Source organism: Argiope bruennichi, chromosome 9, assembly GCF_947563725.1.
Source record: "Argiope bruennichi chromosome 9, qqArgBrue1.1, whole genome shotgun sequence".
NCBI classification, from domain to species: domain Eukaryota; kingdom Metazoa; phylum Arthropoda; class Arachnida; order Araneae; family Araneidae; genus Argiope; species Argiope bruennichi.
This window is the reverse complement of record NC_079159.1, coordinates 92171502-92315680: the sequence shown is the minus strand read 5'-3', so window position 1 is coordinate 92315680 and position 144179 is coordinate 92171502. Positions and strand designations below refer to the sequence as shown.

The 144179-nt window shown below is 28.4% G+C and overlaps 5 protein-coding genes and 1 long non-coding RNA gene across 11 annotated transcripts; 1 reads left to right on the top strand and 5 right to left on the bottom strand.

The window, feature by feature from the left end:
• Positions 1–8376: 8376 nt before the first annotated feature.
• Positions 8377–17550, bottom strand: LOC129984590 (uncharacterized). The gene is made up of 3 exons (XR_008785503.1): positions 17334–17550; positions 11112–11349; positions 8377–9994 (listed from the first exon to the last, which is right to left on the bottom strand). It is a non-coding gene; the product is annotated as an uncharacterized LOC129984590 (long non-coding RNA).
• Positions 17551–37737: 20187 nt separating this feature from the next.
• On the bottom strand, positions 37738–63364 carry LOC129984526 (CCR4-NOT transcription complex subunit 2-like). 3 transcript variants are annotated; one of them, XM_056094425.1, is made up of 14 exons: positions 63208–63364; positions 61077–61137; positions 59833–60013; positions 56843–56941; positions 55194–55253; positions 53320–53435; positions 50686–50787; positions 47175–47258; positions 45913–45947; positions 45173–45275; positions 43579–43735; positions 41149–41210; positions 40388–40553; positions 37738–38803 (listed from the first exon to the last, which is right to left on the bottom strand). In XM_056094425.1, the coding sequence occupies exons 2-14, from the start codon at positions 61132–61134 to the stop codon at positions 38566–38568; spliced, it is 1461 nt and encodes a 486-aa protein (XP_055950400.1). In that variant the 5' UTR covers positions 61135–61137; positions 63208–63364; the 3' UTR covers positions 37738–38565. The 3 variants fall into 3 exon arrangements, with proteins under 3 accessions (XP_055950400.1, XP_055950401.1, XP_055950402.1); XM_056094426.1 differs by having other exon boundaries at positions 40388–40538; XM_056094427.1 differs by lacking the exon at positions 50686–50787.
• Positions 63365–80784: 17420 nt separating this feature from the next.
• On the bottom strand, positions 80785–111523 carry LOC129983614 (chromatin-remodeling ATPase INO80-like). Its single transcript, XM_056093145.1, has 38 exons — positions 111326–111523; positions 107250–107397; positions 107033–107118; positions 106606–106673; positions 106358–106495; positions 106148–106268; positions 105687–105739; positions 105291–105467; positions 104757–104810; positions 102908–103111; positions 101955–102141; positions 98759–98826; positions 98306–98372; positions 97726–97826; positions 97476–97589; positions 97276–97371; positions 96952–97154; positions 96780–96864; positions 96576–96693; positions 95223–95308; positions 92623–92790; positions 92141–92240; positions 91947–92057; positions 91637–91733; positions 90965–91051; positions 90565–90763; positions 88588–88686; positions 88110–88332; positions 87779–87906; positions 87585–87679; positions 87401–87473; positions 85757–85915; positions 85495–85597; positions 85063–85145; positions 84214–84327; positions 83051–83165; positions 82149–82367; positions 80785–81184 (listed from the first exon to the last, which is right to left on the bottom strand). The coding sequence occupies exons 2-38, from the start codon at positions 107393–107395 to the stop codon at positions 81003–81005; spliced, it is 4527 nt and encodes a 1508-aa protein (XP_055949120.1). The 5' UTR covers positions 107396–107397; positions 111326–111523; the 3' UTR covers positions 80785–81002.
• A 157-nt stretch (positions 111524–111680) lies between these two features.
• LOC129983616 (serine/arginine-rich splicing factor 4-like) lies at positions 111681–124854 on the top strand. 4 transcript variants are annotated; one of them, XM_056093146.1, is made up of 8 exons: positions 111681–111832; positions 115002–115134; positions 115585–115655; positions 115774–115857; positions 119851–119920; positions 122992–123065; positions 123151–123267; positions 123896–124853. In XM_056093146.1, exons 2-8 carry the CDS (start codon positions 115012–115014, stop codon positions 124182–124184), a joined length of 828 nt encoding a protein of 275 aa, XP_055949121.1. In that variant the 5' UTR covers positions 111681–111832; positions 115002–115011; the 3' UTR covers positions 124185–124853. The 4 variants fall into 4 exon arrangements, with proteins under 4 accessions (XP_055949121.1, XP_055949124.1, XP_055949122.1 ...); XM_056093149.1 differs by lacking the exon at positions 111681–111832 and adding an exon at positions 112187–112211 and having other exon boundaries at positions 123896–124854; XM_056093147.1 differs by lacking the exon at positions 111681–111832 and adding an exon at positions 112316–112502 and having other exon boundaries at positions 123896–124854.
• A 2822-nt stretch (positions 124855–127676) lies between these two features.
• Positions 127677–134335, bottom strand: LOC129985166 (uncharacterized). The gene is made up of 2 exons (XM_056095092.1): positions 134202–134335; positions 127677–132155 (listed from the first exon to the last, which is right to left on the bottom strand). The coding sequence occupies exon 2, from the start codon at positions 132131–132133 to the stop codon at positions 131216–131218; it is 918 nt and encodes a 305-aa protein (XP_055951067.1). The 5' UTR covers positions 132134–132155; positions 134202–134335; the 3' UTR covers positions 127677–131215.
• Positions 134336–136596: 2261 nt separating this feature from the next.
• Positions 136597–140573, bottom strand: LOC129984272 (polyadenylate-binding protein 1-like). Its single transcript, XM_056094115.1, has 2 exons — positions 140476–140573; positions 136597–139346 (listed from the first exon to the last, which is right to left on the bottom strand). The coding sequence occupies exon 2, from the start codon at positions 139319–139321 to the stop codon at positions 138428–138430; it is 894 nt and encodes a 297-aa protein (XP_055950090.1). The 5' UTR covers positions 139322–139346; positions 140476–140573; the 3' UTR covers positions 136597–138427.
• Between the last annotated feature and the right edge of the window lie 3606 nt (positions 140574–144179).

Sequence of the window (144179 nt, the reverse complement as noted above, 5' to 3'; positions counted from 1 at the left end):
GGGGCAAGGAATCCACACTCACACTCAGGAGGGGGCAAGGAATCCACACTCACACTCAGGAGGGGGCAAGGAATCCACACTCACACTCAGGAGGGGGCAAGGAATCCACACTCACACTCAGGAGGGGGCAAGGAATCCACACTCACACTCAGGAGGGGGCAAGGAATCCACACTCACACTCAGGAGGGGGCAAGGAATCCACACTCACACTCAGGAGGGGGCAAGGAATCCACACTCACACTCAGGAGGGGGCAAGGAATCCACACTCACACTCAGGAGGGGGCAAGGAATCCACACTCACACTCAGGAGGGGGCAAGGAATCCACACTCACACTAAGGGGGCAAGGACTTGCATTTTTTCCGCCTGAATTCAAAAGACCTAGCGATAAAATTAAGATTAACAATTAGATAGGTTAATAATTACTCCTTAAAATTTTAATGCTAACTTATCGCACAATACCCAACTTACTTGGCCGATATGGATATATAGAAAACCTTATACGATTAACCTAACACGACTCGGATGTCTATCTTCAGAGGATCCAGTCCTTTGAATACTAGTGCAATACTAAGCACCATAGAAAGAACCCGTTAAACTTGGCACGACCTTATCATCGATTATTGTTGCATGTCTCAAAGTGAGATGAGGGATTCTACCTCTCATGGAGTGGTTGGAGATATATGTTCAGAAAAACAGTTCAAGTGGATTTTGGCTTGTGTTTACAATGCCTACAGAAAATGCCGAGCAGAAAAATCAGCCGAAATTCAATTTTATAGATTCTCCACAAAAATGAATAATGTAAAGATGAAAATAATGGATAGAAATCTTAAGCACTTACATTATTTTAAAATGTAATCAATTAACTTCGTTATTAATAAAAGCTAGACTAAATTTACGATTAAGTTATGAACCATTCCTTCTCGGAAATATTTTTCCTGTATGTCGATACTTCAATTCTTCGAAACTAACGAGCGTCTTGCGTGAAGTGGAGATTACATAAACTATATTTTAATTACAAATCGTTTCCTAACACTCCTAGGTGCTTTCGAGAATCCTCAACTTCATCCGCGAGGTTTAGCTTATGGGTGTTAGAAGTTGTGTTTATAGACTCGTTATATATACTGATCAGGGAAAAGTCTGTCGATTTTAATCGGCTTTGTTTCCTGGATCCAATGAAAAAATATTAAATCGTCTAAAACTCATTATCTAAAATCTCTAGGCGCGTTTAGGCTTTCAGGGAAGGTTTAATTTGTTTTATCGCTTGCTTTATTCCGTCTAATTATGTTTGCTTCCTTAAGCTAGTTGCTTTAATATAAAATTATTCATTGTGTTGTATTATACTATTGATTAAACTCTTCGTCGTTCGTTACGCGTCTAGCGTGTTCAAGTGAAACTTCCACAGGGCGGCCGTAACGAGGTTCAAGCGTTCTTATACATTTTAAAACTTTTAAACGTTTAAAATTCTTTGTAAATGTTTACTTGTTTGTTTTTATTTTTGTTCTAATGCGGTGAAAAATAGAGGAAAAAACAAATTTTCGCAAAAAGGAGAGGACGGCAAAAGGGTTAAAATTACAATGACAAACTATCAAGCGAAAGTCGGATTATACGGCTAGCGAATTGAGTGGCTTTGAACGTTTCAGTGCTGGGTTGGTCTGGCCTTGGAACCCGTAGGTCCATATTTTGGTAAAATCTTGAGCGCGTACCAAAGCTTCCGAGTTTATATTAAAGTATCAAAATTTTAAGACCGGTCAATTGCGTAGTTTTGGGATGTAAATGGGGCGTTGGCCTTCAGAGAAGAAAGCTACATCTTGGAGCGCTGATTGTTTCTCGGCGGAATAGTTGATCGCGTGACAGATAATTTTTCTTCCCAGAATTCAGTAGGCACTCATTTCAATGTAAATTGATTTATTAAGTAAATTCAAGATTTTCTTTCACATCCAAAATCTAATATTCAGTTAATTTCTTCGAAATTTTTGCTACTTTAAAATCTGCTTGTTAATTTCATTTTGCAAGAAATTTATACAGTTTATCGCCAGCTTATAGTAATTCTTAAAGTTAAATTTTACCAATTTAATTTTAGGCCTATTTGCGCATTTTTCGTTAAAGAATGTTTTACCACAACTAACAACGATAAGACAAGAGAAAATTGATTCTATACTATTCCCTTATAGTCGCCAGAAACCTCAAAGCTTCTTAAACTGCCATCCACGATATATTTTATTTCCGATAGCACCTTTTTTTTAGTCAACGTATAACTTCCCATTTTGTTAAATCAAGCAATTTGCCAGTTTCTTATTTTTGACGAGATAATTATTTATTAATTTGACGAATGACTTATTTTCTTATTCAATATACTGTCTTAAACTACCGCAAGAAATATAACGACTTGAATTCCACGGACATAATATCTTACCTGCAGCTCATTCGCATCCATTTCTATTTGGAAAGGCTCTGTCAGTCTCGAGTCGGATTGAGTTTCAATTATCCAATAGAAATTGAAAAACCTTAGCTAATCATTTTAACCATGATTTAATTTATGCTATATTCACAAAAGTCAAACTGGAGCATGAACTAAAATGAAGTAATTCTGTATTGTCCGAAGATTTAATTGTGCTGAAGGTAGTTTAATATATACATCAACTAAATAAACCAAAGTAGCAATTCTGGGAGAAATTTTTAACTCTTGATAAACTACTAGTTTTCTAAACTTTATTTTTAACTTCCACTTCGGCGCAAAGGAGATTCTTAGATAACATTTGTATTTGTCCATATCCTATTCAATATCAATGAGTTGTTCAGAGAAATTACATACATAGAAGAAAAGTATGCCGTGAAGTATATTAGACTTAATCGGGAACACTTTATGCCTGTAAAAATAGCTCCTTTAGACTTAAATTACATTTTTAAATTATTTCTAATATCAGATGGATATCAAGTACTACTCGCTTTATTTTGCTATTGTTTGGAAAAGCCAAAAATCTACTCGTGAAAATTTTTTAGTCTCTTCTCAGCCCAGTAAGTTTTGAAGTAATGCTCGTCTTTGAACTAAAGAGGCCTATGCCAAGGAGAAATAATGCAAATAACTTTATTTAATTCTTTTGTTTATTCCAAGCCGAAAAAGATTACATTGCCAAAAGGAGAATAAACTAAACCATTGAAGAACATATGAAGCTTTCGTCTATTCGACAAGAAAACCATTTAGAAAGCAAAGAATTGCTATGAAAAATTAAAGAAATAAAACGCCAAGACAGATTTGAGTGACTATTGCATTTATCGAAGTAGAGAATGGTCAAATTGATAAAACGAACAGCCTAAAATTAAATGCTTTAGACTAGACAATATGGAACAAAAATTGGGGTTAAAGCACAAATGCAGGTAGACGAAATAAGGCACGTAGCAACCTCTAAAGTTCGATTCGAACTTCATGTTTTTAATTTCACATTGCATCTATTCATAACATTTGCCATGATCATTACATCATTATCAAACCATAATACTTGATAGCAAAGCTACAAAAAATGTTAGAAGATATTGCTAATAAGTTACCCATTCAAATTTTGAGTCAAAAGTGAAGTGATCCTAATTCTCTTCCATGTTTCGTATTTAATCTTTTCTTTTAAAAACATAATTATATAAAATTTCTTAAAGCACTAAAGTGATTCCTGCATGAGTTATGGTTATAAATACGTGCTTGTATCTCTTTGTTCCCGCAACTCCTACCAACTGCACAAAGCAACTCCTACCAACTGCACAAAGCAACTCCTACCAACTGCACAAAGCAACTCCTACCAACTGCACAAAGCAACTCCTACCAACTGCACAAAGCAACTCCTACCAACTGCACAAAGCAACTCCTACCAACTGCACAAAGCAACTCCTACCAACTGCACAAAGCAACTCCTACCAACTGCACAAAGCAACTCCTACCAACTGCACAAAGCAACTCCTACCAACTGCACAAAGCAACTCCTACCAACTGCACAAAGCAACTCCTACCAACTGCACAAAGCAACTCCTACCAACTGCACAAAGCAACTCCTACCAACTGCACAAAGCAACTCCTACCAACTGCACAAAGCAACTCCTACCAACTGCACAAAGCAACTCCTACCAACTGCACAAAGCAACTCCTACCAACTGCACAAAGCAACTCCTACCAACTGCACAAAGCAACTCCTACCAACTGCACAAAGCAACTCCTACCAACTGCACAAAGCAACTCCTACCAACTGCACAAAGCAACTCCTACCAACTGCACAAAGCAACTCCTACCAACTGCACAAAGCAACTCCTACCAACTGCACAAAGCAACTCCTACCAACTGCACAAAGCAACTCCTACCAACTGCACAAAGCAACTCCTACCAACCGCTTAACCAATTTTAAACCTATTCCATGTCAATTTTTTTCCGATTCCTCAGATCTTACTAGCACCATATCTATAAATATATTCGCAAAATAGCAACTGAAATAGAATTGAGGCAGCCACAAAGAAGCTCGAGTTCCACAATATAAAAGCGCCGAGGGCCAGAATAGTATAAAAAGGCCGCTTCTCGGTTCTGGTTGGATAAAAAAAGTCCTCATTTTTTAATCGCATTTAAAGGAGATGCAATTTAATTTTCAATGATTTAAGCGATAAGTTGCGATTAAACTCAACAGCAAAAACTGATTTTTCATTCTGTTTTGCTCAATCAGAGGATGAATAAATCAAACCCGGGTAAGAGCTGAAAGAAATTCTTTTCAGTAAAATAGAAAAATGAACAATTATAGTCAGGATACCATTACAATTATAAGCGTTAGTACTAGATCAGCAATCTTCCACATTGCATGATACATCCGCCGGTCGACTCAAATGAATTAGGGCAGAAGTACCCGAGACCCAAAAATGAAAAACCTTAAACTAGAGTCACACCTAGTAAATATTCATTGCAAATTTTCTCACTTGATTTCATCTTGCAGCAGACGGACATGTTACATGCAGCGACTAATCAAGCATGTTTTGCTTGATGTCCGACAGATGTGCCCATTTGGTAGTTATATTTCAAATTATTCCAAGACTTAACGAATTTTTAACAGGTAGTATCTTTTCTTAGAACAGTAATTTATGCATCGCACAATAATAAACAAGCGGGAATACTGGATGAATAATTAGAGGCATTTCATTCTAATGGCATCAATTTCAATTCTGTCAAATATTAAACCAAATTTTACCTTAACAAGACAAAGAATTTTTTAATTTCAGAAGGTAGAGAGCAGAAATACTTCAGCTAAATACTCAAAACACATTTCATCTAAGCCATAGATTACTTAGAATACAAGAATGAAACTTTAAAAAAATTTAAATATTTTAACATTTAAAGAATAAATGCCTACTTCATAAAATTAGTATTTCGTAAGAATACACATGAGAATGTATAATTACCTTTTAAGTTAAATTTACTTAAATCAGTACACCATCACCCAGCCTTATTATGCTCTGTTTGAGCATTTTACATAACTTTATGCATAGTTTAGCAATTTGAGCAGTTTAACCTTTTTCAAACACATTTCTGGAAATACAGGCAAAAGTTCACAACTTCCGAATACAATCATATTTAATACTTCATTAAATATAAAAAGGTTCATTTTACACAATATTACAGTTCTTACTGAGGTTATTCATTTAAGCATGGATATTATGCAGAAAATTTCAATACCATATATACTATAACCTAGCAGTTGTATATATAAAGCACAGCAATAAATTTGATTTCATTTCATTACACAATGCGCTGGAGCAGTTCAATCTTACCAAGCCTGTTGAATTGAAAATTTTAACAAGATTTTCAATTGAAGTTTTAGCCAATCAAATTCCTTTTGCACCGCTTGATTGAAGAAAAAAAATGCAAGTAATTTGCTGGTATTAATTTTAAGGAGTTTACTTTTAATAACTGAAGTGTACTTCAAACTCAATATAAATTTCAAGAAATTATTTTACAGAACAAAGTCGTAAATTATACCAAAAAGAGGGTTCAAATGATAAATTCGACAATGCTCAGATTTGCAGAGTCAAAATTTTTTGAACTTCAACTGCAACGAAGATATATTTATAAGAGCATTCAATTTTCAAATATCCAATGCAAATCCCCGCTTCTCAGGGCTGATGGATATGCAAAATTTCAAGTTTTTTTTCAATCTAACAAGTAGAGAGACAAACCCAATGTTGCATCACTTATTTGCATGAAATTTGTTGGATTTTGATATCGGTTTTCAAAAATTTTGTAATGAATCCTAGTTTTATATTATATGATTTTGTACAACATTTTTAAATATAGCCATTTTGACTAATTTGAAATTAATCTACGTGTAATGTGCTGTTGATATTACTAATCATTCTTACCAGTTCCATTCGCTTTGGAATATATCCTTTTGAGATTTCCTAAACCGCATATGTAAAGAAAGTTAGATTCGTGAATAGTGGTAAACTGGTTGTCCGTTCTATATCAATGTCTTTAAAGTGCTAGGGTTTTCATGCTTTTTAAGTGGATTTACGTAATTGAGGGATTTTTAGATTAGCATTATAACTTGCCGTTTTCAAGTTCTAATCGAAATTTTTTACAGCCTTTTCAATATTGTAGCATATATTTATGTACCAGATCGCACATTAAATGTATCGAAATGAACATAACCATAACCATGAAGATTAGTTTCAACTCCAGGCAATTATAAAAGCAAATGCTTTAAATTGCATTCACCGGAAGTGAATTTGAAACGGATGAAATTTTCTGCCAAGTTCTTCAGAACAGTTTTAAGACAATATTTTTAATACGAGTTTAGATTAGAAAATCGACATTCTACCAGAATTGATCATTTTAATTTACAGAACAGTACTTTTAAAATTATGAACAGTCCTTACAGATGTAGAGAATTGAGTGGGTATATTTATGTCGAGTTTTAATTAGTGGCCATTACCATTCCACTGTTATACTGAATGTATCCAATTCAATTTAGTTTTATTGTATTGTAATAGATGGCACCACGGGTTCTACTAATCGAAAGTGCTAGGTCACGTGACCATAAATTTGAAAAAGCGAGCTGTTGGCATTAGCTCGAGAGCAGAGCAGAGAAGAGAAGGAGAGGCGTTACATAGCTTAGCTATGAGCAGACATCTTGTTAGGCTTCGCCCTTGGTGCCATCTAAATATTTTACTTCTAACTTTAATGTAAATAATGTTTCCCGTCCTAATTGTTAATGTCCTTTTAATTTTGTTTACTGTAAATAAACTATTTGTTTTTCTTTAAAAGTTTCTTAATCAGTACCCTAGACACTGATCCAAATGGGATTGAATGGGCATTTTGTCCCACCCAGTCCTACATTTATAGTTTCATTTTTATAAACTACAACTTCATAAATTTTCTAATGTATCTCATCTCTCAGTGGAGATCAGTTTTTTAAAACCATCATTTTGGAGCTGAATGGTTGAGATTTCTTAATTTTGGTTACCAATAGCAATCTCGAATTGCTTTTCCAGAAAAATTTATGTATAATGTTTGAGGATTCGAGGCGCTAGAAGGATTTATATTCTGGGAGTTACGCATCAACTTGGAATATGTGAATAAATATTGACACATTCTAATATGCATCATTGTGCAAAACAGCAAACCAACTAGCAAACAAAATAATTCCAATGTTGCAATAAGAAGCATGCTTGTGTTGGTGCTAGGATCAAATCACTAACAAGGTATTCAATTTTAGTAATAAAATATTCAATTTGATTTTTTGCATTTGTAAAAAAATTAAGTTTAAATACAGTTTAGAACTCTAAAGCCGTATTTAACAAAGCATTTCACATTAAATACCTAAACTGCTATTGCGATGCAACTTAACGAACCAAAGAATTTGGATTTGCAAATACCAACTAGCCATTCTACTTTCGAATGAATATTCGGAACCTACAGTGTAAAAAATCCACGAAAACTCTTACAATATTTAATTTCTTTTCGAAAGCGAATATTTATTTTGTAAGCGAATCACTTTTTGTATTTTGTGCTTTATTTACATTAATTACCTCGATTCAACTGAAAGTTTTTTTTATCAACATTGTAAGATATTAAATTTTCTATTTGTCAAACAGAAGTGTAAACCGACATATCAACGATACGAAACTACAAACTTTTCTTTACCCTGTTTTCAAGAACCTGAATTTATGTTTCCAAGTCTGAAAGTATAAAACAAGCTTCTTTATAATAAGGCGCAAAGCGGTGTATCCCAACTTTAGCAATCGCATTCCCTTCCTCTCACCAGCCGGCTGGCACCTATCCCGCCCTCCACTCTAATTATGGAAAAGTTAGACGCCCCGTCTGCTCCTTCCCTTTTTTTTTTTTTTATCTGTATTTGAGGGCAATTTTGCCTTTAAGTATTCGTTTCCAAGACAATCTTAGCGAATCGCTTTTTGTGCGAAAAACGCGCGACCTTATTAGCGTAAGATAAAGTGAAACAATACGTAGAAATAAATTGGTTAGATGTTAGTATTCTGTAAGATGTTAATCGAGTATTTCTACACGTGGATGCTTGAAGTTTGTTACTAGACAATGTCGGATTTTTTCGTTATTAACGATTGTGTTCCCTTTGTCCCTGCAAACTATCGCATTTGGTACTGACACCCAATGTTTTAAATCTTGCCCTATATTCCTATAGTGCGCCTCATTTTTATAAAGAAACTTAGCTTCACACTTTTAACATTGGAAAAATCCGATTTTAAAAGATCTAATTGAACCTAATTATTCAATATACACCGAAATTAACTTAAGCTGGCACTGAAGCATTTAATTTAGTTTACACGCGCGCAATTTAATCACGTACAGGTTTTCAGAAGCTTTGAAAAGAACCCTGCATGGAGCTCTCTAAAATGCTCAAATGCGTTGGCTTGATTGGGTTTTCGACTTAACGAACGCGGCTCGTGTTCGAATTGAATAGCTCGAAGTACCATTTGTTATATGCGCTCGCGGAATATTACTCACGAAATGCTCTCTAAATATTCATGCTTGAAGAATGACTTGCCGGTACTGCTTCACCAATTGCTTTCTCTAAACCCACTGTTATTGCATCAATTATTAATTTACAAGGATTTCCACTGCATAATTTCAATTCATTTAAAAGTGGGATACTAGAAAGAACTTATTTAGTATTCATTTTATTACTACTTGAAGGAGATTTGTGGAATATGTGGCATGCACTATGATACTCCTTGATATTTAAAGAACATTCATGTACTTGTCTGAGACAGATTTATAACTGATGCAAACAAGATGCATTTGAAATCAGGAGAGCAAAACTACTGCATACAAACTGATGTTCAATTGATCTATGATAAGAATTTGTTTTCATGATTATGCAATACTGGAGGAGTTCTACAAACTTTTCTAGCAGTTTACATAATGTAATTTTGAATGGCGAATTAATTTTTGCGTTTAAGTTTTTGTAAATTTGATCGGGCGTTCTCTCCGCTTGGGCTATGAATTCCTAAATTCGAGTATTTACTTCAGTTTTGCAGTTTGAATTACAAGATTTAATAGATATTTGAAAGCATAAACAGTTCATTTATGATCAATATCGATAGCAACAGATAGCAAGTAGATACTGCGTGCACATGCGTATTAGCAGAATTTCAAAGTGACAACTCTACATTCAAAATATTAAGGACTGATCAGTGAGATAAGATTGTGAACTTGCTCCAAAGATATTCAATATACTTTTACAAATTTAACAGAGCTAATTTAAATTAAAAATATATCACCCGTGACAAGTCAATATTGCATCAAGGATTCTTTATACAGCATTGCTGCTCCAAGTTTTAAGACTGGGAATCAAATAACTTGCGAGTATTCAATCCTAGATTTGGAAAGTTCGACGGCTTCAGGAGGAAAATATGGCTAGGAACATCCAGCTTTTAATAGAAGCTGGATCTGTTAAGTATCTATTGTCATCGAGGAATGAACATCTTATCCATTGTAGCCTGAAAATGGAAATTGATTCCATTAAGCATCATTTAAATACCCTAGATCCAAAATAAATGTTATAACCAATGTCACGTGAATAGATCCTTTCATTTATACAATGTCGCATTCCCTCCACCACAAGCTCGATTTAACTGGTTATTCAATTCCAGAATAGTTAAGTTTCATGCCCTGGCATATGAATTTCAAGCCTGTAGAGTATTTTTAAAATTTGATACCGGGCATTAATATTAATGGCATTTAAATTGTTTTTGTACTATAGTATGCCAGATATTTATCAGTATTCTATTGACAAAATAACAAATAGATATTTGCTACATAAACGGATTACAGAATTTCAGCCTACATATGAAAAAGCATTGAACAAACCGAACGATGCAAATTAATGTTCGCTCAAAAGATCCGAAATTAAGTCGGTGTAATGGAAGACACTGAAGGAAGATTTCAGTATTTTCAAATATGAACTGCAGTTTGATCATATTGACATACGATCTCAACTGTAAGGTAGTCATCCATTAAAATTGATTAGAAACAAATTGCATTGTTAAGCGCAAATCAGACATTGGCAGAAATAAATTCAGTAGTATCTTTGAAAAATTAGACTAATCTGATCAGATTCTGGAACGCTCGTAATTCGATACCTTATGAATGGCTATTGCAGAAGGTTCCTCTCGATTTCAAAAATTTGAAACAAGAACGGAATTTATACTCGCTTAGAATATTTCTCCGTAAATTTTTTGCAAATCCAGAACTAAATATTATCCCACTTACATTGATTTCATCGTCAGATTTTAAAGCTAAATTTTGTATAGTTACAGAAAATTCCTTCAAAACTTAACTGAATTTAAACTTTTACTCAAGATACAGAATTTTGAAATTCTTATGCCCTTTTTGATAGTGCCTCCAAGATTCACTACTGATTCTGTTCGATCTTGTGATCGAAATTAATCCCTCTGAGCCTTTCAGTATTTTCTAGTCAATCCAAATGTGTTCGTTCACTATAGAGATGTTAAAATCAAAGCAAAACCAAAATTGAACCTTGCTATGTTATTAGAATCGCAGTCAAATTTATATTTTTTTAACAAGCTCTGAGAATTCAGATACTATTTCACTTACATTCGTCTGAGAATTGATGCAACTTGTAAAGCATTTTCGGCACAAGCGTTGAACATTCCGCACATCAATCGGCAGCCCCAAGCTTTACTTTTCCACAATTCAAGGCAAGTCTTGCATTATGCATTAAATTTCAGATCCTCCATAAGAATCACGCATATTTTATTATCTTTTCCAGTGACACAAGGAAGATGGACAAATAGACTGAATAATCTAGACAAGGTGGTGGCTACTGGATGATCTGTGAAGGTAAAAAATTTCATTAGAATTTAAATTTTAAGATATTTCAAAACAAATTTTTCTAAAAAGCATCGTTATGGCAATATTGTTTTCATATATACCAGAGCAAAATTAGGTTCAAAATAAAATTTAACAGCTTATGAACAGCACAGTTTCAATATAATACGGAATAAATCAACGTGAACTGTGAGAGAAAGATTGATTTTATATTTTCAATTTATTTTTAAATTAATGAAAGACCCGATTACCAAATTATAGAATAAAAATATTCCTTCCAGTTTTGATCCGAGTTTCACATTTATCTTTTATAACAATATTAAAATCTTCTGACGTTTAGTGATTCTAAAGTATCAGACTACATAAACCTGAATTTGGCTGAAATTTTGCATATTAATTCTTTTACAATTTTAAAAAATAGCTTCGTTTGCGTTTCCAGTGATATCTTTATTTTGTCTATGTCAATTAGAAGCCAAATCATAGCAAACTATTGACATAAGTAAGCATTTATAAACTTGATGCATTTTATAAAGAATGAGTTTTTTCATAATTCTACTGTAGGAGTATCGTGATTTCAAAAATAATCAAGATATCTTAATGAAATCTTAATAGTGCTCTTTATGTTATGAAGACTTTAATGAACTATGGATTTGATGTTGAATGCTCCAATAGTGATTAACTCGTTTGATGTTAATTTTGTAGAAAAAAAATTCAAAATTTCATATATTACACACAAAAATTATATTTCTGAATATAATTCTTAGATAACAATTACACTGAGATATGCTACACATGCAATAGCAAAAAAAGATGTAATTTTTTTTTCTCTTGAACAATCCTAGTTTTTGTAAATAAGTGCCAAAATTTACAACAAAATATGCTTTTGCTTCAAGAATTATATATACATTTAAATAACTTCACTTTTATTCATTTTCTCCTCATATTAATAAAAAATAGCATAAACATTAAAATGTGTTTAAAAAGTCATCTACCTATTCGGATAGCTTAACTAATTCTAGAATTATGCGGAATTGCTGAATACTATTATCTAGATTACTGATGAAATTTTGAGTGGTTATTTAGGCTATTAGATTATGGATATTTCGTATTTAAGATCTGATTAAAACTCGCACTTTCTGTCTAGAATTGTTGGCTTCTAGGAAAATTTAGAAACCAGAAAAGAGTTGGGATTCATGGGAAAACCAACAAATTACTTGACGAATCCGTTATTCAAAGATAACTGCTTTATGAAATATACAGAAACTACTACACTAGTTTATAAACAATTTATTGTATGCATTTATAGCTATCTCGCATCTTCCATAGAATGCCAAGATTTTGGGTAGACCGATGCACAACATTATACCCTTAGAATTCGGCACTGCAGAGCATAAAACACAGAAATTTTTTAAAGCAACACCATCGTTGACAAGTGATAATCCACGAATAACATGCAAATAAAGCTTTATAATAATTAACTCTTTTGAAATTGATAAATTAACAGGAAAAGACGACAGCAGCATGATCACTGAAGAATCAAAAATGGGAAAAATACAAATTTGATCCTAGTGACACCTGAATGCATACCGTTCCTGTTTAGACAACTATAACAGATGAAGATGTAGTTCATAACTTAGAAAAATGTAGAAGAATCGCAATTATGCAAATCCTAAGAACGCAAATTAATGAAAATATTAGAAGGAAGCAGAAAGTTAAACTTCACAAGTTTTTATTATTACTTAATGAAATTAATCGGAATATAAAGGTAAATAATTCAAGATATTTTAACAAAAAGTAGAAGCCAAGATTATTTTCATTTTCTCAACTTTCTTCAGAGTTTATCTTGTCTAGTAAAATTTGTTAATGGGTACTTAATGATGTGGAAGAAAATTACTAAGGTGTACTTTAACCCTTTCCAGGGTCGTGGGAAGTATTCTTCCCACCAAATTTATCCACCTTTGTATGAATTTGTGTAGGTTGGCAAAAGTTCTGACAAATTTTTTTTCTAAAGACAGAAACTTAGATGCTTCAGTTCTTTATCTCACACAAAATGATGTGTCTCGATTTGTTAATTATTAATTAACCAAATTAATTAAATTAAATTTATCTAATAAGCTAAATGAATCGCTTTTCTTATTCTAATTTCAAACCTAAAAATATTTTAACATAATACGACTAGAAAAAATGGCCCTTTAAAGGGTTAAGTAAAAATCAGTTGAGGAAATATTTCTCATAATTAGAAATAAGCTAGTTTTTGAAATCCTTACCCATTGGCATGCGAATTTATTTAACTTACTAATTAGATGGCATCCTATTTTGTACATGTATTATACAAAATAAATTGACCACTTGATACTGAAGTGATTTTTTGCATTTTTAAATACTTAATTCTGTCGCTCAATGACAGACAATCTAATAATTCATTATTAGATGCAACCTGTCATACATGGCATTGCTTGCAAAGAGGTTACTACTACTATTTGCACTTTATTCAGCCCAAATCATTTAGAATATACAATTTTCTTTTAATAAAAGTAACATCTTAAATGTTGGTTACTTGTATCATAAAACATAAGCAATTTTAAGGATGGCTTTCAGTATCCATTTAATACATTCGTTTCCAACATTTAATCTTATCGAGTTTGTTACTTCATTTCTTTATATCGTTTCCGCTGAAGACGAGCAGCAAATGCTGATAAATTTCATGCAATTTATAAACATTTTTCGTGACTACAATAAGTTGTTACACCTAATGGCAAAACAAGGTTTGATTCAACGCAATATTTGCAATTTGCTTACACATCGACATTCAGGCGCGGACGCACTTCAACGTGTAAAATGGAAAATTGTGAACACCTTAGAAGCTTGATTAAACGTTAACTAGGTTCAACGTGTATTCAAGTCAACCCTTCATTTTCGTACCGTCGACATGTGTATAAAGTCGTAAGATAAATTACCACTATATGAAAACTCAAAATTTTAGTAAGATGCAATACAAATGTCACTTAGTGGTATCTTCTTTATAATACCAGTAGGACTGCTATGAAGTAAAGACAATTAGGTTAAATTCTTTAGTATAGAAGTTATTCCCCATAAAATATTTTGCTTTTTACAAAATAAATCGATTATTTAAAATACTGCATCAAATATATCTTGCGCTTTATATCGGAATTTCCCTGTACTTTATCGGGGAATTCTCGATATACAAACAAAGACTGCAAAAAATGCGCAGACTATGTAGGGCCTTATTAATTCGATTTTTAGGAATACGATACTTAAGTTTTTTTGAAACTGATTTTTTGTTTAACTATTAGGGACGTAAACGTTGGTCAACCAAATATAATTGCAAAACCTATAGATCTCTTCGTCAAACATTTCCCCAACTTTATACAAGCTACACCATCAATATTTACAGTTGCTCTTTGGCAATATTTTTTGGCAATTTTTAAATTTTCTATAGCTACCTTTAATAATTTATGCAATAAGAGAAATTATTCTCTTTACTATGATTTTTTCAAAATTATCCAATCATTTGTATTACGTTCGACGGACATGCATATCATCGCTTAATTGATTACGAATCGCGTGGGGTTTTCAAATATAAATTCCACAGTTAACGGGTTAAAGAGCGTTTTAAATTTGTTACAGATACTGCGTAGAATAAGGTTTAAGAGAGTTTCAAAAAATTCAATTCTTAAGTTTCAATAAAAGAATTTTTTAATTCAATTAGACTCAAATTAAGGCATTTTAAGAGCAAGGAACTGTTGTACAATTGCATATTTATGGATGAATGTTTTCTTTCATCAAAAGTAAAAGGGGTAAAATTGATTAGGTTAGGATGGATCGGCTTAATTGAAGTTCTAGATAGTTTCTAGATTCATTTGCCTACATATGCTCCCATTTAGTTCTTATAAATGTCATTCATAAAGAAAAATAACGTAAAAATGGTTATCATTAACCAAATACATCAACCATTTTATTACCATTGATGTTTCATACACTCATGGTACATTCATAGACAAATCTACAAAACCATGGGAAAAAATTTCAGACAAAAGAAATCTTTCCACTATAGAACGTTGTTTGGTCAGACAAAACAATACCGTTGAAGATATCGATTTAGGATTTAAAGAAAGTACAAAGTTGCAGTTAAAATGTTACATAATGTATTAAATCGGATTTGCAAAGAATTCTACACAACGCAAGTAATCTCGTATGTTTTTAAAATCGTGCCAATACCAGTTTAAAACTTCAGAATAAACTTGTTACGGTTATGCTCCAAAATAGACGAGTCAGCATGCTTAGTGGTTTTTACTAGCATCAAGCAATGCACATTTTAAAATATTGAAAATAGCGTTTTATTAGTTTGTACAAAAATTTTATCAGAACTGTAGTTTCAATTTCACACATAGAAAATTGCATTTTTACAAACGTGAGCAGCCTGAAGTATTTCAATTACGCTTTTAAAACCATGAATCAAAAATATAAAACTACATTATTAATAGTAATTGAAAATCTGGAAGACAAACAAATTGTGAAAAAATAAGATGTAGAGATATTCTAAATCGGAATTTGAACACCTTTACAAACAGTTACATGCCCGGTCTATATTGATTTAGATTTAAATATTTGAATCCAACAATTTAATATGTATATATATTTTTCCATATTTAAGTAATATTAACCTCAATGAGAACAATTAGACAAAGTAAATTTCAGGTCTTTGTCACCATCTGAACTTCCAAAACCAGATATTTCTTACCGATTTTTATTTAATATCAATATAACAGTCTTAAAGAAAGAATATATAATGACATACAAAACACGCAGGTTGCCTTCAAAAAGGTTTCTATAATTCATCCTTAAAAATGTAGATATATTTAAATATTAACAAATTCGTTAAAATTACATTTAAGCAAAGTGGCGTAAGGAGTTCCAAATTCCTTTAAACAGACTCGAAATATTTTTCTGGCTTGAATTAATTGTTTTCTAATTGAAAAATAATTTATCAAACGGGTTAAATAAAGTTAAATATTTTAAAATCCTGAGCATATTGTTCCGAAATTTAAAACATACTCTGAGCATGCCTTTGTGGATCAAATAAAATCATTAGCATCTCATTTGAAAACACCGAGAATATTCCGGAACGGATCTCGTCATTGAGCCCCAGTCAAAAGAGAGACACTTGAGTTTATACTCTCTCTCCAAACTTCTGCACCGCGCAAATAGGAGAATGTTAAGTCCTCTACATCAGATTTAATGTGCCCAAATTTAACGTGCCTCGAAGCTGGGGTCTTACCAGTAGGCGACCGTTGCCCGCATAAAATTATATTATCCTGAAAATATTTAGAGATGTCTCTCGATGCCAATAGGCAACTGCCTACTTCGACTATGATAATCTGGCCCTATGCATTAGCAAAGCATATGCCAAACGATATCCAATTAGGAGATTATTCATAGGTCGGGGGAAAACCATGCATTTAGTTTTTAATAACTCAGGAAATTATGACGTTATTTGGTGTAACTTATTTTCCTCTCGTACTTTACTTTCAATTTTCAACGGAATAATTTTCTACTCTGCAATAATTTAAGTTTTTTTTAAAGAAACTTGTTTAGAATTTAGTAATATTTGATAGTTATCAGTCTTATTATAAAGTCTTACAACACATTTTTTCTTGAAGATAATAGCACGTAGAACCTCTAATATAGAAAGAAAATGAAATTAAAATTATAGTAGTTGATAATTTTAACTGGTTATTTATAATTAACAGATTCAAATATTGGGATAATTGCATTATATTCGGAAAAGCATAACTATATAATGTAGCGAAACTTTAGAGCAACAGGAATAAAATAAAACTCGGATTACGAAATTTCATCTTGATAAGCATTAAAGAAACAAGGAGCATTTTAATAACGTTATTACACTATAAATTTACTGAAAAACAATTCGTTGGCCAAAGAAATATAATATATCGAAAAACTTACCACATTCAGATGTGGACAACATACGCTGAAGTGACAATTGAAATTGGTAGAGTCTTTTCAAAACATGGCTGCAGAGCTATTTACTGCCGATATCCAATAGTCTAAAACATAGAACCAAGACATACCATTTCATTCTCAAGCAATTGCTTTGCCTTGGCTATTCCGTTGTACTTCAGACCTTCCCAATTTTCACGGTTTACAGTTTCACGGACTAAACATATTCATGCCAAAAAGAGATCAAAGGGCAAGCAAGCCAAAGATCTTCCTTTTATACCAGAAATTGTCATTCCACACGTTTCCTTCTTTTTTTAACTTCTCCCGAACGGCCCTTTTCAATGAACCCGATGGCAACTTTTCAAACAATGAATTCCGATTCCAAGTGGGATTGTTTATAAGATTTTGGGATCACAGAAATGTTTTGATTTGTAACATCCGATTAAATTTGTTAAATAAAAGTATTTAATTCCTTTCTTGTTTGTTTGTTTGTTTATAATTAAGTATTAAAGCTAGCTAGGATTGGTAATAGTGTTAAGGCTTAAGATCGAAAGGTTGTTGGTTCTAAATCTGATTCAAATGAAGATTTCCTTGAATGTGGGCCTTTTGCGTGTTAAATCCATTATCTTCCAGTAGAAGGAAGGTGTGGTAATGATTCAGTGTCTATCTTGTCAAATGACCAGGCCCAAAAATAGGAGGTTCATTTGAAGAAGGTACCAATGCGATTTCAAAAGATCCATTAATATTATATAAATTAAATTCGGCCGGCGTCCTGGCATAGGGGTAGCGCGTCTTTCCCGTGATCTGGGCGTCCCGGGTTCGAGTCCCGGTTTGGGCATGGTTGTTCTTCTGTTGTTCTATCTGTGAGATGTGTGAATGTGCCCTCCTGTAAAAAGGGGTTGTGCAAGCGAATGAATGATGCGTGAGTGGCAAAGTCGTACTCTTGGCCCTAGTTGGCGCTACTATAAAAACAAGAGACACTCTTCCACCGGCTTAAATCGCTGTCTTCGTAACAGCGGGCTTGTCAGTGGCAAGTGCCATAAGAAACAAACAAACAACAAATTAAATTCGCATTTTTCTGTTATATTTAATAATTTATGGATGCTCTTGAAAATTGTATCCTTTTTCTGATAATATGACCTTCAACATGCTTTTCAACAGTCCACTTTTCTATATACTTAATAGCTCTTTCAAATTTGCTTGAAAAAAAACAGTTTTAACGTAAAAGCATATAGTTTAAACTGTAAATAATAATAATATCTAAGTTATATTATAGTTTTCACATTTTAAGAATCGAGAATCATCTTTTATTTGCAGTTAATGTTTTAAACAGTGCTGTAGGTTTTATCTGATTTGTCAGATCAGCATCCTATTTCGAAACTTCGTGAGAATGGAAGTTGCAGTTTTATTTCGATCAGAAGTAACTAATTTAGCACACAATATCAGACCAAAGTATGGACAGTGTCTAATTTTAAATAAGTCAACCCTTTATATTTAATAGTCCTTAATGGAAATGGATCGAGAATCCACTACTGCCTGGCAATGAAGTGGTGTCTGTATATTATTATGCTACCAAGGCCTCCTAACTTGTGCTGTAAAGAATGACAAAGGCAAAATGAATTAACCCTTTCTAGGGCCGTGGGAAGTATGCTTCCCACCAAATTTATCAATCTTTGTATGAAATTATGTAGGTTGGCATAAGTTCTGACAAATTTTTTTAGTAAGTCAGAAACTTAGATGCTTCTGTTCTTTATCTCAGACAAAATGATTTGTCTTGATTTGTTACTTAATTATTAATGAACCAAATGAATTAATGAATCAAATTAAATTTATCTAATAAGTTAAAGGAATCCCTTTTCTTATTTTAATTTCAAGCCTAAAAATATTTTAACATAATATGACTAGAAAAAAAATGGCCCTTTAAAGGGTTAAAAGGGATATTTGTTTTCCTATCACCAAATATATAAATATATATGTCCGAAAAGCACATTTCTGGAATTTGCGTCTCTCTTTTCGTCTATCTTTGTATATATGAACACGATAAATCAAAAATGGTACAAGCCTTATAAGTGGCTTTAGTCTCATAAAGGAAATTGTTGATCAGTACTATACTTTGGATCGAACCACTGAACATTCGATTATCTAATAGTTTATCAATTCGTGTACACGTGAACGTGCGTTTAAAAGCTCAAAATGCTAAACTGGTGAAATTTAGGGATTGTTCCTGAACTTCAAAGGAACACTTTAGCTGTGTATGCGAACCAAATTCGTGAAATGGTATAAAATTTTCTTCAATCGATTTCTTTATTTGAGTATGAAGTTACAGGAGCAAGTAAAATATAATATGAAAAAAAAACCGATGAGAGAATATTTCACATTTATATGATAAAAGCTTCAAGAATTTATTTTCTTTATCTTCTTGCTATTTCATTCTTGTCCAAGAAGTTAAGATTTTTAAGTTAGATACTTTATTGAAAAATTACAATACAGAAGTTAGAAATTCTCAGAGTTTTGAAAATGCATTCACGGTGTTATATTGTGATTTTCAACAATTAAAATTACGGGACATGAAGTTTTTTTAAAAAAATAGTTTTTCTTTTAAATAGATTGCAAGAATCTTATATTTATTTTGTTATTTCTCATCATGTCACATCATATTATGCATTGAATTAATATATGAAATAAAATGCCAACCTGACAACATTCGAGTAGTATTGGGATTATGGTGATTGCCTTATGTCTAATTGCCAATAGTTCATCTCTCGACCAAATGGTGTGGAATTTTCACTTTCCAAACGTTGTTAGCAACTTTGCCATTTGATAATGCGACACATGAAAGAACATTCATACAAGTAATATTTATTAAATACATATTATAGTTGCGCCAATTTTAGAGAATATCGTCCATTTTGCGACCGACGGTAAAGGCATACAGCCGATTTCCTTAGAGGAAATGTCAAACATCAACCTCTTTTATAAAGCATGTTGTACATTTTTTATTTTATGCTAAACTATTAGATTCAATATTCAAATAATTGGAAAATCTTTCATTTTCTATAGGATTTATTGTTGTGAAAAACAAGCAGTTTACATAACTTTGTCACCTTATTAGGCAAATTCAAATTCTACTCGGTACAGTCAATGAATAATCAGGTTGCGGATATTACAGTGAAAAAAAACCGGTCTGGACTATATTCTCCTAACAATTATTACTAATGGCGGTATTAACTTTCACCACTTACAGAGTGTCGAAACTACTCAGTGGAAGCACACACACACACAAAAATAGGTTCCGGTAACCATCTGGTAATGGTTCCAACTACTCCTACCCCACGGAAAAATCTGAATGACCGGACCGCCTCGACAGCACCACTGACAGGAACTATGGCAATTTAATCCTAGCAGGAACTAACGCAATTTAATCCTAGGGCCGTCACCGGCTACGGTACAACCCTTCCCGTGGAAAGAACATCCCATCATCGATAGGAGTTACCATTTTTTGCAACTCCTAGGAAGGTGAGAACCAACTACCATACCAAAAGCTTCTCATCTTCATTTCTGAGGTGCCCTCCGGTGGGATAACAGGTTCCGGTAAGTCAGCCATCTGACTCTCCGACCCGCCACGAAGGCACACGGATTTAAACCAAAAAACTGAATGACCGGACCGCCGCAACAGCAACACTGGCGAGAACTGTGGTTGAGTCTTAAGAACCATCACCGGCCACGGTACAAGGAAGTACGTCCCGTCATCGATGGAAGGAGTCAGATCCCCCACCTATTTCTGTACCGTCCAGGGTGGCGAGATCCAACCACCATGCCGGAAGCATCTCATTCTCATTTCGAGGTGCCTCCCCCCATGGGTTTCACAGGTTCCGGTAAAGTAAACCTTGTATCATTGTTTACGATGTGGGACCAATGACGTCGTTCCTATGGTGTGTAAATTCTGAGCATATATTATCATCCACAAATCACTAACCTTTGATGTCCGAGCATTTACCGACATTTCAAAAGAAAATGCGTACACCCCCAGAATGTTTGCTTTCCCATGATGGAAAATATGGCATATTTTTGCGAAATCTGTTGCGTTACAAATAGGAGTAGGGTTTTAAAGAATTTCAGGAAAGCAGTGAAATCGAGGTGTCCGGTTAAGTTTTATTGTGGTGTCTACTTGTTACTAGACCATTAAAAAAGGAAAAGCAAATGCAACCAATTGCAGTGGTCTCCTTGGGACTTTCTCTCATATTCTCAAATAAAGCTCTAATCCTCCTCCAACCACATAAAATTATGGACGGTAGGTAAGGCCTCGCATGACATTAGCCAACAATAGTTGCAAAATACAGATCTTTGATGTGAACCTAGCATTTTCACTGAATCTATCGTGTAAACATATATATTAAAAGCCTTTTTTTTTTTCAACTGAATTTAACCAAAAATTTGACACAGAATTACCGTTGTAAGCACGAGATAACATACCGAATTTCATTGATTTAAATCATTCTGTTTATCAGTTATGATGTTTACATACATTCGAAAGTACCGACTGACAGACGGTCAACCTTTTAGTAGATTTAGTTTAAAAATTGATAAGAATGTATACTTTAAATGCTAAACTTGTGTACCAAATTTTATCTGTCTAGCTCTTTGAGTTTGGCAAACAGACTTCCTGAGAATGGATTTCTTTCAAAATTTCATAGACATAACAAGTTTTGTCTAAAATCTATATACCAAATTGCATCCATCTAGCTCAAAGCATTTTTGAATTGTCAGATTTACAGAGAGAGACAGACTGACTGGAAGAAATTTCATCCATCTTGCTCAAGGCATTTTTGAGTTGTCAAATTTACAGACAAAGAAACTGGCAGACAAACATAATATGTGTCTCGGACTCAGGTCTATAACAAGGAGATAAGTCAACATTTCGAATTCAAATTTTTGACGATTGCAATACTTCGTATATGAAAAAATAAAAAGAGACATCTTCAGAAGTTCAAATGGGAAATCCTAAACCCTCGTCCTCTCCATAATCCTGATCCCCCGTATGAATTCCACACTTTCGACGAACTCACAAATACTGCGCAAATATCTCAAAATGGACGAAGAAGTTAAACAGAGCGTGTTTAATTGGTTCAAACATCAGTCAAAGGATTTCTATGAATAAGGTATTCTGCGACTCAAATTACGGTGGGACAAATATCTAAGTAATTGTGCACAGTACTTTTGAGCTTCGTTATATTTACACTGTCAAATATCTTCTGCTATGTTATTTATCTAATAAAATTAGGGAAAAGTGAGCAATGTCTGGTTCGGTAAAAATTTAACAACTAAAAAAGTTATGATATAAAACATCGAAGACTTTTATAGTGTTAAGTAAATGAGTAGAAAACGAAGAATTATTTTTATTCCAGTTTCTAAAAATCTACACTTTACATCCTTTCTAACAACCAACTTCTCGGAGATAAATTCATTATTCAAATATTTATATATTCAACTACTTATTTCATGAATTCTTTTGAAGAGCTTCAAGAGCTTTCAGGCGGCTAATATCAAAATTGCTTGACGGTAATATCTTCATTATCCTATTCACTCATATCTCTTATTTACATTGACATGAGAATCAACTAGAAGTTACTAATTAGTAAATTAGTTTTTGGTATGTACTCACTATATGTTACTTTAAAGTTCAGAAATTAAAACCAATGTGCATTAGATGTAATTACCGAAACATAATTAGAATATGCAGTTTTCTTTCTCCTGCTTTTCATGGCAACAGTATTAAAATAGTTACTAGTTTATATGTTAAAGGCTGCACTGAAATCCAACAGAAACCTTTGAATATTTAGAATTCATATTAGTTCAAAATTTAATTAAAAATTTTACAAATGGCAATTATTTTTGCTGAATTAGATTTAGCTTTCTGTAATCATTAATTGTAAAAAGTAAGATTTAACGAGCGAAAGTTCTAATGTTCTCTTCTCAACTTTCTAATATTCTTAGGCAATATGGAACTTCTTTTTCGGTTCTACTTTTAACAGCCTTCATCAACTTACCATCACGGAGGATGTAGAGAGATATAATAAAAGTCAAGACAAAGTTGGCAAATCGGAGCAGCTCGGCCTGATTTCCACGTGTAGTAAGTACATGATACAGCACGTTTTGTGTTTCGCAGTATAATGAAGAAAATGAGTGCATCCTTTTGACATTTTGATCCCAGTCGACGAACTGGGATCAAAGTTTGATCCAGGCTTATAATTTTAGTGTCAAGAGTGTCACGTATTAGTGTCGCTTACTGAATTGAATTATTCTAAGTCGTTGCATTTTTTAGTTATCACTCTTTTATGCATGCGAATATACAGATCGATAAATATAGACAGCAGATTCTTGAATAGACTTGATTCAAACTATTATACAGATGTTCATTTTAGATGTTGAAACTGTAAACCAAATTTTATCTGTCTAGCTTAAGCATTTTTTTAATAATTGCTTTCTCTTACTTCACTTTTGTTTTATATTTACTAGCCGCCTTTGGCGACAAGCTGTTTCGACAGTATCAATGTTCGCTAAAATGTTCAATTAATATTTTATGTAACTTGGTCTCATAATAGGTATTTCAACAAAATATTTTTAAGCTTCAAATTTTGATAGTCATATATTCACTTATACTATTATGTAGGCCTTTAGCCAGGCATCTCTTTAAAATATATACATAAGAACTGGAAGCAGAGTCGTTCGGTATTGAATTCCTATGTGCACTAAAGAATAATTTTCATAATTTATAATATATCAAAAATCATTCAACAAAAATTTCGCGGATTCAATGAAAAATTCAGTTTTTAGCTTTATGTTTAAAAGGATATAACCGCTGTCAATAATAATATATTTTTTTTCGGTTTATAAATATATTTCAAAAAATTATGAAATTTAAATTTTAAACATCCTTTCTAGAATCTAGGGAATCATATCCTGCAAAATATTTTTGGCACTCTAACTTTTCAATAAATAAACGTATCTATTTTTTTAGATCAAATCTAACTGATTTATTAAGTTTTTAATATTACAATTTTAGAACAATCAACATTTACATAATCTAGACCAATCACTTTTGAGAAATCCTGAAAGATCATCGGCTTCTTTGAGACTATCACTTTTGCCTTATTTTTTACTAGCCGCCTTTGGCGACCAGCCGGTTCGCCAATCTTAATGTTCGTTTAAATTTTAATAATTAAATAGGTTGAACCGGAGTTTAACCCCCTTCTTCGCCACGTTGCGATAACGCACCAAAGCTGGCAATCTTTATTATGCACTATAATTGAACATCTGCTTCTTTGCTTTTGAACATTTCGCAAGGCCGTTGTTTGCGATTTTTATAAATTTCGCCAAACAGGGGATGAAACTCCGGTCGTACCATTAATAATTGTACGCAATTCCAACTGTAATAGATTCTTCAGCAAAATATTTTAAAACTTCAAATTTTGATAGTCATATAATTCACTCATAATATTATAAAGGCCTTCAGTTATAGCGTGATATTTATCTCTCAAATTTTCTGTTACCCCTCGTAGAATTTATACTTTAAATAAAAGTGTAAATGATTAATCTGCAATTAATATAATGATATTTTTTACTGAAACAAAGCATTTTTTTTAATAATATGATTACTGATAATTGAGTCACTGAGCGTTTAAACGTTATGGTCACTAAAGAATATCTTTCTTAATTTATGTAATATCTCAAGAATTTGTCAACAAAAATTTCTCAGATTCATCATGAACAGATCGATTCATTAACAATGTTTCATTTTAAATGCATCAAACACTAAGAAAATAAAATGAATCGTTTAAAATAATCGGTCGAAAACAGGTTTAAAAATAACTAGTTAAAAAACGATGTACTTAAAACTATAAGCATATACAAAAAATATATAACTAACATAAATACAATTTACTTACAAAAGCATGCAACTAACCTAAAAATAATTGAAATCGTCCGTTGGTTGTCATGCCAACAATCAGAACACAGTGCGCATGCGTGAATTTTCTTCGCCAGTTACGTTTACGCAATTGCGTGAATTTTTCTACGCCAGTTGGGGTAACGCTATGCAGATTATACATTTTTAATTTCTTTTATTCTGTGTTATTTTAATTCAAAAGTACTTCAGAATGAATCTGAAACATGGATTAATTAACAATGTTTAATTTTAAATGCATAAAACATTAAGAAAATAAACAGAATCATTTGAAATAATCCGTCGAAAAATGTTAACCCTAGCCTCATTACTGTTGGGAGAAAAAAACAACTGATGCCTTGCTTATTTGGCGGTGGGAAAAATGGAAGATTTTTTTGGCGGAAAAGTTGGCGGTGGTGAAAATGGAAGATTTTTTTGGCAGGAAAGTTAGTTTTTAATTAATAATTAAAATTCTAATTAAAATTTCAAAAAAAGGGACCCCAGGTGCACATTCCCGACCTCTAAGGTATACATGTACCAAATTTGATAGCTATATATCAAATGACCTGACCTGTAGAGCGCCAACACACACACACACACACACACATTGAGCTTTATTATAAGTATAGATGTAGGATGGTAAGGCATCCAATAATCATCATGATATTCAATAAGCATTACGCCAATTAGTGACGAGCAACCCACGCCATGTAAATCTTACTGCTTCCATGCCAAACACAAGCGTTAAAGTTGAAACATGTCAGTTTTGGCGTGGCGTGGAGCTCAAAATTGGATATAATTGAAGAGACTATTTTTTTACGGTTCAGTAAATTAATTCAAAACAACATAAATCTTCACAAATTTTCAAAATATATATATATATTCAATAGAACCGTTTAGACCTGCTACCATCCATGCAACATTTCTGCTTTTGATGTTTTTCTATTTGTAAATTTTTTCCAAAAAAAAACAAAAAAACATGGAACTTTGGAACCGACTGCGTATTTTTCTGCCATGAGCTATTTCTCTGAATATTTACAAAATATTAACCTTTGGCGTGATTTTAGAATCTTTTTCTGAATCTACCATGTGATCCTTGGCGAGTTTATTGGCGATAAATTCCTGCCATGCGGTTAATAGTATCCGAAAATCGAATTTGTGTTTTTTCGCAGATTTTTTCTTACCAATTGAAATAAAAATTTAACAAAGAGCAATTTGACATATTTAAGTCATTGCATTTTTTAATTATGGTGTTTACATGTTTCTGAAAATACGATGCGAGAGACGGTTAACTTTTTGTTGATTTTGGTTCAAAATTTGATAGGTATTTACATTATAGATGTTAATTCTCTGTACCGAATTTCATTCATCTAGTTCTCTTTGTTTTGTAGCAGTCGAGTTAATTTATATTCGAACAGCCGGACAGTCAGACATTCCTCTGAAAAGATTTTGTTCAAAAATTGATAGAAATCTACATATTAGTATAAGAATTGTTTACCAAATTTTATCCGTTTAGCTCAAAAGATTTTTGATTTATCTTTCATCGCAGAGAGACAGATGGACATTTTCCAAAAATGTGTTTTTCCGAATTCAGGGAGGGAGAGGTCTGAAACGTGGAGATTCGTCAAAATCTCGAGTTCAAATTTTTTGACGATTACAATGCTTTCCCTATACTATGAATACGAAAAAGACCGAAAATCATCTCAAGGAAATTATTCATATATAATAAAAGTTCCATTACTAAAAATTTAAACAATAATTATATTTTCAATAAGAATGAACTAACAAGTCCCATTTTGAATATGTTCTAATGAGATTATATTTTTTAAGAAATGAACGCGGAAGGAAATCAGTGATAAAACTTAAATATGGTATTAAAAATTTAAAAAATGAGTGACTAAAAAAAGGTTAAAACCCTGCTGTGCTGCATTTGCAACTTCTAAACTTGTAAAGTGGTTTCAAATTGAATTCTTGGTGCAATGCGAAGAGCTAAAGCGCTAAAGCTCTTAAAAACCCATTTCGGGAAAGAGCTTCGGTATTTTTATTTCAGAATCTGTGGTGGCATTGAAAATTTTACGGCCATTTTGACTGCGAGACGGATCGTAACGATTTATTTTTAGAACAAAAATCTGAATATTCTGTAGATAAAAATTAAACGCCATTCTTTCCAGAAAAAGAACGATGTATCCTAATATGCAATATTCGAAATTAGAATATTAGAATTGTCTTGTACGTATTTGGAATTCTTTTTAAACAGAATTTTAAACTTTTCTAATAAATGCTGGAAATATATATATATCGGGTGTCTACTTTATTTGCTGAAATAACAGAAATTGAGAGAAGAGTTCGAGATTCAGATTTTGATTTTATATGTTTACGGATTCCATATTTTATTTAATGATCCTGAGGTAATTAATTTTGGGGATGGGACTCCAGTTTTAATTCTAAAAGATATAATTCCATTATAACCTGTTAAAATTCTAACATTGAATTTTCCTTGAAAGCAATACCGAAATCACAGTGGCCATCATTTGCAACAGAAATTAAAAATTAATTTTTTAAATGTTTATTGATAATTATATAACAATAATAATTATTTAATTCTAGAATTATGATACATTGATCCTATCGAAACCTTTGAGTTGGGGGACTTCAATATTAGGAACATTTCTAAATTCGGAGATAATCATAGTATCATGCTAGATTTTATTAAAGCTAGAAATTAAATATTTATGTCTTCCTTAATAAGGGAAAAGCTTTTCTTTTTGGCAAAGATTGAGAATTTCTGAATTTAACTTTGATTTCTAAAGTTTTTTTTTGTTGTTGTTGTTGTTGTTTCTTATGGAACTTGCCATGGACAAGCCCGCTGTTACAAAGACAGCTATTTTAAGCCGGTGGAGGAGCGTCTCTTGTTTTTTTAGTAGCGCCAACTAAGGCGAAGAGTACGACTTAGCTACTCACGCATTACTCATTCGCTTGTACAACCCCTTTTTACAGGAGGGCACATTCGCACATCTCACAGACAGAAAAACAGGAAAGCAATCATGCCCAAACCGGGACTCGAACCAAGGACGCCAGCTGTTATATATATACTATATATATATAAAAAATACGAAGTACAGAGGAAATAATATAGTAATCGCAAAAAAAATTCGAAACTTAGATTTTGACGAATCTCCGCATTTTACACCTCCCTTAATTCGAAAAACACATTTTTGGAAAATATCTGTTTCTCTGTCTGTGACAAAGATAACTCAAAGTTTAGTTTAGTTATATTAACGCCCCATTTGAAGCAACACTAGGGCTATTTGGGGACGGACCTCGTAATTTTGAACCGCGGTCAGATGACGAGGACGACACCTGAGCTGGCACCCCCCCCCTCTCCACTCCACACCGCACCAGCGGGAAATATAACTCAAAAACGATTTGAGGAAGACGGACGAAATTTGATATACAGTATTTACACCAAATTTGCAGATATCTATCAAACTTTATGCAGAATATGTTCAGAGGAAGTGTGTCTGTCCACCTGTTCGAATATAATTTAACACGGTAACTACAAAACAAAAAGAGATAGATCGGTAAAATTCGGTACACAAATTTAACGTCTGTAGTATAAATACTTATCAAAGTTTGAACCCAATCTGACAAGGGGTTTATACTTTCTGTAAATTTATACTTTCAAAAGTACGTAACTCAAAAACGCAAATTCTTAAATGTATTAAATTTGAATTCACATTTTATGACTACAAGTGTAATTTTATGTCAAGTGTGTGTTTATATGAATCGATTGGAAAAATAATACAAATTCTAAAACAAGTCTGAAACACACATTCGATTTTCGTACACTATTAACCTCATTCTAGTGAGAAAACACCAAAAAACTCACTAAGTATCAAACGATATACAGTCAGTAAAAATACTAAATTTACGCCAAAAGTTAGTATTTCGTAGCTATTGTACGCCAATGCCATGGAAGGTGTCCTCTGGAATAACACCTTTATTAGAGAGTAAGCGAGAACGTTTTGAGGAGACCATTCATGTTTTTTAACTATTTTGGAGTTTTGAAAAATGTCAGATATAAAATCTTGAGTGATCGCTGGGATGTGTGTAAGTTGGAATGCAATGATTTAGAAGAATCTAATGATTTTTTTTTTTTCTTTAAAACCAAATTTGGCATGCATTTTTTTTCAAAATTTTATAAAAAAAAAACATTTTACATTTAAAAAAATTTACTAAAAACAACAAGCATAAATTTTTTTTTTTTTTTTTTTTTTTTTTTTTGAAAATTTTACTTGATTGATTTATCACTCTGCTTTGAATATTTTTCAGAAGTAGAAAAAGCGATTCTTAAATAAATAAAAAAAAATAAAAAAAAATAAAAAAAAAATTGGGACAACATTTTGAGAATTAAGAAAAACAAAATTACTGATCTGTACATAAAACTGAAAAAATTTTAAAAGAATGAAAAGCCCGAAGCTTTATTCCAGGTCACAAGCCTTACACAAGAAAGAAAGTAAAAATAATAATAATAATAACGGACTAATTAACTAAATTAGGGGAAAGGCATGGCAGACTTTTTGCCTCGATTCTTTTAGAAAAATTCTAACATATTTTAAAACGAATTTTCAGAAATCAAAGAAAAAAGGAAAATGTTAATATAAATATTCCAGGTATTACTTCTCATTCAATCCAAGGTAGAGCCACTTGCATGTTGAATCCTTTTTTCCCGAATAAAGATGTTAAAATTATTGAAAGGACTTTTCGAACAACTGAAAGCCAAAATTATTGAAAGACTTCTTTTCACAGTTTGCTAATTTAACTTAATTAACCAAGTAATTAAATCACGTGCACTCATTTGGTTTCGGCGTGTTATCAAGTTGTGAAATAACCGTGAATTCCATAATAAATAATGGTAGGTCCTTCATTGGATACCTATTAATATCAGTGCGCTGTTTGGCAACCTTGACTGGAAAGCTATACTTACCTTATTTGTTAATTTATAATATTCCATGCTGTTTTCTTGTTTTCATAAACAATAGAATATGAACCCTTGAAGGAAAATTTAAGAGACTGTTGGTTTTAGCATATGTTTTTCGAACGCAAGGAGAATTTGTCAAAATCTGAAGTTCGAATTTTTTAACGATTATTAAACTTTCTCTATAATAAAAATACGAGAGTAATAATCGAATCAAACCTAGAGAATCCTATTAAATTAGGGTTCTAAATAATTTTAAATGCATTAAATAATAAGGTAAACCAATGGTAGTGTCTCTATGAAACTTTCCAGCATATTCTCTAATAAATGTATAACTGCATTATTGCCGGCGTCCGGGCCTAGGGGTAGCGCGTCTTCAAAGTGATCTAGGCGTTCCGGTTCGGACATGGTTGTTCTCTTCTCTGTGAGGTGCGTGAATGAGCCCCCCTGTAAAAAGGGGTTGTGCAAGCGAGTGTGTGTGTGTGCTGTCTTACTTTGAGCTAGAAGTCAGACTTCTGCCCTCGGGTGCTCAGGGGTCTTTACCCTCAGAAGCTACTGCGCAAACATTTGGCTTAAATAGTCACACGACAAGATAAAAAAAAAACTGCATTACTACTTGCCATTGAAGAATAATAGTTACGAGCCCATTACGGCGCAATTTTGAGCAATTAATATCTGATATGCTGTTAATATAAAAGCAACAGAAAAACCGAATGTGTATTTTGGACGCCTTTTATCAGATCGATACAGAATTACAAATGTAGTCACAAATTATCAATACCAAATGCCATACATTTATTGAAGTCATCGCGTTTTTGAGTTCGCACATGCATGCGAAAATATAGACCAGCAGAGGGTCAACCTTCTGAAAGATTTAGTTTCGATATGGATCTACGTTTTAGATGCTTAACTTATGTACAAAATTTTATCTATATAGCTCTTACGTTTCGTAGTTACCATGTTAATTTATATTCGGACAGACTGACGGTTATGTGCTTAGTAGTATAGTAAAGAAAAAGAAATATGCATTTTGGATTCTCTCCTCCGGTCAACTGAAACCAACATTTAATACTGTTACGAAATTTCCCTGGTTCGTTTGGATAGTGGGCGTTATATGGTGTGGAGAACGCTCAATCACCAGGCGGCAGTAGAAAATAAAACAACGACGTTTATTTACACGAAGACACCCAGGACAACACAAAGACGACAACTATATACAGCACAGAAGACGATTATCTTCAGCCGAGACGTGCAGCATACAACAGTATACACAGCAGCTCTACTCCGTCGCTGCTCCGCTAGTCCCTGGAAGACGAGTTCTTCACCGTCGCTTCCGACGCCACTGGTCCACGACTCCTCAATTCACCATCGGTTCACAACTACGACGACTCCACTGGTCCACGACCACTCTTCTCTGTCGCTTCCGACTGCTCAATTCACCACTGGTTCACCACTCGATTCACCACTGCCCGGCAGCTGCGGGTGCTTCCTTTTATAGATCTCAGGAGGCGGGGCTAGAAGCCTCTCAACCAATCAGGAACGTTCGAGGCATATCTCCGTTCCTACTGGACGGATTGGGAAAATTCTCGATGTTTCGGGTATAATCTATTTTGGCGCCAAAGTCGCCAAATTCGTCGCCAAGCTCTGGGACCTTTTATGGAACCCACTATGCTGGAAAGCCGCATCACAGGTTCGTAACAATACATTAAAATGATGTTAGTAAAAAAATAAGATCATACATAAAATTTCATTTATTTAAATCGTTGCGTTTTTTGTTTTTTTTAATTATAGCGTTTGCGTGCATGCGACAGTACAGACCGACAGACAGGCAACTCCAAAATAGATTTTTAAAAAGTTGAGGAAAATCTAAATGTTAAATTTGTGTGTCAAATTTTAACTACCTAGCTATTTACATGTTCACTTATATTAGGACAGTCGGACAGGCAGACATTCTGTGGATGGATTTCGTTTAAAGTTTGATAGAAATCTACAAATTCAGTGTAAAAACAAATATACGAAATTTCATCTGCTTGTTCAATGCGTTTTTGTGTCATCATTTTTACAAGCAGATGTTTTTCAGAAGGGAGACTGAAGTTTAAAGTCTCAACAGCTCGAATTTTTTGGGATTACAATACTTATTCTTTGAAGTATATCAGAAAGTGAAAAAAGGATATTCTGCGCTTAGGCTTTCACTAATATTCTAATTAGATGATAAAACTATTAAATCACTTGATTCCTCCGGACTAGCAACTATGTCGCGCTTTTGTCTAATATCAGAACAGTGTTTAACAACGTCTTTGATTAGGAGGTGTTTTGTTTTTGATAAATTTAACATTCCATGGTGTTTCGGATTTTCATATGCAAACTATTTAAACAATAAATGTGTATCCGTAACCTATTGAGGAATAAGTGTAGATAGGTAATCAACTGAACTCGATACCATAATTCTAAATTTAGATAAAGAGTTATGCTCCGACTAACAATTTTAATAGTATACTAGTATTAATTCACGAAATAATGGTAGAACACTGTGACAGAAAAGATCCTCCTCCACGGTGATGTAATATGGGAAAGACATTTCACCAAACAACAAATTACAAAATAACATACTATTCAACAAATTTCATTGGAAAACCAATTAAAGTGGTCTCACCGAAAATTTCTCGTGTATTCTCTAACAAATGTGCCGTCGCAGCCTCGTCCTCCTCCTATAAAATTGTGGACCTCAGATAATTATCAACCACTTAAACAGATTAAAAATATAAAATTATCGGACAATTAAAATAGTGGATTCGGACGCTATGAGTGCTCACATTTTTATTTCCACACAAAAGCCGTTTGCTTCGTAGTAAAAAAAGTAAGCAAGAAAAGAATAAATAAATAAAATCGGTACTTGTGTGTTATCCATTGACGAACATTAATTATAACAGATTGATCTTGGTATCAATCTAGCAGTTTTATTGAATCTAACGCGATCTTTTTTTTCGGGGGATGCGGGAGGGAGGCAAGAGATAAATCCCTGACACGGGTTCTAAGAAATCGAATATGTATTTTCAACACTTTTCTCCCTACAGGTTGAAGCCAAAATTTGACATACAACTACAATTCTAGACACAAGACAATAATCCAAATTTTATTTTTTAAGTCACTGTGTCACAAATTTTATTTTTTAAGTCACCAGCATGAGAAAGAACGGACCAACAAATGGCCATCCCTCTGACGAATTCATAATTGATCCTCTGATTTGGTCCAAAATTTAATATCTAAAGTGTAAATTCTTATTAAAACTATGTAATTAATTTTATTTACCTAAGTTATTACATTTTTGTAATTATCACATTCACATGTATAAATTACAAACCGCAAAAGATCAACTCTTCAAAAGATTTAATCCCAAATTCGATATAGATCTACATTACACTACAACTGTGTACGAAATTTCATCTATCGAGCTCTTTACATTATGCGTTTGTCATGTTCAGTACTCGGATAGTCGAAGACAGGTTTCCTGTATATGGAATTTCCTTCAACGTCTGGTTCAGTTAAATTAACGTCCTGTTTTAAAGCGACACACCTGGTAATTTTGAACCGAGGTCAGATGACTATTACAACACTTGAACTAGCAACCCCCCCCCCTCTCCAAACTTCTGAACCACACCAGCATGGGGATATTTGGCTCCGATGGATTTAGTGTGAACCAGACCACAACCACCGACAGATATCCGTGGTTGTGACTAGACCCACTGGCTCGTTGCCTTTAAGGATATGGTCTGGCCCAAGTCGATGACGTCGGTCGGGAGCTCCCCGCAAACAACACCGATTAGCCATAAATGAGGGGAAAGAGGGTAAAATGCGCCCGACGCAGGTTATGGGAAAGAGACCTTATACTGTGGTTCTGCGGTGGAATCGGAATCCACATCTGGAACACTCTGGTACCTAGCCCATACCTTATTATCTGGCCACCGTAGCCCTAAAATTTGACAGAAATTTACAAACATAATGTTAAATCCATTTGTCTCATTTCATTTGTCTAACTCAAAACATTTAAGAATTATTGTGATCACGAACAAACAGACAAAGATTATTTCAAAAATTGTCTTTTGTAGTCAAAGAAGTGTGAAACAACAGATTAATCAAAATCACGAGTTCGAAATTTTTGTCGATTACAAAACTTTCTGTTTACATGCTTCGTAAACGAGAAAATATAGTTGCAAAACTGGCCCAAATAATGCACATAATCTTATTGAGAATACCTCATCTCCATATTACTACCAAATTTGATGATAAACTCAAAATCCGATGAAATTTTAATTTTAGATATTAACAAATTCGATTAATCTAAAAAAATTAAGAGTGTTTCTTCAGAATATAAAAATTTTGAATTACAGAATAATGCTATAGATCTGGATTTAAAATTATACTGATGTCGTCATAATTTATTGCAATTTTAGGGGTGCATTATACATTTTTAAAAATAACAAACTTATTAAAATTCACTGTTTCAAATTAGCTCTCTTAATTCTGGTTTCTAGGCTGTGATAGCAGCAGTTAATTTTATGGCTGACTGGACACAGGAAAGCAATGTAAAAATCAGCATTTTTAAAAAGACTGCCATCATTTGAAATTTAAAGAAAAAGAAAAGTAATTCCAGTCTCATTAATGGCATTAAATTAAATATGCTTAAAGTGGAAAAGTTGGACGGCATGTCTTAGATAAAAGAACATGCTGGTATCTGGGATATGAGCTGGTCAATCAATATACAAATTCCAGTCACTTATTGAATGAATAATTAATTCTATTCTTATACCTTATTCATATTTTTAAAAAAAATAATTTAAAAGTTTTAATTTTTGATAAATTACAAAGATATTGGGACGCGTATGACAAAAATATTGGGGATAGAGGATATGTTCCCAGAGTAATTTCAATCCTTTCAATACATAAAAAAAGTACTTATTTTATTTCTGGGTATGGCCCCATTACTTTTTATTTGTAGATTTCATGTTATAAATCATTCTTCATCCATATACAGTGATCAGGAACCATATCAGTGATTGTCTCATAGGAAGGAAGAATGTTTTATAAGTATTTTAATAATTATAAAAGTAATAATTAACACTAGGTTAATGACCCAACTTTGTCAATAAATTGGAGGACGAAAATGAAGGTTCAAGAACATAATATCTCTGTTAGGAGTCATATTCTGGCATATATTCTAGGACATTCGATGATTTGTCAAAGGGGCTATAAAAATAGCAGCACACAAACAAATGATGTTGATTAAATTGACCTCAAGCGAATAACTGAATGGAGTTTCTCTTTGGAATGCTTATCTCCAGCAAATTCTCTCTCTGAGTGCTTCATGTTGTTTTGGTTGTTTAATACAGGGGTGTTTGTGGGACCCCAAAAAATCCCCGGAAACTTTTACGGACTTACTACCGGCATTTTGGAGTTTCGAGAAGGGGGGGGGGGAGAAATGAAAAATTACAATTATGAAGTATTGAATGACCTAATTATAAAAGTTCAATGAATTACTTTTTTTGCAAAATTAATAACCATAAATTTTCAAACATATAAACTACTACATTTTATGCAAATATTTTAAATTACCTGAATTAATTCTTTAAAAAAAATTATCTAATTTCTGCTGCTTTTTTTTATTTTCTGATGTTTGTGGGCTTGTCTTTCTTTTGTGGTGAACTTCATAATTGCAGGAAGGTTGACTTTTATTTTCCTCATTTACAGTTGAAGAAATTTCCTCGAGAACTGCACATGCAGAGGTAAAAGCAGTTTGCTTTCCTGCTAATGTAGAAGGTTTTTCAGAGACTTTTATAGGTGACTCATCTGAAATACATGTTTTTAAGTCCTCTTGATATGTTTTCCAACTTCTGTTCATATTCAGTAAGAGATCTTTGTGAATTGGATCAGTCATTGGATTTTTTGAGCCATATTTTTCACATGAGGTTTCTTTAGAAGCCATTAAATCATATTTAATAGTCTGCACTGCATCTAGGGAATCAATCTTAAGAGAGGTTCTATAGTCAGTGACAAGTGTATCCATTAAGTTGAATGCACTTTCCACTAATGGGCCATGGAAGCAGCTAAGGCAGGCTTTGACCAATTTAGCCAATGTAGGATACTTATAATCATTTGTGAAATCATCTTTTAAATTAAAAACTTTAGACCAATATTTATCAATTGTACACTTGACTTGACTTCCACTTTCATCAGATGTGTAGAGCATTTCTTTTTTGATATCAATATCACTCTGGTATAACCTTATTTCAGCTTCTACTTTTGACTTTTCATTATCACTAAAAATATGGGACAGAAAAGATGATAATTTTTTAAAAGCTAATATTGTACTGGTTTTACCTCTTAGCTCTGGATCTAATGCTGTAAAACTAATTAGATATGAATTTTTAAGGGGTAATTTCTGTTTCATATGCTGAAATTTCTAAATGAAATTCTCTTGCGTACATAAATAAAAAAATATTTCAATAAGCGAAACGAAAAATTTACACGTGCATCAATAAATGAAACGAAAATTTTACACAGCGAAGAAAAAAAAGTTCCGAAGCGATCAATGACAAATAGCTAATACGGCGAAAAATCCCCCTTCTCTACTTATTGGCGCCACGCCAGTAGAGATAAGACCTTTGAACCCAGAGTCACGTTATCGCACATCTGGTCGAACGAAATCTCCCCCTTTTTTTTCTGCCGCGCCTACTTGCCGAAAAGAATCCAGAAGAGAATGTCCGAGAACCGGGGGAATGAGTCATAACTCGCAATAAGGAAAGAACAAAAAAGAAGTTTTTTCCCCCTTTTCACGCATTATCACTGCCTTTGGAGAAAGAAAGGAAAAGTTTTCACCACACACACTGACCTTGCGTTTTCTACTTTAAAAGCAAACAAAATTACCCAGATCAAAATAAATAATTCATTATTATTCCTACTTCCTTTTGAACGACGATCCCCGGAAATTCCGGGGATCGAAGTTCAAAATCCCCGGAATTCCGGGGTTTCCCCGGAGCACAAACACCCCTGATTAATAGTGATTTGCTTCTTGTGAGCTACTATTTACTGCAAGTGCTATTTTTGTGTATACTTTGGCTCTTTTGTTTGCCAACAGATTCTAAAACCATCCACATTTTTGCACATGCATTGGGATGGGTTTAATTCGACAAAATAGGGGTGAGAGGAAAGATGTTTACATTTAGCAATAAAGCTAATTCCCAAAAGGTACACATTCTTCCATGTCTCACCCTTTAGTGAGATAGAATCGTCAAAAAGTGGTCATTTCAGGATACTGAAATAAGCAGTATTTTGCTATTATGTATTCATGCATAAAATATTCACCACAATTAAGACTGTTGCATTTTTTACAATGTGCCCATAAGACAGATTTTTAAGAAACTAATCAATTCGTGAATAAATATACTATCATATAATAAAAGAACTATGATAAAAAATGAACACACAAACAAATCTTAATCTTGCAATAATTTTACTGAAGTTTCATTTACAAAAATATGATGAGCACTTATGAAAGAAATAGAAATTTACAGCACAGGAGTTTCAATGATTCGTTTTTATCATGTTTTTTTGGACATATGAAATCAGCTTGAATTGCAGCATGTACAAAAGAAATAATGTAAAACAGAAGCAAACGATTGACAATTAGCTTGGACCATACTTAAAAATTTACTGAACACATTTCATCAAATGATATAAAAGGAGAAAAAAATTTTACCCTCTTTATTTATCAAAGTTCAATAACTGCATGATGCAGGGTGATACAAAAAAGAATTTTTCATTTAAAGTGTTTAGTATTTAAAGAATACGTCACCAAAGTTGAACTTTGATTTATTTGCTCTGTTTAAAAATATCTTCACAGACTAGAAAAAAAAGCCAGGATAAAAAGCATTGCATAGTCCATAGGTCCTTCGCTTGCTGGATATAAAACATTAACTAGTCTTGCATTCAGGAGATGTCATAATTATCATAAAATTAAATAGAGCAATCAACAAGATATAATTCATAATATAAAGCAAAATATGGATGCATAATCTATATGCAGTACTATAGTACATAGAATTTATTTTTTATAACAAAGAATTGCAAAGAGTATTCACCAATATTAAAGTATCGAAATCTCATCCGCAATTGCATCACCCCGCATACAAGCGATCCATGTGCTGCAAGCAATGAGGTACAAAAGAATAGAGCACAAAATGAGTAAGTAAATTTCTGTAACATTTCGCTGACTCAAATGTTGAACCTATTGTTTTTGTACTAATGACAAGATTAAAAAAGTTCTACGTCATCACTGTCTGAGAGGGTGCGAGGGTGGACACTGCAGGGGGGACATTTGGTCTCTCCTCCAGTCTTTCATAGTCTAAGTGGAATTCTTTTGCCACCTTCCGCCAATTATCTGCATCGAAAAAATAATACATCCCTCTCTCAAAAGACTGACACTTTTCTGTTGGATTCATACCAGGAACTCGGGTGATCCATACTCTATCATCCTTGTGGAATCGCCAGTCTCGATTATACCTATGTTGAGACAAAGGGGGAAAGTTTACAAAATTATACCAATTTACAGGGGGGAAATTGACAACATTAAATAGATTTATAACATGACTAACTATAGCAATGATTCTTAAGACACAATTTTTAAGAAAATTTCTGCACAGATTTTCCAATTATGGTCATGGAACCTAGAAACCACACCACATTTAAAAGATACATAATTCTCTTTGTCCTTTTTTTTTTCTTGCAATCATAATTACCCCATTAATTTTGATTGGATCTGAATTAGCAAAAGAGTTGTTGTAGAAAGGATGAAAGTCTTGGCTGACTTTCAGGATGAATCATACAGCTGAAAGGATGAGGATGGAGGTGAGATTTTCATTTCGCTACAACTACCTTATTAATAAAGGAAAAAAAGTTAACCAAAAGCTGAACTCTTAGTCTTACCATAACAAGCAATTTTTGCTTGAAATTTTGTAGCAATATATTTTAAAAATTATAGATAAAATTAAAGTGGCTCCAAGGGAAAGGCTCTCATCAGTTGCCTTTTTGTCTACTTTCTTTCATTTACATAACTACACAAAATTAAATAAAAAATTGGAAGGGAGGGAAAGTTGAAATGTTATTATCTTGAATATATCGACATCAAGCTCCCAACTTACCAGGTGAATCTTTTTCAAAAATCTATTCAGAGCAACTCAGTTTCAAAACTATCAATATTAATTAGATGCAACTATCAAAATTCTGGAAACTGAATTTATCAATACTTCACATCATTCATAAGTATCAAGCTTATATTATTATTCAAATATAATTTTGTATAACTAGAAGTTGATTTCTCTATTTGCATGAGAAAATTTTTACACTCTTTCTAGTATGATTTAATCATTAAAAATTATGCTTGAAATAATTATAACATTTTTATTTAAAAACATGTTTTATTTAATAATTCATATATATATATAATGAATTATACTATATATTTATTTGGGCAGACCTGCAATTAATATCAAAAACAATATACAATCACATTATACAAATAAAATTTGACTGAATAACAAAATTCTTTTGCAACCTGTTTATCAGTACAACAAAGTCAGCATACAATAATGATCTGATCTTTATTAAGTAGTAAAAAGGAATATAATATTTCCAAATTCAACCCTCAAGAACCTTTTAACTAAATTATTATACTATTCAAAAGTTTCTTTCATTGCATAACAAATGTAACTCACCATTAAACAGTACTACATGAAAAGCCAAGAACAAGTTAAGAGTTGTCATTTTATCATATTGAATTAAATCAACATTGCAACAACTACTTAATTTTATTATAACTTCTGTAGCCAGACTTCAAACAACTCTTTTAATTAAATTTCCAAGTTTTTTTTATACTCAAAATGAGGATAATATATTAGTACCCATATAGAATTGTTCATGAAAGAAATTTTATTACCTTATTTGATTTTGATAAGTACGCATCTCTAAAAAATTTTCTTGATTGCAAAAAAAAATAAATAAATAAATATTCGTAACTTTCATGAATATCTATTTCAACAAAGATATTTATAATTTTAATTTGTAAACATAAATATAAAATATACTTACAGTTCCGCTGCAGCCGCTAGTTGTAAGACATCCCCACTGAACATGTAAAACAGATAAAATAATAGATCTTCACCGTATCGATTTAACTTCACCGGTGCCAGTTTATCTCGAATATTTTGATTTACCAAATATTCGGATGGAACATGATAGTCTGGAAAAAAACCCACTTCTTTACATAAGTTTTATGTCATGTTTTGTTAGTTTTCAAAATGTACATATAAGAAACAAATCATGCATCAAACAATCATTTCAACTAATTTAATGAATACATGATGCAAAACAATTTGTTTGTTAGAGTACATGCCTGGTGAAATTGTTAAAGAGAAAAAAGATTTAAAAGTTCTAGAGAAATATTCAATAAATTCTATGAAACCAAAATAGGCTCAAACTAAAATAGCAAATCTAAAAACTTGCTAATCACATAAACTGCACTCTTCATCATTTATAGAAAGTTTAGTCTAAATATTCACTTTTCATATTTTCATGAAGTCAAAGGCAACTTGTTAAATTCAAGAATACAGTATTTTTAAATCAATTACTCATTTAAGTAGAAAAATGCATAAAGAACATAAGAATTTAACAAAGAATAAGCTTATGTAAAATTGTTTTTACAAACAATATCAGAATTAGTTTTATCAGTAACAAATAATCAGAGAAAACACTGCAAAAAATTAATTGTAGATATTTATAAAATAAAGACTAAATCAAAATATGTATAAAAATAATAATGCAAAAAAAATCTAATACATATTTATCAATACCTATGTCTTGTGGCCTACACGGATGCTCTGCCCAAGGACCAGCAAAACTTGGATACAGATTTCTGGATTGAAAAAAAAAAAAAATGTTTATCATTAAAAAGTATAATAAACACTTTAAGTTAAAAAAAAAATTTATTTTTTATTCAAATTTATTTTTTACTATTTATTTTTATTTCAAATAACGATAATTGCTTTATCTATCTATTTTAATATGAAAATTTACCCATTTAAACCAAAATAATGTAACACCAAAGAATTTTACTAACTGAGAAATGCCTTAGATTCAAATACATTTAAAATAAAATTGAAATGAATGCTTTGCTTCTAAAACTGCATAAGCATTCTATGAAACATTAAAAACTACTCTTTGCAATGCAAATTAAATTATATTAATAGTAAGGATTATTATCATTTTTGCTCAAAATTTTAAAAGAGTTCAATTACTAATTACAGCTTTTTGTATAAGTTGTTGCAGTAAAAATATAAAAATAGTTAATTACATGTACCTAATAATATATATTTCAGCAAAGATTTAAGCAAGAAAAACTATCAAAATATTACTTAATTCTTTTTTCTTTAACGAATCATAATTATTGTAATAAAAAATTTATGCCTTTAGAGCAATTAATTTAGACAAGATAATAATTATCTGTAAGATAATTAGCATCTTACGTCTTCATTAGACTTACTAATTTACAGATAATAACCCCAGTAAAAAATAACAATTGCTTGTCTAGTACACTTAAAATACAAAAAATTACAAGCAATTATTAGATTCAAAATTGAAACATGAATTATTACAATATTAATAAAACAATTGATTTAAAACAACCAGTACCAGTACAGCTTTTTTAAACAACCAGTGAATTAAAGTTTTAAAAGCTTTTGAAACCTACAGTTATTTTCTCAACCCTTATACTCTCTTCTTGAGCTGCCTCAAGATTTTTTTTATCCCCTTTAAATTCTTTAAATTGATATTCTACTTAAGTTTTTGTTTTCAAATTTTTGCATAATTCTTTTCCTTCCTTTCAATTCTTCCCTTAATATTCTTCATATTTGGCTTGTGAATTCTGTGCACTTTACATAAACTGTTTCGACACTTCAAAATTATTTATTTCACCATTTATTTAAAAGCTGTCATAAAATATTTTTCTTGCAATGGGTGTTTGTTCTTTCATATTCTCCCACAGACAATCTTTATTGATTAAAAATTCTCTCTCTACATTACTGCTGTCATGAAAAAATATCCTTTTTAACAATGACATAGCATCATTACAAGGTTGCAACAGCAGGATGAAAAAAGATTATTAATCTCTTCTGTTCTTCTAAAAGTGAAAACTGAACTTTTTGAAAGTTTCATTAAGATTATTGTTACCCACATTCGTCCACTTATTGCTCTTTCAATCGCACACATTACTCGACATGAAATGTTATAATTGGCAATTTTCCATGATTCTTAGATATTTTTATAAATTTACCAGATTTTTAACTCATGTTTTCCCTTATTATCGACAAATTTCCCAGACATTTTCCTGATGCTCCTGATTTCCAGTTCTGTCCCCACCCTAAATAATTGGTCATAAAAATTTGACATCAGTGGAAATATCTCATGAGTATATAAATCATTGCAAAATAATCGTAAAAATATCGTGTAGCATAAGTTGGTATTTGAATACCACTTGATACCATTAATACCATTTCAAATCATGAACTTCAGCATTTCATATATTGTTTTACCTTAATTAAGTTTTAATCCAGTTAACTATTTTTTACTTTACAATTTTTTTAAAAAGCGTGAAAAAAATAAATAGTGCTTATTAACATAAATTAATTATTCTAGCTTCACTTTTCCTGTATTTATTTTAAATTACTTAATTATGCCCCCTCCCTAACATACATAAAAATGTAAATTTCAAGTAATAGTATTAAAATTAATCCATGCAGTTTATAAATTACCAGGAAAATTATCATTAGCCAATTTGTTACTGCTTTTTTACTTCACACATCATGTAGTAATTATGCATGGCATTGCATTTCAATAAAGAAAATGTACTATAAAAAATAGTTATTTTAAAACTGAAATTTAATTATTTAAATATTTGGATACTACATCTACAATTGACTACTACCATCTACAATTTGATTTTTATGTAAAAATCAGCAGAACACCAGTAAAAAAGTATATTTCAAAATAATGATAAAAAATTAAAATATTCATATTGGGAATAAATTAATCAGAACAAAGAAATTAGAACATACTGGAAACAAATTAATTAGAAAATAAATATTTTATTTTTATTCCCAATCAAAATTACGATTATGATTGACTATCTCTGAAGAAATTCTTTCTCTTTTAAAAAAGCATTATTGTTACTAGGTAATATACTTTCCCAAATACTAATGGAATTTTGCATAAGCAATAAAACTTACTCAGTTGTATTGAGATTCAGTCCCAAGGTCGTTAAATCACTCCCTAAGGCTAGAGAAACAAGTTTGGGATCAGATTCAGCTGCTCGAATAAATGTCAACAGTCCCACCATGCCAAACTGGTCTGTTACCATACCTGGCGGAATGTTTGTTACTCGACCTATAAAAACACAAAATTGTAAAATCCCCACTTCGGCAATTAGTACGCAAACACATAAATAGAATAGATTTTTCAGACTCTAGATTCTACATCTTTTTTATAGAATGCACTTACGAAGGAGAAATACATACCAAATATAGCATCAAATTTAAAATAAAAAAATTTCTGACCAATTCAATCTTATATTAACTTTAACTTATAAAAGCCTGTTCAAAATGCATTTAAAATACATTACAAAAAAGTAATAATCAAAAGGTAGAAATGAAAATATTGAAAATTTGTTTAATACATTGAGTGAGATAATATAAAACATGACAGGGAAAGTGAAGAAAGGTGTTTAGGATTTAGTAGAAATATACTTTCCAGTATCCAAACTACAAATTGTAAACAGAAGTAACAAACATTCATTCATTCATTCATTTCAATACATAAGACAATAAGTTAATTAACATTAGCACATTTAGTGAATCTTTTTGTGTTTATGTTAATGTTATATTATCACTTACAGTAAGTGATATGGATGATGATATGATGATTTATGATAAGGATGATAAAGGATGAAAATGAATTTTTATTAAATAGCCCTTTATGTAAACATATGTTCTCATCCATCAGTATGTAACTTAGGAAAAATAGTAAATTTTAATACTCTTTTTATACTTTATATGCGATTACATTAATAAAAATGCAATCAATATAACCTTTTACTTTTAATGATAATATTAATTGATTTCTTTTATTTTCATGACAAAAAATTCCATAATATTCCAGATTTTTTTTTAATTAAACATATTTTCTTAAACTTTATTTTAGCATATTTTCTTATTAAATTAATATTATCAATTTACTATTTTTAAGCATGTGAAAGATACAAATAAAATCAAACAGGGGTTATTACACAATTCATTATATCAATTTTTTTAAATAAATAATTGGAAAATTGGGAGTTTTATTAAGATTACTATAATTAAATTAAGAATATTCAACACTAAAACAGAATGATTAATATGCTCTTCGCAATAAATAATTGATTCTTCAAAAATCAGTATATTTTTATAATACTTAGCTTAACCTTCAATTAAATTTTTAAAACATGTAAATTGAAATGGACTCAAATAGGAAACTGTACACTTCAAAAAATAACAGTAATGGAAAAACTAATTTATAATTGCAGAATATCTAAACAAGAAATTATACGTTAACCTATACTGCCCTAAGAGCCATGTTCAAACAATATTGGTCATTTATTATTAGCCCATTTCCTTTTTATAAAAATATTGCACACATGTGTAGGCATATTATTAAATTGCATTAAATTTATTAAAATATACACATTATTATGAAATAAAAATTCAGTATTTAAAATTGTGTTTCTTATTTCATATACCAGGATAATACAAAAAAAAATAATAAATACCAATAAAGAAAAAAGATTACCATCCTTAGATGTTTGAATTCCTCGTTTCTGAGTAGAATTAGATTTGTCGTTTGTAAAATGATTAGAATCTTTTGAGGGTTCTCCTAAACATCTCCCTGATGCCTGTAATTTTTGAATATCAAAATTACTACAAACAGAAGTAATTGCAGTAATAAACTGAAATAAAAAATATGTTATAATATAGCAATTGGTCACATATAAGAACAATTTTTTTTTAATTTATATTTTGATTAACTTTTTTTATATTTCAGCTTTTTTATAAAGACATCTATTCCATTCTAGCTAAAAAATTCCTGAACTGATCATTTTTTCTTAATAAGTACTTTTTAAAAAACTTCTAAGTTCTTAAAAACTTATAATTTTACTTCAGATGTTCAGTTACTTTGATCTTATAAGAAGTCAATTATTTCGACCGAACGAGTTTCATATGAAAATTAGAATAAATAGCATTTTGGCTATGTTATAGAATCTTATTATCTAAATAATATCTAACTCTGACTTGTTTGTATATTTACAAAAAAATTATAAATTAACAGGCTCTGGAACTGAATATGTGGAATGAAAAGAAAACCGACCACTTGGAAAAGAATCAATATTCTGAAAGATATTCCAAATAAAACCAAGATCACTGCCAATTCAAAAAATTTCATAATGACAAAACTTAAATGCAATATAAACACAATTAATTTCATTTATTCTAAATACAAATAAAAATAATAATACTATAAGCAATACTCACTGATTTATTTACATTTTCCTGATTATTTTCTTGAGCTGGAATTCAAAATACATTTGAATTCAAATAAAATGCAATTGATATAAATAAAAAATTTTCATTTCAAGGCAAGACAAATGTGATAAAAAATGATTCTTTAGATAAAATATATTTTTTATTTAAATATTAATGACATTTTTAAAATCATGTAGAATTTAATAAACTAGATATAAACATTATATAATGTTAAAGATTGGGATTTAAATCTTATGTGAAAAATGAAATTCTTGGAAACATGTAATATTCAAAAACAATTTTTTTTAAATAAAACAGAGTGCATTTTTCCATTTATATTTTACAATCCATTTGGATCTAGTGAAAAATTCAAATTCTTTACTATTCTAGATATGAATTTCTGAAAATTTTATCAAGTAAATATAATCTACTAATTTTTTTTTAATCATATAAACATAAATGCTCTTGGTAAAAAAAAGAAATGAGTCCATAAAATGGATTATTTTCATGCTACAATTCTAAAATAAACACTAATTGCATGACACTATTAAATTTAAGTACAAATCAGTTTGAAAAATATCATTAATTTTTGTACTTTCAACAGCAGATCAAAAAGTCAAATGAACTAGTGATTATTCTACAGTCCCCATTCCCTCATGAGAAGCTCAACATTGTTTAATTATTTAGTGTATGTTTTAAAGCTAAACAATGCAATAAAAGGGATAATCAATATTCTGCATAGATAATCAATCACATTTTATTAATTCAGCCATTTTACAAAAATAAAAGTTATTTTAAAAAGCTTTGAAACTCTATTTAATAAAATTTACTTTGTTCGGATGCAGTAATTCGATCCGAGTAATTAAATTAATAGTAGCAAACATAAATTTTTTAAAATTTTGTTTCATTGTAATTTAATATGTCATTTTCCTTTCATTACAGAAAAAAAAATAAAAGTCTACAGCTTTTTTTCTAACGGATCACATGTTTGAAAAAAATGTGAATAACATTAAAAATAATCCAAGAAAAGTTTTAAAGAAGCTATTATCATTTAAAATTTTAATTCATTTAAACCCCTTGTATCATCAAAAAAAGATGACGTAAAAATAAAATAAAAAAATTTCACTAAGAAAAAGTATTATAATAAGAAGAATTTATAAGAAACTGATTTATATAAGGTATTATTCAGCAATACGTCACAAAAATCAAGAAACATCCTTTGAACATCCTTTACAGAAGGGGGGGGGGGTAGTCAAAAACTCAGAACTTACTTTGTGATCCTGGCAGTGCAGGGAAGTCTTCACTATGTATTTGAAATTCGTTGGATTCATTTGTTGGTTGTTTAACCATTCCAACTGAAAGATTTAAAAAAATAATTAAATGTTGGAAAACAAAAATTATAGTCATTTAGTGCATTCTTACTTCAATAAATTAATATAGCAAAAAATACTAAGTAAAAAAACTTTTTAAAGAATTTATCAAAAGTTTTATAATTTGGAATATGTTTCATTGAAATATAAATTAATATTGCCTTCGTAATAAAAAATGCAATTAAAAATTTCACATTTAAACTACTAATTTATATAAGCTAATAATTTCTTTTAATTTAAGAGAAAATTTCACATAACAAAAATAAAAGATTTATCACGCATATTTTATCTTTTTTTTTTTTCCCCCTCCTGAAATAAAGCATTTTTTTAACTTTTAAAACTCATTATACTTTTCAGTTACAAAAAGAAATCCAAAAAACATCATCTAGCCATAAAAATTTGTATGTGGAAAATAAGCCAGAATCACAAATTTAACAACAAAGTGCAACTGAATAAAAAAATATATATACCAGAAAAACTTTACAATCAAAACATTTGTAAAACATCATTTACAAACTATTACAAATCAAAATGAAATATGTATAAAAATTCTTTATATAAATATTAATGTATCCATTATTTTAATCATTCCAAAATTCCTGCATAGCATTTTCTTTGATTAAATTAGATATAAATTATAGCTTCCCCCTCCCCCTGCCGTTTTCATTTACAATATGGCCTCATGGAACTAAAATTGTCCAAAAATTAAATCTAACTCTGATATTTTTGTTAAACATAGTCCAATCCATGTCCAATGCTACAAAATGGAACATAACAGAGTTGGCAAACAAGAAACATATTTGTTAGAAATATATTTGCTGCATTCATATATTTGAAACAGTAGATTACAATAGATTATTTTTGCTACTTCAGCAACTCAGAAAAAGTATCTCAGTTATTCATAAATTATCTGAATATCTTCATTTTTATCTTTGAATCAAAGTATAAGTGATTTTATATTAAAATTAAGTGATACGATAAAAAATTATTTTTAAAATGGGCCGATATTGAATTTAGCATCGGTATTAATTAAAAATCAGCCAATTACAAAAATAGTTTGCATTTAAGCATCAATTATGTCAAGATTCTAAAATTTAAGTTCCAATACTCAACAGGTTTTCATCTAGAAAATTACTGGAGTTGTAATAGTTTTCATAAGTTTTTTACTAAAAGATTCTTTATAATTCATCAATCAAAAAAAATTCAGTTTGTTACTCATTTTCTCCAACAATGGGCATGGAACTTTTCGTTAACCCATAAGATGTCAAAAGCTGAAAAAAACTTTAAACGCTGAATTAAACATTTTATTGAAGAATTGTGTGATTAACAAAGAAGTACCTGACAAGAAAATTAGAATTAAAAAAAAAAAAAACCTATATGCAAAATAATCTCAATTTTATTCAGCTTCAAAATAACTGGATAAGACAAATAGTAATCCAAAATAGAAGAAGCATTCAGCTATTTATATCAATTCTCACCTCACATTTAAATAAAATATCAAAAATGAAACCTAATGCATATTTCTGAACATATAATTTTACATAAGTGCATGTAAAAGTTTATTTTTCAATAAAAAAGTGAATATATTCTGAAAGTAACCAGCCTAATCGTTTTTTTAATCTAGTTAGAAATTGGTATAGAATGAAAATCATCTTGATTCCACAAAAAACCTTGCATAAAAATATTCTGATGAAAATGGTTCCTTCAAAAGTAACAGGATAATCCAAGATGAAAATATCATTTCTATTTTTCTAAACACTGTTATATAAGATGATTATTTAAAGTATTCAACAAAATACATAAGTAAAAATTAATTATGAGCAAATTAAGGTATATATTAAAAAGTACAAATGTTTAATAATTATTTAGAAGTAGAAATAATAAATTAAACATCAGAACAGAATTAAAATAATAAAGAATTATGCTGATTTCTAGTCTGAATAAGATCTAAATAAAATTTTTGAATAAATTTCACGAAAAAAATTAATAAACATAAGCAAATAAACTACAACTTAAATATAATTTCAAATAAAGTAATATTTTTAAAAAACATTTTTTTTTTTAAATCAATCACATTCAATCCTCTTCCATTCAAAACTTCTTATTCCAAAGCAACCAATTGGCCAAAAGTTTGTTAATGCAGATGTCACAAAAAAGGGGGAGAAAACTTTGGAGGGGGAGGGATTGAAGGTGAAGTTGACAAAAAAAAAATCAGCAAAATACTCATTAGGGATTCTACAGAGTCAAACAAAGAGAGAAATGGTAGTAATAAATATAGCCAAGCATACCGAAATAGAAATTAAGCTAAATTACCAATGATAAATATGAAATTTAATGTTGAGTTATGATAATTGTTTAAAAATAAAAAATAGTGAGACAAGTCTAGAGTAATAAACAAGAATTAAAGAGTTCCTACAATAAAAAGTCAATCAATTTCTAACTAGAAATTGGCTTATTTAACCCTTGCATGTGACTGGCTCATTCTTTTTTTTTTTTTTTTAATCTTATTTGCTTTAAAAGCAGATTAATCTTATCTATAAATTCTTCTGAATTTCAATGACTAAAATATTTTTGAAATTTCGAAGTTCCTAATACATATCAAAAGTCATGAATTAGATAGTTTAAAAATTCCTTTTTATGAGCTAAATTTATTCAAATCAAAATATTTAGCTGTATAGAGGGTAAAAGAAAGTTTGCTTCGCATTTAACAAGATCATATATGAAATGTCTTGAATAAAATTATAATAAATATTTATTATTTGAGAGCAGATCCAACAATTATATTATATCAGAGAATACACCACTAGGAATCAAAAAATAGAAGGGGGAATAAACATGAAAATAATAGATTCAAATATTCAGTCACACTAGAAGACATCTTTTCTTCAAGTCAGCTAGAAAACGGTATTCTTGAAACAGCCAATGCCACTTTAAAAGAAGGAAAATCAGGTTCACATCGTTGGATTAATTAGAATCATTTATCCTGCACAGATATTTTAAATTCAAAATGGTGGAAAATGCCAGAATGAAAATAACAGAAATGGTAAATCATTTCACATAAAAGAAGTAGTTATCACATATACACATACATAAATGATGAAAAGAAATGAAAACAAACAAAAACTCCATAAAATGAAAAGTTTAGAAAAAAGAGAAAACAGTTTGAAGCAGTACAAATAACAATGAAAAATTCAGATAAATTGAAAGTGTAAAAACTGAAGCTGAAATAAACTTTTAGGTACGAAAAAAAAGGAATTTCTTTACAAAAAGACACAAGTAACACTAAAAATACTGTCAATAGCTATTAAATGTAATTTTTAAACAATGTGTAACAAAAAGAGGTTTTAGAAAAGGGGACTATATTGTCAAAGATTGCCTGAGAGACATGCCACGATAATAAAAAATATTTTACCATAAGGAGGTCGTCCGGCCATCGGATTGTGCGACATACTTGCATTGGAATTCTCTTGTGTACTTCGGTTTGTCAGAGAGGGGAATTCGGATAAGTCTAAAGCTACAATTGGAAAGAATTTTTTAAATTAGGATTTCATTTTTTTAGAACAGAATTTTACGATCAGACCTCAACTAGTTCATGCATATTTTTTTTTTTTTTAATTTAGCCAATTCATTCTGATGAAATGAAAATTAATGCACGAGGGAGGTAGTTTTTCAAAAAAAAAAAAATTACAGAAGTAATGCTTAAACATCCGATTACAAAACAACTGACAAACTCCTTATATTTTGACGAGATAATTAGTAAGAAATTGAAATTATCATTCAACCTTGTGACCTATATTAACAAATTCAGATTCTATGATTGGTGCATCAGAAGATATAAAGGTGACGCAGATATATAAAAACCTTACATTTCATCAATCTAAGTGTTGGAGACCTATCAGCCTCCTACAAAAATACTGCCAAAAATAAAAGATAACTATCCTGAATTATGAGCAGCTTGAAGATTCAGCAGAAATGAAGGCAAGATATCATCAATTAAGAAAGATTTAAATCAGTGAGACATTCTTTGCAGCCTTCTCCAAATACTTTAAAAAACAATTTTTGGTCTTCCAAGATTCCTTCCTCCAAAAAAATTAACATTTAATAGTTAACTTTTCGGAGGAAAGATACTGTTCATTTAATCCATTTCCTTAATGAATTATCGTTAATAATAATAATAACTTATCCATAGAAGTCAGCCTGTGCCAGGTCCAAGTATATTTCAACTATTATTAAGACATCAACATTAATTTGACAAATGCGCCCAACAAGATTGATGCATATATATGAATAAAATTTATTAATTCCTAGACATCTCTACTATCACTGTTCAAAAAAATGTTTTTATTGCTTAAAAATTTGATAATGGCTAATCTTATGCTTAAAAAAAATCATCTATATTTCGTTACAGTGCAGTGTTTTCAAAAAAACAAGCAAAATTTCTATCAATGCATTGCATTAAAAAAGAATTATAAAGCAACTGAAAGCACCACTTGAAGGTAACATGCAACAAAAAAACAATTCATGCAATGATACCGTGAACTAAAAAGTGTTGTATCACTGAATATTGCAACAAAATAATTCATTGCACAAAAACATAACAGCTAATGTAAGATCTATAGCAGAATCATTGCTAATTGCCGGGTTTTTTTTCACAAATTAGTGATCATAAATAGTTTGTGCATTAATAATCCTAAATAACTTGTTTCAAAATAAAACAGGGTCTATTATCACAATCATGCAAACCTGATAATACACTGTATAAAAATTATTGATGATCTTTTCTTATTATTATGGCCTTGTCAAAATGTAAAGAAGCTTGGTAATTATCTTGTATTAGATACACTATTAATAAACAAGATTACAAAGGGAAATATCCAAATTACTTCTAAATTTCAGATTTCACTATTATACTTAATTAGCAAATAAGTAAAATTTTATAAAGTACTTCAACCCTTGAAGCTTTAGACTTTTCTGTTCATTACAAATAATTTCCAGTTTTAGTGGGTTATTTTTCTATATTTGTCAAGGAAATTTTAATGTTGCATAGTTAGAAATCCTTTCCCAAAAGATGGAGCACAAAATTATTAGTTTACAACACAAAACAGAAACAAGCAAAAAGAGAACAGATCAGAAAAGCTTAGAGGGTCAAAGTACAAAAGACACAAAGAAAATACAAAATGACAGCTAAAATGTGAGATGAATATGAAATGTTTAAATGACAAGCTTATCAAGAACATGCAATCATACAATTTTTATGTTTAACATGATTAAATATAAATCCAGAATATTCAAAACTTTCATTCTCAAGCAAAAATAAATAAAAAAAACCAACACATTTGCATTTCTTGTTATACTATAACAAAAAATAAAAGAAATAATAACTGAATATTTATTTAATCTTAGCTAATTTTATAAATTTAAGTAAAGTTAAATCCATATTCTTGAACAGACAGTTATATAACATATCAACTATACTCGTAAACAAATAAAAAATGGCTTCGACAATTATATAACTTGAATAAGCTGCTAATAATTGCACTAACAATCTTATCTATGAATCTAAACTTTGCATATAAAAATATAAAAGAAAAAACTCCCCGATACTCAAAAAAAATTCATGGTATATATTTCTTAATGGAACCCCAATCATCAACAAACTGAAAGATCGGCATTATTCTGTTTTAGTGCTAATACTGATCAGTGATCAGTGTTGTCCATACAAGTTCAGTTGACAAAAATTTAGTTATTTCTATTTGGGGTTCCTTTAAAGAAAAGGGTCCATACTATTAAAAAAAACTTAAAAAATAAAGCAAAAACGTCTTCTAAAAAAAAGACTTAAAATTGTTTTATTATAGACCTAAAATATTAGGGGGGGGGACTAATTAAAATAGAAAACTATTTTTATAATGGCACAGAATAATACATTAAAAAACAATATGCTCTTGATGCTTTAAAAAAATAGGAAAAAAATAGTATTTAAATAATAGAAAGCAATACAATAAATAATATTTCAAATAGGAAATTTCATTTAAAATAACAAAATTACCTGGACTCGTGGAAATAATATTTGACTGCATGCTATTATTCATTAAACCTTGCAGGGGAAAGCCTCGGTTACTTTGAGAGAAACCCGTCCGTCCTGTCATAGCTGCAATGGAACTTCTGCAGAAAAAGAAATTATCATTAACATTGAGATAATTTATTATTATTATTATTATCACAATTTTTATTATTACTTAGTTCTTAGAATTATCACAAAAGCTTTTAAAAAATGTATTCCAAAAAAATTTGTAATATCTTCTATCATATGCCCTCTCAGTAAATAAATGTAATATGCAAAATCTTTTTATTTGTCCTCTTAGAGTGAGTGTATAAGAATTTTGAATCAAAATAATTCTACAATGACCTTTAATTTTGTAATCTATCCCCTGCCTCTGCAAAATTTCATATACATATAAAAAGATAAACACAAATATCAACATTTTCAAGAACCGTTTTACTGAGGTTCATTTTAAATTCCACAAATTATAAATTCATCACAATTTTTTTTCAGAATTTATCCAATTTTAATGTTACCAACTGGAATTACAAAATTTAAATGCACTTTAAAATTATAAGCTAAAAAGAGTACAAAATTCTATACTTCCATCTACTCAAAAATATGGTACTTTTTTTCCCCCATTTGTCTGAATAGATGATACACATCTAGAAGAAATTGCAATTTCATTCAAATAGGTTATGTTTACTGGCAATCTACATTCATAAAATTCAAAATTATTTTGACTGAAATGAAATGTAGCTTTCCCCAGGGCATCTATCTTGGGAATACATTATATCGGATGAAAACTGTCCCTTGTGACAGTTTTGCCTTATTATAAGAATTTACTTCTAGAGCCAACATAATTAATTCCATACATTTATAATGTTACAAAAACATTCTCAAACATGTCTTTTTTTAATCTAATATGCATGCATCAAATGCATTCAATTACCTCATCAATTGTATTTAGTAAAAAATTATATCACAAAAAAATTGTATTTAGTGAAAAATTATATCACAAAAAATTTGTGGAGCAGAAGAATCCTAGATTCAGAATGTTTAAATCAGAATTGTTAGGTAGTGTGATTTCTTAAGTAGTTATAAATCTTTGTAATACACTATTGCAGTAATATCAGTTAATTATATTAATTTGGTATTTCTTCTATGCAACATAACACTAACTTTATTAGAATTTTCCATTTTCTAATAAAAGTAAGTATTATTTTATTTTACACAGAGTAAGATCTAAAAGCAATAAAAGCTTTTCACAATTGTCAAAAAAATTATTGTTAATTAAAATCTTATTTTTCAAAAATGTTATTGATCAATTATATTGATATATTACCAAGTTGTTTACCTGCTTCAATAATCTTCAATGTGTTTTAAAATGTATATTATATTTAGAAACAGAGGGATTATATATATTTGTTGTTGTTATAGCATTTTTATTATGCAAGCCATCCTTTGAAAATATAAAATACATTTTCTGTGTTTCCTGATCATGGTTAAGATTAAAATTAACTCAGGCAATGAACAGGTAATATTTTATATTTTAAGGTGAATTAACAATTCATTCAGAGAGCAGTTTCCAAAAATACCACTGGAAAATATTCAAATTACATTATAATAAAATATCAATGCATTTCTATGTAATCCAAATTTTTTAAAATAATATTGTTACTTTGCCAAAAACATGAAATAAATTTTATTCATGCAAATGAAATATTAAATTAATTTCATTAAATAAATGTTCTTTAAAGTACATTCAACAAATCTTCATAAAAAAATATTCATTATAATAATGTTAAACTACTTTTTGAAAGAGACATTAATTTTAATAAGAACTAAAGTCAACTGATGATAAATAAAATTATACATACACATTAAACATAGAATTCCTATCCCTTTTATTAAAAGCATCTTCTGATGTAGGAATACTTCTGTTTGAAATAAAAACAATGAATTATGAAATTTTTCTTTACATGAAAAATTATTCCAAAATATAACTACAATTCAATATCATTAACAAAATTTAATTGAATGCTCCCATCAAGGTTAATTACCAGAGACATACACAAGAATTTTTTATTTAAATTTTAATATGAAAACCACTTATAGAAAGTATTTTCTATCTGAATAAAAAGAAATATAATTATATTCAATATGAAAATCTCCATTCATATTTGTTTCTCATTTTCTTCGCTTTTATAATTCCTTAGCTCCTATTTTCTTCGCTAGAGAATTTTAAATATTTTTTCCCCAGTGAAACTAAATTATAACACTAGGTGTAATAATTTTGCTTAAAAATCACTGCTGCTTTGCACATATATAATTTCCTATAAACAAATTAAATATGTGTCACATTTCAACTATTTGTATGTTAAAAGATAATATTTTAAAGATAAATAATGGAACATTAAATTGAACTCAAACTGAAATTGTATAAGTAGTCAAACAAACCTGAGATCTTTTTTACATTATGTTTTCTTTTTTACATTATGTTTTCTTTTTTTCATTGTTTTTTCTCCCACTTTTTCCAGCTTTATAAGATTTTAAAAAATTGGCAATTCAAATGTCTTGTTTTATGATGTAAAATAAGTTTTTCTCAGAATTTAATTTTTGGAGGTGAGAAGTGGGGGCTTTTTATCATAGAATGTGAATATTTTTTTAAAAAAAGAAATAAACACCATTAAGTTCCTATTTGATTTATTATATCAATATTCCAAGTAAAACATTAGCCTATTATATTAAAAATTGGTCATTGTTAATGACTTAAAGCTTAGATGGTATGCTTGTGAATTAACAAACTTCATTTTTCAAGCTATGTATAAATCATATTACAGTCAAATAACTGAAATTTTGGTATTTTATAATTTGACAATAGACAGTTTTAATATTCCCTAATAAAATTGTATTTATAACATTATATGTATACTTAATCTCATATGATTTTAATTCATTTAGAAAAATAAACTGAAAAACAAAATATTCAGTTAATACCAAATATAATTAAAGAATAATAGTCAAGAGTATTTAAAATAATATTAAGAATTCATACTTTGTTTTTAATGACAAAATTGTAAGAATCAAGCAAAAACATAGGAACTAAAATTACTCTGGAAAAAACGTTTTTGGAAAATTAAAATTGTACTTAAATTAGGCAAAATTGCAATAGCATTAAAGTTGAGAAACTAAAATGCGATATAAAAGACAAAACTATAATTCAAAAAAAAATTAACAATAAATCATAAAATATAACATTTACTCTCACACAAAAAAATTTTTAACTGATAGTTGAAAGCAAATCAAGGATAAATGGACAATTTTTGTATGGGACTACAATTCAAAATGTGTCAGATAAAAATTCCAAAATAACAGCAGTAGCTATTTCATTTTATTTGTATTAACATTTGTTGAACATTACATTTTATGTATAGACGTTTCCGATTTTTTTTTCATACAAAATTCAAAAATTCATTTTTAAATGCATAATGTAGTTTTCCTATAGATACAAAACAAAAATTCTCACCCTCCCAAAGGACCTCCAATTCCTACTATTCTCTTCATTTCTTGAGACGTTATAGACCTCTGACTTGGTAGCGGTCGAGAACTCATAAGCATACTTCGACTAAAGAAATAAATGAAAAAATTTTACAGAAAATGGACGAAAGCATATATGTAGCAAATTCTTCCAATTAAAAAGTTTCACATTAAAAATTCCATTAATGTGATAAACTTCCAAATTATGATTTAATTCTGATATTGATATTGTTAGATTCTATATCACATGTCAAATTCAAACATAAAATGACAGTCAAGATTTAAAATATTATGCAAAGGGGGAAACAACCCCAAGTGTTTTTGTGTGCATGTATGCACAATTTTTAAAATAATTTTTTTTAATAAAAGTCAGAATTTTTTTTTCTCCAAATAGCGTTTATTCTATGCTACTATCTATCCTGCTTGAAACTAAATTTTACTCGAGTAATTCTTAAAAATCAACCCAAGATTAATGTCAGTAATTCAGGATAATCCTAACAAACTCATTTCCTAACATAAGTTTTAGTAGTTGCTTTTACTATTATGTACGGTTAAACACAAAAACAATTTGATGTTCAAATTTTGAGTGGCGCTGATAGGAAGGGAGGACAGTGACCATATTAAATAGGTAGAAAAATAATATCAAAAATGTAGGTTACACAGAATTTTGACTTGAAATTAGAATAACACTTATTTTAATTACAAATAGTGTTTTGCAAATTCTTTTATCATGAAAATAAATTTTACATAAAAGCAGCATTACTATAAACATGAACCAGTACTTGATTTCTATTTGATAACAAGATGTGGTTCTTTTTTTAATTAATCAAGTAGATTTTTTCTTTGTTTTTAAGCATCATCATATAGGTTTACTAGCAACACGATTGTAATCCCATGGCAACTCACCTTTTTCTAAAAAGTGTGATGTATGAAAAGGTCCATGGGGAGAAAAAAAACCACATTTTTTGGCTTTTATTTTTATTTTATCATGAAATTGTAACAGGCAGTGCATATAACAGTGATGGTAATAAAAGAGACATTTACTTACAGAAAATGCAACTGCTCATACAGTTTGCCTTCCAACATAGAGTAAAACTTAATATTTTTACCTACCGTTTAGTTTCAACAGAGGTGCCGAGATGCACAAATATTAAATCAAAATTTATAAATGGCATTAAATATCCAATTCACTGAATATTAGAGTTGGCGACTGTTCTTGGTGAAAGTTCATACCAATAATCTAAAAATGAGCTGGATGATCACTTCACAATAACAATTATAGCCACAAGTGGTATTGTAAATAAGCCAATAACTTACTTATTCATTATATTAAAAAAATTAAAAACTATATCATGGATAATTTGTAAGGATTATTGGAATGCTTCCAAAACAAAGAAATTATATAGGAATTTCATTCTATTTAGTAATTTGAATCCAATTCATTATGTATCACTTAAACGTGCATGGGCCCTTTCCTTTTTACATTCACCCTTAAAGTGTTTATTTAATTATTATTATTATCTCTTGTGCATTTATGAACAAAACGGAAATCATTACACTTTTCAACCCTTCATTTGGAATTATTGTTTAGGTCATTGCCATTTTTGGAGATCTCAATCTAAATAACCAAAAAGGATAACTTGATAAATAATAAGGAGATCAGTTTAAACCTTCATCAATCAATCAATTAATCAAAATCATTGACAGGATTTGTGATTGTTTCCATGACTTTACTTTATAACTATGCTTTTCCAATAGTCACAAAATAATATATTACTGTGCTTCATATGCTAATATCATAAATTACAGTTATTTATGTCTTTTGAAATGTAGTCCGATACTGATAGGCATTGAAAATATAACATCATGAATGATGTCTGTCTTCAATATTTCATTATACAATATGGCAATCTAATCTCTTTATTCTTATTTGTTTATCACTTAAGTTGGATTAATAAACTGAAATATTTTTACTTTTTTTTTTTTCTTTTTGCCTTTTTCAGCTAATTTTGCACAATGTAGTAAGTATGTATTGAAAAAAATGAACTAGTCATACAGCCCTTGGTGAAGAAAAAAATGTACTAATAAAATAATCAAGCACATTTGTCCACCCCAATTAATTGTTGAGACTGAAAGGGGGGGTTTGCAGGCATTAAACATAACAGTGACAAAAGAATGTTGCAAAATAAACATAAAAATCTTCTGCCACATGCATGAGTTCATGACAATTGATAATAGATGTTAAAAGCAAAATCAAGATAAATTAAAAACATTAAATAAATTTGAGTATAATAGCAACATCAAAACAAATTACAAGAAAAAAAGTGAAAAAAAATGCAAAATCAACAAAGAACTAAAAAAAATTATACTGTGTCAATGTACTCAAGTTTTAGAGAAGAATCCAATTAGGAAAGGAAACCACCAATATACAGTACTGTACTTAGGTAGTTGTACTATGTACAATAAAAAATCTAAAAATATTTCCCACAATCTGAAAATTATGCCACAAAACAGAATATAACAAAAAATAATAAAATGTCCATCAGATAAGAATACAAATCAAAATCTATATACCATTTCAAACCAAAAACTGACAAATAGGGTTTAATACAATTGCGAGATGATGTTTAAAATTTTTAATGATAAATTTAATTAAAAGGTTTTTAAAAACACATTTTTATTAGAGTACTAACGAGGTGAAATGTTACTTTAATTATTTTCTATCTTTTGAGATCATATCTGTCTAAAGCTCAAAATAATTTCAATGGAACAGAATCAAAATTTAATCTAATTAATGATTAACTTATAGTTAAATTCTGAAAACATTAAAATATGTATTGTCATCTGATACAGACAACTTTGAAACTTAAGAAAGCACAAAAAAAAAAAAAAAAGATTTAGAAAATTCCGCATCCACAAGCATGACACATCAAATTAACTAAAAAGATTTAAATGTTGGTTAAAAGAAATAATATTAACCTATTTGGAGAAGGTTGTTGAGGAGGCATACTATTAGGAAGACATGGTGAATAACTGGGAATCCCAGAACTTGTAGGTGTTACATGACCTTGAACATGAGTACCATTTCCACCTGTCCTGGAAGAAAATTGTTGACCACTTAAACTTCTTTGCTGTTGCTGAAGATTTAAAGTACCCATACCTGTAAAAAATATTCACAATTTTTAAAGAAATGCAAAAAATGTGAAAACAAAAATTATGAATCTATAATTCATCAAAAATTGTAAAACCAAGTAAAAAGGATTGAAGAATTATCTACATTTAGTAATTGAAAGACTGTAAGATTTGGGACATTCTTCCAGCTAATTATTAATTATACAACCCCCCCCCTTCCAAATCAAGTTATTCTTAAAAAATAAATTAACATTTCCAATATGCAAAGTCTTAGTTCAATAATTTAAAATTATTATGCTTTTCTAGTTTATTTTCCTTTAACTATTGTAAGACATTTTAAAACTACTGAAGAATATACCCACATGTCTAAAAAAAATGGAACCATATTTATTATAAATTGTCACATTATATAAGTGAATTTTTTCTAATAATTATTTAGTTCTAATAATAGTTTATATTTGTCAAATCAAACAATTGTTTGTCTTTGCTAAAAAAAAATTGAGTAATTTTTTTTTCCCAAAATAATTTTTAAATATTTTTAGAAAAGCAAGAAATCAGATTATGATAAATTATATCAAATCAGGAAATGCAATTGTCATATTCCAAACCATACCAATTATTGCTTAAATAACAGCAAAAGAAAAATGTGTTGATTACCATCAGAATAATATTTATTAATATAAAAATATAAATGTAGGATTTTTTTTAACAAAAGTTTGAATCACTTTTTAACTCTTGACTCTTCATTAAAAATTAATCAAGCTTGAAACCCAACATACTTTTAATTTCTAAGGAATAAATGGATAATGTTTATTTTATAAAAATTTAATTTATAACTTAATTAAAATAAGAAATGTTTCAGTTTTTAGCCCTTTATAACCATTTAATATTCAATTAGAAATTATAATATATTAAACAAATATTAATACAAAAGTACAAAATTCTTTAACATAAAGCTAAATATTCACAAAAATGTATAGATTTTTCAATATTAAATTTTTATTACAAAGAAATAAAATTGTAAATTTCTTTAATTAAAAGAAGTATTAATTTTAAATTCACAAGAAATGACAAAGAAAAAATAATATTACTTAAACTGTTATTGGCACTTGGACCATAACCAAACGGATGCGAGCCTGCACTTGACATGACCTAGAACAGAAAATAATTACAAAAACTGACAATATATCAGAATTACAAAATTAATGCACTTGTCGATATTTACAGCCCCTGGTTTACTTGATGATTTTTAGATTATGCCAAACTCAATTTTATATAAGATGCCAAGATTCTGCCAAACAGATTGCATTATAGTTTCAATTGTTGCAGATTTAAGGCTGGCAACTGCAGTTCGCAATATTTTTAATTTTTTGGCAAAAATTCATGGGAGTTGTAAATAACAACAAGTATCAAAATTAATTAATTTGATTCCCTAAGAAACAAAATGTTTGAAATGAAAGGTAAGTCACTTTCTCTGTACATGATGTACATATTTCTAAATAAAATAATTTTAGTAAAAAAATTTCAAAAGATTAATCAAAAATCAACTTGTTAAAAAAATGCATATAATTAATAATTTTTTAAATAATAAAATTCATTTTTAATCACTTTGCATAAATTAATACTAATATATTACAGCAAATATTTTAAGGGTAATGACATCCCAAGCAGTGAATACCGTAAGCTCACTTAATAAACTTAGTTTAAAATATTAAAATATCTAAATTATTTGAAGATAAACAGTTTTACATATTAGAAATAAAAATTAACATTTAGAAGTAAAATATGTACATAACATTAAAAAAAATTTATATTATCTCTAATTTAATCGACAATAGTTCAGGCAAATTAAATATAATTTAAATTAAAAGCAGGGAGGATAAATAAAGTGACCATAATAAGCAGGAAATAAAGTGACTATATAAAAAATTAACTTTCAAATCACTCTGAATAAGATATAAATGCAAAAATTATTTAAAAGCTCTTTAAAAAATTATTATTTAACATCTTAAATTGAAAACAATTATAGAAAAATTGGAAATCATGCATGAAATCAAGTAATTTTTGAAAACCTATTAATAGGCAATGCAAAAAGAAACTAAAATTATTAAACAGTAAATAATTTTTTTTTTAATACACAATAATAAAATATTTATATTTTTTATAAACAATTATAAGACATTCACAAAAGTTTTATAAATGATTATAGAAAATTCATGATCTCTATAAAAAGATTATCATTTATTAACAAAGATTAGTGCCATTACAAGATTTAAAAATAGTTACAAATTACTCATTTTAGCAGTTTAAATTTAATTTTTATCATATAAGACTATTGGATCATAAAAACTGCATAATGCATATGATACATAAAATGCTGCTAAATTTAATACAAATTCATAGACAGATCATAAAAAATAAGCATTGCTAATAATGTTAAATATTATTATTAAATATAAAATGTTATTGGCGCATCAAAACTCTGAACCACAAATTTTACAGTTTATTGGAAATGCTTTAGTGCCAGTGTTTTTTTCCTTTCAAATTCAAATTGTAATAAAATAGTTAACTGTTTTCTTTAAATATTAATCCTTTCATTAGGAGAAACTTTATTAATGAAGCATATCAAAAATATTTAAAGATAATACATTTACAAAATAATTTATTCGAAATCATATAGCTCAATTACAAAAAGCATCATCAGTCTTGAGCAAGCACTGAATTGGAATTGTTTAGAAACTTTCATACAGCTGATATCTAAAAGATAAACTTGCAGACAAGAGCGATACAATCAACCACAACATATAAAATAGTCTGCAATGATGAACCGATTATTTTTATGGTAAATATCTAATAAGTTTTCAATTTGAAATTTTATTAGCTTTCTTTTTATTTTGAGAAAAATTATTGATAATTTTACGAAAAAGTCATTAATTAAAGAAAATTACTGGTTAAACCTGATTTCACGCTTCTATGCAATTGATGAAACAGATACAGGAATTTTAAATTTTTACTGTTGATTTAAATAATTTTTACATACATCTGTTCAAAACTTTAAAAAATTAAAATATATATGCATATCATAGAGACAACAAGTAGATTTTATCAATATTTAGGCAAGCATAATATTAATCAAGTAGCTAACGCCAATGTAATTTGTATATAAATAACACAATATATAAATGCAATTAGAATTAAAAAGTACTGAAATCGGTTTATTACCTAGATAGAATCTCTATTTCGTATAAACTTTATTAATAAAAATAAAACCAAAGACTATATACAATTACTATGAAGGCAGACGGATGACGGAGTTTGTTGCCAAATTTTTGAACGAACCGATAATTTTGACTTGAATTAATTACTTTTTTCTGTGTCATGGAAGTTTCTGGCAACATGGTTACAGAAGGTAATAAAAATCGAGTACAGTCTTGAAATATGAGTACAGTATGTTGGAACAAATAGCAATCAATTTTATAACCTTTCTTGGCAAATTACAATGTTTCTATTGTATAGAATATACATGGAGTTCTTTACTAATTCAATTTAATATGTCTAACCGTGAATGAAAGTTAAATTTTACCCTTGCAAGATTATATTTGATCAATTTACATAATGTAGTAAATAAAGTAATTTAGATAATTTGTAAAGGGGTCAATGAAAGGAATGTCCAGAAATCAGTAATGATTAAAAATTTCGAAAACGTTACAAGTTACATTCTTTTCTCGAAAAGAATCTGGAGCCCATAATTAAAGTGACCGCAGTATCTTTTTTGTCATTCAGAAGAAAGCAAGGTAATACATTACATCAAATCATGCATAAAAAAAAAGATATGCTCATATAATTTCATACATATATGCACATTTCACTTTATGTAAGAAAATTTCTAATTTCAAAAAAAAATTTACCCTTTAAAAAATTATATCCAAAAAAAATACATAATTGGGCTTTTTATTATTATTATTATTATTATGAAATTTCTGAACAAAATGTAAGCGTGAAAAATCTGAGAATTGAATATAAATATAAGTGTTTTTAAAGTAAGATATATATTGAAGGGTTTCAGGCAGAAAATTAATTTTTCCTTAAGGTATGACAACTGCTTTTTTTAAACAGACTAAATGCAATGGTTTTCCCATATATTATACTTCCGATTTGGTTTAATGACGAAACTGCAAATGATTTGTCACTTCAGTACCTAAAGATCTGGTGACAATGATATCTATATAGATGTAGCTTTAGGGGACGCTGAAGCGTATGTCCAATTATTTACCTTGAAAGATGATATGGAAACGATAGTACAGTAGTGCATTTACGACATTTTTTACTGTTAAATACGTAGAAGGGAACAAATATAGCATATCATGCTTCGAACATCATTGACCCTCTTTAAGTCATTGTTACGAACGTTGTCGATCCTCTCTAAATCATAGTTGACGATTTGGGGAGGGAATCATATAATAGAAGCCCTTTAACCCGTTTCATAAGTGTCTTTTGTTCATTCATTATCACACGCCACAGACTAAGTGTTATTCATCTTACTTTTCGAAATCCCTGTCATATATTGCATAGTCAAAGTGATTCACACATTTTGCGATGGCTGAATACTGATCGACTCTCTTTTAAGTGAAATATTCAGAAATTTTAGTTTAATTACATTAACGTTTTATTTTGAAGCTAGGAGAGCGATAATTCAGAATAGAATATCTGGAATACTAAGTTAAGCTCGGCATTTTTTTTTTTTTTTTTTTTTTTTTTTTTGTAAAATTTGAAATGAAATTCTTCTCTATGGTTAATTTAAAGTCATAGGCGAAATCTAGTTGCATTGTAAATACAGTATCGAACATGAGAAAAATGCATGGCAAACCATAGTCATTATTCTCTCTCCGATATACTGTGCAGGTCATGTATAGCTGGTCATGTCAGTATTTAGCAGTCAACAGCAGGTCATGTCAATATTTAGTAATAAAAAGTTATTTTTTTTGTGTGTCTGTGTAAAATCTAAACTTTATTTAAATATGAAATTCACCAAATGGTTAGAGCCATTTCAGAGATGCATGAAATAGATAAATTTATATATATATATATAAGAATTGCTCGTTGAAAGTTATAAGATTATATTATTCAAAAAGAAAGTATTGTAATCATTAAAAAGAAAATCGAACTCAAAGTTTTGATAATTTCTTTTTTATTGTGTCTATCAATGAATACGATAACTCAAAAAGCGGAGCCGGTTATATTGATAAAATCTGGCTCATAGTTTACATCCAAAATTGTACATTTGTATCAAATTTCGATTTTAATCCGTCGTCGAATTGGATGCTTGTTAGTCTGTCCGTTTGAGCGGGAATGTACGCGATAATTTAAAAACACAAAGGGAATTTGAGTTTTTAAATTATCTTATTATATCTATTATATATCACACATGAGTTTTAATATATGATCGTTTCATCAAAATTATATAACTGAGTGTAATTTTGAATTAAATATGTTGCAGAGTGGATTGTATGTCCGTTTGTAATTATGTGAAGACAATAACTCAAATATGCTACGGATAAACGAAATTTGATTACATTTGTTGATATCGAAAATATAAATTTTTGTCGACTTCTAAAACCAATTGGACAAGAAAAAAAGAGTTTAAAATGTAAACTCATTTTTCTTCGCGATACTATGAAAATGAACAATAACAACAAACGTGTAATATTGCGAAAAAATACAAGGTAGTTGTGGTGAACACATCCTTAACTGGCCTCTTCAAAAACTAAATTTCAATAAAAGACATTTTTGTGTTCGCATTTTTTTTTTTTAACTGCGGACCCACTTTTATACAATCTCTCTCTCTCTCTTTTTTTTTTTTTTTTTTTTTTTTTTGGCAGCATCGAAAAGAACAAGATGCAGCTCTTTTTTGAATATCGAATTTTGCTTTCTCATACAAAAAGTGTACAGAGAGGAATTATAATCGTCAAAAATTTGAACTCGCTATTTTGACGAAACTTCATGTTTCAGACTTCCTTGAGTCCGAAAAGCCTATTTTTAGAATTATATCTGTCTGTGGTGTCAACACGATAACTCAAAAACATTTTGAGTTTGACGAATGAAGTTTGATATTCTAAATTTGTACATTTCTATCAAATTTTGAAGGAAATCTTTTCAGGGGAGATCTGTTTGTCCGTTATATCTGTATCATATAAATTAATATGATAATTAAAAACGAAGAGAAATAGATTAATAGTATTTGATACATTGATTAAACATCAAATGTTGACTGGCTGCTGGTTTATACTTTCACAAGCATGTTGACGTTATAACTTAAAAATGCAATGACGTGAAATTTGAAAACTAATTTTATAAGTGCAATTTTAGTTCTGTTGTAGCGAGCGAGGATAGAACCTGGGACTTTGTAGTTCGCAGCCGAGTGACAAAACCAAAAGATAAACGCAATTGCTCGTGTAGCGTAGCTGTTAACTGTCTTATAAGCTTTCACCACAGATTCTACCTCCAGTGAGTCGGAGGTGAGACGAACGATATGCTGTTGAGTGGTGATGTATTAGCCGTTGAATCTTAATGCACCTGTACCCATTTGAGTAGCGCCAAGCGTTTGTGGGTGAGTGGTTGCTGTTGCTGATGCTGTTGGGCCAAGTGAGTCTGACGGCTTCGTGTTGCTGCGTCAAGTGAATCTTACGATTTTCTTTTGCTGTGGGTAGATGGCCCCACAACAGCTGTACAAAAGTTTACGGATCACGTCCAGGTCACCAATGTAGCGGTTTTGTTATGAGCGAGGATAGAACCTGGGACCTTGTGGTTCGCAGCCGAGTAACAAGATCACAAGACAAAAGCAATTGCTCGTGTAGCGTAGCTGTTAACTGGCTTATAAGCTTTCACCACACTGTATTAAAATTTTTTGGTTTCAGTCATTCAAAAATAAAAAAAAAAGTTCGCCAAATATCATAGTCTACTTGGCTCTTTCGCAACTAATGTTCGCCATTGGCATACGATTAGAGAGTATGCGAGAAAATTTCGGAGAGCTCACCCCCACTAATTCTTGAAAATAAAAATCACTATTGAAAATGTTTGTTGTCCTAACTATTTACAGTAAATATTGTAAAATTATTGTTATATGCATGTTTGAGATTGATTTGCATATATACTATTAAAATTAATCCTATTACACTTCTCTTTGTTCAATTTTATATTGCAATTTCATTCGGCATTGCACGTTTTAATATATTAAATAACCGGAAAAGAATTTTAATGTGTAATTGAACTTAATCAAATTAAAAGTGTGTTTGACATCACTTTTATAGTATACAAAATAGCACTACATTTTCCCTTTTAAACTTCATATTTCTATTTGTTCTATTTAAAATAAACGATAATAATTCGAAATATATAATTAATGCACGTGTCTTTTTAAATGGAAATAATACATACAAGTCGTCTTCAACTATCAACTCTTTGCCATAAAATAGTATTAATTTAATCATGCTAGCCAACTTTGATAAACAGGGCCGGCCCAAATGAAAAAGCAAAGCTGATTTGTGCAAAGTTGATTTGTGAGGCATCAAATTAAATCTTGGACAATATATATATATATATATATATATATATATATATATATATATATATATATATATATATATATATTGCATTTTGCTATTTATTTTATTAAACAATCTGGTACTAGGAGGATTTAACCCTTTATTTACCAACGGTACTTTAAAGTATCGTTTAAATCCGGCTGATATGACTATTTTTACTAACAGTGTTTGTAAGAACCCGAACGTATTTCCAATGAAAAAAGAGTAAATGTCAACTAAAAATAACATTAAAAAATCTTTTATTATTAATTTAATTAATTACAAAAAGAAAAAAAAACAATAATTTATTGCATTTCGCCATTTATTTATTTACAGAAGAATCTGGTGTAATGAGGACTTTAAGAATATGTGAAATTGATAAATAATTAAAATCTTTTTTATAAACAATATTTTACTAATTAAAAAGTAGTTCAAACGAAAAACAAAAATTGCTTCACAAATATATAAACATAACTTGATATACCACTTATTGGAGTAAGTGAATTTTTGCATATTTTCTTACATGTTTTATAGTAAATTTACTGATTATTTCATCAAAATTTAGATTCCTTTTTTTTTATTCGAATTCGATAGATAATATGTCTAGCGAGATAAATCATTCTTTACTATTATTAAAACTCAATTTTTTATTATCATTTTCTGTTTAATAAAATAACAATAAGCGATGATAATAGTTATGGTTAGTATAATTTTCAGCGTAGCAGTAAACCTTATACTCAATTCAAATAAATAGTTTTTAAGCAAATATGGTAATATTTGGATCATGGAAAGCAAAATTCGGCAACAATCTTCACTTCTTTAAATAAAAAAAGAAAAAAAATCAATTGATGGTTCAATGATTTTTTTTATAATTCAAAATCAATTGATCAATGGTTTAAAATAAATTTTAATTTTTTTTCCAGAAATGATGATTTTTATATTTATGATTAATATCATGCAGTTTGCTCTTGTTTTGATAGCAATGCTTAGTAAAATTCAAAGTCATCAACTTTTTTTTATTTCGTTCACACCTTTCGCAACCCATTAGTTTTGATGGATTACAACTTATCACAGCTAAACAAAGTATTTTAAATAATATTTTCACAGTAAACTTACAGCATTTTGATAAATTCACTAGATTTAAAAACTGACGAAAATGGTGCATTTATTGAGATTGGGAGCTCTGTCAAAGTTTTATTTTTCGGTGCCCCTCAAAACTAGGATGTGAAGGAAGGGGCAGATGACCAGTGACAACGTATTTAAGAATCATGAGTTGTTAAAATGAAATAAAAAATGGCGAAATCATTACAGTATTTGTGGATGGGGGGGGGGAATTATGTTGTGGTATTTTTTCTCTATAGAGTAAGTCGAGAGAAATAATATATTTTAAATTTCATTCAAAAATAGAGGTGGGGTGGGATAGGAGATCATTGAAGTCATATGTGGAGATCATAAATTTTCATATAAATTAAAAATTGGCGAAAGTTGACCAATGGTTGTGGATGAGAGAACACCTCTTTAGTTTTGCCATTTTCTCTACTAATAATAAAGAAGTGTAGAGGTTGGCTCTCTACAGATAGTAAGACTCAAAGCTACCAAAATTTACAAAAATATACTTTGGAGGATGGGAATATGTACCTCGGAATAACTTTTTTGCAGTGTTGATAAATTAAATTTTAAACTAAATTTTGATACATTTCTCTTATATCTTCAAAAAAGTTCAAAACACTATATATAGCACAACATTATATAGAATATTATCGCACAAAATTTATTTGTGCTATACTATTAAAAAAATTTAAATATCTCGTCAGTATTGCCAATTTAATTGCTATATCATTTTTTTTGTTTATTTTTTAAAAAAATGTATAGCAGTTAAATTGGCATTAGTGAAAAGATATGTACAGTAGACTCCCGATTATCCGCGCCTGCCGCACAAAGGTTTTTTTGTTTTTTGTTTTTTTGACTGATTTCTCCAAAAAGGTGCAGTTTTACAGTTATGCTTTTGTAATTACATGATACATTACAGTATTAAAACAGTGCATATGTATTAATTTTTCTGTGTATCCTTGACGCCTCTCGTAAGTACAAAGCACTTTTCTGTTTTCATTAACAAAATGCATTTTAGGTTAATTTTGAGTGATGTACTAAAATATTAAGCGTTAGTTAAACATTTCCTGCTGTTTATTTTACGTTTTAATGTACATAAAACGATTTTTCAAAGTTGGAATGACTGTTTTCTCTTTTGCTATACCCGTTTTTAGCTTTTTTCGGATTATCCGCGATTTTTGTTATCCGCGGCGGCCGCGCCACCCAATTTCGCGGATAATCGGGAGTGTACTGTATATGTGTTTATTGTTTTATATGAATTTATTAATTTTTTTGAAAATTATTTTAAATTTTTTTTTTATTAGACTTCACTGTTGTAAAGAAATTGAAATCATTTTCATTGTTACCATAAATCTTTTATTTTTCTTTCTTTGTTGATGATGCAGATATGATATTTTTTTTATGATAAGGAAGTTTCTATTTCAAGTATGCTTTTATTAAATTTTTGAAATTTTGTTATGCTAACAGTTAAAGTAAACAATGATGAAACCTTTCTACAGCGCTCTATCAAATATATTTTTCTACTAGTTGAATTTTCAAATAAAAATAAAAACGTTAGGTGAAATGTCAAAAAAATTGGGAAGATGCATTGCACAAGGAGCGGTGGAAGATTTTTAAAATAGTATGTGTTACAGACTAGCAATATTTGAATTAAAAAAAAAAACTTTTCTAAAAAAACCATTGAAAGTTACTTATATCAAATATTTAAATGAAAATTTTAGCAAACATCAATCCCGACGAACCAGCTGATCGCCATAGGTGGCTAGTTTAAAATACATAAATGATTATAATTATGATAAATATTTCCACAGCACATAGATATGATACGTACTTTCACAGTATCTACGTAGAGTTTCTATCAAATTTTTCGTCGTTTTTACGGGACATTTTTATGGAATGTCATGAAAATTTTCACGTTGAAAATTAAGTTTGAAAAAAAAAAGAAGAAATTTATTACAAAGAATTTTTTTTCGAAATTTCAATACAATTTTTAATTAAAAATTCATTTAAATCTTAGCCGTTTTTTTTTTCTCATTTGATTTCGGAACATATTATTGTGAAAAAAAACTTTCTTTATTTCACTTTAAAATACAAAAAATTAGCTTTTCATTTTTATCAATCTTATTTCTGTACAATTTTTTCCTTTATTTTAATGAAAAATATTTTAATATATATTTTATAAAATATATAATATAAGAGTATATATATAATATATCCAAGGTAAAAAATGTTTTAAGTATATTTCATAACAATAGTTTTCATTGTCTTTATACTAAATTTACACCGAAGTGTGTTGTGACAATATTAAATATTGTTGCTGCTGCTTATCATCCTTGGATTGAACACCAATTTAAACCAAGATAAGAAATCGGGGAAAAAGGGTTGTAGTAGCTTCAGAGGGTAAAGACCCCTGAGCACCCGAGGGCAGAGATCTGACTTCCACTCATATGAAGATGACACACACTCGCTTGTACAAGCTCTTGTTACACGGAGGCTCTTTCACACACCTCAAAGATAGAACCCAGGACAGACAGCAACCATGCCCGAACCCAGGACCCCAGATCAATGGGAAGAAGCGCTACCCCTAGGCCAGGACGCCGACCAACATAAAATGTATCTTTTATTTGTATATATGTTATCATTGCCATATAAATTAAGATAAATTTTTAAAATTAAAAAAAAAACACAGCTTAAAATATTATGCTAATTAAAGATTCATATTTCCTTATAAAAACAGCGGAAATGGCCTCTGATCCTCTCGAACAAAGAAAGGTCTAATCCCCCTTCCCTTGAATAAAACAATGATGCCTTGCGTGGCATTGGCAAAGAATAGTAGCATAAACCTTTTGGCATTTACGTGGCATTGGCACAGAAAACATAAACCTTTGGTATAAATCTAGCATTTTTACTGAATCTATTGTGCGGATATGTATTTGGGATATTTGTTTTTCTCCGATTGATTAAAAAAAATGAAATTTTGATTCAAACCACAATTTGATTCGAAACAACACTTGTAGTCACCATTCAATTATCATTTAAGTCATGGCGTTTATGAGTTAACGTGTTTACATGTGTGTGAAAATAACAGACCGATAGACGGTCAACCGTTTGATGGATTTGGTTCAGAATTTGAATTATAATTTTTATTTCAGATGCTAAATATAAGTGCCAAATTTTATTTATTTAACTCTTTACGCTTTACAGTTATCGAATTCATTTAACAACCAGAACAGCCATTGGCGAGCAATAGTTTCAAAATACAGTTCTTTGGCGCCAATCTGGCATTTTTATTAAAGCTTTTGAGCAAATATATATTTTGGACTCCTTTTTACCAATCAGCACGAAACTGCAGTCGTAGTCACAAGATATACCAAATTTCATTGATTTAAGTCATTGCCTTTATGTGTAATTACGTTTACATGTGTGCGAAAGAGCACATCGATAGTTGGTCGAACTTTTGATAGATTTGGTATACAATTTGATAAGAATCTGCATTTAAAGCGTTAAATTTCTGTGCCAAATTTAATCTATCTAGTTCATGTTTTGTAGTTATCGAAATCCTTGTATTTCAACAGTGCATTCTTCCTTAGAAGGGATTTCTATTTTGATAGAAATTTACAAATTTAGCCTACAGTCCTTAGAACAAATTTTATTCGTCTAGGTCGAATCATTTTTGAGCTGTCATGTTCACAGACGCAATGACCAAAAAAAAAAAAAAAAATGTATTTTCGGAACTTAAAGAGGTTTGAACTCAGCTTGAAAATTCGACAAAATCTCAGGTTTGGATTTTTTTTTATGATTGCAATATTTTCGTATTACTTCGCATACCAGAAAGTAGGGAGAGGGGGGAATGGAGGTAAAAGAAGAAGCAAAACAAAGGAAAGTCCTCTGATTTTTTGACGAACTTACCGTTGAGTTATTTTTGCACATAGATCTGATTTTTATTTTTCATTACGCCACAGACGAGCCTAAAAAGATTTCTTTCTAATTAGGGTCGAATCATGGCGCATTTCCTTACTTATTTATGTTAGTTTAAATTTGGTTCGGTAATTGTAATAATATCGAGAATCGATAATAATGTTTCCATATAGAATGAATTTAACCTAATATAAAGTGAAATATTTAAGCTGATCAATCTATTAATTTATATATATTACTTTCTCGTATATGAAATATACAAAGTGAAAGTGCAGCAATCGTCAAAAGAATTCGAATTCGAGATTTTCACGTGTATCCAAATATCAGACAACACTGAGCCTCCACAAAAAACTTTTTTTGAAATTATGTCTGTCTGCCTGTTCGTGTGAAAGCACGATATTTCAAAAACGCTTTGAACTAAACGGATGACATTTGGTATATGGTTTTTACACCAAATTTCGAACGAAATCCATTCAGAGGAAGTATGTCTGTCTAACTGTCCGAAACACGAGGACTACCAAAAAAAAAGATAAATATAATCTCTCTCTCTCTCTCTCTATATATATATATATATATATATAATATGGAACTAAATCTGTCTAGGAGTTGACCATCCATCGATCTGCACTTAATGTTGTTGTTTCTAATGGCACTTGCCATGGAGAAGCTCGCTGGCGAAATCAGCGATTTTAAGCCGAGGGTGCGTCTCTTGTTTTTTAGTAGCGCCATCTAGGGCCAAGAGTAAATCTTAGTTACTCATGCGTCACAGCCCTTTATTACAGGGCAGAATTCATTTACTCATCCACAGGAAGATGACACACACACACACATGCGCTTGCACAAGCCCTTTTCACAAGGGGTCTCTTGCACACATCTCACAGACAGAACAGATGAAGAACAACCATGCCCGAACCCAGGACGCCGGCGATCTGTACTTATAAAAGCACGTAAACACGCGCAATAACTTAAATATATGTGATTTAGTTTGTTATTTTAGGACTGCAATTAAAATTTTATGCCAAATTTTGATTTCAATTGATAAAAAAAGAAGTCCAAAAAGCACATTGGGTTTTCTAGTGCTTGTGTAATAACCGCATTTCAGCTTAATAGCCGAAAATCGCGCGCAAATAGGCTCTTTCGTAACTATTGTTCGCTAGTTCATGCTATTATTAATGCACAAATACATTTATCTGAGAGTATACGAGAAGTTTAAGGAGAACCACACCCTCTAATTATAATTTAACTTCAAGATGTTTGCTAAATTCTATCTCCCTGAAAATGTTCTATCTCCGATTCTTTATCTTTACAGATAAAACATTTTTTCAACAATCTTGACGGAACTACTATAATCAAAGGCTACTGATATGTCAGCAACAGTAAAGGATTAAAGGATGAGGGATTTTGAAATATCTTAGTGCTGCATGGAATTTATTTTTTTTATGTGTTTTCAAATACGGTTTTATTATACAGAATAACAGCATGTAAAATAAATAAATATATAAAGGAGATAGGAACCTGCAATTTGAACCGAAACACCATAGCATAATAATGTTTTAGATTTGATTGTCTATTTTATTTTTTTTTAAATTTATCCTTAATTTTATAGTAAGGAACACGCACAAAAAATATGTTTAATATTTTCGTAACGCGCTATATAAATCAAGAAGTTAAAATGATAAAAAGAGTTACTGCAAAATATACTTAAATATTTATTAAAAATCAGAGAGAAAAAATATACAAAAATAAAATTCATTGACAAATTTTTAAAACTTTAAAATGGTGTAAAAATTACTTCTGTGAAATAATATGGTTCAAAGGCTCAGTGAAGAAAAAACTGGGTTCATTTTTAATTAAAATTCCAATTAAAAGTTTTGAAAAAAAAATCCTTTTTTCAATGAAGTAACTACTTGTTAAATTTGGCAGCTCTGAGTTTAACTGTCTCCTCTGTAGGAGATTTAGAAAAAAAAAAAAAAAAAAAAAAATGATTCGCAGATCTTAAATTGTCAGACAGTATATCGGCTTATAAATATTATTATTATATTACTAAAAATTTTGCTCACATTTATGAATTACTTTTAAACACAGTATGATTATATTCAGAGTTATTTAAAGGATGTAACAAAATATTTAATCAAAGACGCCATTTAGATTTGGCGGCCTACAATTAATAAAACGTAAATAAATAATAAAAATCTTTTAATACAAGAAAGAAACATATACATTTATTCTTGTCTTAATACGGCAACGGCACCATCGTAAATTTTCGGAGTTTTGTGTTGTGACAAAGTGGACACGAACACCTCCATATCAAAATTTGGAATAACTTTTAATAATTAGTAAGTTTATGAGAAAGATTAAAATTTATTGTAATAGTTTAGACGAGCGCATAAAACTCTAACGTCATGAAATATAACATTTTTGTTTATTTAATTCGTTCGAATTTAATAACGAAATAATATTTAGATTATTTATGTGAAGAGGAAAGATTTAATGAAATTACGTTGCTAGTGCCTTTCTATTGAGGACTGATTGATATAATTTTTGCTTATTTAAATATTAACATATGTTGTTGTTTCTTATGGCACTTGTCACAGACAAGTCCGCTGACGAAGTCAGCGATTTTAAGCCGAGAGAGCGTCACTTGTTTTCAGTAGCGCCATCTAGGGCCAAGAGTACGTCTTAGCTACTCATGCATTACAACCCTTTTTAAAGGGCAGAATTCATTTACATATTCACAGGAAGATGACACACAAATTCGCTTGCACAACCCCTTTTTATAGGGGGGGGGGGGCGTCTCTTTCACACACTTCACAGATAAAACACAGGGGAAGAACAGCCCTGCCCGAACCAGGACTCGAACCCGGGACGCCCAGATCACAGGGAAGACGCGCTATCCCTAAACCAGGACGCCGGCAATATAAATATATAACTAATAAAAGTGAATTTTGCAGCATTATATGGGGGGAATGGTGGTCTGATATATATAACATTTATCATTTATATTACATTTCTTAGTGAAACCTGTTGCCATGACTTATTTTTAAGCAGCATATAATTTAAAAAAAAAAATCTATTTAATTTTAAATAATCTAATTATTCGTTAAAAATAATTAGATTTTTGAATTGAATGTTGGTTGTTTTCGACAATGAAATTGTAACAAAGCAATAATTAACTTTTAAATAATTATGCTTAAAAATTAATTTTTTAATTCAGTTTAAAAATTTCAATTTTTGGAATAATAGAAGATTAAATTTATAAACATTTAATTATTTACAATTTAATTACTCAAAAAAATCATGAAAGTATAAAGTTAAAGTAAATGCATAGATAAGGATGTTATTTTCAGATCTATTTAGGCAGTGCTTATAAGTACGTAAATTAAAGCATAATATTTTTTAAATAATTTTTATTTATGATTAGTTATCCTTACCTTTTTTTATTTATTGATATTGGAAGTATAGATTCGTCTGCAAAGTTTTTGTTGTAGGAAACATTTAAAATACCGCTTTTGAAGTCTTTCGGAGGGGAAAAAGTGCCATTCCTCCGATAGTACTTTCTTCCCTCGAATATCTGTCGATGCTGCTACGTTCAGTAGTGGCTGGGTGATCGGCTGTACACAAGTGCCTTCTTTCCACAACAAATCCTGTCGATACTGCTTCGTTCAGTTCAGTTGCGGAGGGATGGTCGGCTGTTCAAGAAGTATCTTCCGTTCACATTAAAAGAACGAATGAGCAATAGAACAAATGCATTTTATTACTGCGTAAACGGTATTACTCGAAATCAGGATTTTCCTCTTTTTCATTACTGCGTAAACGGTATTACTCGAAATCAGGATTTTCCTCTTTTTCTATCTATGAAAAAGAGTCAAAAGATTTAATCCCTGCTTTCCCTAATAGCGCAAAATATCCTAGAATATTCTTAAAATATCCTCATAATACTGAGCGATAGTCAAAATATGGTACATCATGATGCATTTGTCGAAAAAGATATTATACTTCCACTGAAGACTGAAATCTCTAAAAGGATTTAATGACAGATTTAGATGTCGCATATAAAATTAATGATTTTACTTAGTGATTATTACTTAGAAGCTGAAAAAAAAAAAAAATTAGGGCTCTGCATTTTTGCACGATCCAGTTCTGTATAATACATTAAAATGAGAAATAAATTATAGCTTAACCTTACAATTATTTCAAATATAAACACAAAGTGACTTGCGTTTCATTAGCCTTAGAACATACATCCAACCTTAAGGTGCATTTCATAATAGTTACTAGCATAGCGATGGCAACAAAAAGGAGATGCTCTTATTATCAATTATAAAAAAATTTTACCCGCATATCTAGCTAGCTAAAGTTTGGCCTAACCAATTTAATAGACGCGGCAGTTATAAGGACCACTATGGAAGTAAAATATTAGTTCGTTTATGCCACTTACCATAGCTAAATATGACTAAAGAGCGAGAAACATACCATGGCATCTATTCTTGCAATGCCACTGAAGATGATCGAAGGTTAAAATAATAATGATAATATGTCTCGGATATTATTGCCAGGGCCGGTTTGTCAAATAGGTAACTGTCCTGTCTTTGAAAGGTCCCTGAATCTCCAATCCTGTATTATCAAAGTTATGTAATTTGTGCTTTTATATGATTCACAAGATCATATCCAAATAAAAATCAAGAATTGTGTAAATTTTAAAACATTATTCTTATGATTTATACTACTATTTCAAAATCGCTTGCAAATCAGTTTTTTTTAACAAACCCATGTAACTTTGCTTTTAAGCATTTAGAATATATAAAAAGAAATTTCAAAAAAAAAAAAGGTTTTTAATTGAAATTAAACGTAAAAAAATTCAATTTCATTTTTTTTTTACACACGATACTAAAACGGACATTTTGGATAACACCTTCAATTAAATACTTTACTTCAGTTATGTATTATTTAAAAACTGTTCACATGGAGATTACATTAAAATCAATAAAACAAAATATCGTTTCGGAATCGAGAATAAAGAAAGGCGGCCTCGAATCTTGCACTGCCTACTAAAGGCCTTACCGAGATTAATCAGGGACTAGCTAAATAGCATTAGAATAAAGACAATTCAAATACAGTTCATAACGTCTTGAATTGTATTTATTCCAGTGCAACTTGGGAGTTTTCTGGCTGTCTTGAAATTGGGCAATTTTGGTCTTCGTATGCGATTCATTATTCATTGGCCATTCGATTTTGAAATATTCCTTTCGATAATATTCATGAACCCAAAATTAAATTTTATTTGCTTAATTGCTTTCCCTCCCCAAATCCTTAAAATAAATAAAAGAAAAAAAAAAAGCGAATAATTAAAAACAAACAAGATTAAGAAGAAAAAATGATAGAAAGAAAAAAAAATTAAGAGGAAAAAAAGAAGAAGAAATAATATTAACAATAGAAATAATTAAAAAAATAAATAAAAAGAAAACAAATAAAATTTTTTATTGTTTAAAATTCAAAGCAGTTCAGACTAAACCCGAGTTCGTATTTGATCAAAAAGAAAGAAAAAGACTACTCACGATAATACTTTAAATTTGACTACCTTAGCCACTGTCTTCTGTACAAAAAGCGTTTTATAATTAACTGTTGAAAGAATGTCTGTTTCACGTGTCAATATTATATAAATAATGAACTGTAAAGTTTAGTGACAGTGGCGAGGAATTGCCTTGTAACAACTCTTTATAGAAATTATTGCTATTTTTCTCGCATAACAATTTATGTATCACATAATTTAAAGACATTCCAATTTATAAAAATTATATTAAAAAAGATTTCACCAATTGATTAAAATATGAAAATGTTTTGTATCTGGAATCAGAATATTTATGCAAAATGTATAGTTGATATAAACTCAGCTCATTTCTTATCCATCTTGCTTATCATTCACACATTATCGCTTTCAACAAATGATAGAAGTTGGTTTTAATTAATTGAAACATCTCTCTTTCAAACATAGGTATTTCATTTGCAATTTAGTGGTCAGCAGAGTTTCGGATGGAAGATGGGCAGGCCAAGTGGCAACAGATTTACAAATTCACCCAATTTGTGTATGGCAAAAATTCCTAGAAAATGGCGGCATAATTAACAACCCTGACTAGGGCAATTCGAAATCTACAACTGCATAGAATGATCAGTATTTAGTATTTCAACCTGATGTAGCTTAAAGTTGGTATATATAAACAGCAAATTGTGAGACATAAAAATAATAATGCAAAGGGCATAACATTCAACAGGCCGAATCAATGGATCTAAAGGTACTTATTTTTTCATAAGTAATTACTGTTTGGTTAAACAATAATTAACTTTTAAAAAAGTGAGGGTCAATACTTTATTTCATATATTTAAATTAATTGAAAATCACTCAAGATTTAATGTTTTCTTGAATAACACTCAAACATATTATCATGCAATAGCTATCTTTACACCAATTTAAAAAGAAGTAGCTTTTCCACGATACTAGATTCCTTTTCATGCATTTTTTTTCCCCTTTTAATGTTATTACTTTTTTCCCAAGTTAATTTTAAACGGAATTTGCAGCAATATTTTTTTATTGGTATGATGAAACTTAAATCTCACTCTAACTTAAATCTTTTATCTATATGCTTTTGCCAATTTTAAAATTATGATTTTTAAAAATGCCATATATGGATATTAATTTTGAAAGTAAAATTTTAATTTTAGCTTCATTTGAAATTTAAAAAAAAAAAAAAAAAAAAAAAATGAAATGCGTATAGAAAATGTGGCGGAGATTGGTGTTAGAGTCTTCCCCCCATGTAGAGTAAATATTACAGTAATGTTTTTGGTATTTCTTTCAAAAATGGAAGATGTGAGGGCTGACAATCATTGATGACATATCTAGAAGTTTCATAGAAAACAAATTCTGATGCAATCAAAGCAGCAGTAGAAGTGGGGACTAATTCTTTGATTTAACTAACTATTTTAAATATATAGAATATTTGAATTCTATTAAATATTTTTTGTATTTTTATAACTTATTCTTATGTAGATTGTAAGTTTTCAATTCATTTAAAAATAGTAATTTAATCAACAGATGTTAAAGGCAATTAAATTACTATATAAATTTAGAATAAAAATGATTTTTTTTTAAATTCAAAAATAAAAAATGAATGCGTAGAAACAATTCATTTTTCTTAATTATTACTAACATTTTGAATGGAAATATATTGAAGCTCATCGAAATATCTTACAAATGGAAATTAAAGGAGTAATTTTTTTTCCCCCTTTTACATGTTTATAAAATGACAGAAAAATCAAGGCATCAACAAACGAAAACACCTAATTTTACTTCTAAATACATATTTCGCAAACTAGATAGATTGCAAAAGCAATGCATTTTACTTTCTCATACAAGAAGAATCGTAATCATCTAAAAATCTGAATTCAAGATTTTAACAATCACCACATTTCAGACCTACCCAAGTTCAAAAAACATACTTTTAGAATTATGTCTGTCCGTGAATAAAATATTTTAAAATGCTTTGAGCTAGGAATAATGAAATTTGGTATATTGTTTTACATCAAATTTATCAATTTCTATCAAATTACGATCAAAATTCATTCAGAGGAATAGATGGTTCAGCAGTTTTACATACAAATGGAGATGATGACTACTAAACACAAAAAGCCAAGTATATAAAATTGGAACATAAGTTTAGCATCTATAAGAGATCCACAGGAAATTTAGAAGCAAATGCATCAAGAGGTTGACTGTCTGTTTTTATATACAGGTAAATGAAATTAAGTCTGGCATCTTGTGACTACAGCTGAAATTCTATGTCAAATTTTGGTTTCAGTCCATTGGAAAACAGGTGCCCAAAATACACACTCAATTTTCTGGTACTTGTAGCGAATGTCTGTTTAATACTCACAGCAGTAATTTGAATAGAGGTCTATGCCCTCCGTTTTCATTTTACTTTGTCCATTTACTCATGATAACAAAACATTTGACAGGAGAACTTAAAATATTCAACACTAAGAAAGAATAATTATCCAAATTAAAAATAATACTTTTTTAAAATTTTACTTTTTATTTTTTTGTTATAAAATGGAAAATATTAACATTTATAATCTGATAAAGAAGCTGCATTTAAATTAAAGAATAGACTTCTAATAGAAAAAGTATAGTGAAAACAAACAATGTGTTATATTATTTATTGAATAAGCCAGAGGCTAGCATACATAAATAATTTTCTTCTGTACAATTATCTACAATAAAAACAGCTTTATACAATGGAGGTCATCATGCCAACAATAGAGCAGCAGTTTGCAGTGATAAAATGAATGAAATAGGGAAGTTCAGCAGTGACAATTGCTATTATAATAGATGTAAAATTTATAATTGGAAAGAAAAAACTAAGGCCCCTGTAATTGAGGCCCAGGCATATAAAAACCTAAGGATATTGACTGTGTTGGTAAACTTGGACTAATTCCTTTATAAGCAGCCCCCCTTCCTCTGGGAGTCAGATATTTGATAGTTTGATTTCCAGCTGCTCGACTACTACCACGCTGCCCTCTGAAAACTGTACTTTTTTCAGCTGAAAAAGTGAAATTTAATTATTAAGTTTATACAAAAGTGTTTATTAATAATATAGTGCAATGTAAACATATAAAAACTCCTAACATTAAATCAGAATATTTACAATGGAGATTCTGTAAATTCAACACTGTACTAAAGGGGTTGATGATGCTTTTTATATATGAAAATTATACAAATTAACAGTAAAAAAAAATATAATAATCTCATAAAAAGAATAAGCAAAGTTAAGATTGTAAAACAGATTACTAACATTCTGAAATGTGTGGCGGCAAGGGAAATTGAAATACGATTGGCCCCCTTCCCACACTTTTTATGTCATCTCAATTACTTTTTGAAAACTTCTTTGATATAATATGCGAGTAATATCCATTTTGAAAATGAATTATTAATTATTGTTATTTCTAATGTTGCACATTAATGAATTATAAAAAGACAATTTGTTAAATTATTATTTGACACCAAGCATTGAATTAACATTTTAGACCAGCTAAAGGATTTTAAATGTATACTTTATCCCTTGAGCAATTTTTTTTAACAGCTCGTGACTTTTAAAAACAGTTTTATGCAAATATTTTTAGAAAATGAACTACCTCAAACATATGCATTAAGCCTTACATCCTTTGGTATTTTTAAAGACATGAAAGTATTATTAAAGTATTATAATATAAATCTATAAAAAGTGAATGCAAAGGCAAACATATTTAATAAGAGTTAATGATTAATTAACATATTATACCATAAATTAACTGGAATAAATTTGCACAGTATGCCATTATAGCATGAGGTTAAACAAGTCTACTCTTTTCCAAAAGTTAACTTTTATTTAAAGATGGCTTTTATCGTTTGAGTAATTCAACCCACACAAAACATAATCTTTTATAATTTGTAAAGTTTGTTCAATTTGAATTCTAACACTTTTCATATTCTAATACTAATTAATTACAAAATAAAAAAAAACTTACTAGGTTTAGTGGCAGAAGTTGAAGAGAAAGCATATGCTGCAAAAGCAGCTGATTTCCCAGCTTGTGCACCTGCTAGCTCAGCTGCAGCAGCCGATAGTACACCTCCTCGTCCTCTTCCATTTCCTCTACCCCTGCCTGAGCCTCTGGGACGCCCTCTTCCACGGTTGGAACCTCTTTTCCTCAGTAAACTGGCGGCACTCTCATCAAGACTGGAACTTCCTGTAAAAAGAATAAAATATTAGAAAATATCTAACTTGATTAATAAACAAATAGCTTCCTTTTTATCATTATGTCTAAATGTGCAATTCTCTATCTATACTTAAATCAAATATATAAAACTTAATTTTTCATTTTTACTTTATCATCTAAATAGATTATATTTTTTGTTCTAGGAATAACAGGAATCTAGGAATTCCTCTATTACAGTTTATCTGCAAAAATTGGATATTAAAATCAGGCACAGAGCTTAAATGAATACTGTAGATACCAACTATGATTCCAAAATATTTTAATGCCATTAAAAATTAAAATTTTTAACACATTGACTGCCACACTGAATTTCTTACAATGTAACTTATAGGGGCCTGCCACTCACCGGAAACCCACATAGTAGTCAATAACCAAGGCTATTTCTCTACAATTTATTAAAAGCAAAAAGCAGAAGAAAAAAAATTGCAAACATCATTCTTTAGACTGCTATTAATGATTTGTATATCTTGAAGTAGACCTTCTCATTTCATAGTAACTTACAAAAGATATTATTTATTTTCATAAATAAGACAAATTTTCAAATGAATTTTGAGGACAGAAAGTTTATATTGAAATGAAATATTTTAGCATTGGATTTAATCAATACTAATAAGATTACCAATTAAACTTTTTTTACAAAAAGAGGTACATACCAAACATATGCATAGAAAATGGAAGAGGAGTACTTGATGGACTACTATCATCAACTACTAAAGGACCTTCACTGCTTGTATCATCATGAGCAGCGGGAAAACCACTTACAGAATGCTGGATGTAAAAATCAAGAATTATTAGAAAATATCTTTCACATTACCTGTATAAAATGACTAAAATATTAAGAAACATTTTCATTTATAAATAAAATTATGGATACAGAATACAACTTTAAAATAAAACTGAAGGACACTGCAAGCAAATCTATATCTTTATCAGTCTTGTTAATCAAATTGTACTTTGAGCTATCTATTTTCAAAGTGCATACTTGCTAAGCATTGCAATGACTGCAATTATGCACAAAAACATACATCAATATTTAATACTTATTATCTTAATCCTTTACTGTCTAGTATTCTACGCACAGGACAATCATATTTTAGTTCTGTGGCTAAACTAAAGTTAATTTATCTTTTGTCGAATCTAATAAATGAATATATATTTCCAAAAAATTTTATCTGGCAAATTTCTGGAATCAATAAATTAAAGAGGAGGAACTATTTATGCATGTTATGCTCCCATTTTATTTATTTTAAAGGAAAATGCAAAAAATTTACACACACACAAATTTTTATTTTTAAAATTTAATATTAATTAAAAATAATTTTAAACTTAGAGATATTAATTCTTTAAATTAAACTGGGTATTAATGGTAAAGTTTATATTATATATAAAGGTAATAGTATATTACTTAATTGCTGTTAGGTTTTTGCAATATAAAAATATATAATATTATGCAACCCAGAACTGAAATGGCACAGAGAAAAGAAGCATATAAATTCCTGTTTTGGACTAAATTTGATATTCGTTTATTATAAACCATACAGTAGAATATTGCAGAAATTCTCAAAAAATAACTTGGGTCTGATTCCGTCAAAATGAATGTTATGATTTTTTACCATAAACCGAAATATTAGCACTTTATTTCATACAATTACATTACAGGCAGCTTTCTTATAAAAGTTTCCCCAATATCATTTCCATTTTTGTAACCAAACATAATTGAATATTGAAAAAATTTACACAAATTCAATTTAGAGAATTACATTCAGTGAATTATTTACAGAATGTTTTAAATATATCTCCAAAATGAATAACATACTTCACTATATGGACTAGGAGGAATTGAATCCACGCTTTGTAAAGAATCTCCATCGTGAATAATCAAAGGAGCTGATGAATGAATACTATCATCTTTTTTCTTTTTCCTACCTCTCTATTAAAATGGAAAAAAGAATCATTTATGAAAACTGCACATATGAAAAAGAATAACAAAAGTAAGTAGAAATTGTATTGATATGAGCCACCATTAGTAAGCTAAATTATTTTCACAATGATTTTCTGATTTTTTTTTAAAAAAAAGTACCATAATATTTTAATAATTACTAACAAAAAAATAATAAGCAGATTAAAAATAATAAATTTACAATAATACAATGGGTTAATAAATATTTTAAGCATAAAATAATGGCAATTTAAAAACTCATCCAAAAAAAAGCAAAACTTAAAACATTATTTTAATTTTTTTCTCACACAAGATTAAATCATGACAAAAATCAAATAATTATGAAATTCTGTTCAAATCTACAAGTCAGAAACAAAATTCATTCCTTCAATAGACTAACATAATGTTTCTAAATAAAATAAAAACCTTGTATAAAGATAACATTCAAATAACTGATTTTCTTCCAATTAGCCAATAAAACAATAAGGATCAGAGAATATTACAGTTCTTAATAACATAAAAGTCTATACAATCTCTTAAAATATTTTTACAGAAAACGATGCATTTTTTCACTCAACTTTAAAATCTAAAAACATGAACGACAGTAAACAGCACTTACAATATGATTCAAGTATAAAAAAATATCAAAAATTATTCTGTCAATTAATAATTTATCATTAAATCATTTGATTATATTATTTAAATATAATTTTGAACAAAGCTTACTTTGCTTTCAAAACCTTCAGGCCTTTTCTTCCTATCTTGATTTAATTTTTCAAGCTGCTTTCTTTCTTCTTGTCGAAGACGAACTATTTTACAAGGGGGATAAAAAGCCATGTAATTGGTATATATTTATACGTAAAGACAACAAGGTAATTAAAAATTTTGCCTGCTTGGCTATGAATATTTTCAAGATTAAAAAGGCCAATACTCTTTAAATTTTTAAAGCAGAATGAACCCCCCCCCCCCAAATAAAAAAGAAGAAATATAATTTTTTCCCCCATTCAAATCTTTTCCCATTATTTCCGTTTTTTTAGCAAAAATAATTTATAGTAATTCTCAAACATCAAAAGTACTAAAAAAAGAAACATTAATACAAAGAAAATGAATTTTAAACAGTAAAACAATAACTCAGTAAAATTTCCTTAGTTGACTTACATTTCTTTTCTAGTTCATCATCATCTAAAAGCAGTGAAACAACTTCTTTGGGTTTCAAAGTATCTGGTTTGAAAGTTCCACCACTGATTACCATTCTTTGAATCTGAAAACAACAAAGAATACATTCAGTATTTTCAATGAAGTTATTCGGTATTTTCTGAATATTATAGTATATTTTTAGAATAAATAGTCACAGGTTTATATCATGAATTATTATCAATAAGCAATACCTGAATATACATAAAGATGGAATGAAATATACCTCAGATTTTTCTCGGGCCCTCTGGAGAATTCTCTCTTCAATAGATCCTTGACAAACTAGGCGATAAACGGTAACTTGTTTTGTTTGCCCTAGACGATGAGCACGGTCCATAGCCTGCTGGTCTACAGTTGGATTCCAGTCACTATCATAAAATATTACCTGCATAAAACAAAAGAGTTTCATTGAATAATTAATTCAAATTATTGCTTACAAAATATATTATTTTAACATTTACATAAAACATTTCACCCACTTTTTATTGGCAATTTATATACACATGAAATCCCCAATCAAAGTAGGTGAAAAGAAAAGAAGTTGTAAAGCATCTTATCAATTTCAAAGATTAATAATTCAATAAGTAAGTTTAACCTCATTCTTTTGATATACACATACTTTAGAAAGAATTCTTAGGAGTATGTACTTCGGATACATAATCTTAAGAGTACAAAGAGTACTTTTAATATAATTATTCCAGGAATTTTTTTAAAAATTAAAATAAAAACAAATTTACTGTTTTTGTTATATTCTAAAGCATAAACAAAGAAACATTAAATAAATTTATTCAGCAGAAAAAAGTTGATGAGTAATATTGCACCTCAATTCAAAATCACATCAAAGCTTTTGATGCATCATTAATAACCTATTATGTTTACTGCCATGTTTCATTACTTCATAGCTGCATCACTAATTGCAGCAAAACAGTACTAAACATGAATATAACAATGATAGTTTAGCTTTTGTTTAATCTTTTAAATCAATTGTGACCTTTGAGAAATAAAACTTTTATTATTTGACTGACAATTTTTCCACCAAAATTAAATCAATATAAGATAGAAAGATTTCAATATTTAATTCTCCTTATGTACTTCACTTAATGTCAAGATGGTTCAAAGCAGCTGGAAATATTAGCTGTCAAAATTTGCAAGTAAAATTTGTTTAAGCTGTGTTGAATCATTTTTATATATTATAAAACTACCAATTTAAAATATAATCAAATAACAGTTCCCTTCTCAATTTTTATACCCATAACAATGATAATCATACACGATGATTTGACATTTATAACGTATTTACACTAAAATGTTTATTTGGCATGTATCACGAGTGGAAAATCTTCAACATTCAATTTAATAACGATGGAGCTATTTTTTAAGATATGTCACTTTTATTAATTTCTTTTAAAGCATAATTTTAACTAGGCATTTGAATCTATAATTTAAATAACTCTAAATGACAGCAATTTTCTCATGAAATAAATTATGAATCAAATTTGATAAAAAGTTAATTTGCAATAATGTATAAAGTATACAAGCTTAAGATTAAACAAATCTTTAATATATATCAGTATTTCTGTAAACGAAATTCAGGCGACATCTTTCTTAGCTGGTCATTAACAATATAAATTTTCTACCAACAACTAGATTATTCTTTCTTCACAAAAACAATAAGGAAACAAGTAATCTCTTTAATCCATTCAAGTAAATATTTCTGCAATTTAACATGATTTAATTTTTAAGTAACATATAAAATATAACACATAAAATAATTTTAATAATATATTAGAATTCTAAAATCTATATTTAAATAGGTATATATAAAATGCTTTTATAATAGCAAGAAGAAAAAAAGTATAACTATACTTACAGTATCGGCAGCTGTCAAATTTATTCCCAAACCCCCAGCACGAGTGCTTAGCAAGAAAACAAAGATATCCGACCTATCAAAAAAGAAAATAACACATTACATATAGAGAGAATGATGCAAGGACTGAGTAATTACGTTTAAGTGATTTACCAGTTTTTATATCATTAGAAAAATAATGCTTTACCTATTCTGGAAATCAGCAACCATATCTCTTCTGTCAGCAATCTTTGAAGATCCATCTAATCTCATGTAAGTGTGTTTCCGGAAACACATATAATCCTAAAATGAATATTTCATTTTCATTTAATATAACATATGAAATGACTAATAGTTAAAAATGGTAACATGAAAAATATTCTAAAATGATTTAATAATTACTTCTAAAAGATCTATCATCCTAGTCATTTGTGAGTAAATAAGGACTCGATGTCCACCTGCTTTCAGCCTAGTTAATAAATCATCTAATACTTGAAGTTTCCCAGAATCAGTCACAATGGTTTCTTTACCTATAAATAAAGTAGGTCATATAAGAAAGAATGGGAAAAAATTCAAAACAGAGATGATGCAAAATATATTTCATGAAACATTAATCTGCATCATTTATTGACCCATATAAATATGAACCAATAATAAATATTCTTGAAACAATTTCTACACACACAAATAATAATAATGAGCCATTTAGGACATCAGAAGTATGAACACAAACCTGGAATGACTATCTTAGACCATCCATTTGGAGGATGTACTGCACTAATGCCTCCAACTGGTTGGGGATGGAATAAGGATTGTTTTAATCTTGCAGATGTCATTTCAGGAGAACCATAAAGAACAGTTCTTAAGGCCTGAACAGAGCCACAATTCTTAACTCTCGATATCCACCAATCACCACTTCGATCAGAGACATAGAGAGACAAGGGTTCTGCTATAACCTGGAAATCAAGCTATAATTAATAACGTTCATTTTTAAATTTTCACTTAACTAATTACCAAGTAACAGATTTATAAAATACGTTCAAACATACTCATTATGACTCAAACATTTATTATTATGATAAATGTTTTATTATATTCATAATTTATAAATTACATTAATAATAAGCAAAACAAATTGTATCCTATAATTTTATCAAGAATATATTTTTTTAAATGTTAAATTATATTTAATAAATGTTACATCAACTTACCTTGGTAGATAAATTAGTAAGAAATGAAGGAGGACTAGTCAATTGGCACTGCCTTATACATGGAGAAACTAATGTATTATCTCCCCCACTTATATTTTCCTATTGAGAGACACATATTCATTAATAACTTAGAAATATAATCACAAAATTTTTCTGATACATACACAAGTACTTTATTAGTTTTAGATATGTTTATAATAATATTCATCTTCATTATATACATATAGAATTTTAGACATAATTTTTTAATGAGTTTCATTAATCTATTTTCTTTATTATGTAATCAATAATTTGAAGTGCATTTAATAGCTATGTCTGCTTTTAAAATAAACTATTTTCTAAAATTGTGTTTTCTTAAAAAAGAGTAAAACACTCATTGCATATAGGATCTTGTTAACTATTAGAGATTCATTTGAACAATTTAAAGATGCTTATTTTAAGTGTACTAGTCTTATTTCAATGTCCTTAAATATTATCAAAAAGATTTAACTTATATTTTTCTACATAAAAAAAAACACTTAACATGAAATTGATTATCAACCAATTTACTAATTGGATATCAATTACCTTGCAAAAATGTAAAATGGGTTGCTATCAAATTTTGAATTACATTTAGCAATATTCATTAATGAAAATGATTTTTTTTATATAAAAGTTATTTATTATTATTATTTGTGCAATGAATATAAGTTTTGAAAATTAAATGTATTTGCTATATCAAATTTTTATTAATTTGATGGTCTTTTCATTTGATACCCGTCTCATTACCGAGAGTACAGTATATTAAAAAAAACCCAACCAATATAACTTTGACCCAAGAATGGGTATTTGTACTAAATGCATAATAGTGATTAATTGCAAAGATATATTAATTTATTGACTATGTTTCCCAACAGCATGTGGTGTACTTTAAGTTTGTCAATAGCAAAGCAATTAATATACAAATACAGAAGTATATTTTTCAAAAAAGAACGATGTTTTTAAAAACGTTTCCTTTTACTTCAATTAAAAGTTACAACTGAAATATTCAAAATCATAACAGATAAGAACAGATTCCAATTTTTTCTAAAGGTTTTTATGTACAAGATAGTTGGTAAAAAAATCAAGCAATAAATTTGTCTATCATAAAATGGTATTCTATGCATCTAATTTAATGAAGAATAGTTAATTTCTTCAAATATGTTTTAAATGAAGAGACAAGTTCCTAGTTCTTACCAACTGATACAAAACTTAGGATTTGCTTCCAAGCTTTTCAGTACCCTTAATATTGTTTATTTTGTAATAAATAATTAATGTGCAATAGCAAAAAATCCATTATTTATGGTTGCTTCAAAATTCAATATTTTATTGTTTTCGTCTAAGAAGTGAAAAGAATTTGAAAACAATAACTTGGATGAAAAGGAATCTTATCTTAGTCTTCCAACTTGATGAGAAGATTAAAAAAAAAAAAAAAAATCAATCTTGTAATGCTGCATTTTTAGCTCTCTATTCCTTCTGATAACAATTTATGAAAATATTATTTAGAACAGGAAAACAATGTTCGATAAAATTTAGTTTAATTAGTGAATAATATTGGAGATATAAAACAATTGGAATGATCTGAATAACTTTTAGTTGAAGACCAAACACTGTCTTATCACCATCATTATGAAAAAGTTTTTAACTAACATTTCAAGTGCAATTTGTTTGCATTAATATTAAATAAAATATACAAAATAAGGAAGGAAAAAAGCAATTATGCATTAAATAATTACCTAAACTTAATCATATTTATTCTTATTCAATTCATCCAAGAAAAGCAGGACCAAATACACCAGTTTTGTTCAATAAATGAAACCATAGTTAAAAAATAGTCAAATGTAGATAGGGTAAATTTTTTTTATTCACACATTCACTCAATCCACACCATTTTTATAACATGAAAAATATGCACAATTTGGTGACTTAAAAGGACTAACATTTACAGTTTTCCCTTACCTGCTTTACAGATAATAAGCTGCTGCTTAAAGAATTCTCTTTCTTATATACAGTTTTTATAGGATAAATATGATGATCTGTGAATCCATATACATTATTTACATGACTGGTAAATACAATTGAAAAGGCACTATCCAAGTTTTGAAGTGAAAACTCGGGTATCAATGGTGAAAGCACTAAGGCAGATTGATCAAAATATCTGAAAAGAATTAAAATTAGCATATTAGTATATTGATAATTAATCTTAAGAAATGTAAAACTTGATGTTATTCATAATGCAAAGATTTTATAAAATGCAAAACTTTTTTTAAAAAAGAAGGAAAATGTTATTTCACAATAATTCATCAATAAAAATAAAATTTGCATGAATTAGAATACTGAGAATAATGAAAATATTTACTTTGATGATGATGACAATGATTCTTTCCAATTAGAATTATGTAATATCCTATATGCTGATTTCCACATTAAACAAATTGCTATCCACCTGCAAAACAATACTCTGATAAAGTAGAATTCTAACATATATATACATAATACATCATGTAATACCTGTAATTTAAATGAATACAAATAGCACCACAAAATAAAAATATTTTATAGAACTTGCAGTTAAATATCTTTAAAAAATAAATTCAATGAACCAAGTTTTCATAAATATATTTTTAAAGTACATTAAAAAAGTTTTATTTCGATTCTTTTCTACTTTTGAATTCATTATTAAAAATTTTAACATACAATTAATTTTTATATATATATTAAAATTTAAAATTCATTCTTGTAAATATTATCGAGACTTGAAATTTCTTTTAACAAATTCACTAACCATTCAGAAACTAAAATTTAATTAAAATTTGTCAATTAGCAGACAATTATGTTCTTTTAATATCAAAATAGCATACTGACACCAAGAAAAACTAAATGTGGAAAATTTCAAAGGTCTAAAACAGAAAGGAGTATGTTATTTATTATTCATAAAATTTGACTTTTACAAATATGAAGCAAATCAAATTCAATAAAAGTGAAAAAAAATTTTCTTATTTATAACTACTATACAAGTAAAACATTTTACCTAGACAAGAGACCACAGAGAAATACTTGCGATATCTCTCCAGTTGATAGACCAATAAAACGCATAAACGAAAAACAACAATCATGAAGACTAAATTCTGAAATGATAAATACAGATAGTAAGAGAAGATTAAAACCTTACAAAAATAATAATTTATAAAAAGAACTTGGGAGGGAGCACACAAGATCTGATACACATGCAAAATGTAAATAATAATAATAATAAAGTTAAAACAATATTTGTTATAAAAAATTAATTCATAGACTTTTAAATAACAAAGCTTTGAAGAAAAAAAAGTTGGAGAACTTACTATCATCTGCAGATTTAGGGAACAAACTATAGTGAATGTGATCAGGATAAAATATATTAAATAATTTGTGAGATACGTGTTGTTTCTTGCAGTTATTCAAATATAAAAGACCTATAAAAGATGAAAAAATTAAAAATTATAAGGATTAGAAATGAATAAGTTGTAAAAACAATTACATTTAGAAATATATTTACCTTCTCTATACAGTAATTTTGGTAAAACATGCAATATTGACTTAAAGAAGAATGGCGATTTCACCTCCCGTTTCTCAAACAAATCTGGATGGTTGCAGACCTACAATTTATAAAATTTAAAAAATAAGAATCATCACTTATGTGTTTAGTATCATTGTAATGCATGTGGATACAGATCTAAAACTAAAATAATAAAAAATATTCTAGTAAAATATATTATGTAAATATATTTGATATATATATATTAATAAAGTTATAATTGCAAATAAAATTGGTACTAATGAAAAGTTCATTTTTGTTAAATTTTTAAATACATGAATAGTTTTTATGTAGTGATAGAAGAAATTAAGCTTGAAGAACAATTTGTACAATTTTTCAGCATAAATGTAGTAATTTAAAGACGGTATGCTAGCCTATCAACATCAGCATACCAACATGAATAACAATATAATATACATGACAGAAGTTCTAAAAAAACCTACCTTTCGAAACTGCATTACAAGATTCATTAAACTAGATGTGGCAGATTGAGAGTGGGACGAAACAGTAGATGAAGACTGCATTAAATCATCTATAGATATTTTTTTCCTCAAATTCTGATATAAAAGTTTTTGTCGTCTAGTCAGAGGGCAATAAACAAGAATTTCAATCTGTAAATATACATATCAGAAATATTATATAATATTTAAAATAATTTCATCAATTCAATAAATATAAAATTTAATAATTTTTAATCAAATGCAAAATTAGAATAATGTTACACTACCTAAAATACATGATATTGCCTGATTCTAACAGATTCAGATAAATATAGAAGAAACTAAAACATCAGTTATTTACTTTTCATATGTACATTCGATTATAAAACCCAGGGTTGGTTCTTCACACAAAGTTAAACTTTAACATCATATTAAAGCAAACCCTACCAAAGCTACATTAACAAGTATTAAATTCAACAGTTTAATTACTTGATTTAGTAAGCTATCAATTCTTTACCAGTTCTGAGAAAAGACCTAGAACTGTGCTGCATAATGTTTCGATTATTTCCCCATCTTTAAAAAGATCAAGAATTAACTATGCAATTGTCAGTTCAAGATTTATATTTTCTCTAAAGTACTTTTTGTATCAAATCTACGTAGCTAGAATGTGTTATGCATATGAATTTTCTGAAAATTTTTCAACCACTTTAAAACAGTCAAAAATTATTGAAATCAGTCCTATAATAATAAAAATTAGCAATATAGTGCCACCAAAGTCATCCCCCTCCCATAAATAGTTTTCATATTATTTTAACAGTAATTTAATTTTTTTAAAACTCAATATCAGAAATGTATGCATGTATCCAAATTTTTCCAATAAAATTTAGTTTTTGCTTCAAACTGTAAATTAAAAGTTACTATCCCAAATTATCATGTGGAGTATGTATCTGTGAGCACTTTGTCATGACACAGATCTTCGAAATATTACAGTGTTGCTGTACAAACATTTAAGAGTAAAAACTGGGAAAGAATAAAACATCTTGTACATTGAAAGGCAAATAATCATAACATTAAAACAAACGAATGTTTATAAATTCATAATCAATGGCTATGAGACAGGTTCAAACTTAAACTAGAATAGCATATGCTATCTGATAATGATTTGTGGGAACTAAAGATAGATTGAATAGATTACAGTACAGGATCTCATAGCACATATTTCACCAATTTTATTCAACAAAGATAACAGGATTTTCTGAGAATAAGAGCAAAGGAAGGAATGGCAAATGTCCACAGAGGTGAAAGTGCACTTCTTTTGCAACAATGCCAATGATGTGGAGGGTTGTTGGAAAGTGCCTAGGCTCTGTGGCCTTTAATCTTCCACTCAACTGAAATGATGAATGAGTAACAAACAACTTATGTTGAGCATAACTAATGAGCATAATTAACAATTTAGGATTTTAAATCAGCTTCAGATTGAGATAAATGTAGCTAAAAACTTGGGAAGTGACTTAACGGGAATAATAATAAATAATAATTAATTCCAATAGTAGATTTTTATTTGTCCTATAGTATTCATTGGCTATCGGCAGGTAAGGTAATCACATTGGCGGGTTGGGAAATGGGGTCAAGATATAAGGATTTTAATTATTAGTTGATGGGGATTTAAGTATCTCAGCAAGGATCATCAGTTTTTCCCATACGTTTTCTTTTTGTTGCTTTGCTGCAATGGTTCCAGGGATATCCTTGATAACAGAGAAAATCTTATTTAGTTCTGCAGCTAGCGCCAAGACTTCCTGCAAGTTTCCCTTAGGAGTGAAGGTTGATTCTTCCTCTGCCATCTGTTTGTTTACATTCTTGGGTCCCGTCTCCTGGCGGGGAGGAGGGTTGCCTCACTTTTGCGATCGAGTTGGGGGTGGATTTTTGTTTTCATTGCATCTGCGTAACTTGTTCCTGGCCGGGTTGTTTTGTGTTGGGCTACTTTAGGGTATTTGGGGCATCCTCTATAATTCGCGGTGTGGGGCCCTCCACAATTGGCACATTTGACCTCCGTTTCTTTACCCTTTTTAGGACAGTCTCTGGATATGTGGCTTTCTGCACAGATAACACATTTGGGTTTAAGTTTGCAGCCCTTAGAGCCGTCGTTCCATAACTGACAATTAAAGCACTGGCGATTTTGTTTCGTAACATATCTTTTGACTCTGATTATGAAATGCATTAGGTCATTTAGCTTGTAGATTTCCTGAATATTGTCAGATTTAAATAAGTGAATTTGAAAAATGGGGAGACTTCTTTAGCAAAAGTAAGAAGCAGCATAGTAATTAATGAGTAAAATTAAGCTTAAAAAGTGAAAATGAATCCCTCCCTCAGCATTAGGGGTTGTCTAATTCCCAATTCTGTACCCAATGACTTAAGTTATAGGTGAGTTCTCTAAAATCAAATAAGTTTCCTTGTACACTAATAAAAAGTAGAATTACAATAAAAATAAATATTGTAAATCAGCTGCTCATTATCATCGTTGTGGACTATAAGATATTGCATTTGTATTTATCACTCTTGTAGTGAACAGAAAAAAAGACTAAAATATAACAAAATACACATACCTTATCTGATAATTCATTCTCAACATCTTTCTTTACTCTGCGTAACATGAAAGGCTGTAGAATTTTATGCAGTCGAGAAAGGTGTTCTGTTAAACACAAAATTATCAAATATAAGTAAATATTTAATTTCCAGTACAAGTAAACTTAATACAGAATATTATAAAACGGACAAAAAAAATTAATATAATTCTACACATTAAAAAGAGAATTGAAGCCTTAAATTATTATTTTATATATACAAAAAATATTGATTCACAAGTATAAATGAAACTAATGGATTTTTCACTTGCAATTAGAAAATGATATTTGTCAAAAGAATCAAAATTCAAGTACAAGAAATGAAAACATTTAAATGAATGAATATGAATTAATTGATTGATATGATTGTCTTACATTTACAGCATATTACAATATACATTACTCTCAGATAATAAATATGTTGTTAGGTGATTCATTAATGGCCACTTACTGTAATTCTCATGATAATTGATAAGATACAATATATAATTATGATTAAATTTTTGTGGGCATTACACATTATATTTTTTAACAAATTTCATTTCCGAATCTCTCTGTATATAATAATAAAAATACTAATATTTCATACTCAATAAAAGTTAACAATTACAATTTTCATCGCAATGAGTATTAACACATCTAATCTAATTTGCATCTAGCATCTAATTTAAGGACAATTATTGGCATCCATACTCATAAACATCTAAATAGGCTACATTTAAATATAATGTCCATTAGTCCAATTAACATAATTCTAATGCATTTTTTCCATTTTCATTTATTTTTGCAGAAATGCAAGAAAATCAAAAATAATTATTATTTATAAAATTTAATATATATTCACAAGAAAGTTATTTTCTACTAAGTATTTCAATTATATTTATAAAAAAAAAAAAAAAGACACTCCTTTTCTCTAAGCGTTTAAATTTTACTCCAAACTTTTCTTGGTGCTTAAAACATAATTTATAAAAAAATTATGCTTTAAATTAATTTTAACAAAACAAATTACAAAGATATAAGACTACAATTAATGGCAATACAGTATTTAACTGAACTACAGGATGGACCAAGATTTAAATTTAGTATGCAAGATAACAACAGTTTGATTATATGGATAATTAATGACATAGCTCAGGAATTTCAAGCATGTGAAAGGAATTTATTTATGTATTTTTTTTTTAAATGTAACTTTGTTTAGCAAGTCCAGAAATTCAGAAGTACAATTAGAGTAAAGTTTTGAAATGCCTCTAGTTTTGATTGCCAAATGGCTTAAGCTACATTAATTAAATGTGAAATTCAAAATAGATTGCAATACAGAATGGATAATAAACTTACTTTCATCAATTACTGACTTATTTTCTGCATGACTTTCAATATCTTTTGAAAACCATTCATTAAATTCTTCATGAGAATCAAATAAAGTTGGCATTATAAAATGTAGCAAAGCCCATAGCTAAAAAATAAACAATTTTTAGAAAGCATGAACAAAATAAAGTATTTTAACACTAAATTAAATATGATACATGTAGACAGCATTACCTCAGCCATGCTGTTTTGTATAGGTGTTCCAGTTAACAGCAAACGATTGCGACAATTGAAACTAAGTAATATTTTCCAACGCTGACTAAAAAACAATTTCAAAAATTAAATATCTTAAAAAGAAATTAAAGAATATTAATAAAAAACGAATGCAAAAGAGAACGCAGTTTACCTTGATGTACTTTTGATTGCTTGAGCTTCATCTAAAACCATATACTGCCATTTAATTCTTTGAAAATATTTCACATCCTGAACAACTAATTGATAGCTAGTAATTAAAACATGGAAGGAGGCATTTTCTGTATGTAAATCTGTCTGACTCCAAAACTTCCTCAACACCTTACGATCATTAGTATTGCCCCAATATGGTAAAACCTGAAACAGTCATTAAAAAAAAATTTAAAAAAATAAAATAAACCACCTGTTTCATTCTGTTAAATGACTGCAATCTCTATAAAAAGAGAAGCATTGTTTTATATTAAATATATATTCATACCTTAAATTTTGGAACAAATTTTGCAAATTCCTGCTGCCAGTTATGTAATGTAGATGCAGGAGCAATAACGAGAAATGGGCCCCAAATTCCTTGAGCCTAGAAATAAAATTTCTTTAAAAAAAGATATCACTGAGTATCATATCAGATGTCCTAAATTAATTTATTGATAAATGCCATAAAAGAATATATAAAAATCTTACTTTTATAAGAGTAGCTAAAAAAGCTATAGTTTGAACAGTTTTTCCAAGACCCATTTCATCAGCTAAAATACCATTGATGCCTTTGTCATATAAACTGTAAAGCCAATTCATACCCTAAAAAGAAGAACCATAATAATATATTAAAAAATATTGTAAATATAAAAATTCTTTAAACAAAGGCAAAATTGTTTTTAATTAGTTACATAAAGAATGCTCATACAAGGGAAAGAAAATAGGGGAAAAGTCTCACTTTCAATTGATATGTTTTCAATTTCCCAACAAACATTGCTGGTTGAGGGTGTTCTTCATCAGCCTCAATTGATGGATTTGTCAATTTGAAATTTTCATCAACTGTGGAAAAAAGCCAGGGAAAATTTATTTTTATTGAATATTACAAATACATAAACTATTTTTTTTCCATATAAATTTTGATATAATTTAAAAAATATATTTTTTCTTACAATGAATTAATTTATTTCTGCATTTCACTGATGTACAATGAATTTTACTATTTCCAACTAATGTTCTGCATTTTACAGCACTTACAATGAATTTGCATTTAAATAAACTTTATTCACTAATAGCCACATTTTTGTGATATATCTATACAAATGCCCTTCGCCATATTTCAAACAACCTTATTGCAATATACATATTAGGAATGGTAAAAAATATTTCATGAAACAAAACATCTTTATTAGAATTCATTTTTAATTAAAATATGATATAACAGCTTTATTTTGTTGCATTCATTTGAAACTTTCATTACAACTTGACCTAATGTAAGTAAGTGTCATCAAAAAATTATAGATACTACAAAAAGAACTTACATTCATCTTGCATATTCAATGGTTCCTTTTTGATAGTTGGAGGCAAAAGAGCATCAAATTCTGCAGTCTACATCAGAAAATAAAGTTAAAATATCTTTTAAACTATTGAATTAACTAATTATTAAATACATAAAAATACATTTAATAAAAATACGCACACACATTGGAAGTTGGAAAAATTCATAACAGTATGAATAAAAATCTTTATTCACAATATTCTTTTTTAATTTTTTTAAACCTTTATATTACTATATGATAATCTGATGTCTAAGTAAGCAATTACTGTGAAATAATTTTTACAAAACTTAATACTTGTTAACATAATACTTGAGTATTTGAGTATATGTTTTTAATTAGTTACATAAATACTTTAAAATACTCAAAAATTTCTGAATAGCCTATATAACTCAGAATATATATGTAAAATAAATATAAAAAAATAAGACTATTTACCTTATTTACATGTGCTTTATAAGCAGAATCAGCATTATGCAAAGCAAGAACCTTCATTTCCTCAGGATCTGTAATACATTTTTTAAATTAAAGAACATTAAATTTATTCAAGACTAAATTTCAAAAATCACTAATGCTTCTGAATAAAAAAATAACAGATAAAATCAGCTAATTAATTTCATAATCCTAATAAGCTAATAATATAAATAAAAATAACAAAATAACAAGTTCATATTTTTTTTTTTTATTGTTGCTAGACTGCAAACTCAAAATATTACATAAAAAATTGAGGATTTGATCTAACAAATAATCTACGAAGTCAGAACAAGCTAAAAATCAGCCAATTAATTCTACACTTTGATATAAAATTAATTCTTTAAGTTTCAATTCAGTTTTGAAATGTTGCTAGACTGCAAACTCAAAATATTAAGGCATAGATTGAGGATTTGGTCTAGCTTTTAATCTACGAGGTCAGAATGAATGCTATTAAATAGCCCATTAATTACAAACCTCGTAACAAAATTCAACCAGAAGTTTAAATAGTATTTTATAATATTCTTAGACTGTGAGCTTAGGATCTACAAAGTCCAAATAAGTTAATAACAAAATAACAAGTTCATGAATTTTTTTTATTATTGCTAGACTGCAAACTCAAAATATTACATAAAAAAAATTGAGGATTTGATCTAGCAAATAATCTACGAAGTCAGAACAAGCTAAAAATCAGCCAATTAATTCTACACTTTGATATAAAATTAATTCTTTAAGTTTCAATTCAGTTTTGAAATGTTGCTAGACTGCAAACTCAAAATATTAAGGCATAGATTGAGGATTTGGTCTAGCTTTTAATCTGCGAGGTCAGAATGAATGCTATTAAGTAGCCCATTAATTACAAACCTCATAACAAAATTCAACCAGAAGTTTAAACAGTATTTTATAATATTCTTAGACTGTGAGCTTAGGATCTACAAAGTCCAAATAAGTTAATAAAGAAACAATTTTAAAACTCAATATAAATATAATTCAATAAATTTCAAAAGAAATTTATAATATTGCTAAATTGCAATTTTACTAAGTAAAAAGCTTTAAAATTATAATAATAATTTTTTTAAACTCTTAAGCTCAAATGTTGGCAAATAAAAGATTTCGTCTTAGTTTCACACAAAATAGAAAGTGCACGCTTCAAACAAAATGAAATGGGGGAGGGGGGGGACGAGGATGTTTCAACGACAAAGAAAAGATGTCATATTGAATAATATCTTCAAAACCAAACAAATTGTTAAAAGATTTTGTTACATAACAATAAATATCCTATTAAATATAACAAACCTCAAATTACTTAAGATCAGAAAAAAAATGAATATCAGTTCTTTAACATAAATATGCTAATGAACAAGGGACTAAATTATCTTGAAATATAATAAAAACTTCCTTTATAACAAACTGATACCTATCATTAAAAGTCAGATTTTTCATGCCATTATTCATTTAAACAAATTTATTTTCTTTTTGATCTAAGGGTTCTAGAATAGAAATATTTTGCATCTGAACTTAATGAATCTCTTACTCTGCCTCCCAGATTTCCCATGACAAAATAGGAGAAATCATTATTTGTCATAGGATAAAAAAGATTGTACAAAATTCTTTGTAGTTATAATTTGCTAAGACAGAAGAAAGGGAGAAGGGAATGCAGCAATGTGGATTATTGGTACTTTTGGATTACTTCAAGATTACATTTTTTTAAAAATTTTTAATGAAAGCAACAATTTTTAATATAAAAGAAAAGAAAACAATTATTTTTAAAAACATTCTATACTATACAACTACTATACAACTGAAAGCATCTCAAAAAGAATTTTTAAATGACAAATCAGGTTTAAAATATGCATCCAAAATCTGATATGGCTTATATATCACAAGAATGAATTAATGCAAGGATCCAGTGAAATTTTAATATACTTCCTAATAGTTTATAATTTTATTTCATAAAAATTTTAAAATACTACAAACTACAGCATTAAAAATATCCATTTATAAAAGGTATATTACAGTTTCTTATCCTACAAGTGAAATAGACATAAAAAAATAATAAATTATTTAATGAAATTAAAATAAATAATAAAATCTGTACATGTTAATGAAAAGGTACAATAGGTTTGAAAAAATTTTTAATCCTAAGAAATAGAAATTTTTTTTTAAATAATATTAAAAGGCATTCAATAAAATTATATTTATTCTTTGAGAAGCTAAACAAAGTTTTAAAATGCTTAATTTCTTATCAAGTATATTCATATAAGAACTTTTAAAATCAGAAAGGCATGGCCTCAGTTATACAAGGGAATAGAAAAGTTTAATAATAACCAATATGATATATGTGAACTAGCCACCTTTGGCGACTAGCTGGTTCAACCAGAAGTTATGCTCGTTAAAATTTTCAGTTAAATATTTATGTACCTTGGTCTTTTAATAGAAAAATAATTTAAAGCTTCAAATTTGAGTATGCATATAATTTATATTACTATAGAAACCTTACACTATTTTATTTATTACAGTATACATGAATCTTTAATTTGCTGACAGTTGTTAAAAGATTTAATGTTAAATTTGAAATGAAAGAGATAAAATTTCAATAAATACAAAAACTTTTTTGCTGAAACCAATTATAACTACAGAAAATCGAAACTTCCGAATTTGTTTCTTATGCGTATCACAGAATAGTTTTTCATAATTTATGCAATATTTCTAAAAATCATTCAATATAAATTAAATGAATCAGACATATTTTGGTCACCATGAATTAAGTATCATTAATTCAAGTTATTATGTTTGAGATAATCTGCAGTGAGTATGTAAACAATTAATTTACATCAAAAATCATAATCATAATTTACACTAATATTAATCTCCCTTGTTAATATGTATTTGTATTAACATTATATATATATTCCCCCTTCTTTCTAAACCTAATTCAAAAGATATAAAAAATATTACGAGAATTGTTACTAAAAAACCATTGAAATAGAAAGTAGTCTTTCTAAAAAATGAAGGACATGAGTAGGGGAAGTAGAGGGGGGAAAAAAGAAGGAAATTCTATATCACTCTCAGAGGCAAAAAGAAAATTGTTACGTCAAACACAAAAAAAAATTCAACAAATAATACCACAATGTTTTGAAAAATATTAGCAAAATATACTTACTATAACTATCATCATCTTTTAATAACTGTAAAGTAGGAGCATCAGGATCTTTCTTGGGCTCATCTAACTGACGCAAGATCTGTTCTTCTTGTACATCACGTAGTCCAGTTACTTTTCTGCTCATGAAATGAGCATAAAGTTCAGTTTGTGTTATCAAAAAGTTAAGTTTCCTTTGTTGACGTTTGGCCTACACATAAAATAAACATTTTTAAAATATAATATTCATAACAAACAAATTTGAAATACACAAAAGACAATTACTTCATAATAATATTTAACAAATAATTACATTTAAATCTTAAGAAATAATATTAAAACAATTTATGTCACAAATAGTTTTTATGAGTGAGAAGAGGTAAGACAGAAACAAAGAGAGGCACATCTTGAGCATAAAATTCTAAATTCTTTCTCCTACTTAGCACTAAATGTCTTTAAAAAAATTTCATAGGCAGTAAAATTGAACAAAACCTAAACAGATACGAAAAACAAAAATTTTTCATTTGTTAACTTAACAATAAAAAGTAATTTGGAGTAATATTTAAACTCACTCTCTTCCCATAGAGATTGAAATTTTCAAAGTCAGTTAACACAGAGACTAATTTAGTAAAGGGCAATCTCTTAAAATAAATAAGAAATACTTCACTTTTTCAGAGACACTTGTATGCTATATATTCCAAAATGTGTATTACCTGCTTTTTATAAAAAAGCACCATGGTTCTTATCAGATACTGTATTTCCTGCAGTTTTCTAGAGTTAGTTTTCATTATTTTATGAACTTTGGAATTTTATTTTGTTCCATGTACTAAAACATGCATTCAAAATCACATTTCCTATTAAACAATATATGGCAATTCATTTTTTTTTTAAATCTTTCTAAGACAAAGACATACAACTAAATGTACTACAGTTCAATCTATGCACATTTTTAAATAGTAATTTATTATTTTATATACCTCTCTTAATTCTATATCCAGCCTCAACTGTTCCTGGGCCTCCTTCTCAGCCCTTTTACGATGTTCTTTCTCCACTTTTTCATAACGTTTCCAATACAGCATCATTTCTTTGGTAAGTCGACGAGCTCGAGTGGGTATGTCCTTTACAAGTTTTTGGGAAACTAAAGTTGATTTTCTAACTTCACGCTGGCATGCCAAAGCAAGCTATCATAAAAAATAAAGCAAATTAGCAAATAAAGACATATGCATTTTAAAAATTTATAAAATTAAAAATCAATTTGATAATACATAACAGATTTAATTTTAATTCTTAAAAGAATCATTCTACAGAATCACTTACATATTTGAAAGCATTGTTGAATTATGTAGTTATAAAAAATATAAAATGCTAAATACATGGCATAAAATTCTTACTACATATTATCAAATGACAATAATTAAATGTAAACAAGTCATATGAAAGTTTTAGATCATTTCATTGAACAATTTTATAGCTGCAGTTAATTCAACATTTCATCAATTTATGAGGCTGCAAAATATTTTTTAAAACACTCTATATAGAGCTCACTAAAAAGTCTTATTTGCTCAGAGGAAAGAAAATAAGAAATAGCCACCAAGCAAAGTTTAATTAAGGGCAAAAATAAACTTAACTATTGCTAGATGCATAATTGTTATGATTTACCTATGGAAATTGATGACTAATTCTCTAAAGCTATTATCTCACAAAAAATTTTTTTTGTGTTTCTTTAAAACTAAAAAAATTACATTTAATGATATCAATTTTAACATTTCTTTCTAAACATTTCGTTCTTTTTAACATTTTTTTTTTAAATATCATACACAATTTGTAACAAGCAATTTTTAATGTTATGATGAAATACAAACACAACCATCAAAATATTCAAATGTAGCTTTTGCCAATGTTACAATTACGATTTTTTTTAATCTTTGCTTTGAACATTAATTCCACATAATTCTATTTCATAGCATATAAATTTTTTAATTTGCATGCATTATAATTTGTTTTAAAATTATTCGTTTAAATTCATATTTTTCGATCTTATCAAGCAGCAAGGTTTCTTTTAATGCATTTTTTTTTTTTAAATAGAAATATGTATTCCTAATGTTTAACAGCCTATAAAATAAATCTGGGAGAATAAGATAGTCACAAAAGGCAGCTAGTTATTCAACATCATTTTTTTTTTTTTTACATTGATATAACTTACATAGATTAACATTGGTAAGGGGAAAAAAAGCATGAAATATATACAATAACCTGATGTTTAAATTAAGCCAAGGAATCAAGCAGAGCAAACATGTGAAAAATAAAGATACTTATATAAAATTTCTGAAAGCAAATTAGTCTTGAAGATGATTTGCACTTTCTTTTTATCAAAGTCTATATTAGCACACAATTTGATTTTAACTAATAGCAAAAATTATTTTTTAACCTTTTTGTTTAAATGTTTAACAGAGTGCAAGAAATAGAATCAAGTAACATCCAAGTAGTTTAAAAGATACTTCTATACTGAAAAGTCTCAGTATCAAGCTTTTAAAACCAATTCCATGATTTTTGTTTTTTTGATTTGATAGGCATAAAATATTTAAAATAGTCCTATACTATATAAGAATATTAGAAAAAATAATAAGATATACATATAGAAATGGCTTTATTTAATCATTTACTCCATCATTTAACAGAATAATTTTCAAGCTTTGCATCAACTGAAATACTAGTTAAATACAACATTATCTGGTCCCCCCCCTACAATCCCTTGTCATAACATCTATAAAAACAATGCAATATAAAAGTTATTTAGCATATCAAAGAAATAGAAATAAAATATACCTTCTTTGCAACTGTCAAAGTTTCCTTATGTGCTGCAACCATTTGCTTTTGAGCCTATAATATACATATGTATATAAGCAATTAGAAAATAATAAGAGAACTGAAAAACTATTATAAAAATTCAATTAACAATCATATAATTGAATAGTTAAGCATGGATATCTAGTGTTATGCAAATAAGGAATTTAATGCGAAACAAAATGAACATGTTTTTTAATAAAAGAAAAGCTACATTAAACTTATTTTTATATAAATATATACATACTTAAATTTTGCCATAGAAAATAAATTTTTCAATTCATTTGCTCTTTGCTTAAACTTGATATTTATTCTTTCTTTTGCAAAAGCAATTAATTGAAAATTAAAATAATAAAAGTCACACAGTATTAAAAACAAAACATTATTTAAGATGCCTTCTGAAATCAATACCATTCTAGAAAAATAAATAAATTATATATACTGAAATTAAAATAGTGGTTAATTTCCTCCATATCACAAAATTCAGGATAAAGGATAACTGCGACAGGAACTCACCCTTCCAATTTCTTTTTTACCAATAGCTATCCATAGTCTCTTTCTTTTCATATTCATAACAGCTTCGTGCGAGACAGAATTCTTTTTTTTAGAATGATGCTTTTGTACAGGAGCATCCCCATGATCTTCAGTCTTTTGATTTTTATTTGAGCCTTTTTTGGAACTTGAGGTGGAATCCTGAAAATGCATGAAGGTCAGATTAGTAAGTAAAAAATTAATTCGAGTGTAAATTAATATTCTGCAAAATCTATAAAAACTATCAAATTATTAAAAGGATTTAACTAAATATTTCTTATTTTATATGACAATTCACCATTTTTATTTTATTTATTTACTGCTATTTTAAGGTCAATAAAATATGCATGGATATTATATAATAGAAAGGAAAACATATACCTGTTCATCTTTAGAAGGCTTCCCAGTTTCCAGTTTCGCTTTTTTCAATTTTGCTATGAAAACAATCAAGCAAATAAGTGAAACATAATTACATTAACTTCAGAATATAACAAAATTATTTATTCTCTAAAATGAATTTATTATCTAAATTATTTGATCTTATGATTCCATTATCTGTGATTTAAAAGATGTAAGGTTTAAACAATTAACACCAGAAAAAAAATGTAAAAGTTATAAGTAGTATGATAGTACTAGTTTAATTTGCATTGTAAGCAGCAAGTAACAGTATCAAATATTTTCTCTTACATTTGTTCAATAATTTTAGCAAATTCAAACACACATCAAAATTAAATGTCTGTAAGATCCTTTTCCATTAGAAATAAGAATAGAATAGTTATATGTAGTGGTTTTGAGCAGTTTAAACACTTCAATAGCATAATATAAAAAACTAATGCACTCACCTTTTCTTTTTTCAGCTTTCTTTTCTTTTAATTTTTTTGCACCAAGAACAAGTTTTTGATTGTCATAGAATTTGTCATAATTTGATAATAAACCAGAGCCATAGTACTGATATTGACGCAGCTAGAGGGAATAATTCAATATTAAACAATAAATACAAAATATCAAGTGGAAGTAATAATGCAATGCACCAAATGCATAATAAATCCTACCTCAGGATTGCTATGAAATTCAGTTTGAGCAGCCTTCTGTAATTTGTGAAGTTTCAACATTTCTTGAAGATCTTCTTCAGTTATTACTGAAGCGTCACTACTATCATCCGAGTCAGAAGAATCACTTAATAAAATGTCCTATAAATATATTTTTTTTTACATTCTATTAGTAAATTAACAAGTATAGATAGGAATAATAAATTTAGATAATATAATTCTCATTCAAAAATTTAAGTATTTCCACTTACTTTCAACCACACTCTATTCTTCTTGACTTTACTAAAATTATAAAGACGTAATCTATCACAACGTCTATCTATATCAGTAAAAAAAAATGCAATCAGATTTTATTTATAAAAAGTAATTCAATACAAGCATATTGCAATACATATATATATAATAATCATGTGTTCATAAGATGGATACAATAGATGTTGAAATAATAAAAGCAAACAATTTAACTTTGAATAAAAAATTCTTTGAATTGTGTATTTTTTGCACATATGTGTAAAAATAAAACTTGCACGAAACTTATTAAAATAAGAAAAGTGCAAGTTCAAATATAAAATGATATAAATTCAATGGATAAAAAAAACTAAAAATTAAAATACTTTTAAGCTAATTTATTTATAGAACCAAATAAATCTATAAAATTACAAACTAATAATTTCTTACCTTGTCTGTAATTAAATTTTTCTTTAAAAATTTCTGAATCCAACTCAAAGTCAGAGCGACTTCCCTCATCAGCAATATCATTGTCGCTGTCAAAAATAAAATTTTAAAAATTAGCATTTCTTACAAATATTTTCTCATTTTAATAACTTTAAAAAATTTCCTTCATTTCCTAAAAGGTAAAATGAATTTATTATCAGTATCTATTTAAATACCTTACCTTTGAGATTCACTGTATACATTTTCAATGTAATTAAGAAATGGTTCTAAGCGAACTGCTTGTTCCAAACGTTGCAAATGCAATGGTTTTGCAAGCAATCCATGATCATTATTTATGGAGGCTTCAGTTTCAGCTCTGCTAGCCATGCCTAAAATTAAATAATACATAAATATTTTAACACATAAATTTTGATTAATATTTTCTCATTATGATCATACATAATGAAAAAAATGTATGATCATAATGACTTCAAATTCATACACATTTCATTTTTGTAAGTGATGATAAAAAAATAAATAGAAGTAGGATTTACATATGCAGCTCTTCAAATTTCTGAATATAAATATGCAAGAAGTTGATTTTCATTTGTCTAAATGTTGGAAAACATTATAGATCAATTACTGTGTACTCTGTGTTAACTTATGTCTGAAATCAATCCCAAGAAGAAAAACATTTATTTCAACTAGTGATGTCGCATACATAGTATATAGTTGTAACATTTATTTCAACTAGTGATGCCGCATACATAGTATATAGTTGTAACATTTATTTCAACTAGTGATTAATTGATAAAAATGTTTGTCTGCTAATTAAATTTGCCATATGATTAAGCCAAAATTTCACCAACAAATGCAATTAATAAACAAGTACCATATACTGGTAAATGGAGAAAGCGACATAACTACTTTGATACCAGTCATTCCTCTTGGTCATCCATGCTTAATGACATATAGATCTATCAATTAAATGGCATCACATTAATAGATGCGACTACAGCCTAGATATAAGCAGAATTCTTTATTTTCTCTTTTTTCAATCAGACATTTAAAAGAAGTCAGAAATTCAATTTTTGTATTGTGCTCATTATCTTTCACAATTTTAATTTTAAACAATTTGTTTTTTTTTTTTTTTTTTTTTTTGAGAAATGAGTTAAATGCCTGATGACATGGCAGAATCTAAAACACTATAAAATGATAACAATCTAGAACAGAACTTTTAAAACTATATGTCTCAATTAAAATGAATCGTATATTTATATATAAACAGTCAAAGAAAGTTGCTAAAAGTTATATTTTGCTACACTTGAATTGCAGCAAAGCTTCTTCAAAACTCATTCAAAATTAATCTTGATTTGGAAAATTTTATTAAAATTCTATGAAAGGGCATATTTAGTTCATTCTATTATTTTTAATGTTATAATTTAACTAATCATGATTTTTACAGTCGCTTTGAATTATTAGCCGGGTGAACTTAAGAACAGAGACAGTCATTAATTTCTCATATTTTCAAAATTTTCAGTTAAAGTCCTATTTTTAAAGGCCATAATGAACTGATTTGTGTGCTTATGCTTATGAAGTCTTTGGCTCAATTTTTAACAAGAACTGCAATTATGTGTTATAAGCTATTAACTCATTTTACATCAATTTTTCTTGTAAAATTTAACTACACAAAAACTTTTGCCAATATTTAGCTTATAAAATATTAATCAAATTACAAACTTTCTGAAAAAAATTCAAGTACAATGGTCTTGCAACATTTTAAAATCTAACCAAAATTTCTAGTGTCAAGCCTGATCTAACATCAATAATAAAAAGATTAATATTAAAAAAAACCTAAGAAAATTTGAATGTAATCATTATGCCACTAGATATAAGAAGCACAATAGCAATATGTATATGCATAGCAATATATATATATATATATATATATATATATATATATATATATATATATATATATATATATATATATATATATATATCAGTCTCATTTATTTCTCTTATCTATGGCAACACATTACAGAATTAAGTTCCAAAACTAGAACCTTATTTATCAGAAAAGAACAAATAGCTAGAAGAGATTGAAGAAGAAAGTCACAAATAGATAAAAGACCTTTAAGGAAACAAATATTAAAACATCTTTATGCATTTTTAAATTTTTTAGTGGTATTTCATTCTTCATGATCAATGTATTTGGAAGTTTTACTGATAGAAGAATTTGGATATTAATTGTAACAGCTCCAATTATTCTAGACTTGGTTTGGTAATTTTTTTTGGTACTTACGGTTAGTACCATTCTTTGAGTTTTGGGCACAGATATGGATATATATAATAAATGTAGTGCAACTTCTCAATCAAGAAGAAAAATCAGGATATCAAAGCATGATCCTGCTTTAGGGGAAATTATTTATTAAATTTACTTTAAGTTAACAAAAATTCAAATTAACAGATAAAAATGAATGGACTCAACATTATTCATAGTAGTAATATTACAAATAATTATCATCTGAAGTTCCCAATCATTCTTAGCTTCAAATTAAACAAACTTGCCTTTAATATTTGTCAAATACCCAGTTCTCTGAAACGTTTTCTGTTATGAATATAAAGATCATCCTATTTTCAACATGGGGAAAGAGGAACGTATTATGTTCATTTGTAAGATCAATAGCTTCAAAAAGATACAAAGTTGTATCAATGCCTTTAAACACATGTTTGAGAGTCTATAGAGTATTTCCTTGTTTCGATGCTTACTAGTATGGTGAAAATTTTTTTAATTACCATTTAAGTGCAGTGCTTATTTTATTAATCACTCAAAAAATGATATTATGCCAAGATTGTATATAGGAAATTCATCAAAACATTTTATCGATTTCAAAGCAACTGAAATATTGAGAAAATGACATTCAATCCTTGCTGAATGCTTTTGGAGAATATGGGAAAGGGAGGAGGCAACTATGTAATTTTTACTACATCATTACAAATCCAAAATTTTTAGGTATTATTCGATGAAGTTGAAGAAAGAAATATTATGAAGATAAATTTAAAACATAAAATGCTTTAACAGTTTCAGTGTTTCCTCAAATGTCTCTTAATTTTTGTCACTTTCTGTATTCTTGCTGATCAATCTTAAATTATATTTTAATTCTGTAAGGAATATGAAAAATTTAATTTTGTAAGGAGTATAGCGATATGGAAATAAATTTTTAAAAGCAGCCTGATAACTTGAAAAATTTTTTATAATTTGCTTAGGAAATGTTTGCAATAGAAATTACAGTTAACGAAGAATAATATTTCAATCTTTTGAACAGAAGTTATTCAAGCTATACCTATGAATAAATGTCATATACAAGTTTTTGAAAAATTTAACATTTTATATAGATATCCATGAACAGTAAAATTGTACTTAGAAGGATGCCTTAAATTTTTCTTCAAAATAATATAATTTAACTTTATTTAGTAGAACATAAAGCTCAGTTTAAAACAAACATTCTTCAAAATTAGCTGATATACGAAATTTTATTTTTGAAATTAATTTTCATGGTATGATGGCACAGTCAAGATAAACCAAATATTCAAATCATTATATATATATCAATATATAATTCTAGATTCATTGAATTTCAATATCAAATTAATAAAATAATGCATCAATTTAAAATAATTTTACACATTAATTTACTGTCATATCATTCTTTAAGATAGTAATTTATATAATTACGATTACCCGGTGAAATTAATAAAAAAGTTTTTTTAACATAATCAAATGAATATTTACGATGATTTTGTGAAAAGGAACACATAGATATATATAATTTTTCACCGAAATATTTTTCAATAAAAAATACAGTAATAGAAAAATAAATTTCTTATCGAAAATTAAATTAATTCAAATTCAATTAATTTTTAGAGCATAAAATAACAGAAACTCTGATTAAACTAAATTTTAAAACTTAAAACATGGGAAAAAATTTCCATCAACGTATTCTTTTTATAATGCAGAGGAGAGCAATTGTAAATATATCATTCCTTACGTTGATCTATTGGTATTAATCATACAGTTCATAATACCGACATTTTCACGGTTGTTAATCAATGTTAACACCACTATCTGATATGGTATCACAACTTAATACAGGAAAAATTAATTTCTACAGTAGCGAAAACGTTTAAGCCTATTTTATTTGCGTTAATAATACTGGAAGCAGAATACAGATCAGTAAAATATTACGATTGATACATTTTGTTTAACAACAAACCTCATAATTTCGTTTTTACACTCTAACTACAGCAACATACCTTATATTTGAGGTGAAACACAGAGCACAATTTTCCATGAATATCTTCGACTCTAATTTTATGTGCAGCAAAATGGCGATAGCAAGAGTCATTCTCCTTCCATATACATTTCTTCGGTAAAACGATTCTCATGACTTTCCCTTCATGTCGCAAGGGGCAAATCTTCGCCATATCCAATATAGTCTCGAGCCCAAACTGTTTTGAAACTAACTTCGAAATTCACAATATAATAGAACTGAAGAACGAAGAAAGTTCTGGAGTTTTATTAATCGCCTTTTCATAATTTAAGCTATTATAAAATAAGAGAGTAAAAAATTTTATTTTATTATATTTGTGACTATTTAGTCTCGAACACCAGATTTTCAATCTGTTTTGGCCAATCAAAAAACCGACTATTTTTAACGAGGGAGTCATTCAGAACATTTCCGAACACATTTGAGAGGTTGGTTATTAAAAGTTTTGCATCAAAAATTGATAAAATTTCGAAAAAATCTTCGAATTTTTAAGGTTAGTATTATTTTATGAGTAAATTTTTAAATTTTATGATTCATATTGTATTTGTTTATTTTATTCCTTCTAGAATAATCTCGGAACGAAATTATATGAAAATTTCCATGTGCAAAATTTTGCACATGGTAAGTTTTTTTTTCATTATTTATATAAATTTTGTTATTACTTTTTTAAAAGTTTTAACAAATTTATTCTGTTTAATCATCTTTTCTTAATTTCTTCTATAAGAGCATTCTGCTGAAAGTCATTTTAAAATGTTAATTTAGTTGAAATGTTTATATAATTTTTCATTATTAAAACCGAAACTCTTACGATAAATGAAAACATCGATTTCGTAAACATTTTCGTGAAAAGTAATATTCACTTCATAAGCGAGGTGAGTGCTGTGTGAAGAACATAATGAGAAATTGCACTTGATTCTTCAGGTTGCTAGGTGTATCACGATAAATACTTGTGCAATCACATCTCAATAATAATGATGATCCATAGAGTTACAAAATCTAAGATAGATGACGAAAAAGTTGTTAGTTGTTTTACATTGTTTTTCTGGTATAGGGTTATTTTTATTGATGCCATATTATTAATGTTACATAATTAATCTGATCATAGATTGTTTGAATGATATAACAACTTTTGTAAAAGAAACTGCTTGTAATTTGTGAGAGAAGTAAAATCTTTGTTTCTCATTGTTAAATGTAATCTTTTGTTTTTAGTTAAGCTAAAATTACCCTTACTTAGTGATTTATCATTTTCCTTTGATTTTTAAATGGACGAATCAAATCATTTATGCTTATGCTTAACCTATGTTGCAATTAATTGTTAACTTATTTTATGATCATTCTGGAAATGTTGCATGATACTAGTTTGTGCTTTATTCTGCATATTCTAAAAAAAAAGAAAACATATTTTAGAAGTTTGTTGCAGGGGTGGTAGAATTTGTGAAATATTATTCATTTTGAGATGTGCTTTGGTTCTTCAAACTATATTGGTATAGCAGTATAATAATCCATAGTAAATAACAATCAATATATATTATAACACTTTTTCTTATGCAATTCTGTGTGAAACTTAGCAAAAGCTTTTAGATTCTTTAACCTTTCACTTCATTCCTGAGATCATTTTAGTTCAGGTACCTCAGAATAATGAACCCTGAAATTGTTCTTTGAAAGATTAAAAAATATATATCCCCACCCTCTTTAAAAGCCAGAATGGCAGCACATGTTATTAAGAGGTTGTTATATAAAAGAGGCCACTGTATAACCAATAGCTATGAAGCAAATTAATGCTGGGACATCTTTTGAGTGTTTTTTGAAAGTCTCCCTGTCGCTCAGATGTGTTTGGGTTAGTGTCTTAAATTAACTAAAGCATGTATCATGGGTATTCAATCAATTACATTTAATAAAAAAGGAATATGGCAGTTATATCCGGAGGACTTGGGGAGGGGCGTGGTGGTAGCTTTGTAGCTTTATTTAACAGGTGTTTGCAGTTTTTCTGTGTTGATAGATAATCTTGTTGCCATCACAAAGTAACAAAAAGCAGTTGATATGTTGTCCGATTAGTTTTTTTTTTAAAAAATTGTTAATTCTATATGCATCTTCACCAAACATAAACCGTAAAGAAAAGAGTGTTGCTAAGAAATGTTGACCTTAAGTCATTGCTGCGCATATATAGTCAAATATTGCTGAAAAGTGTTTATATGAAAAAAATTAAAAACTGGCTTAATAGTGAAACTCAGTTGAGCAGAAAAGCGATTCAAAGTTTTTACATAATATATACTTTTGTGTTTAGCTCTCTACTAATGTAAAAAGTTAACACTCATTTTAATGTATTTTATGCATTTTTAATGTGTCGCAACTTTATATGTAGTGTAAAATGTAAATTTTTTAATATTCTTTTCTGTATCAATATGCATTTATTCTAGCGGTTTCTTTATTATTTGCAAGGGTACAATGTCATCAAGTGTAGTTAGTTCCTTCGTATTGGGGGGGGGGGGTTGCTCATGAGCAAGTAGGATTTAACATTATACCATCCAAAAATGCTACGTTGATGCCCCATAAAAACTATCTGATCTAATAATAACTAAAATGAACTGAACTAATTCTATCAAACAAAAGAATCCCAATTATATTTGCGGACACCATAGTAATGTAACTATTCTGTAATTGAAGCTAATGTCTTTTGAAACCAAATTATTATTATCAATAAATGTTAGGAACAAATACTCAACAAGGGAAGAATTCTCCAAGAAGGTGTGTTTCATGAAATATTATTATATAGCATTTTCAACAGTTATAAAGAAATCGAACTTAAAAGTAAGTAAATATTCTTTAAATCACTTCAGGGCCATACTCTGAGATGGAAATTTGTGTATTAAAATTTTAGTTTATTTTGAATTTTTTTTCGCATTTAATATAATTTGTTTATATATATATATACAATATTTTTTAAACTCTGAAAATTAAAATGTATTGTCTATTTTAATAAAATGTATTAACAGGTTAAATGTACTTTTAAAATAAGAATTTTGGCAAAGAAATTAATTTCTTTAAAAAAAAAAAAAAAACTAAAATGATATAAAGTTTGTCTTCTGAAACCAACTGTGAAAATATTTTCTCTTCCTAACCACAATTAATCAAGTATGATGAGTGAATGGGTCTATAAAAAAATATTCTGTTAGATAATTAGAAGAAAGATAACAAGATCAACAGGAAAAATAAAATTTTAATCATTTAGTGTTTTAGCAATTGTGCTAGCTCATACCCATGAATCATATAAAAAGAAGGGGGGGGGGAATGCTGCATTATACTGCCTTATAAGAGTATGTTTAATTATTTATAAATATTTTTGTTTTATCCTCCAGTGGGAAAATTCTTAATGTAATTCTTTACCAATATGACAAGTTCATGTTTGTATACTTTCTTTAAAAGTGAGTTAGAAAGAAGTTTTTCTCTCGTATTAAAGATATTCTATGACCAATTTGTAAGTTAATTTCTTAAGCTTAAAGTTAACTGTTCAATATAGGTGGCCATTGAAGAGTTCAAATAAAATGTAATGACAATTTATCTGTTGTGTAGTGTTATTTGCCATCCTCCTTCCCTATTTTTGATCTGTTCTGTGCTCAAATGCCTTCTATTTTATTAAATGAAATTTTTACATTTTCTTTCAGTTATTGTAATATGGGTACTAGAGTATATGTTGGTAGGTTAAGTTGGGATTGTAGAGAAAGAGACCTCGAGAGATTTTTCAAAGGTTATGGAAGAATTCGAGAAATTCTCATTAAGAATGGATTTGGCTTTGTGGTAAGCTCGCAGTATAATTATTTACTTCGTAATATTGATTTAAAAAATTTTTTTAGTAGATTTATATCAAGATTTCTATGAAATAATAGTAAAAATAGGGTATCGTTTTAATGCATTTGAGTGGAAATAGTCTTTTATGACTTTTTTTTTAATTGGCATTTATCTATGATTATATATTATATTCTTTCATTTTAAAAGAAAAAAGAAGAAAATTAATTCTTAAACTATTTTTAGAGCATTTTATATTATTACTCTTCTGTAAATGATGGTAAAATTTTCAAAATGTACATATTTAGCATTGGAAGTTACTTGGCATCCTATCTTCAAAAAAAAATTTTTTTTTTTAATTATACATTTTTTTTAAATCTTTATATTTCATAGATTTTTGAATCACTAAATTATTGCTGTATTATCACTACTTTGTCAATTTTTATGTACTTTCTTTAATAGGAGTTTGATGATTACAAAGATGCAGATGATGCTGTTTATGAACTAAATGGAAAAGAACTGTTAGGTGAAAGGTTAGTTTAATTGACTTTCTTTAGACAACATTCACATTAATGCATGTGATAAACTGAATATTATATAAAGCCAGCATTAAAAATCATAAATAATATATTTATTTTTTCATTTTTCTAGGGTTATTTTAGAGATAGCACGTGGCCCAGTACGCAGAACTGGGGGCAGATTAGGATTTCGGAGACGTGGTAGCTGGCTGGATAAGTAAGTTTAGCAGACTTTTTCTGCATACCTATGCTTACATATTAATTACTTTTTATATGCCTAATATTTACTAATATCATAAACTACTGTATAAGATCGAGTATTAGTAGCATGATTTTTGATGTTTGTTTTGATTTAAAAGAATTTACTGTAAAAAAGTTTCATTTATTTATTTTTATAATTTTGCTGTATATATATATATATATATAAATATATATAATATAATATAATATAAATATTTTTAACTCTTAATTTAAACCAAATTAATTTCCAAAGCTTTATTCTTAATTTAGCCCAAAGTAAGAAATTCTCTTATTTCGTGATTCAATTCCACTTTCAGTTTAATTAATCCCTTTGTAAAAATAATGCGCCATCAGAATTACGTTTCAAATGAAGGTGATACTTCGGTGCCCTTGAAAAGGTGTCAAAGGTCACCACGTGTATTGAATTAACACTTGGCCAGAAATCCAATCTTATATAAGACCAGTGATCATTTGTTTCAGCCTTTTTGCCTTCTGCTTTTGTGCCGCACTGCGCCTTCTTGTAAATAATCATGTTTGCCTCTCTCTCGAGAGAGAGAGAACAAAACGAAATTAAAACTACAAAGTCTCTTCACTGCTTCGAACCTGCATTCTACTTAAACAGAAATTCTTTACATATTTAGCCAATATGTAAAAATCTGTTATATAATATGATGTTTTAAAAAAATAAGATAAACTTTAACCTAATAAGAATCTCTACACATGCAGTTTTTATTGAATAATGCTTGGCAGATAAGATGAAAGCACAGGAAAGATATGTAGAAAATTAAGTTTAATATTTGAATATACACTACATATGTTCTTGTCTCTTTATCTAAAATCAAATTATCAAATAACAACTGCCTAAGGCATATCCAGATTTTATATTCTTTTTATTTATCTATATGAATTTTAAAAAGGGTATAAATTTGTGCTTTAAATTACTTACTTGATTTATATCAAATTAAAATTACAATTATAATTCAAAATGAAATTATTCAGAAATCATTAATGATTTGAATTTGCTATCATAAGGCATTTTTCCTGCTTTTATAATTTTCGATAACTTCATGTAAATTAGTGCAAAATCTTTAAAACTGGAGGAAAAAATATACTATGGCTAGTTTCCTAGCATTTAAAAACCCCTTTTTGAAAAGATAACATTGACTTAATCTAGGCTATGATGTAATCTTTTTGTCAAATATATTTCTGTTTTTGCGAATAAGAAGTAAGTAGTATTTTCTAATGCCCAGAATTTTTCCTGCAATGTGAAAAATAAGGAATCTAAAAAAAAAGGTAGCTTAGTAACAAAGACGAGCAACAAAAGGTGTAAGTCAGTTTAGTAGGATTTTTTTTTTCAGCATGATTATGCCTTGAGAATTTAGTGATTCAAATAAACAATATAATTAATAGAGTTTTCTATAATCACATAGGAAACGTTTTAAAGCCAAGCTGAATTGAATATTTCCATTTGCTGCCTTTTCAAAATCTATGGTAGCTGCTTTTTCTTGTATCAAGTTGTTACTTTGTAATTGAATTGTTCATAGAATTCTGATAAATTAAGTTTTCATCAAAAATCTGTAAAGGTTAAATGCATGCTTGGATATGAAATATTTGAATTTCTATCTCTTATCTAAAAATAAAAATTCATATATCAGCTGCATTAAAGAAGTGGCTTTTAATAGCAGAATTGGACTACAATGTTTTTTGTTGCAGTTCAAAGAAAAAATGTTTATATGATTTTCAAATTGGAAAAGAGAATGCCAGTTCATGCATAGCTTTCCCTCTATTATAATCCTCTGTCATCTATAGCTTTTCTGTATTTACTATTGCTTATAATGTAACTTGAAGGTTCTCTAGAAATGCAAGAATCCATAGTGTGACTTCTCATGATTTTATTCCTTATTATTAGTCAGGAATATCAGATGAAGCCACGGCATTATCATTATGAATGTGTAGAGTGTAACATTTTCTCTTGCACAAAGCTAAATATTATGTGTGGTAATCAATATATTATTGATTAGTTCCTCCCTTTCTCTTTAAGGCTCAAATTTTTAAAAGGGTTTTAAAAAGTTTTGGTTTTTAAGATTGGATATTAGCCATTATATTTTTGTAACAAACTTTTTTTTTTTCTAACACCTACCTCCATTCTGTTTATAGATTATATAAAAAATTGTATCCTATTATATTCCTCCATGTTTGATTGAAACCATTTAAATTATTAAGAATTGGAAGAAGTAAGAATTTTCTTTTAAATGCCCTTGATAAATTGTTTTATTTTTGCCCCTCCTCCTTGGAATGTTACTTTGGTTAATTATAATGCCACTAGTCATGCCCCAACTGAAAGAAAATTACTCTAAAAAATATTTAAAGTTACATTTAAAACCTTTAATTTGTTAAAGTAAGATCTCCGTGAAGTATCTGAGATTTTAATAAATGGAAATTATCTTCTCAACTAAAATATCTTGTGCTACAGATATTAAATTTGTAATTATTTAAAAAGATTCTGAAGAAATGCAATTAAAAGAAGCTCTAAATCATAGTGATAATTAATAAAGTATTTCTTATAAAATATTATTTTATTTGGCTTAAAAACTTTATGGAAACATTAAGAAATTATGGGAACTTTATTTTATATACTTTAAAATGGTAGGGATTTAGCAATGAAATAGTGCATTTCTTTTTATTCTTTTTAAGTAATCCAAGTTAAATTTATGGAATAATTATAATTATTTTATAAATTATTTTCCGCAATTATCAATCTTACAAACTATTGCTCTTATCTTGGGATGATATAGCAACTATATTATTAATAGATGGAAGGAATATCCTCTGGAAATAATCCCTATTTACCAAAAATATATATATTTGCATTTCTAGGTTAAAGAGTATTGTATTCCCTTCTAAAAAGTTGAACAAATGTGTTATTTTCATACTTTAGTTCAAATATACGAAACTCTTCATACTTTGTGCATGAAACAGAAGGCATTTATTTGACCAAAATAGGGGCATGTTTAAAAAAAAATAGTATGCCCAACAAGAAACAATCAAGGTCAAGAAAACATTCAGAAAATGCACTCATCTTATGACTTATTGCTGTTTGGATAAGTAAAATTGTCCAAAAGTAGTAGTTTCAAGATCCTGGAATGAATGGTTTTATTATTTTATCAGTAGCTTATTATTAACTATGATATCAAACAAATTTGTGAATAAATTTTTTTTAAAAAAAAGATACTCTATAGAGTGGTAGCAAAGTTTCAAAGCAATTAACCATTGTTTTCCTATAAAAACTGTGATGATTATATATTTGACTTTTTTTCCTTTCAAAACTGGCTCTTAAGAAACTGTATAACCATGCAATTGTGTTAACTTTCCCTTCCCTCTCTCTCTCAAAAAAAAAAAAAAAAAAAATCTTGATATTATCAAAAAAAAATTATTGCATAGACACATTTAAAATCATTTTGATTTGGATTTTTTAACACTTAAAATTATTATTTTATTCTCTTATGGAAGACTAATTTTTAAGCTTTTTTTTTTCCTTATTATAATTTGTCATTCTTAATGCAATATTATTTAATTTTAAGAAATTTTCTTTAAAATAGCTTTTTAAAGATTTGAAGAGAACTGAAGTACATATGCATTTTAATTTGAACTTTTCTATTTCATAAGAATTTTTATATAACAAGTAAAAAATTGATATATTATGGAATGTCTGACCTAAAATTAAGATTTAAGTCTGCTTAAGTATTTAACACTGTTTTATTTACTGTAAATTATATTTCATTCTAGCCATTAATTTTTTATTTTAAAAGTGGTATTTTTAAGCAAGCAAACTTTTAGATTTTTTTTAAAAAGAGTGTTATTTAAATGTTTTGGTGAAGTATGAGAACTAAGTAAATTTTAAAAAATAAGAATATAATGTTTTAATACTTTGTGAAATAGATTTTGCAAATATTTCTTTTTTTTTTTGTAGATATGGACCTCCTACAAGAACAGAATATCGTTTAATTGTGGAAAATCTAAGTAGTAAAGTTAGCTGGCAGGTAAGAAATTTACAAATTTTTTATTTATACATTTATATATGTATTGTTTATAAGGTAATATAGTCTACTTACAATAATTGTTTTCTACATAGTGTTTCATACAAATAAAATCATTGTTTCAAAATTATGTTAAAGCAGTCACTTTAATAAAAGAAATATAGATATCAGAGAAATCGTTTTAATTTGTGAATAGCTTTCTTGTAATAAAACATAAACTAATGACATATTGCTTTTCGCTTTAAAACTTTCTACTCAATTTCTCGTTTTAAATATTTGTGCACAAATTTGTAACAAAATTTGTGGCTTTCAAATTTTATATTTTTCTTAACAGAGTTGGATTTATTAAAAAAAAATTGAATGAATTTCAAAATGTTATAATTCAAGTTTGAAAGTACAGAATATTTAGAGGAGGATTTTTTTTGTATCATTATTTTAACTGCTTTAAATGTTGCATATACATTAAGATATTTTGAAGTCTGTTTTGAAAATAATAATGCATTCATACAGAAAACTTAATAGAAAAATCCTTTATAAGAATTAAACGGCCTAATTTTGTAATTCAATGTTGTATTGATAAAACATTTCTCAATTTAAAAAGAAAAAAAAAAAATCCTCTAAAGTGAAATGGGGAACAATATTCCTCAGTTTTGGCAAATTTATTTTCCAACTCTGCTGAGAATAACTGAATGCTATAATTACCACATAATCACATAAAACCATATCGAAATTAATCTAAAAATCTGACTTATACCTACCCATTAAGGGAGATATGCACCTGCCGTTTGATGGCCTTATTAGATGCTGATTGTGTGGATTCCTGGATGTTAGGCAGGGAAACTAATGCTGAAATGATGTTGCATATGAAAACTGGTCTGATGGTTTTCGGGTGTCAAAAAGCCATTGAGCCAAGCTCTCAGGGCTGACGACGATGCCCTTGTGATGTAAATGTGTAGTCAAGGCTGGTTGTCCAATAATAACTGATGTTATAGATGTCAGTCAGATGTTAAGCATGATGAAAGGTAAATAAACCTATAATATTCATTTTTGATTTAAGAGGCACTTCTTGTGCATGTATTATGTTATAAAACCTGGCAGTAATATATTTAGTTACATGAGGAGGGAAAAAATTGCTTTCCCAAGAGCAGTATTTCTTACCAAAGTTAACTTTTTCCATATCAATGTGAAATAAAATTTCAAAATTATAAGGATAATAAAGAAACCTGAAATAAACTTTTTTTTCCCCTCTCCTAAGTTATATATTTAGAAATGTTAGGTCAAACATTGATGGCTTAGAAGGATTTAGAAAGTGAAATAACAAGTTAGGCCAAATAAAATATGCCAAACCTTCTTATATCTTCATAAGATTGGTGCTAAATCTGATTGTTAATATACATATCTTTAAATATCCAAGAATCTCGGATGTATTTAATATATTTCATACCATTAAAAAAATTTGTTGAAAAATCTTACTGGTGACTATAATGGGATGACTTTCTGTTTTAAGTACTTTTTTTCGGGCTTAGATTTTAATTTTCGAGATGGGATTTATCTTAAAACTGCTAGATTGCCCTTTAAAATTTGTTTTAATATATTTTCTGCACCCTGCCTTATAACTTCTAAATTTCCAACTTTTGTAGCAAGTTTGAGAGCTTCCTTGGAAGATGTTTATATTTTGTTGAAAAATACTGTTAATTTTCCACTTAATAAGCATATAAAATGATAGACATTTGCAGAACCATGAACTTTTTAATCTTTGATATTCTCACATTATGCATTTAAAATTAAGACACTATTCATTTCAAAGTCTTTTTTTTTTTTTTTTTAACCATTCTTCTTTGATTTATAAAGTTCTTTTGCAATAGATTATTTGAAATAATTTCTTGAATTTTTAACTATTTACTAGCCAGGTTTTATAACATAAAATTGCTTTACCAGAATTTAAACAACAGCAAAGAAAGCAGGATATAAATCTGTATGTTACTTCTGCAGCATTTTGCTGTTGGCTGTGTATTCAGGTATCTGTTCTAAATAGATGAAATGTGTAATGCTTGAAAAGGAAGTCTTGAATAGTTTCCAAAATGTTTTAAATCAAATTTGATTGATTTTTAAGGTAATGAATGTATTAATTTCAGCCAAATATTCAAGAAACTGGAAAGAGTTTTTTCTTATTTAAATTTATTAAAAATAAATTTAAAAAAATGCATTTTTTAAAAGAAAAAAAAAAGAATTTTTTGCTTTAAGATTGCTTATAAATAAGTGCTATTATACATTTTATAATTTCAGCACGAGTATTTAGCAATCAGTGCAGTTCAAATGTGAAAAATATACTCTTGTTATTTATACAGCATATTTCATTAAAATTGTTTTCTTACTTATATTTTTGATTTGAGAAGGACATGGTTCTTGAAATTTATATATTCTCAAATTCAGATACTTTGGAATGTTCATTTCAGATTAAAATTTTAAAAATTAAAGATAAAACTACTGTACTGCAAATGATATTAGAATTATTATCAAAGGAACATTTTCTTTTAATGTAAATACTAAAGCTAAAATAGTAACTGCAGCTTTAATCATTAAATTTTACCTTATTTATTGTAACATCATATTTGCACCCCTTAATAGAAATAAAGAATTAACATTGTTATATTCATATTGATTAATATTGGGATTTAAATTTTACAGTTGGACTAAAGTTTTCAGTTATATGTGAACTTATTATTTCAGAAAAATAGTTGAATGCCATCTTTTTTCTTTAATGAAATGAAGGGAGGAATATTCATTATCTTCTTGATTTTATACATTAAATTTGTATACAGTTTCCTATGCTACAAAGTATCAGTGTTGAATCATCTTCACAGGGCAATATTATTGGTAAGGTAAATTGGTCTTAAAAATGATAACTATTGAACATCTTTGGAGTTAATTGTTTAACAATTAGAATTTACTTTAGGATTGTGTTAAAAAAATCCAAATTGTACTTGAGATGTAATTATAAGATAATTTTTAAATTTACCTTAATTATGTAATTTCACCAAAGGGTAATTTTTTTCCCCTTGCATTTTTCACAGGATTTGAAAGATTACATGCGTCAAGCTGGAGAAATTACTTATGCTGATGCACATAAGCAACGAAGAAATGAAGGGTAAATTATTCTTCTATTTATAAGATTGATGAAAAATTATTTGAGAATATATGCCATAGCTGTTCATTTTTTCTTTTATTTATAGTGTTGTTGAGTTTGCTACTTATTCAGATATGAAAAATGCATACAACAAATTGAATGACACAGAACTGAATGGGCGCCGCATTCGTTTAATTGAAGATCGATCACATCGCTCTAGAAGGTGATTTTGGTTGCAAAAATTCTAATTACTATTTCTAATTTTTAAATATTTAATATTGATCTTTTAACTGTATAAGAATTTAAAGTAATGTTTTTTATAACTTTATGAACTAACATTTAGGTTTAAAAATTAGAATTGATCATTTCTATTATCTTTAATTACATATTATTATCTGAATGATATTTCAAGTATTCTATATTGGTAGGCTTGTTATATTTTTTTATATTTCTTAGCATTTGTACTTTTTAAATTCTTATTTGTTGTATTCATCTTCTGTTTCATATATATTTTAACTTCTAAAAATCAGAACCAACAATTCTGAAAAATTGTATTGCATTTGTACGACTTATCCTTCTGAAGTTATAAATTACCAATGCATCTGCTTAGGATTGATTGGTTTTATTCTTCATGAATTTACATTTAAGAACAAACTATCCATGGCGATTTTGTGTTAAAATGCATATTAAATCAGACTGAGAAAAGTTATTCTAAAAGTATTTTTAACATTTATGTGTTCACCAGTGAATATTTTGCATATTGTTTTATATTTTAATACTGTTTTGATACTTTACTCTGAAATTCTCGATGCGACTCAATTTTTTTTCTCTTTCCTCAAAATATTTTGCAGATTTCACTCAAGATCAAGTTCAAGATCCCATTCCAAAAGTCGCAGTCGTTCTCGCAGCCCTCATCGCAGTCACAGCAGAAGTACTAGTAGATCTCGCTCAAGATCGCGTTCCATATCCCATTCGAAATCACCTGCAAAGTCTGTATCCAGATCTCCACTCAGAGGAGAGGCCATGAATTCCAGGAGCAAAAGTCGGTCTGTCAGTCGAAGCAGGGCGAGGTCTGCCAGCCGTTCTCGATCTCCTTCGAAGTCCAGAAGTCCAAAAGCAAAATATGAAAATGAAGATTAATATTTTCTTCAGCTTTTCAGATATCATATGTATATTGTCATGAAAATTCTATGTCAGCAATATGTCTATTCAGTGTATCATTCCTCAATTAAGAGGAAAAAATTTTTTTCTCCTCATAATAGCTGATGGGTCAAGAATTATTTGTTTGTGTATGTTTCAATTTTTGTTTTAGTCAGTGTATAAGTTTACATCTTTTTTAATTCTTTCTTTTGGTCCACCTTTGTGATAGCTTTAAAAAAAAAATGGGACCATATCATTAGAATTAGTTTTAAAAAAAATATGGTTAATTTATACCATTAATGTGATTATGTATTGTGATTTTTGAATTTCATTTGAAATTATTTTAAAATATACTAAGTATATTTATGCACTAAATATGCACTTAATATTGCACATTTTGGTTCTGTTAAATGTAATGGAGCCAAATGTGTAGCCCTGCCTTTTAAATAGCCTAATATTATTTCCGTGCAATATGCAAGAATACTATGCAATAATAGTCGTATCAATGTTTAATCATAGGAGGAAAAAATACTATGAAATTTGTTATTTTGTATTGGAAATAAAATTTTGTTTGCAGTGTTGTATTTATAATATTTTAAATTTTTTAAACAATTGCAAAATAAAAATGCATGTCAAATGTGCAATTTGACTGTATTGAAATAAAATTCAATAAATGTTACCTTCTGAAATTATGCCTCTCGTCTGAAATCTTTATTATATTTATATCAATTTCCTATTTAATATGAAGCTACTGACTGACACAATTTTATGTTTGTTATTCTTTCATATAACTAAAAGTTGAAACTAAAAAAAGAGAGTTTGCAAGATGTATTTGCTGCTTTGTTTAAACTTTTTTTCGCATGGAGGATTTCAATAAAAGACAGCAATTTTCATTTTTTCTTTTAAAAAAAACTTTGAAACCAAAGATTTATTGGAAAAGCATCTTAGTTTCCTTTATGGGATTAATTAAATATTTTACCGTCTTCCTCTGCTTTTCTTAACTTTAAAAATAAATAAAATTGATCCAGTATTCTTGAGGTATAAGAATACTGAAGGCCTTTTTTTTTTTTTTTATGAGGGTGCAATTCTTAATTTTGTATAATTTAATTCATTCATTTCTGAACTTATCAAAGTGGGTTTCTCGAAAGGAGATATCTTAACAGCTCTTATTTCTGCACGTGAAAAGTGTAATTTGACACAGGTAAGATGCTCAATGTGTAATGCATATAACATCTTATTATGTATCTGACAAATGGGCAATACTACCTGCTTTGATCAGTTTCATTCAGAACAGAGACATATTTAACTTGATATTTTAAAAATTTAAGTATATATATATATATTGTATATTAGCATGTTAATTTTAAAAAAGAAAAAAGTGCTTTTTCTACATTCCAGCTAGTTGAAAAGTGTATTATTATTTGTATTAAATGTTGCAAGTTTCGCTTAATTTATATAATAAGAGTTTCGGACATATGCATTTCTATGGAAGAATGAATTTCATCGTTTTCAAATGAGTTTTATCATTCTTGAGATTAGCTAATTTTTTTTTATGGGGTAGTTAATAATTTTAGAATATTATTAAACATTTTTTGCACTTGCAAATTTTTGTATAAATTATTTTATAATCCAATTAATATTTATTTTTTCTCAGCATGAACATTTGGCACAAATAATTATTTTATGAACTTTTTTTTTTTTTTAAGATTGTCATGCCTGGATTTAATTTAGCATAACTTTTACAGAAGATATATAAAATTGCATATTTTCAAATTATTTAAAGTTCTTAGCATATAAATGAAAACATTTGAGTTGTTTATATAAATTACTTATAAAAGTAACAATCTCAGAAGATTCTCTAATAAATTATTTGTTCTAGAGATATGTGTTGTCCCCAAAAGAGGGCATTTCCCTCTTGAGGAAGAAAGTGCTTTTTTAACTGTAAAATCTACATTTAGATCTAAACTTGTTTATCATGTTTTTAGTATATTTCAAAAGTTTTATTTACTAACCTACACAGAAAAGACTAAAAATTTAATAATTAACAAAGAAAGAATTCATATAATTTGTTGATTTCATATTGCAGTTTTCATTTGCTGTCTATAGATGATCCTTTGATCTAGTTTTCATATTAAAACTAATTCAACGAATGAAAATAACAGGTTTATTATTTTGTCATATCTTTCATTACACTTAAAAGTTAATTCTATTAAAAATTTTAGCCAGTTGAATTGTAATTTCATTTTTTTCCCAAAAAATAATAATTGACTACTAGCAATTAAAAATCAATTTTAGCAAAGTAAAAGTTTAGGGATTACATTAAATTAGCAAAGAATTAGTCTTTTTTGTGTGTGGATCACAAAATGATCTGTACTTCTTGCAGTATATGTCAATATCATTCTTTGAACTTTAAATTTTTTATATACTTATAGCTTGACATTTTATAAATATTAAATTAAACAAATTTGATCGCATTTATCTTTATGGATTTACTGAATTTTCATTGAACAGAATTTTATTACATATTAATACAGGCAGCAATTGCAAAATATTATATAGCTGTTTTACAAATGAAACATTAAAACTGTTCATATGTTTCTGATTACTTGTTTATTTTTCAAAGATGTTAGCCAAGTTGTATATACCAAAAAATAAATTTTCAACTATATTCATAAATCAATTTTTAAATCTGAATTTTTTAAAACTTATTTAGTTTATTACTACTTTATTACTTTTATTTCTAAAATGCTTTCAGTTATTAAATACATCTGTAACTTGTGTTCTCAGTGATCTTAAGTGAATAATAATTTTTAAGGGATTTCATTTGCTCCTAATTTATTGTTATATAATGCATTCAATTTCAAAAACAGCAAAAATTTCCTCACTTACTCAAAAAACTCTTAAACATATTATATATGAATTTTATCATGCAATTTTATTGAAAAATTTACTTGTTTGGTAAAACTTGCATTATTTATTAATATGATTTTTAAATTAAAAAATTTCATTACAATTAATTATGCTTTATTAAAATAACATATTAAAACTAAATTTGTTAAACAAAAAATTAAATCAATTTATTACTTAGGCATTATTTATTAAAACTTAAATCTTAAAAATAAATCTTTGCCATCATTTCTAATTTAAAAATTCTTTCGTTTTTAAATGGAATTTTTCTTAATTTGAATTTCAGGATAAATTTAATTCTCTTTGTGTCTTTTCAGCTTCAAATTAAGACATATTCCAATAAATAAGACTTCATCCACCTTAAAAGCAAATGGTGATTAATCAGTTTAGTTTTTTTTTTTAAATAGAATATTGGCCATAGGGATTGCAATACCGGACCAAAAGTTCAATACCGGTATTTGGTATTTTTTAGATCTTAATACCGGTATTAGAAATTTTAGGAGAAGAAAGAAAACACGGGTGTTTCTTTGTTTTATTTACCAGTTTTATTAGAGAATGTAAATATCACAAAAATTATTTGTAGCATATAAATTATAACGGTTTATAAAGAATCACAAAAAAGTAAAGGGACATCTTTATTTCAATCACAAAAAAGTACTGTTGTTGTTTCTGATCCAAAGTGGTATAGCTGCACTATACCACCTCCATGAAACCAAAGATCTCTAAAAAGTCCAAAAACAATAGAGGATCCCTTAAAATCTCAAAAATCGTAAAATTTAAACATTTAAGAATATGATTGGGGGAGGCTTGATCTGCCTTGCACCAAGGACATTCAGAAAAGACCCTCCGTCCGTGTTGGAAGATGAGGGATTTGGTGTGTCCACTTGAAAAACGAGAGACAGCCATTTGCTGTTTTCTAGAGATATTCAGATGGTGACACCAATCGGGACTTTTACCAAAGTACCAAGGGTGAGCAGGTGGGACTCTCCAAAGTACACTCGACTCCATCTTTTTGATAGAGGAGATTTCAGAATAAGTTAGTGTTGCATCACCATGAAATATGTCTGCTTAGGCAGTCTTAGCTAAATTATCCGCTATCTCATTAGAATTTAAACCAACATGTGAGGGGACCCACTGAAAGTGTATAGAGTGTTCAGCAGAGAACCTGGCAATAATAATGTTTAGATAAACAAAAAAGTGTTAACATCACTATTCAGTCTCTGGTATTATTACAAATTTTTGAAATGTGATCTTAAAAACATAATGCATCAATTGTACTGTCATTAAGCCTGGAATGTAATTTTGGCAAAAATTATCAGCTGTCGAAAATGCTCTTTCGGCATCTACGATAGTCGGTGGTACTGTTAGCAATTTGTGATATACTTTTTCCAAATATTTACTTCTAAATACCTCATCTTCAAATAAATCGATTACTCGTCGGATGGTTTTGAATATAGCTGATTTCTGTATTGTATTTTGGTTTGTTGAATATTTTTTTATTTATCGCTAATTCTAATTTTTGTTCAAGGGACAAATCCTTTTCACTATCGACATTTGTGCCATGATAATCTCCGATAACTGTACCGAATTCTTCTGAATGTGGATAGGTTTGTGGGTAAAAAAAATTTTAAGAAAATTTACTATAAACTTGATCAGAATTGAATTGGTTAGTCTCGTTTCTTCTTTTTCATTTTTAAAATAATTATAATTATGTAAATACCGTAAGACATTTTCTATTTCTGTATGCCTTTCTTCTGTGCGATTTTTCAATGTAATATATAATTCTTCAGATAGTGATGTGTGCTGTTCTTTCAGTAACTGTAACATGAAATTTATTGTTGCATTCGCTGTTAATAAATTAGAATCTCTCCGACATAATGCCTCAACAGCCAGTTTTTATATTAAGTTATAACAACCTGTTCTGGATATTAAGTCGAATTCACTATCCGAAAAATTAATTTGCTGGTTTAAGTCGATTATTGCTTTTTGGATTGAATATCTCAGTTTCAAAAATCATTCCATCATTAGAAGTAAACTGCTCCAACGTGTTTAGAATCTCCTCCTAAACATCTCCTTTCATCTTTCCTTTCACTCCTATTTTGACAAAGTAAACGCAAAGTTGTGCGCAAAATTTGGAGGCTTTAACAATCCATTGTCATTCAGTATTATCACTTCTCTTGATTGTACGATGCAACTTTGTATTCACAGTCTAATTACTTTCGCCTGTTAGGGAGACATAAAAACAAAAATGTTTACTATTTTGCTATGTTGGCGATCCCTGAACAGATAGTGGAGACAATTTAAAAAATTTCTAGTAAATACCGAAAAAACGGTATTTAAACTTGTGAATACCGGTATTACAAAATTGTACAAATGGCTCAAAATACTGGTATTCGTATCCCAGCATACCGGTATTGCAATCCCTAAATACATCTATTACTCCTAATTGAATTCCATGTGCATAGCACAATTGCTGATTTGCACCAATCAACTTTCCAACTTTTTTCATAACTGTTGCTTCATCAGTCGTTATGAATACACTATCTTTTTTCAGAGATAATCCATGTTTCGCTAATTTAGATTTAAGCAATTAATTAAGCCATTAATTAACTAATTGATTTCACCCGTTAGGGAGACATAAAAACAAAATGTATACTATTTTGCTATGTTGGCGATCCCTGAACTTATAGGAGACAGTTTTAAAAATATTTAGTAAATACCGAAAAACCGGTATTTAAACTTGCGAATACCGGTATTACAAAATTGTACAAATGGCTCAAAATACCGGTATTCGGTATCCCGGTATTGCAATCCCTAATTGGCCATTAATTGACAAAATGAATAAAATGTATCAATATCAAAGAGCCAATTCATTTATTCACCCTCTTTTTACTAGATTTTACAGATCATATTATTTTCATAATGGAGAACTTCATAAGAAATATTACAAACTTTTATAATAAAATTTATTGCATTCCTTTTAAAGGTTTCATTAACAAAGACATACAAATTACTTTAAAAAATTATTACTGTAATTCAATTTAATTGCAGTAGCAGGATGGAATAAAGCAAACAATTATGTACTATGAGTTGATGAAATTAGATTAAAACAACATACATTTATGTGACTAAGAATATTCTTAATTACCTCTATGTTTAAATACACTATATTTTCAACAATTTGTGTTTCTCATGTGTTATAAAGCAATTTCATATTGTGACAATATTTAAAATTGGTTAAAATCTACACTTTGTACACTACAGTACAAAAAAATATATAAAAAGAGATAATACAATAAATATGTGTTTGTTTGCGTGTAATATGATATTTATTTGAATTGATTAAGATTTTATTATTTATCTTAAAATTAAATTCTGCAATATAATTTTCTCTTTTGTAAAACTTTTTCAATAAAATTAAAATTCCCTTCTCTTTTTTTCTTTTACTCTGTAAATTTATAGTTATTTATTTTTTATAATCATTCAAATGAAAAAAGAAATTGTACGGTATATTCAGTTAAAAATAATTACGTCATTTAAAAAAGATCAAAATAAATCATATACAAATTCATATAAAGAACAGAAATTTATCACACACATATTTAAAAATACTCAAAATCACCCAAGAACGAATTTTTCAGAATGTATAATATGTTGCAGATCTAGATCATTCACATAAAAATTATATATATGGAAAGAAAATACTAATAATTCATTTTTTGAAGTACTAGAACAAATAATTTTGCTTTATTAGCAGCATTACAGCACAAAATAATTAACTATTTCCATTAAAAATGGCTACATACAAAATTATCACGATACTTTCAATCAACAGAATTACTTTAAGCTGCTAGATTTTATAAATGCAGGAATATTTAAGGATCCTGCTTCCTTTTAAATTTTTACTTATTTTTCTAAAAAGAATACAGTGCAAGTCACTTTATCAATAATAAAATTAAAGGTTAAAAAATTATAAAATTATTCTAGCATAAATTACATAAGAACTAAACATGCTACATTTATATAAAAATAATACAAGATACAGATCTCACTAAATAAAATCACAAATTTTTAGTTATATAAAAATAAAATCACAGAACAAAATTTTGAAGAATTAAAAACAATCAACCTTTAGCTGAAAAAGAAAACACAGTTTTCCGATCAGAAGGAAAAAATGTATCTGTCTCTTTCTCACTTTCTTTTATTTTGGAATGGGCTGGATTGTAATCTGATTTCTTTCGATAAAAATCCACTTCCAAAGTTTTAGACTTGTAACTCAAACCATTAATCTGGTTTCGAGCTTTAGCTGCTGCTACTTCACTATAAAAACAAACAAATCCATATCCTTTGCTATTTTGTGCCATATCAGTAGCAATTCTGACACTCTGAATTGCACCACATTTTTTAAAGATATTTTTAAGCTCATTTTCATCCATATCTTTAGGTAAATTCTTTATGAATAAATTGTTGGCTTGAATAAACTTTTCTTGAACTCTCTTAATAGAATCTGAACTTGCTTTATTTTTATCTTTGTGTGTAAAAGGCTGGACAATAAGTTTTCTGTCATCTATCATTTTATTGTGCATTGCGTCTACAGCCATTTTAGCAGAAGAATGCGCCTGAAATTTAACAAAACCATAACCATTTGATTGACCATCAGTTTGAGAAACTTTTGCATCTTCAATTTCACCAAATCTTTCAAATTCTCCAATTAAATTATAATCATCCCAACTCAAATCAATATTTTTCACAAAGATTTTTTTATAATATGAACTTTCAGTAGAATTAGCAGGACTGGTAAAAGTTTCCTCATGTTTTACATAAATTGGTCTACCAGAACTATTCCTTCCATTCATTTCTTTTACAGCATAGTGTGCACTGTGAGAAGTATCATAAGTGATATGGCCTTTACAAAGAGATGATAGATTGCTGTCTGTTTCAATATTTGCAGATAAAATTCTGCCAAATTTTCCAAACATTTCACACAGTTTTGATACATCAGTTCTTCGATTAAGATTTTCTATTAATATAGAATTTGACATGATGGGAAAGGCAGTAAATTATCTAAAAGGGAAAAAAAATGTTTTCTCATAAATTTTTTCAAAGAATTTATATTAAAACACAAGAGATATAACTATTTAATTTTATTTGAAGAGTCCTTAAATAAAAAAAAAACCTTTAGTTATTATTTTTGGTATCATATTACTCTCATGAATTTGAATAATAAATTCAACTAAAAATTAAAATATTTCAACAATATAGTAAAAACATTTCACTGCAAAGCTTTAGTTGCCAGAAGAATTGCAAATTTTTTTTAAAAAATCACGATACTTTTAAGCTGTTTTTATAAATTGCACTTTTATTACAGATTGAAAAATTGCTTTGAAAAAGTATGGATATTAACAATTAAACTAATTACTTTAATTGCTGTGGGAAAAAATATTCCAAAGTTTATTTAATTTTAAAAATTAAAAAAAAAATTCATAATAATATTTTTTTCTCATTCAAATATTTAATTAGACATATTCCATAATAACTAATTTTAAACAATGCTGATGAAGACATGACATATTTTTCTGAGAAAATTGCTAATATGCAAACATATGCTAAAAATTTACATTTTTCTAATTAACATTGTAAAAAATATTGTCTTGCATACTTCGTATTCTGTTTATAATAATTTATATTCCTTTTACTTTTTTTTAAAAAAATTAATGATAAACAAGTAATATTTCAGTAGAACATCTTTCTATTGACTTAACATTTAGATAAAATAATCTAGATTTGTGTTTAAAGATTTTTTTAGGTAGAATTAAAAGACATATATGTTACTCATCCCCCCCCCCTACACACACACCTCTCCTGCCATTATACGTTAGAATATAAATAATTTATCCATTAGCACTGAAATGATAAAATATTTTTAGTTTATAACAGGAGTATTTTAATTGACCAGTTAACTGTTACTTCACACTAACAGTTATACACTAAAATCTGCTAAGAAAGCTATTACAATCCTTATACTATAAAATATATCTTTTACACTCATTGTACATTCATCTTTGTCAACATAAAAGGTCAGATGTTTTATTTTTTAGTACTTTTATCATCATTACAAAAATGCCAGAAATGATATTTCTTCGTTAGAATATCAACTACAGGAAATAGTCTATCCAAATACTGATGTGCATATACTTACAACAAGCAAAAATTATTCCTAAAGATCAATAATTAATTGATATATTATGGCAATAAATTAACTTTTCCAAATCTAAAGGAATAAAATAATACTTAACAATTTAAATTTTATGAATGTTAAAATATAGTTTAATTTTAACTTTCCATTTGGAAATTACAGAAAAGGCTAATATGATAATCAAAATGTTATGAATGGGCCTTGCTATTTTTCCATCCAGTATTAATCAAAAGCTATACAGATACTTCAATGCAACTGCTAACTTTCATAATGTATATGTTTAAGCATATCTAATAAATGAAATAACTTTCAACATGTACTAGGTATATACAAAATAAATAAATAAATTTTAGATCTACTTTGATGCAAAAATATAACGAAACAAACATATTCCATGTAATTTTCAGAAATAATTGTTTATTTACAAAGAATAAGTAAAAGATATATTGTGGCTGATAGAAATGATATTTAAATAATTTAAACAGATTTTGCTTTCAAGTGTTTCATTTATAGTAGAGTTTGGGAAAATCTCGATCCATTTCACTTTGAATCACTACATTTAATATAAAATCCTTAGTATCTTTTTACAATTAGTTAATGAAAGTTTATTGTATGAATCTTTCTACTTTACATTCTGAAACTCCGTTTCCGAGAAAAAAATCTGAATCAATTGCTCTGTGTCATGAAAATGGAAATAAAACTTACTAGCTATTAAAAGAAACTCAATTTAAAATTAAATTCTAAAAAAAATTATCATTTTTTTACATATATTTGTTGTTGTTTTTATGTTTATCGTGAACTTTAAAAAACACACACTAATAAATAGCTATTTAAGCCAAGTTTTTAAATGATGTAAACAAATTATATGCATTTTACAAATAAAAAACAAAATACAAATAGCATAACATGAATACCTTAAACTGTTTCCCGATAATTTCAATGGGGCGAGATTCATATTATCAAAGATCACTAACAAAAACAGAAAAGTTGCGACAGAAATTTTAGATATCTGCCTGTAAAACTGAAACTGAAACTTTTGCAGATGTTACCACAACAGTTACAGTTAAATGATGCTTGGAAATTTTTATCTCTAGCCATTATGCCACCGAAAATTTCTCTTAATATTTAAACAATATTGCTTATCAATGTATAATTTCAAAATGTTTTTAAATGTCAAAATCTAAATGCAACTGATTGTACAAAAGTTACAACTAATGCAGAGGAAGTCATGTCAAAGGTAGCGACAGGATGGCATATTTTACAAGTGCAAATTCATTTTACAACTGAGGACAATATTCTTATTTTCAAGCAATCACGCAAGATTTCAGAATTGCAATGCCTTTAATTTCGAAAGAGCAAATGCATTTGCAAACTAATACTTCAATTAGATGTTTGAGTCATCTTTTATGCATTTTTTTGTGAATGCAGTTCCAAATGTCGATTTGGGAAAAATTATAATTTTATCTTCTAATTTCATTTGAAGAATCATTGAATCATTTCATCGAATCTTTGATTCCACTCAGTATTAACGCATTATGCCGGTTTAAACCGAAACTACCTACTAATATACAGGCTATATTTTTTCTGTCACAGCAAAAGAATAAAATTTCTTATATCTTGATAATTTTTTTATAACCTTAACGCTTTAACAACATTATATTTAATATGTACAAGTAAACTGTGTAACAAAGATATGTCAATTATATCAAGAAATTGAGTTAAACTTGATTAAGGTTTAAGATCATTAATAATAAATCGATGCAAAAAAATTCTATCGTTTGTGGCAAGTCAAAGATAGAACAGGCAAACTAACAGTGCTTCCAAATCTCCAGGCTCTATTTATCAGCCATTTCTTTTAAAACGCTTTATCAACAGAAATCCTGCTATTTAATTTTTGTATTTTAATGAAGACAAGAAGCTCATTTTTTGCTTTCACCAGAAGAGTCAATAGAAGTTTGGCATCAAAAATAAATAGCATACTGTAGAATCTTACACTGTATAGTGGTTTTAAAAATTAACTCACTGATGAAATGTTATTATAACATGTTTACCTAGCGAGTCCTCTCAGATAACTCTTAATATATACATTTTATGCCACTATCAATGGCTTTCAGTTGTTGTGGATATGATTTAATTATCTGTCATATTTTGGATGAATGTTAATTTCTTACTCTTCTGTGTCTTAAATATTTTCAGCCATTTATTTTTAGTCTTCATTTTTAATTGGAAAGAAGCCAATTAATATTTCTTAGTATTTTTTTTATTAAAAAAAACTAATTTATTATGAAGGAAGTTTCATGCATTTATAAGAAATTTTATAATTTAATCCCATTTCCAACTCTGAAATTATATTTAATTCTTGATTTAATATATAATTTTCAAACTGTTTTATGTGAATGCAGATGTAATTTTGAGGCTGTCAACTGATTTGGCATAGTTTATTCTAAAAATCTTACACTAGCATATTATCAATATGCTTAATTACTATATTCTATTAGTTACTTTACCAACTCCATTAAATAGTTATAAATGTGTTAATGAAATCTCAACAATGATTGCTTTATAATATAGAATTTGAGCAAAGCCAAAATTAACATTTTAGACCTTTTAATTTGAACTCTTCAGAATAAAGGTAGCAAGATTAGAGTACAAATTAAATGTTTTCATACCATTTTATTTTCTGTTAATCTGTTCAATATAAAAGTAAACTCAAACTGACACAGAAATTATTAAAGCAGATCTTTTTATTGGTTATAATCGAAGCTAAATTAATATTTTTCAAATAATATATATGTATAATATTGATAGGAAAATTTAACATGTAAAAATTATAAAAAAGCATTAAAATTCAATACATGAAAAAAATTAATGCACAGAAAGACACAAGCATGTTTACACATACATATAATATTACACAATTTTGCAGTAAAAATAATGCATACACATGCACAAACACATACACATGTATGTATATAAAATGGTATGTATGTTAACACAAATACATGCAACATTACACAGTTTTGCACAGTAAATATAGTGCACAGTAAAAATAGTGCACAGTTTTCATCTACCTACTGAAGAATATTAAAATGATATGCATTATATATATACATATATATATATATATTATAACAAAAGGTTTGTAGATTTATCATAATGCATTATATATATTATTTGTTGATTTAGTATAACCACTCAATAAAATTAAGCGAGACTTCGATTTTTGAAAATAGATAGATAATTTACGATACCTTTGAAAAATAACTATAGACTTCAATAGCTTTCAAAATTATCTAAGCAAAAAAAAAAAAAAAGAAATCCTAATTTATAACTTATTTTTATATTTAGAAACAGTTTTTCAATTGCACTAATTTAATTACAGAGTAATTTTTTCTTGAATTTAGATCCTTCTAAAGAATTAACTTTTTTCCGTTTGCTTTATATTCCAATAAGTTCATTGGTTATAAGAATAATTTTAATTCTAAAATGGCACATTAACATTTGAGTAGTACGATGTATTCATAATCTACTACAAAGTATGTCTAAAGAATTTTTCAAAAAATTAAACATGACTTTTAAGCTGCATTAAGCTGACTTTTATTGCTTTAAGCTGAGAAGAAAAAAAATGTCCATTAATTTTTAACTGACATTATAAGAAAGAAATAATAGAGCCAAGAATAGATATATATGTTTATATATAAAATTTTTATTAACAGAAAATATCTAACAATATTCCTTTAATATTTTTACAATGCTATACAAAATTAAAAGAAACACCAAAAAAGATTGTAAAGGAATCAACAATAGCTTCCGACTGGATGAACAAGATAGTGATATACAAGTATCCTGTGATATTTTGCATTTATTGATCAAATATGGTTATAAATATATAAAATCTCATTAAAAATAATTGAAAATGTTATACAGTAGAATTCGTATCAAATTAGAAATAAACCACAAAAAGAAATTAAAAAACCAAACAACAGATTTAAATCATCTAGAGCTTCATTCTGATCCTTTAAAAAACAGCTAATTTCTCTTGTTAAAAAAAAAAAGAAACATTAAAGAGTCAAGTATTGTAAAACTGTAAATATATATACAGTCAGATAGGGTAAATGAATAGTAAAAAAAAATACATAAAAGTATAAGGGAAAAAAATACAAAAAAGTTTAAAGTCATATTTAGTTATGCATTGAACCAATGTGTCACTAAAAATGACTTTATTCTTAATGGTTTGCTTTCATTTGCTACTGTTAATATGTATTTAATAACTAAATACATTCGACTTATAAGAATCCGTTCAGGAGGATACACTGGAAAACAAACTGTATCCCTCCATTTGACTTATAAAAATATATATTTGGTTTCTAAAGAAAAAAAAAAAATCAATGAAACTTGATTATTAAGCTTATTTGAAATTACAAAGAAAAAAAAGTTATGAAGAAAAGACCTTACTTCATTACTCTGAATTATGGATTAGACAGAAAATATAAAAACAAAACCAGTACTTTTCCATTTAACTGAAAGAACATGTGATATAATAAATATAATTAATTTGAAATACTAGCAAATTTGAACAAAAATAAATAAATTTTAAAAATATAAGTTTAAATTATCCAAAAGCAAAAGATGAAAATATTCCATATTTTTGTGCATTTAAAAACATTAACAATTTAGTGATATTTATAAAAAATAACAAACTAAAAGTAAGTAAATTTACTTATCTTAAAATGATATAGAAATTCCAATAGTATGCCATTACAAATACATTAAACTAAAATTTATGTACATATATCATTACATGACAGAAATACATATAACACCTTGAAAATTAATGTAAATGACTATAATCCACAGTAGGAAAACAAAAAAATATTCTATACCATTAATGGTACATATAGTGTAGGGGCAGTACACTTACTTTGCTTGAAATAAATTTTGTTATAACGCTAGACAAATTTGTGATTTTTACAATTCAATAAATTCCTGACATATTAAAAAAATGTTTTAAAAGCAAAATTATCTTGCAAAGAAAAATTACTTTTCAAGCCATAAAGCTGCATTTACCAAATAAATGCAATCACTATAATTGTTTTGGTTTTAGAGAAATTAATATCTTGAGTAAAAACAGTATTATAATTCAAGCTATTTCTTTTCCTCCCTTAAACTTCCTAATATGAGGATCAGTTTTTATTGCTTTAAGATATTTTTGTCTTGCAGATTTTTTTTGATTGAAATTTACTTCCAAACATTTAGATTTGTATCTGTAGTTCCCCATCCGATCAAGAGCCTTAGCAGCATCTTCTTCCTTTTCAAAACAAACAAACCCAAATTCTTTACTTTTTCCAGATTCATCCACAGGAATTTTAACACTTATTATAGAACCAAAAGGCTGAAAAAGTTTCTTTAAATCATCCTCCGTCATATCAATGTCGAGATTCTTTACATGCAAATTATTCCATTCAACAGCATGTATTTTGGCAAATTCTAAAGACTGTCGTGCTTTTTCTCTTAGTTCCCAAGGAATAAAAGGTTCAACTACAAGTTTCCTTTCATTTTCTGAAAGGTTATTCATTTCTTTAATAGCTCTTGTAGCAGATGCAGGTTGTGAGAATTTAACAAATCCATATCCATTTGATTTACCATCAGTGGTAGAAATTTTAATTTCATCAATATCCCCAAATAATTCGAATATCTTTATTAAGTCACAATCATCCCAACGAGAATTCAAGTTATTTACAAAAATCTTTGAGTGATCAATCTGAGAAACTTCAGAATGACTTTCTTGTTTTTCACACTGTACTACTGTTACATGTAATGCACTTCCCAATGCTTTCTTCCCATTCATTTTTTTGACAGCAATATCAGCACTTGTTGAATCAAAGTAACAGATGCAACCTTTACCCAATGAAGTAAAGTTTTTCCCAAATTCAATTTTCGCTGATAGAATTCTACCATATTTTCCAAATTCTTTGCACAAATCTGTTACATCAACTTTTGGATATAAGTTCTCAATGAATATCATTCTAGGCATTTTGATTTACTTAAAAATCAACTACCTGAAAGAAATTTTAAAATATCAGCACATTGAATTTAAAATACAGTCACTTTAAATACATACAGAACAGTAACAAAAAAGTTCTTAAATTAATAAAAAAATAACAAAGGCTAAAAAAAATTTAAATTTTATATATCCATTATAATAAAAACATTTTAGTTATTAAATGTATTATCTTTATCTTTTGCAATCAACAGTCATGCATTAAAGGAATTCAGATTGATAATTTGATAATAAAGTTGATAATTATGTAATCAACCATACCCTTATCCTTTTAAATACAGAATTTTAAACTCAAGCCCACTTCCTAGGTGGAAAAAAATATTCATTGTCCTATTTCAATAGGAACATTTTTGCTATAATTCAAAAGCTAAAAAATAAATGAAAGTTAACATGTTAATAAATAATAACAGACAGGAAATATATGTTTCTTTCCTTAACTGTCTTTTACTACAAATGCAATGGAAAGAAAAAGATCCTATAAGAAATTTCATAATTATATTTTCCACTAGGACAAGTTCAAAAAAATTTATTTTTCATTTTAACGAAACATCGAGTAATAAGAAAACCGATTTATACCAGTTTTATGAGTGATCAATATACAATTAATTACAATACACCTTTTGAGGCAAGTATTTAATAGTAAATTTTTTAACCAGGAATAGACAGCTACAGTTATTCATTTATAGTTTTTACAACATTTCAAAGGTACCTATTAAAATATAGATTTACTGTATCTAGACCTTATATGTCATGAAATATAAATATTATTGTCTGAAATGAGGGGCAATAAAGAATAAAATATTTATGAACCAAAAATAACTACAAAAACATGAAACAAATTATAGAAATTTTTTAATCAGCAATTTTTTATATGGGATAATCATAATAAAAGAAAACGTCTTGACAACATAAATTTTAATTAAATATAATTTAAAAATCGCAATTTACTATAAGATAATACAACTTGAAAAGCCAAAACAATTATAGATACATATTATTCATCTTTCTTTAGCTAAATATCTGATTGATATTTCAAATGAAAGTTTGAATTTAATAAATTAAACATCCCATTTATTTTTATTGTTAAAAATTACACAATAAATAAAATAAACCAAAATAAATCGCACCAAAATAAATAACTTCTTGAATCGCATTTAATGGAAGTTCGAAAAATAATTAGCAAGATCTACAAAACAAATTCTTGAAAAATTATCTTTCACATTCCGTTTTGATAAGGACACATTTGAAAACCGAAACTAAAACTTCTTTAGTACAGTTACAGCTTATTTATTAGGTTATTTGTTTTCGGCTGTACAAAATCGTAGCAAAAAGCATGTTTATAAAATTTTTATTTGTGTGATAATACTTATAAGTGAAACAAACATTTTTGAAGTATTATGTTTATAAGGCCTGGCATCTTATCTATAGATTATATGAGGTGTTAAAGTGGCGAATTTCCAACTAAGCAACATCCTAGAGCCGCCAGCTGAGGGTGAGGAGCACAATCCAGTAGGGATGACAAATATTTTCAGAGCAATTATTTAGGGATGACAAATATTTTCAGAGCGGTTATTACGTAACCAATATCAAAAAGTCACAAATACAAGTGATCAATACTTTTCAAAGAGGGGTGTGATTCAAATCCTTGATACGATCATACTGATGATATTTCGATTACAGGTTTTGGATCACGATAGAAAGTAATAATCGATACGATATCACTGAAATTTGCCGGAACGGTGACTTTACTGGAAAGTAAGAATCGATACGATCTGTCCAATAGAAGCTCTCGAAAGAAATCTGTGATTGGATTGAAAAGTGAACGTACCGGTTATTGGAATTATCGTATCGTATCATTGAATTGCATATCACTGAAATTTATCGGAGCGGTGATTTCACCGGAAAGTGCGAGGCTTCACTGGAAAGTGCGAAGTCACCGCTCCACTTTACGGGAGTGACCTAATTTGTATTTGATGATGCACTATTTCATACAGATCATTTTTAATTGCTCGTGACATGATTGACTTTAATTACATGTACTCTGTTTACTGCTGGCGCCATCTATTGGTAGAATATAGGACTAAAGTAAACATTTTAAAGAAATGACATATATTTTTAACTCATCTTTTCCAGAAAATGGTTCACTCTAATAAATAAATTAAATAAATAGTTTTGAGAAAAAAATTAAAATTTAAGAAGTAAGCTGAAACAGATAAATTAATTCAATCACACGTTAATTAAATTAGTAAATTAAGTATTAATTACAATTAATAAATTTTATATTTAATATTAAGTAATAATTTTTAATTAATAATATGATTGAAATAACAGATATTTGGAACGCATATTTAAAAATAACAATAACAATATTATTTGGTATTCAAAAAATGGAAGAAGTGGAAATTCAAAAAGTGGATTATGCATCTCTACAATCCAGTAAATTGAAAATTATGTCAACGAATTAAAATTATTAGAATAACATTGTATAATCGGCCAAAATTTTATCTGTGTTTTTATGTTCACTCAGTTATTATGATATTTAAGAGCATCGAATTTTTTTCTAATAATAGTCTGCACAAATATAGATGCTGCGCAGTCTTGAGTAATAAAAAAATGAAAATAAATGCATTTTCACAAAGTTACTCAATAAAAAATAAATTTGAAATGATTTATTTTCATGGTGTGTAAGAATATGTTGAAACGTTAAATGATCTGATCAATTTATTTTAAGATTAATTAATTAATTTTCCATTTTTTATCTTAAGTTATATTAATTAAGTCTATATTAAGTTAAGTCCATATTAAGTCCTTAAGTCCATATTAATTTAATTCTATTGTTATAACACTTCCTCATTCAAATCTTAATATATTTTTTTTATTTTTTTATTTTTTTATTTTCTCGTATAGTATAGAGTAAATATGGTAATCATCAAAAGATTCGAGCTCGTGTTTTTGACGAATCTCCCAGTTTTAGACGTCTCTGAATTCGAAAAACACATTTTTTAAAAAAATTCTGTCTGTTTGTCTGACTGTGACAAAGAAAACTCAAAAGCACTTTGAGCTAAACGGATGATATTTGGTTCTAGGTCTTTATATCCAATTCGCAGATTTTTATCAAATTTCGAGCAAATTCCGTTCAGAAGAAATTTGTCTGTCCAGCTTTTGGAATATAAGTCAACACGATAACTACAAAACAAAGACATCTAGATAGATACTATTCAATACGCAGAATCAACATTTATTGTCTAGACATCTACCGAATTTTGAGCCAAATCGAACAAGGACTTGATTGTCTGTCGGTCTATACTTTTAGAAACTTGTAAACTCTATAGTTCAAAAACGAGAACATTTAAATACATCAAATTTGGTATGAGCCTTTGTGACTACAAATGTAGTTTTTTTTTCAGATTTTTGTTTCAATCGGTTGAGAAAAACGCGTCTAATCGCACAAATTCGATTTTCAGATACTATTTGACTTCCAGAGCAGAGAGATAAAAACACCTAAATCCCACCAATTCCTTTTTAAAGATATCTAAGATTCTCTTTCCTAAATCGAGACGTGGTAAAGAAATCCCTCAAAGAATCATCATTAAAAACACCAAGGGAAAATCTTCACTCATTTTGCTCTTGTGTCGCGTCATAAGTAGATGTCAATCATTCCTTCTTCCTTTGTATAAATTATATCCTTCTATGCTTAAATAAAGTGAAATTGAATTCCCAAATTGTCTTCTTTTCAGATACGCATCTGCAAAATTATGATATATATATATGTAATAATATTTTTAATTCTAATTTAAATTCTAGTTATTTTCTAAATTTTTATCTTAATTTAGCCCATATTAACTTCATTCTAAAATGGTCTCTTATTTCCTGATCCAACTCCATCTTTTTTATTTAATTAATGCTGTAGAAACTCTATAAAAGTGCTTAAATCAGCCGTTCTGACGTTCCGAGTGAAATGATAAAAATCTGTCATTCTAAATAAATTCTTTTAAAAGATACCTAAATTCCCTTACTGAATTCGACACGTGTCAAAGAAATCCTTATCAGAATCTCACAGTATAAAATCACTGGGGTAAAATATTTCAGCCTCTTTTGCTTTTGTGTTGCGCTGTAAATTGATATATCCCGTCGCTTCTTTCTTGTATATATTATGCCTCCTGGGATAAAAAAGTCAAGTGAAAAAATTCAAAAGTGTCTTTTCTCTTCGGCCACGAAACTGCTTAAAAAATATGTCTTTACATTATATGAATGTAAACATTATTTTATGTTAAGCAGGATGCAGTTTTGAAGACAGTGAAAAGACTTTTTACTTTTTAAAATGAATTTTAATATCCATCGGAAAAGCATATTTATTTACAAAAAGGCGCGGACATGGCACGTCCGTCACAACGCGGCATAAAAGCGGAAGTGGGGAAGAAGAGCGAAATAAATTATCCCTCGTCTTATATAACCTGAGATTTTGATAGGGAAAATATTTCTTCATAGTGCAAATATATTAATAAGATTCCGATAGGGATTTCTGACGCATGTCAATCACAAGTAAGGGAAACACAGGGATCTTTTAAAAAGAATGTGCTTATTGGACATTTTTTACCTCTTCACACGGAGCGTGAGAATATGTCGGCGTTTAGCCGATTCAGCAATTTTATAAAGCTTCTCTTGAATTAATTAAGTAGAGAAAGTGGAATTGGATCAAGAAATAAGAGAATGAACTTATTATGGGCTAGATTAAGATAAAATCTTGGAAATTAATTAAATTGAAATTAAGAGTTTAAAATATCATTACATGTATATGTAATATAATTTTACAGAAACGGAAAGAAATAGA

Bases quoted from the DNA above. Each gene is read 5' to 3' on its own strand.
- LOC129983616 (XM_056093149.1), top strand. From the start codon at position 115,012: ATGGGTACTAGAGTATATGTTGGTAGGTTAAGTTGGGATTGTAGAGAA. The intron at 115,858-119,850 runs GTAAGTTTAGCA...TTTTTTTTGTAG, and splicing joins CGTGGTAGCTGGCTGGATAA to ATATGGACCTCCTACAAGAA. The intron at 119,921-122,991 runs GTAAGAAATTTA...CATTTTTCACAG, and splicing joins GTAGTAAAGTTAGCTGGCAG to GATTTGAAAGATTACATGCG.
- LOC129983614 (XM_056093145.1), bottom strand. From the start codon at position 107,395: ATGGCTAGCAGAGCTGAAACTGAAGCCTCCATAAATAATGATCATGGA. The intron at 96,694-96,779 runs GTAATGCTGTCT...TTTATTTTTTAG, and splicing joins TACAAAACAGCATGGCTGAG to CTATGGGCTTTGCTACATTT. The intron at 91,052-91,636 runs GTAAAATGTTTT...ATTGTTTTGCAG, and splicing joins CTCTGTGGTCTCTTGTCTAG to GTGGATAGCAATTTGTTTAA.
- LOC129985166 (XM_056095092.1), bottom strand. From the start codon at position 132,133: ATGTCAAATTCTATATTAATAGAAAATCTTAATCGAAGAACTGATGTA.
- LOC129984526 (XM_056094425.1), bottom strand. From the start codon at position 61,134: ATGTCAAGTGCAGGCTCGCATCCGTTTGGTTATGGTCCAAGTGCCAAT. The intron at 55,254-56,842 runs GTGAGAATTTTT...TATTTCAAACAG, and splicing joins ATTGGAGGTCCTTTGGGAGG to AAGTATTCCTACATCAGAAG. The intron at 40,554-41,148 runs GTATTGATAAAT...TATGTAAAGAAG, and splicing joins GTGTAGGCCACAAGACATAG to TGGGTTTTTTTCCAGACTAT.
- LOC129984272 (XM_056094115.1), bottom strand. From the start codon at position 139,321: ATGCCTAGAATGATATTCATTGAGAACTTATATCCAAAAGTTGATGTA.